Source organism: Urocitellus parryii, chromosome 15 (genome assembly GCF_045843805.1).
Source record: "Urocitellus parryii isolate mUroPar1 chromosome 15, mUroPar1.hap1, whole genome shotgun sequence".
Taxonomy (NCBI): Eukaryota; Metazoa; Chordata; class Mammalia; order Rodentia; family Sciuridae; genus Urocitellus; species Urocitellus parryii.
In genome coordinates this window covers 2,604,322-2,743,482 of record NC_135545.1, presented here as the reverse complement: position 1 = coordinate 2,743,482, position 139,161 = coordinate 2,604,322, and the positions used below count along the sequence as shown (strand labels likewise).

The 139,161-nt window shown below is 56.6% G+C and overlaps 3 protein-coding genes and 4 pseudogenes across 4 annotated transcripts in view; 6 read left to right on the top strand and 1 right to left on the bottom strand.

Moving 5' to 3' along the window:
• LOC144250452 (leukocyte immunoglobulin-like receptor subfamily A member 6) overlaps positions 1-3,099 on the top strand; it is a 4,464-nt gene extending 1,365 nt beyond the window's left edge. The window contains exons 4-9 of the mRNA XM_077793294.1: positions 1-258; positions 520-822; positions 1,122-1,172; positions 1,440-1,490; positions 2,067-2,174; positions 3,056-3,099. The exon at positions 1-258 is cut by the window's left edge and continues 39 nt beyond it. Of these exons, the coding sequence (XP_077649420.1) occupies positions 1-258; positions 520-822; positions 1,122-1,172; positions 1,440-1,490; positions 2,067-2,174; positions 3,056-3,099 (815 nt within the window). The remainder of the gene's footprint in view (positions 259-519; positions 823-1,121; positions 1,173-1,439; positions 1,491-2,066; positions 2,175-3,055) is intronic.
• Positions 3,100-6,980: 3,881 nt separating this feature from the next.
• Positions 6,981-20,680, top strand: LOC144250451 (leukocyte immunoglobulin-like receptor subfamily A member 6; annotated as a pseudogene).
• Positions 20,681-34,521: 13,841 nt separating this feature from the next.
• Positions 34,522-44,295, top strand: LOC144250450 (leukocyte immunoglobulin-like receptor subfamily A member 6; annotated as a pseudogene). Its single transcript, XR_013342492.1, has 8 exons — positions 34,522-34,549; positions 34,633-34,782; positions 40,508-40,791; positions 40,929-41,232; positions 41,441-41,737; positions 42,002-42,304; positions 42,918-42,968; positions 43,868-44,295. The product of XR_013342492.1 is annotated as a leukocyte immunoglobulin-like receptor subfamily A member 6 (transcript).
• An 8,356-nt stretch (positions 44,296-52,651) lies between these two features.
• On the top strand, positions 52,652-81,359 carry LOC144250449 (leukocyte immunoglobulin-like receptor subfamily A member 4; annotated as a pseudogene).
• Positions 81,360-86,640: 5,281 nt separating this feature from the next.
• Positions 86,641-89,346, bottom strand: LOC144250448 (hsc70-interacting protein-like; annotated as a pseudogene).
• A 6,267-nt stretch (positions 89,347-95,613) lies between these two features.
• LOC144250525 (leukocyte immunoglobulin-like receptor subfamily A member 6) lies at positions 95,614-99,880 on the top strand. Its single transcript, XM_077793401.1, has 8 exons — positions 95,614-95,695; positions 95,851-95,886; positions 96,054-96,338; positions 96,476-96,778; positions 96,992-97,288; positions 97,553-97,855; positions 99,239-99,289; positions 99,423-99,880. Exons 1-8 carry the CDS (start codon positions 95,662-95,664, stop codon positions 99,557-99,559), a joined length of 1,446 nt encoding a protein of 481 aa, XP_077649527.1. The 5' UTR covers positions 95,614-95,661; the 3' UTR covers positions 99,560-99,880.
• Positions 99,881-105,251: 5,371 nt separating this feature from the next.
• On the top strand, positions 105,252-123,601 carry LOC144250447 (leukocyte immunoglobulin-like receptor subfamily B member 3). Its single transcript, XM_077793293.1, has 11 exons — positions 105,252-105,274; positions 107,672-107,850; positions 119,167-119,451; positions 120,032-120,328; positions 120,593-120,895; positions 121,195-121,245; positions 121,513-121,563; positions 122,139-122,246; positions 122,414-122,526; positions 123,282-123,437; positions 123,512-123,601. Exons 1-11 carry the CDS (start codon positions 105,252-105,254, stop codon positions 123,599-123,601), a joined length of 1,656 nt encoding a protein of 551 aa, XP_077649419.1.
• Positions 123,602-139,161: the final 15,560 nt, after the last annotated feature.

Genomic DNA, 139,161 nt, shown 5'->3' with positions numbered 1-139,161 from the left:
CTGTCCTGGCCCCTGGAGAGACCCTGAGCCTCCAGTGTCACTCAGACGTCACCTATGACAGATTCACTCTGTCCAAGGAGGGGGCACAGGACCTCCCCCAGCGCCCTGCCCAGCAGCCCCAGGCTGGGCTTTCTCAGGCCGACTTCCTGCTGGGCCCTGAGAGCAGCTCCCACGGGGGTCAGTACAGGTGCTACGGTGGACACAGCCTCTCCTCTGAGTGGTCAGCCCCCAGTGACCCCCTGGACATCCTGGTCTCAGGTGAGGAGTCCAGGGGTGCAGTCAGGACCCAGCCTCTGCACAGCCCTGTTGGGGAGCCCCAGGAGGTGATGGCCAGGGTGATGTGGGGTCTCAGGAGGGAGAGACAGGGAGGGGCAGAGAGGACAGAGACAGGGGACACAGGGACAGGAAGGATCAGAGACAATGAGACAGACAGAGAGCACAGGGTCCTCAGAGAGAGGCCTGGGGAGGTCTCAGCTCAGAACAAGCTGGGGCCACCCTCACCCTCCTTCCTCTCTCCAGGACAGCTCCCTGTCACACCCTCCCTCTCAGTGCAGCCTGGTCCCACAGTGTCCTCAGGGGAGAATGTGACCCTGCTGTGTCAGTCACAGATCAAGATGGACACTTTCCTCCTGTGCAAGGAGGGGGCAGCTGATCCCCCCCTGCGTCTGAGAGCAGAGTACCAAGCCCCATGGTACCAGGCAGAGTTCTCCATGAGAGCTGTGACCCCAGCCCTCGGGGGGACCTACAGGTGCTATGGCTCTCACAGCTCATCCCCCTACCTGCTGTCATGGCCCAGTGTCCCCCTGGACCTGGTGGTCTCAGGTGAGTGACCCTGACCCCATCCTCTGTGAGCTCAAGGATTCCCTCACGGCCCTGCCCAGGACAGCTCTGGGTGGGATGGGAGTGAGGGGCCTAGGGAGGGTCGGCCAGCGGGACTCACCCCTCAGAAAGGAGGGGCCAGCGGGGTCCTCCAGCCTGTGCACCCACCCACCACTGGAATCAGGAAGGTGCAGGTGGGCACAGGATGGTGCTGGGGAGGCCAGGCAGGTGTAAGAGGATGGGCAGAGACAGTCCCCAGGGGCAGCCTGCACCCCTCACCCTCCTGTTCTCCTCATTCCCAGGACCCTCTGGGGGACCCAGCTCCCCACCCTCAGGACCCAGGTCAACGGCTGGTGAGTCTCAGGGGCCTCTGTGCAGACAGTGTCCTGCATTCTTGGGCAACCAAGGATCACTCTGAACTACACAGTCCAGTTGCAAACTCAGCTCAGCTGTGTCCAGGGCACTGCAGAGAATGGTCAGGGATCTCAGGCCCTGGGGCTCAGGGTTGGGAGGCATGAGGGGGAGGTCCAGGCAGAGGTGACTCTGGGCCCAGCCTGGGGAGGAGCAGCCAGCTGAAGTGGGGGGCAGGCAGCCCAGCCCTCACCTCCCACCCACCCCAGGAGGCCCTGAGGACCAGCCCCTCATCCCCACAGACCCAGGACCCCAGAGTGGTGAGTGAGGGGCTCTGGTGGGAGGTGGGGTCCAGGGCAGGGCTGAGCTGAGGTTGGAGCAGCCCCCTATGGAGATGCTGACGGGGACCAGCCCCTCCCCTCTGGGCCTCAGTTTCTCCTAGGGCAGAGGAGAGGCCTGGCCCTGACCTTCAAGTGCCTCTCAGGCTGACCTTGGCTGTGCCCTGCTGGGAGAGGGGCCTCCAGGGAAGCCTCCAGGACCTGAATCTGCAGGGCTCTGTCCCCTCTGTGCAGTGACAGTGACACTGAGCAGGGGAGGGCTCAGGGCCATCGGGGTGTCAGGCTCTTTTCCTCCAGCTCAGGGCTGAGCTCTGGTGGAGAGAAGGAGACTGGGAGTCAGACTCCCCAGTTCAGGCCCCGCTGTGCTGCTTCCTGCTGGGTGACTGGGCAGGGGACCCCCTCTGAGCCTCAGTTTCCTCATCTGTTCTGGGGGGTGGGAGGCAGTGCCATGATGCCTGAGTGACAGGGCTGGAGGTGACAGGTGGAAAGACCAGCAGGGCTGGCACACAGTAGGTGCTCAGGTAAGCAGCGTGGCTCCTCGTCCACACCCCTGCCCAGGACTGGGAAGGAGTCTGAAGATTCTGGTGGGGGTCTTGGTTCCCCTCCTCCTGCTGCCCCTCTTCCTCCTCCTGGGACACCAGTGTCGGGGACAATGCAGGAAGGCAGGTGAGTGGGGAGGGGGAGACGTGGTGGTGTCCCAGGGGAATTAGCCAGTGTGCTCAGGGCACACAGGATGGGAAGCCTGGTTGTCACCCTGACCAGCAGGACCACCCAGGAGACCCAGCAAGAGCCCGTGTGGGCCTCACAGGTCTGCCTTCTTCTCGTCACACAGGGCTCAGCACTGCTGTCACCTCCCCAGAGGCCACCCAAGGCCACCAGGTGACCCATCCTCTCCTCCGCCCTCCTCTCTCTGCCCGCTGCCCTCTTCTCTCCTCCAGCTGATGGTGCTGATGGGGTCTGGTCGGCCTCCTGCCCTGAGGCCTGGGCGCTGGCCTCTCTCCTCTGCCTCCTCCCCCTGCTGAGCTCGCTGCACCTGCTCCTGAGGAGGAGGTGGACCTGGCCACAGCCCTGCCCTGCACTGGCCCCCTCCCAGCCACACAGATGGCCGACTCCTGGGGGTTTGCTGTTGGCCAGGCTCTACTGGGGGCTTGGGACAGCAGCAGCAAACACAGTCTGGTGCTCAGACACAGGACAGTCCCAGGACAGACAGATGGGGCAGAGGCAGACAGGCGTGGGGAGACCAGGCAGGGTGACGGCTGTGAACCAGGACAGAGCCAGGTGGGGTGGGGGCCATGGGCAGGAGCAGGAGGGGTAACTGGACAGTCAAGGAGGGTTCCCTGGGGAGGACCCTGGACAGAGCCCTAACCACAGGGACAGGCCTGTGAGCATCGCAGGAAGAGGGTCCTGCCAAGGGAGCAGCAGTGTGAGGCCAGTGGGCACAGGCTGACCTGTCCAGCAGGCTCGAGTCCAGGTGGCTGCAGGTGATGCATGAGGAGCAGGTGTGATGGTGGCAGGGCTCAGTCCTGCAGGTGCCTCTGCTCTGGCAGAGCCTGAGAAGCCCCTGGAAGTTCTGCTGGGCATGGAGAGCTAACTGCTGGCTGCAGGTCCCTCCAGCTCCCTGTGGGAGGTGAGGGGCACAGCCAGAGTGGACTCAGGAGCTGCCTGCCTCTGTCCCCTCCACAGAGCCCTGCAGATGAAGACCCCTGGGCTGTCACCTATGCTGAGGTGTCACACTCTAGACAAGGGGGAGGAGGAATGTCACCTTTGTCTCCTGAGTCAGGGCCATTCCTGGTCATGAAGGACACATCAGAGGGGGAGGACAGCCTGCAGGAATGCCAGGTGGGTCTTGTCCCCTCCAGGCCCCAGCTCCCCAGACACCAGCCTCACCTGTCACCACTCTGTCCTCACTTCAGGTGGCTGCATCTGGTGCCCCCCAGGGTGTGACCTACGCCCAGCTGAAGGACCTCCAGCTCAGAGAGGGGACAGCCACTCCTCCTTCCTCACAAGGACAGGAGCCTCCCACTGAGCCCAGTGTCTACGCCACCCTGGCCTTCCACTAGTCCAGGTCACCACTCAGATACCACGCTGCAAGACAGGGACACGGGGACCCCAGCAGGCACTAGACAGCCCATGGACATGCAGCTGGGAGTCATGGCCAGCCTGGGGTCTGACATGCAGGGACAGGAGCATCTGTGACCTACTGGAAATCACCTGATTCTCAGTCACAATAACTGGTACCAGTCCATGTGCCACGTTTAGACACTTCATTCTCTAAATAACCAAAGGGCAAGAGGGAAAAATCACAAGCCAAATGTGCCAATGTGTGATGGGAAAACTACCAAAGTCATGATGGGCAAGAAACAAAGCGTCTTTAGATCAAAAAAACTTTCAATAAAATTTAAGGACAGGACAGTGCCTGGGTTCTCATGCTGTGTTCCTGAGAGTGTAGGTGAGCTCAGCCACGGGGACTCAGTGTGCAGCTCCTCACCCTCCCGCTGCCCCACCCTGCAGAACACAAAAGTCTGCAGTCACATGGCCTCGTGCACCATGTGTGAAAGCACTTTGCACACGAGCAACACTGTGGAGCAACCCTGGGTGTCCATCTACAGATGAGTGGAACAGAGCACTATGGAGTATGCACAGGGCGGGTTACTCACCATATAACCATGACATCATGCCATTTGCAGGAAAGTGGATGGATGGGAAGAGCATCACATTAAGTGATAAAAGACTCAGAAAAACCAGTGCATGTTCTCACTCAGATTAGGAAGGTAGAGGGGAAAAGGGGGGGAAATTACATGAAAAATGACTAAGGGAGTGGCCCTGGGGCAAGGGTGGAATATTGCAGGGACCCAAGTCCCTAGATTACTTTGGACCTGCGGGGAATGAGCATCTAAGGTGTCACATTCAGAAAGGTCTGGATGCAGTGCCATCTGTGACACCTGCAAGTCCCCTGGAGGCCACTTCCTTCCCTGGAACACACTCCAGCAGGAGACAGCAGCAAATCCTGCTCCCTGAGGCTGAGGCTTGAGCTGAGGGTGGGTGGGTGGGCCCACAGCTGCCCTGGGCAAGGACTCCAACATCTGCTCCATCGACAGGGAGCGTCCCCTCACTCACTCCAGGGGGAGGACTCCCAGCCACCCATGAGGTCCACAGGGAAGTAAGAACATGACCCTGGGGCACACTGGGGAAGGCTGATGTGGGGACACCTACAACAGCCACCAGGTGCTGACGGTGGCCATGAGCACAGGAAGGTGCCCTTAGAGTGGATGGAGCCAGGGGCTGAGCAGGCCGCTCTGAGGCCCAGGGCCAGCCTCCACTCACAAGGCTCTGGATTCTATCCCCAGCCCCAGAAAACAGGTAGGTTGGGGCAAATATGGACAGTCTGGGTGCCTTCCCCTGGTTTAGAAGATGTAGATACAGGGGATACACAGAGACATTCGTTCTTAAGGTTTGAATGATTTTGTTATTTTTTCCCTGAGTAGGGATCCATGAAGAATGAAATGAGCATCCAGAGTCACCAGGCACTCAGAACACCAGATAGCCAAGACTTTTTAAAAAAGAATCTCTCCGTGACATGTTGTGATTTAAATGCCTAACATACAGGAAACAAATACCATTTAATTTTTTTTTTTAAATTTTACAGTGTTTATTGTAATACAGTGGCTATTGTAAAACATTGGTGATTTTGGTCCATATCTTATCTTCTATTCAGTTTTAAAACAGTTTGCATTATTTACAAAAAAAATCATAATTTTTATGACTGCACATAATTAGTTTTTTTCCTGACTCTTGAAATATTATGGTTTCAAGTAACTAAAAAACATAAACATTGCATACTAAATGTAGTGATAAGTACATATTGAACACATTAAATTACCACAGTAATTAAAAAGTCCTGATCATTATGTCTTAAAATAAAAATTCGTTAATACAAAGTCATTCGAGCATCTCTGGGATTTCTCTGTTATCCACAATGAGCGTGTGAATAATCCCTTCTTTCCGTTTCCCGCTACTGACAGCCTTTATGTAGCAGTTGTGGCTCCCAACGCTGAAGTGTGTTTCAGTCCCATCATCTACAAACTCACCCTAGGACAACAAAAGAAGGATCAGTGTGCCAGAAATATTTCTCTTTGTCTACAGTATCAACAGCATCTAAAAGTACTAGTGGGACAATAGAACTATTTGCCTGCCTGGAGCACAGGTAGAGTCACACCTGAGGTCTCTGGGCTCCTGTGGGCCGTCCCTCACCTCTCACAGTGTCCTCTAACTCCTGCCTGAGCCCTCTCCTGTACCTGGATTATGGGTGACCTTTGCAGACCCCCAGGGTGGGCAAGGAGACCTGGGGACCCAGGTGGCACCTGAGCTGATCCTGCTGTGCACCCACCAGCACTCACCAGCAGGTCCTGGTCATGGGCAGACAGGGTGGGGAGTCTCACCCAGGACACAGGGTCAGGAGGTCCAGGCACTGACCTCACCTAGGGGCCACTGTGCCACCAGTAAGTACCCAGGATACTAGGGACCTGTCAGAATCTCAGGATAAACTAGTGAGTGCCCCCAGAACAGACTGGGGCCCCACCCCTGGACACTGTGCATCTGGCCCACCCCTGGACACTGCATCTAGCCCACCCCTGGACACTGTGCATCTGGCCCCCAGGATGTCTGGGTTACAGCAGAATTCACAGAGAAGGGAGAGAAGACTTGGCTTTAAATGGAGAATGTCCCCTGTCCCTCTCTGGGATGGGCTGACCCTCCTGGACACTAACCAGACTGAGCACAGAGGACATGGACCATCACATCCCAAAGCTTCCCCAGTGCCCCTTCCAGCCCTGTCAGGGCCATCCCTGGGCCAGGTGACCTGCCCAGTGGGAGGGGACTACACCAGATGTCACCCCCAGCCACCCAGGCTCTGGCCCCGTGGGAAGGACAGTGAACCCTCCATCTGAGTGAGGAGACACTGTTCTGGAAGGGGTCTGCCCCCAACCATCTCTGGGTACCCCTCCCCACCCAACAGCAGTGCAGCTCCATGCCCACCCCATGCTGGACCTGTGTCCAGGTCACACAAAGTGTCCCATGAGACCAGGGCTCCAGGGACCTCAGGGCATGAGGGCTGAGGGGACACTGTGCAGAGGGAGGGGCCTGGGGTCAAGTGGGGACAGGAGGCTGTGGACAGGATGGCAGCTGGGACAGGGTCCAGGACCTGGGGACCAACCTGATGGCTGAGCTGGGACTGGGGTGGGGGCCTGGGTGACGTCCTCCCTGCTCAGCACCAGCCTCAAGGCTTCACTGAGCTCAGACCACGTGGACTTTAGGTAGCGGCAGTGATAACGCCCAGCAGTGTCCTCACTCATGGAGGGGAACAGGAACCTGGCCTCTCGCTCAGAAGGTGAACTGTTCTTCTTACCCCAGATCTGGGGTCTTCCCTCCTTCTCCAGGCGAAACTCCTGAAACCCAGCAGGGCCCCGGCACACGATGGTCACGGGCCTCCCCTGGGGGATCTCAGAGCCTGGCTCAGCAGAGATGGAGGGTCTGGGTAGGGCCCCTGGGAGGAAGCAGACAGCGGCTCAGCGTCCACTGGGAGGAGTGGCTGAGCCACAGACTGAATTCAGGTGCACAGCCCAGGGTTCTTGGGCAGTTTACAGAGCTGTGCAGCTGCGGTCACTCTGTGGCTTCACAGTCATCCACCTCCCTGCCTCCCTCTCCCTGGGCTCAGCTTCTGTGTCTCCCTCCCTGTGTCCCTTTGCTCTGTCCCCTCACTCTGTCCTCCCTGTGTCCCCTCCCTGTTTCCCCTCCCTATGTCCCTATGCAGTGTCCCCTCCCTCTGTCCTCCCTGGGTCCCATCCCTGTGTCCCCTCCTGTGCCCATCCTCCTTGCTGTTGCAGCTGCTCTCCCACCTGGTGAGGAGGACCTGATCCCAGGTGCATCCTGCCTGGCTCAGGATCCCCAGGGAGCCTGGACATCCTGGCCCTGCTGTGTCTGTGCCCACCCCTCCCTGCCCTGGGCCAGGTCCAGTGGACTCTGCTGAGCCTCTGCCTCGGGTGTCCTCTACACTGTCCCCTCCTTCTCAGCCTGTTAGCACTTGCTGGCTGGTCACCTGCTGCACAGCAGGCCTCCTGCACATACCCCTCTGCCCACTGGAATGTCCCACCCTTGGGCCACCCCAGTCCATCTCCTCCCCTCATCTCCCTCAGTCCTGGTCCTTGTCTGTCCACTCAGAGCCCCTCTGTGTGTGGACAGGAGCAGGAGAGGCACAGACACAGGCTCCTGGGGAGGGAGGACGGGCAGGTGGAGACCCTGTCCAGGTCCACAGCTGTGACCCTGCACAAGTGTCCCTGGGCACATCGGAGCACAGAGGAGGTGACACAGTGCTCCCTGGGACGTGGGGCACCTGGCTGAGACCTAGGACAGGTGTCTAGCCCCTGCCCCACACACACGGCCCAGGGTGGGAGAAGCCCAGGTGCCTGTCACTCAGGACACTGCAGCCAGAGGTGGAGGGAGTCCAGGGGCCTCTTGGAGGGCAGCCACTGGCCTGCGTGGGGACTGTGGCTGGTAACAGTGTGGGCTGCACAACTGCTGAGGGGCAGGAACGGACGCTCTCCACCAACACAGGAAAGTGGGAGAGGCCAGGCCTGCTGACCCCACCTACCCACTCCCAGGTGGCCCATCAGAGCATCCTGCCACGTCCCCAGACACAGAGCCACCATGTCAGGGGAGAGTCCTGTGCTCAGCCCAGGAAACCACAGGAGACAGGCAGAGACACAGGGACTGATGAGGGCCACACTGGGGTTGCCCACGCGTGGGACACTGTTAAGGTCCCCAGGCTCCTGGATCCACATGCCCCTGTCCACAGCTGCCCTGGGAGGAGGCCCTGGGACCTGCACTCACCCTCCTGTGCGTGGATGGCCTGGCCCAGGCAGAGCCCTGGAAGAGAAGCCCAGTGAGAAGAGCGCCCCGGTTCCCCCAGAGCTGGGCCAGCAGGGCCTGGTGGAGCCTGGGCACTCAGCCTCCCTGCTCCCCAGGCCACCTGCTCCCAGGGTCAGGGTGGCCTTCTTCCTGCCCTGGGGTGGCTGCGAGACCTCCAGGTCCCCTTCCAAGAGCCTCTCTGCTGCCCAGTCCTTCCCAAGGCTGGGCCTGTCCCCAACCCAGGTGTCTGCCTCTAGGACCCAGTGCTCCTGGTCACACTGAGCCTGGGCAGAGGTGAGGGGCAGCCCTGGGGGAGGGCCCAGAGTCTGCTGGGTTTGCTGGGCTCAGGCCTGTGCAGGGAAGGGACCTGTTCATGCCCTGTCACCTCCACCCACCCAGTCCCCACCTTCCAGGACTCACCAAGGGCCAGGAGGGCAATGGAGCAGGGGGCCATGGCTCAGGCTCCTGCAGCCTCCCTATCTGGAGCTGGGCCCACAGGGGACACAGGGGACAGGATGTGCTGGCTGGGCCCCTCTGGGGTGTCGACATTATGCCCCACAGAAAGAGGAAGAGGTCGCTGCCTCCTTTCCTCTTCCCACAGTGACAGAGGGAGGCCTCGGCTGCTGGGACATTCTGACCTGTGCTCACATGTGCTGAGTGTCCCCTGACCTGGGCCTCACTGTCAATCTAGGGGACAAGGCAGAACACAGGCCCTGCTACAGACTGACTGGGTCCCACCAGCTCCGCAAAGAGCCACTGTCTGTCCTGGGAAAGACGTCAGACCCCGAAAGCTGGATGTCCTCATTCTCAGGGTGGGAACCGCACTCCTGCTGAGCCTCTAAGGGAGCATTTGCCAAAGTCCAAACAGGACATTAACACCTTGAGGGTGTCCCAGTGTAGATAAAGACTAGACCAAGGAGGAGCAGGCCAGAGTGGAAGGGACGGTCCCCAAGTGCCCTGAGCACAGCCCTGGCCTCACCTTGATGGAGGCGCAGACCTGAGCTGTGTCAGGGCCTTGGGGATCCCAGGGCAGGAAGGAAGCCCAGGGCTCAGCCTGGTGGAGGGTCAGGGAAGACCCCCCTTTGCTTACCAGGTTCCAGAAGCCCCTGCTGCATGGTAACAGTGAACTCAAGCTCTTGCAAACCTGCGTGGGCTGTGGAGTCCATGTGTGTAATATCCACCAGTGCCGTGTAGGAAGGCACCACAGTGGGGTTCATTTGACCTGTTCATAGTGCACACAGCAGTCTGCCCACGTCAATCCCCAGGGCTCCCTCCTCCCCCACCCCCTCCCCTGCCTTCCTTCACTCTACTGGACAGTCTTCTTTCTACTAAGTTAGTTTTAGTTGGTGCATTTCTGTTCCATATAAATTGATTTGCATCCAGGTCTGTTCACACTGCACACAGCATGACCCGGTCCACTGCCTCCCCAGGTCCTCCCTGTTGCCCTCCCTCCTTCCTGACCCTTGGTCCTCAACTCTGCTCGACTGGTCTCCCTCTAGTTTTGTGAGATCTCTTTTTTATTCCCTTTTTCTCTTTAGCTTTTGCAGAAAATGCCATAGTTTCCTTCTTCTTTTTGGCTGGGTAGAACTCCCTGTGTGTCTAAATCATATTGTCTTTAGTCATTTATCTGTTGACTGGTACCTGGGCTGGTTCCATAATTTGGCTATTGTGAATTCTGGTGCTATGCACATTGATGTGGCTCTACCTCTGTAGTATGCTAATTATAGGGTTGTTTTTATAAATACCAAGAAGTGGGGTCACTGGGTCATATGGTGGCTCTATTCCTAGTCTTTTGAGGAATCTCCATAGTGCTCTCCAAAGTGGTTGTGCCACTTTGCAGCCCCACCAAGAAGGTATTTACTGCTTGTCCTTTCTCCCCACATTCTTGGCAGTACTCATTGTTATTTGTATTCTTGAAGATTGCCCTTCTAACTAGTGTGGGATGGGGTCTTAGCACCATTTTGATTTGTATGTCTCTGATTGTTAGAGATGTGGAAACGATTTCCATATGATTGTTGGTCACTTGTAATTTTTCTTTTGAGAAATGTCTCTTTTTGTTATTTGGCCATTTATTGAGCATGTTATTAGTTTTTTTAGGTGTTATTTTTTTCAGTTCTTTATATATTCTTGTTATTAATTCCCTATTGGAAAAGAAGATGGCAAATATTTTGTCACATTCTGTTCACCAGATCTAGAAGTCTTCTGGTGGAGTGTTTTGTTTCTTTAAAAACAGCATTGTTATCAGTAATGAAAGATAGATGCACTCATTCTTCTTCTATTTGTATCCCTCTAATTTCGTTCTCTTGCCTGATTGCTCTGGCTACAGTTTCAAGAACTATAATGCACAGGTGTGGTGAGAATGGAGATCCTTTTTTTCTTTCTGATCTTAGAGGAAATTCGTTCAGATACTCTCTGCTCACTATGATCTTCTTTGGGGGTTTGGAATATATATCTTTTATTATATTAAGGGAAGATTCTTCATTTCCTAGTTTCTTCAGAGTCTTTTTTGTTTGTTTGTTATTTGCACTGCTGGTGATTGAACCTAGGGCTGTGCACATGCTAGCCGTGCCTCTCTCACTGAGTCCCATGCCCAGGCCTCTTCAGTGTTTTGAACGTAACCATGTGGCTGAATCTTGTCCAGGGCTTTTTCTGCATCTGTTGAGAGAATTGTGTGATTTTTTTCCCTTGGTTTTATTTGTGCTATAAATTTCATTTTCTGATTTGTGTATATTGAACCAACCTTGCATCCCTGGGGCGAATCTAACTTGACCATGGTATGCAGTCTTCTTAAAGTGTTTTGAATGTGGTTTACTATTATTTTTATTATGAAGTTTGGCATCTATGTTCATAAGGGATATTTCTGTAGTTTTGTTTTCTTCATGTGTCTTTATCTGGTTTTGTTATCAGGGTGATACTGACTTCAGAGAGTAAGTTTGGGAGTGCTCTCTGCCTCTCTATTTCATGGGATACTTTGAGGAATGTTGCATTGGTCTGTCTTTAATGGTCTGATAGAAACTCAGCAGAGCATCCATCAGGTATCGGGCTTTTCTTTCTCAGAAGGGTTTTGATTACTGCTTCACATGATATTAGTCTGTTTTCTATACCAACCTAGTTCATTTTTGTAGGTCAAATCTGTCTGGAAATATATCTGTACCTTCTATATGTTCCGATTTATTAGCGTATAGAGTTTTAAAATAACCCCAATGATCCTCTAGATTTAGCTGTGTCTGTAGTGATGTCTCCCTTTCCATCTTCAATGATGTTGATTTGGGTCTGCCCTCTCCTTCTTTTGGTCATTCTGGCTAATGGTTTGTGAAGCTTGTTCATCTTTATGAAGAACTGACTCTTTGTTCCATTGATGCTTTGAGTTTGTTAATTATCTATTTCATTAATTTTAGTTCAGTCCTTGATTATTTGCTGTCTCATACTGATTTGGGAATTAGTTTGTTTCTGTACTTCTAGGGCCATTTGATGTACAATTAGAGTTTTGTTTGTGATTTTCCAGGGTCTCCTTGTTGTTGTTGCTATTGTTACTACCGGGGACTGAACTCGGGCATGCCCCACTGAGCCACACCCCCAGCCTTATTTCCTATTTTATTTAGAGGCAGGGTCTCACTGAGTGGCTTTGTGCCTCCCTTTTGCTGATCGTGGGTTTGAACTCTCAATTCTCCTGTCTCAGCCTCCTGAGCCTCTAGGTTTATAGGTGTGTGCCCCTGCACCCCATGATCTTCCTGTTTTTTAATGTGGGCATTCATGCCATAACCTTCCCTCTAAGCCTCATCACCATAGTGTCCCCGAGATTGTCCTGAGCTGTACCACTGAGGAACAGTGACCGGGGGCCACGGGGTGCTCAGCCTCAGTGGGGCGTGAGGTCAGCCAGGGCCACACAGTGCTCTCATGAGAAGACAGTGCAGGGCCCAAGGGGTCCCCACTACCCCAGCTGCTCCGTCCTCTGCCCTCCTAATTCGTAGGAGCTCCTGATTCTGGGCCATTGCCACCAGCCAGAGCTTCAGAGAGATGATCTGCTGTGGAATTCCCTCTCAGGGTGCAGAAGGACCAACACCCAGCTGGGCTTAAAGGGCCCCTGTGACCTGTCCAGCCCTCAGGGACCCTTTGTCCTGTCCACAGGCCACACCATCCAGGTGACCCTGTGGGACCTCATCCAGGTGGGCATGGCTGGCGGGTCCTGTGCCCCCATCAGCTGCCAAGGTGGAAACTCAGGAAGGGGTGGCCCTGCTGCCCACATGAGCAGGACTTTGGAGAATGTGAGCACAGGAGGTGAGACTCCCTGAGGGAGGGGACAGCTAGCTGCAGCCACGTCCCGGGTGAGGTCGGCCTGGGGACTCCACAGGAGCCCCCTCTGCAGTGCTGCTCAGACATGGTGCAGGACAGAGAGGGCCTCAACCTGAGGAGGACACCCCTTTGGAAACCCTGTTCCCCTCATTGGGATTCTCAGAGAAAACCCTGACCCAGGCTGGTCCCCTGCAGCACACAGCTCTGCCAAAGGGAGGGCCTGGCTCCTGCTGGACCTTCTCCCTGCAGCCCCCACCTGGCCCTCGGCCTCTGTGATGGTCCCAGGCCCACCCCAGCCTCCTGTCCACCCAGTGCCCTGCTGGCTACCTGAAGGTGGCCCAGGATTTCCTCCCAAGGAAGGAGACACATTTTCTCTCTATTTTGTACCAAAGAATGAAAATGACACTTTCCACATGGCTCCTTTCTAATGTGACGGGCTGTGAGCGCTGCTCTTCAGGACGACGCTGTGAAGGGGTCATTTTTAAGCCCTCATACACTTGAAGCAATGAACACTGAACAGAAGATTAGAAAATAGACTCAGCCCTTCATCTTCCAGGACACAGGACCAGAGACCAAACCCTGGTCCAGACGAGATCTGAGGACCCAGGAGGAGAAAGGGTCTGGGCACCGTTTCCTTCTGAGTCCCCTCCCCAGTGTGGACAGCTGAAGGCTCTGCCCACCACCTGCCAGGTCCTCCCACAGCACATGGCCGAGAGGAGGAAGGGGGACACGGGCCATCACTGGGGACCAGGAAACCCTGGAGGGGACACAGGAGGCCTTGCCAGACCCAGCAGCTGCCCCGTCCCACCTCTGCCCCCTCTAGGGGATGATGCTGACCTCAGCCCAGGACGAGAAAGGGGGTGGGCAATGGCCACTGTGTGAGGCCTCACGCAGCTTCTCCCAAACCCCAGAGATGCCTGACCTGGCTCATGCTTCCCTCCTGGTGCTGGGTGGGGTCCAGGCCTCCCTCTGCCCCTCCCCAGCCCTCCCTAATGTAACCGTCCATGGAGAAAGTGAAGGAGCAACCCACACTGAGGCCTGTCCACTCTGGGAGAAACCAAGGTCATGGTGAAGACTCCTCTCAGACTCATTGCCATGTTAATGATGAATAAAAGTTGACCATGGTTGGGGTGGACAGTTTCCTGTGTTGGGATGTGACTCTGGTGTGACAGGAGCTCCACACTGAGCTCACGGACACCCCCACAGCACCACAGCTACCCTTCTCGTTTGTTCTTTCCGTGGTGAGAGCACTGAAGATCCACCCTCTGCCTATTACAAGTAGATGACATGGGTGTGTGCACAGCAGTCCCCAGGGCTGGGGTGGTGACTCAGGAGTTGCCACAACAGGGGACCCAGTGTGGTTCTGCAGGACGCAGGTCTTCTGGAGGTCAGTGCGTGCCTTGGTGACCACAGCTCACAGGGCCTTCAGGTTCCACTTGGTTCTCGAGGAGTGTCTTTGTCAGGGCGGGGGTGGACACGAGGACCTGGACACGGGGAGTGGTCACCCAGCTCCACCCAGTGGGACGGCAGCTGATCTCAGCCCTTCACACTGTATCTGCTGAGGGTTTGCTTGTTGTTGAGGCAGGACAATTGTGCTGCCCACACTGGCCTCCTGGACTCAAGACATCCCTGGGCTCCTGAGCCTCAGAGAAGCTGGGACCTCAGGAGCCCAAAGCCTCACTAGGCCCCACAGGGCTTTGAAGGGGGAGCTCCTCCCTCTCTGTGCTGTCCACGTCCTCCTCTGAGATAAGGGACTGTGGGAGGAGTCGGCCACTGGGCACCAGGAGCAGCAGGTTTGGTGGGAGGTGCAGTGCCCTCCACCCCTGTCACAATGGCCCCACCCAGGACCATGCCTGTGCCCACGGCCTTCTGCAGAGGGCTCATCCCTCCAGGCTTAGGGCCCCCTCAGCACTGAGCAGAGTTCGACTCTGCAGCGTCTCCAGAAGGAAACAGGGAACGCACCACCATGAAGCCCCTGTGACACGGAGAGAAACTGTTCAGAGCTGATGCCGACAAATAGGTACCATGGTCTCTGAGCTCTAGATGAACCTGAGTCTCTCTCAAAAATGACACAGCAATTCAACATCAAAACCTGAAAAGTACTGTGAGTTAGAAGAGGATGTTTTACTCATTTCAATTATAGTAGGAGACGGAGGAGATGATGGAAACAGTGAATCCTTAAAAGGTATTACAGACACCAGCCCAGCACAGGGGCCCAGGGCTTTAACTCCAGTGACTCTGGAGGCCAAGGCAGGAGAATGGCAAGTTGAAGGCCACCTGGGGAACTTAGGAACCTCATGAACCAACATAAAAACTAAACAGGACTGGACAGGACGTAGCTCATGGGACAGGCCTGCAGAGCACCCCCAGGGCCTGGGTCCACCTTCAGGGCCGCAAAGGAATCAGAACAAACAAACAAAAGATATCAAAGGAATGAGAGGACATGAAGGTCAAGAAGGCAGAGTCACTTGAACAGGGACGGGCTCCCAGGTTATGGGAAAGTGAAGGACCTGTGACAGTGAACGTCCAGGATGCAAAGCAGGTCAAGGACCCCCACCTCTGCTGACCTGGACACCTTGTGGGACACGTCAGGAGCAGGAGCACAGAGCACCCAGGGACCCGTTCATGCTCCATAGGAGCACCCTCATCACCTTGGGCTGTGGCAGGGAATCCATTGATCCCACAGACCAAGGGAGGTGCTGAGACATATTGAAATGTCTCCTTGGACGTAAGTGGCCACGTGGAGCCTGCAGTGTGCACACAGGGGCAGGCAGCAGGAGGGGGAGCGGGGCCTTGCAGGGCTGGGGTTGCACCCAGGCCTCCTCTGCAGCTGCCCACCCCCGGCCCTTGCTGGGGAGAGGAGCTGGTCACCTTGCTGTGGGGAGGACGCAGCAAACCTGCAGGGTGTGAGGGGCCTGTGACCACATCCTGCTCACTTTGCTCAGCTCCTGCATCCTGGCCCCAATGTGGCCCCCATTCACCCACCTCCTGTACCTGCTGTGCCCTGGAAGGGGAGGCAGCAGAGGACATGGTGGAAAGTCCCTCCTGAAGACACTGGGCCTCCAGAGCCCAGGCTGGAGGGGGGAGCCCTGGGAAGCTGAGGTCATGCACTGAGGAGCCCAGGGTGACCTGCCACGGCCAACACTAGGGACAGGCAGAGACCTGGGAGGGCACAGTCCACATGGGTTACCTCTGTGTGGTTGTCCCACAAGTGCTCCATCTGGAACACAAGATCTAGGGACACACGAGGATCCTCCCAGGCGCAGATTGTGGCTTTGGCAAAACACGAGGGTTTCTCCCAGGTAGGAGGTGTGGGGACAATGAGGGGACCTGGGATCCTCTGCACTGGGTCCTCTGGAAGCAAAGGAAAAGGACGCTGGACACTGATGCTCACACTCTCCTCTGAGACCTGCCTGGACACCTCCTTGGCCTCAGCCAGATCTGCAAAAGGCTGAGGTGTTCACGTTATGGGGTCTCCAGGGTGGGCTAGTCACCTGGTGAGCAGGGAAGCTCCAGTGCTGGACACAGGCACCAAATGGGGACCAGGCACTGCCTGAGGGTCTAAATCTGACAGGGTGGTGAGGTCAGGGTGCCCCTGGTGCAGTCAGAGGGACTGGCCAGCAGCAAGTGACATGGCATGGATGGGCAGCATTCAGGTCAGTGTATAAGGGCCTCAGGGTCAGGGGACCTCAGATCTCTGCTGAGATGTCCCAAAGGGGCAAAATTCCTCTGAGCCCTGCCTAGAGGAATCCAGATATGGGCCAAGAGGGGCTGCCCTATCCGGTGGGTGCTCAGCTCTGGGGACCGGCGGCCAGCAGCTGCCCCTGCTTACCACTTCCGTGCTGTCTGACCTGCAGGGCCTGCACTCTCCTCTCTGGACGCTGGAGTCTTCAGAGCAGGCGGCATGAGGTCCACCCTGCCTGTCCTCCTCTGCCTCGGTCAGTGTTGGTTGGAGGGAGGGACACAGGGTGGGTGGGGAGGGTCCCAGGTGCCTGTTCACAGGGAACGCTCTGGTCTTAGTCTCATATGGTACCAAATGGCTCCTGTGACCACAAGGGACAATAATCCTCCCCAACACTGAGATGCCAGCTCCTCACGGGGACCTCTCTTTCAGGGCTGAGTCTGCAACAGAGCCCCCGGGGGTCTTCAGGTGAGGGCCCTGCAGCCTCCCACGTCCTGCCCAGGCTCAGCCCCTGGGGTCTCGGGAGAGAAGGGAGCAGCCTGGGCCGAGGGTGGTGACAAGGTAGGGCAGTGGGACCTGGGGTAGGGACAGGCCAGGACCCAGCCTCTGGTTTCCTTGCAGGGACCCTCCCCAAGCCCAACCTGTGGGCAGAACCAGGCCCTGTCATTCCCCGTGGAAGGTCAGTGACCCTCTGGTGTCAGGGATCACAGGACGCCACATGGAACTGTCTCAGTAAGGAAAAACCCTGGAGCCCCACATGCAGAAGACCCTTACAGGGTCCAGGGAACAGGGCCATGTTCCCCATCCCCACCATGACTGCTCAGGATGCAGGAGGGTACCAATGCTACTATGAGAGCCCTGCTGGCTCCTCACAGCACAGTGACCTCCTGGAGCTGGTGGTGACAGGTGAGTGGACACTCAGGGGTCCGGCCCCGGCTCTGCCTCAGGAAAGGGGTCTTCTCCCAGGTGTCCCTCTCACAGCCCATTAATGGGGGAGGAGGGAGCCATGAACACCTGCCTCCTTCTCTCCTAGGATTCTACAGCAAACCCAGGCTCTCAGCCCTGCCCAGCCCTGTGGTGACCTCAGGAGGGAACGTGACCCTCCAGTGTGGCTCATGGAAGGAATTTGACTGCTTTATTTTGGTGAAGGAAGGAGAACACAACCTCACCTGGACCCTGGACTCACAGCAAAAACCCAGTGGGCAGTTCCAGGCCCAGTTCCCCGTGGGGCCTGTTAACCCCACCCACAGGTGGACATTCACATGTTACGGCTATTTCAGGAGCAAACCCCAGGTGTGGTCAATTCCCAGTGACCCCTTGGACCTTCTGGTCTCAGGTGAGGAATTCCCATCCTTCACTTCAATATTTGGTGAGGCTGCGACCTTGTGGGCAGAGACCCAGGGTGTGAGAGGGTGACCTGCAGGGAGGACAGGGGGAGACAGGGGGTTGGCAGGGTCCAGCCCTCAGCCCAGGCTCCTCTTCCTCCAGGGGTGTCCAGGAAGCCCTCCCTCCTGACCCAGCAGGGCCCTGTCCTGGCCCCTAGAGAGACCCTGACCCTCCAGTGTCACTCAGACGTCACCTATGACAGATTCGCTCTGTCCAAGGAGGGGACACAGGACCTCCCCCAACGCCCTGCCCAGCAGCCCCAGGCTGGGCTCTCTCAGGCCGACTTCCTGCTGGGCCCTGTGAGCAGCTCCCACGGGGGTCAGTACAGGTGCTACGGTGGACACAGCCTCTCCTCTGAGTGGTCAGCCCCCAGTGACCCCTGGACATCCTGGTCTCAGGTGAGGAGCCCAGGGGTGCAGTCAGGGACCCAGCCTCTGCACAGCCCTGTTGGGGAGCCCCAGGAGGTGATGGCCAGGGTGGGGTGGGGTCTCAGGAGGGAGAGAGACAGGGAGGGGCAGAGAGGACAGAGACAGGGGACACAGGGACAGGAAGGATCAGAGACAATGAGACAGACAGAGAGCACAGGGTCCTCAGAGAGAGGCCTGGGGAGGTCTCAGCTCAGAACAAGCTGGGGCCACCCTCACCCTCCTTCCTCTCTCCAGGACAGCTCCCTGTCACACCCTCCCTCTCAGTGCAGCCTGGTCCCACAGTGTCCTCAGGGGAGAACGTGGCCCTGCTGTGTCAGTCACAGATCAAGATGGACACTTTCCTCCTGTGCAAGGAGGGGGCAGCTGATCCCCCCCTGCGTCTGAGAGCAGAGTCCCGAGCCCCATGGTACCAGGCAGAGTTCTCCATGAGAGCTGTGACCCCAGCCCTCGGGGGGACCTACAGGTGCTATGGCTCTCACAGCTCATCCCCCTACCTGCTGTCACGGCCCAGTGCCCCCCTGGACCTGGTGGTCTCAGGTGAGTGACCCTGACCCCATCCTCTGTGAGCTCAAGGATTCCCTCAGGGCCCTGCCCAGGACAGCTCTGGGTGGGATGGGAGTGAGGGGCCTAGGGAGGGTCGGCCAGCGGGACTCACCCCTCAGAGAGGAGGGGCCAACAGGGTCCTCCAGCCTGTGCACCCACCCACCACTGGAATCAGGAAGGTGCAGGTGGGCACAGGAGGGTCCTGGGGAGGCCAGGCAGGTGTAGGAGGATGGGCAGAGACAGTCCCCAGGGGCAGCCTGCACCCCTCACCCTCCTGTTCTCCTCATTCCCAGGACCCTCTGGGGGACCTGACCCTACCATCCCCAAGGCTGGTCCCTGAGTCCGCATACCTCACAGGGACCCAGGACTCCCCACCCCACTCTGACCTAGCTCTTCTGACTGTCCCACTGGATCTCTGCTTCCTCTTCAAAGTTTTCAGAGGACAAGATTCAGGGGTGTAGAGGGTCAGGAAACTGGGCCCCAGAGCTCAGGGCTGGGAGGCATGAGGGGGAGGTCCAGGCAGAGGTGACCCTGGGCCCAGGCTGGGGAGGAGCAGCCAGCTGATGTGGGGGGCAGACAGCCCAGCCCTCACCTCCCACCCACCCCAGGAGGCCCTGAGAAACAGCCCCCCACCCCCACAGACCCAGGACCCCAGAGTGGTGAGTGAGGGGCTCTGGTGGGAGGTGGGTCCAGGGCAGGGCTGATCTGAGGGGGGCAGCCCCCTCTGGAGATGCTGACGGGGACCAGCCCCTCCCCTCTGGGCCTCAGTTTCTTCCAGGGCAGAGGAGAGGCCTGGCCCTGACCTTCAAGTGCCTCTCAGGCTGACCTTGGCTGTGCCCTGCTGGGAGAGGGCCCTCCAGGGAAGCCTCCAGAACCTGAATCTGCAGGGCCCTGTCCCCTCTGTGCAGTGACAGTGACACTGAGCAGGGGAGGGCTCAGGGCCATCGGGGTGTCAGGCTCCTTCCCTCCAGCTCAGGGCTGAGCTCTGGTGGAGAGAAGGAGACTAGGAGTCAGACCCCCCCAGTTCAGGCCCCGCTCTGCTGCTTCCTGCTGGGGACCTGGGTGAGCCTCAGTGTCCTCATACCTTGGTGGGTGGATGGGTGGTGGTGCCTGTCACATGATTGACAGTTGCAGGTGTCATGCAGTTGCTCTGGGCTCAGCTGAACTTTGCTCCAATGTGACTCAGACACAGTCCTGACCTCCCAGAGCACAGAGAGGGTGAAGGACCAGGGAGAGGAGCAGAGGGGACCCTGAGGACCAGGAAGGGCTCAGAGGGGCTCAGAGAGTCCTGTGGTGAGAATGAGGCGAGGAGGTGGGTCCCAGGCAGGACGGGGCTCCTCAGGTCACAGGTCCCCTCCTCTACTTGGTTCTCAGGAGCCACTGAGACCATCAGACCAGTGCAGAACAGCTCAGACCCCAGCTCAGGGGAGTCGGGAGGATTCTCAGCTATGGGACTGGACTCTGAGGGTCACGTCCTGGCCAGGGGAGGTGGCTGCCCTGGGTGGACGTGTGGGGATCCTGGCCTTCCTGACCTCTGACCTCTGTGTCCATTTCCCAGCCTCACCTCCCCAGGATTACACAGTGCAGAACCTCATCCGGATGGGCGTGGCCGGCCTGGTCCTGCTGGTCCTCGGGATCCTGCTGTTTCAGGCTCAGGACAGCCAGAGAGGGACCCGAGATGCAGCCAGGAGGTGAACAGGAGAGAACAGGGCACACTCAGAGTGCAGAGCTGGTGATGAAGGACCCTCAGGAGTCTGAAGGCCACCTGGACAGGTGGGGCCGCACCTGAGAGTGTCCTGGCAGCAGAGGTGACTGGGTGCAGGACCAGCTGGGTGCTGGCTGCAGAGCCTTCCCCACCATGCTGTGCACACCCAGGGCTGGCCCACCACTCTCTGCAGCCCTCCACACACCAGTCCCCACTGGGAGCTGTCCGTGATGCTGTGTCCACAGTGCAAGGGGCACTGGTCCTGTGGACATGACTGTGAGAAAGTCACATTAAAACCCTGAGAGTCCTGCTGTGTGTTTGCTCTTACTGTCCATGTCCCTTCCTCCCACCCTCCACATGCTGAGGCAGCACCACATCACCAGGTCTTGGTGCTAAATTCAAACATCTCTGTTTACTGCTGGAGGGTAGAGAAGCATCAACCCCCAATGTCACCTAGAGTCACCTCCTGACATGGCTCCCTGGGTCCTGCAGGGTTTCTCTCTTCATGGAATCACTAGGTCGTGTGCATTGCCCATGGTGACAGAAACAGAGCTATTTCAATGAAGGGACTTGAGAGTCCACTGATAGTTCAGAGACTATCAATGAAGGTAAGGCACCAGCCAGGCCTTGCCTTCACTGGTAGTGCATGTGGTTGATGGCATGCACTTTTCTGCCCCAGGACCTTGGCTTAGCATTTCAAGGCAGGTGGGCTGCAGGCAGAGCCCCTCAGCGTGGGCATGAGCAGCCGCTCTCTCCCTCCACCTTGAGGGGAACTCCCAGGGCAGAGCGTGGGGTGGGTGCTCTTTGCTCTCCTCCTTCTCTGTCCCGGCCCTGGTCCTGCCCACCTGGTCTCTGCGTGGTCCTGCAGACCTGTGTCCGTCCCTCTGCAGGTGGGCTGGTGGCCACGTCACCCTGGATTCCTGCACCTGAGCTCAGGTGCTAAGTGGCTCTCCTGCCTGGTCCTGGGCGGCGTCTCTGAGGTCCTGAGTCTGGGGTCTCTGTCTTATGGTAACTGGGGACCCTTGTCATTGTCCTCCCACTGGGTCTCTGTGTCCCCTTTCTCCTCCTGGTGCTCCAGGTGCAGAGGTGAGCCCTGTGTCCCTTGGTCCTGAGGCTCTGACCTTGCAGTCCTGGTTCTTTTCCAGTCTTGAGGTTTCCCTGCTGCAACCTCCAGCTGAGAGCTGCCCTCCTGGTGCCATCCCGAGCGCCCCTGAGGCCCTCCCCGTGTCCTGCCAGCCCTTCCGGCCTCTGGTGGCCCTCTAAGTCTCTTCCTGGGACGCCCGTCTGTCCTGAGAGCTGCTCCCTGTCAGCAGAGCCCCGGGTATCTCTGTGACTGTTTTAGATTCCTGTTCTCTCCACTCCCGCCTCCCTGCCTGTGGGCTCCCAGGGTGGCCCTGTATTTCCAGCTGTGTTCTCCCCCTGGGGACACCTGGGGTCCACTTCCTGACCACTAGACCTGTGCTGGATAGGGTCCGCCCTAAGAGACCCTGGAGAGGTGGGAGAGGAGCTGCAGCCCTCAGGGTCCTACCACCCTTCCGCCCCAGGTGCCCCTGGCCAGGGTTTCACCCTATTTGTTGCAGAGGGTTAAGACGCCAGGGGAGCGTGGCCTGCGGGCTCTGCAGCAGGGGCTGTCCCTAACACTGGACATGTGCATACTTCTGAGGAAGCCCAGGTGCCTGCTGTGGCCTGGCCCTGCCCGCCTCCTGCAGGCCTTGGGCTCCTCCTGTCCTGCTGTTGCAGAAGACAAGCTGGTGGCCCTGGGCTCCTCCTGCAGCCCCCAGGGTGCACCTGGAGCCATCTCCTCTGGCCCAGTCCCTGGGCATCATCCCCTGGGGTGGCAGTTCCTGTACATGGGCTTTTCAGGAAAGCTAAGGTGTATGGCTGGGCATGTGTCCAGCAGTGCACGGTCAGCTCTGTCTCTCCGTGAGCAGGTGCCCTGGACAGGGAGCTTCACAGTGCTTCTCAGGGTTTCTGTCCCACATAGGGGAGACCCGAGGGCTGCAGGGGGCAGGAGCTGGCCCATCCTGTCCAGGTCAGCCAGGCTCTGGTGAAGCCCCAGCAGGAGGGCTGTGCAGCTCCCTCTCCTGCAGAGCTGGGACAAGGGCAGAGCGCCCAGCATTGGATCTCAGTGGACACAGGAATTGTCCAACTGGACCCTGGGGACAAAGCCAGGATCCTGTGGTAGCCTGCTTATTTGAGGTGGGGAAGGCCTCTACCCAACCCGAGAATGTGTCTATTAAAACTAGTATGTATTTGAAGTTTTTTACTCTGGGCATGTTGGTAAAGTTGATTTGCCAATCTGCCCCAGGAATATGGCCCTTAGCCTGATGAGAAGGGAAGGTTCCGGGCTTTAAAGACGTATTGGAATTCAGTCTTTTGCATATCTGGCATGAGGCTGTAGTTTGCTGTATCACTTCTTTATCCCAGGGAGTCAGAGTAAAGGAAGAGTGGAGAAAGGCTTTGAGAGTCTGCGGACTGGAGTGGAAAATGGAGTGGAGGTGAGGAAAGAGGCATGTTGAGGTGGGTCTCCGTTATTGGGTAATGATGGAGAGCACAGGGCAATGAGAGATCCGGTTGGGTCTGGAAGGGCAGCTGACCTGGCTGCCTGATCTGCTTTTGAATTTCCCTGTGTGACCGGGAGGAGTCATTCTGGTGTGATCTGCAATGGGCAACTCCAAGTTTTTTAGGAAGCTGGGAGGCTTGTAGTAGCTGGGTGATGAATGTGGAGGTGGTTATAGAGGTGCCCTTTGAGTTCAGGAGACCGCTCTCCTTCCAAATTGCTGCATGAGATAAAGGAATGTGGAAAACATATTTGGAATCAGTATAAAGCGTAAGATTTTTCCCTGCTGCCAATTCGCCGGCTCGAGTTCCAGCTACCAGCTCAGCCTGTTGGTTGGTGGTATTTGCAGGCAGGGGATTGGCTGATAGGGACACTATGGCATATCCAGCTTTTCTGATCCCCTCATGCATAAAGGAGCTGCCATCAGTGAACCAGGTATAATCAGGTTGGAGTAGAGGTCCCTAAGTGATATTAATTGGGCATGGGAGGAAGTTTTCTAGAATTTCCCTGCATTTATGTATTGGGGACTGTGTTTGACCTTGGGCCTGAATGGGTAACAGAGCTGCCGGGTTGAGAGGGGCGCAGGTTTGGAAGGACACGGAGGAGTCGTAAAAGAAAGAGACGAAGAGAGAGAATTGACAGGGAGGGAGGGTTTGCAGTCCTTTGTATGTTAGCAAGTCCTTGAGGTGATGAGGGGAGGTGACAGTGATTTGGGCTTCAAAGATAAGCTTTTCTGATTCCTTTAATAAAACATAGGAGGCCGCTAGGGCACGGAGACAAGGAGCCCATCCCCGGGCGGTTGGATCAACTGTTTGGAAAGGTATGCCACCGGAGTGAAGGTGGGCCCATGCCTTTGTCCCAGCACCCCCAAGCCTTGCCCTTTGTTTTCATGGACATAGAGAGTAAAAGGCCTATTAACCTCAGGCAGGTGTAGGGCCGGTGCTTGTAAGAGGGCCTTCTGGAGGGTTCTGAAATGTGGTGCTGCTGAAAGTCACAAGGGCTCATGCTTGTTCCCCTTTGCTAGATCCTAGAATGGTCTGGCAAGTAATGAGCACTTTGGTACCCATGCCCTAACATAGCCTGCCAGGCCCAGGAACGAGAGAATCTCCTCTTTAGTTTTAGGTACTGGAAGGCTTTCAATAAGGCCTTTTCTATCGGTTGTGATAGCTTTCTTCCCTGGGGAAATGTGGAACCCTAAGTAAACAACCTCAGAGAGAGAGAGCTGCACCTTTTGCGGAGAAACCCTATATCCTCGGTGAGCGAGAAAATTCAGAAGGGTGGCTGTGTCCGACTTTGAGGTTTCTAATGAGGGAGTATAGTAGGAGTGTTGAGTCGGGGCATAGAGGGAAAAAATCCTCAAGATCTCCAGCGAAGACTTGTCCAAAACTATGTGGGCTGTCTCGAAACCCCTGGTCAGGACAGTCCAGGTTTACTGTCGGGAATGTCTAGTTTCTGGATCAGTCCAGGTGAAGGCAAATATGTCTTGGGAAGAAACAGATAGTGGAATCGAAAAGAAGGCATCTTTAAGATCAATAACTGAAAAATAGGTGGAGTTTGCAGGAATGGAGGAAAGGATAGTATAAGGGTTTGGAACCAGGGATGTATGGGCCTGGTTGAAGAATTTATTAACCTTAAATCCTGCACCAAAGGGTATGTTCCATGAGGCTTTTTTACTGCTGAAATTGGGGTATTGAATGGAGAGTGTGTGGGGCGGAGGAACCCCTTTCTTAGTAAGCTCTGAATGACTGGCTTTAGGCCCTTAGGACTGGCAGTTGGCAGTGGGTACTGAGCCTGGTTTCGGAAGTGGTCAGGGTCTTTAAGATGCACTTCCAAGGGAGAGCAATTAGCACAGGACGGGGTTTCAGTGTCCCAAACATTTGGATCTACCATTTTACAGGGGAGGGGAAGTGTGTGTTCTGGTGGTCGCTGGGGTCTCCACACCAGACACAAGGGGGTAAAGTTGGGGAGTAAAGCCATGACGAAGATGTGAGTAGGGGAGGACAATAAGGGTAAGGTTATGGGGGCCTTCAAGATGGATAATATATCCCTTCCCAGCAAGGGCACTGGACACTGAGGCATAACCAAAAAATGGTGTGAAAAGGAGAACTCAGATAAGGAGCACGTGAGGGAGGAGTTCTGTGCGGGATGATGGTTTGACCTCCGACCCCTTCAATAGGAGATTCAGAGGGATAGGTAGTTCCCCAAACCTCTCTCAGAACCGAGAATGTGGCCCCGGTGTCTGCCACAAAGTTTATGGGGGCCCATCCCCTCGGATAACCTCCCTGGGTTCCTGCTTGGTGATTGAATAGGTCGGGACAGAAGACCCAGGGCCCCGCCAATCCTCGGCTGCTAGGCCCAGCAAGTCACTGGCGGGTGACTGGCCTCAGCTCCCCTCGGGAATTGGGGCAGTCTGATCCCAGTGGCCAGGATGTCTGCATCTCGGGCACGGTCTGGGTGGTGCCCTGGGGTCAGGGCAGGCTCTAGCCCAATGTCCTTCATCACCACACTGAAAGCAGGGCCCAGGGGGTTCTCATTGTGGGGGTGTTGTCTCCCCCTTTCCCTAGGTTGGAAGCAGCCCTGTAACACCTGGGCCAACATCTGGCATTTTTGGCGTTTTGCACTTTCATCTCTGTTGTGGTGGACCTTGAAGGCCATGGCCAACACCTCGGTCTGAGTGGAGGTCTCCAGGTTAAATATTGCACAAAAAGAATGAAAGTACAAACCCACAGAAAAGCAACATGTAGAGAAGCTCCGAAGTCTGGTTTCATGATGTGATGGACATTTTACCTCTAGCATAAAGCTTAAAGGCAGGAGTATGTTAAAAATCTATACTTACAATAATTCCCCCTTGTAGCCAGTGGAAGAGGGGTACCAGGAGCACCAGAAAAATCACAAGAGAATTAACAAAGTGGACATAGTCAGTCCTCACCTGTCATAATTAACAAAGTGGACATAGTCAGTCCTCACCTGTCATAATTAACAAAGTGGACATACTACGTCCTCATCTGTCATAATTAACAAAGTGGACTTAGTCAGTCCTCACCTGTCATAATTAACAAAGTGGACATAGTCAGTCCTCACCTGTCATAATTACAGTGAATGTGAACGAATCACATCTCTGATCAACACACACAGGGAGGCTGCACAGATCTTGAAATAATGTGCAACTCCATGCAGCCAATCAGAGGCTCCCTGTAGCTCCCAGGACCCACATGGGCAGAGAGTGATGGCACAGAGGGATTCATGCAAATTGAAGCCCAAAGTGAGAAGAAGTACCAACGCCATGTCAGGAGGAAAGACTTCTAGTCTGAAAGTGCCATGGCGGACCCAGTCTGGGTGACGAGGGGTCAATCCATCCAAGGGGAAGCAGGTTTGGGGCCTGTGTGGCTAAGGCTGGGGTCAGGTAGACTTTCTGGGAAAGGCAGGGCTGGGGACAAGTTCCTGATTCCCATCAGGCAGCTGCAAATGTCCTGTGGGGAGCTGAGACTTCACAACCTTGAGTCCATCTGCTCAGATGTGACAGGTGAGCCCCAACTGCTGACTTCATCAAAAATAAGGAGGGGAGAAATGGCCCTGACTGGGCACAGGAGCTTCTAGCACACAGAGGGAGAAGGGGGATAGTGCAGGGGAGGACACGCACAGGGAACTGGGATCCTACCATCCACCAAGAGGGACGGGAGACCAGGAAGGTGTGGAGCCAGGGCCCAGGTGCTGGGTGTCCAGCGTGGAGGCCACCCTGGGACACGGGAGCTGACAACGAGGGAGGCTGGGAAGTGTCCACGCGGCTCCCTGGTGCAGGTGGAGGACGTGTTCAGACCCTGCAGAGTGTCCAGGTCCAGAGTGCACAGTCCATGGTGGCCCTGGGTCCCTGGGGCTCACATGGGCGGAGTCCTGTGGGCATCTCCCCTGGGCCCTGGGGTCAGGGTCTCTGGAGGAGGCTCTCTTCTCTCTGTGACCTGGGCCAGCTGTGCCAAGCTTCTCACAGAAGCACCCCCAGGGCCACCAAGACCAGCCCAGCCAGGCCCAGGCGGACACAGTTCAGCTCCATGTAGTTCTGGGGGGTGGAGGCTGGAAGCAGAAGGACAAGGCTGACTGTCAGGACAGGTCACTGGCAGGTGGACAAGACCCACCCCAGGGCCCTGAAATAGGAGCCACTCCCCACTTTCCAGGCCAGAACCTGTCCCCATGGGCACTACCCCATGCAGAGTCCCAGGTGACCTACTGTGGGGAGCTCACTCCTGTGGGTGGGGCTGATGTCACGTGGGGCTCCTAGGAGTCAGAGGCTGGTGAAGGGCTGGGCAGCCTCTCCCTTAGGCTGACCATGGCCTCCTGAGCCCTTCTCCTGACTCCTGTCATTGGGATCACCCTGCCCCACCTCCCCTGTGCCCTGTGTCCCTCCCAGGTCTCCCAGTGAACAGGAGGGCCCTGGGGACAGGGGACTGGAGCACACACAGAGGTGACCATGATGGTCTGGGGTCAGGATGGGGTGGGTGTCAGCATGACCACTCCACACCTTGTCACCTGCCAGGAGCCACGTCCCTGCCTGGGGCCACATCCTGAGAGGTGCAGGGTGTGTCATGGCCCCTTCCCGCCAGGTGCCTGCTCACCTGTGGAGATCACGGTGGTCTCTACAGAGCTGACCTGCTTTACACCAGTCCCTGTGTGCCTGCCTGGAGCACAGGTGGAGTCACACACCTGAGGTCTCTGGGCTCCTGTAGGCCGTCCCTCGCCTCCCACAGTGTCCTCTAACTCCTGCCTGGGCCCTCTCCTGTACCTGGATTATGGTGACCTTTGCAGACCCCCAGGGTGGGCAAGGAGACCTGGGGACCCAGGTGGCCCCTGAGCTGATCCTGCTGTGCACCCACCAGCACTCACCAGCAGGTCCTGGTCATGGGCAGACAGGGTGGGGAGCCTCACAGGACACAGGGTCAGGAGGTCCAGGCACTGACCTCACCTAGGGGCCACTGTGCCACCAGTAAGTACCCAGGATCCTGGGGACCTGTCAGAGCCTCAGGATAAACTAGTGAGTGCCCCCAGAACTGACTGGGGCCCCACCCCTGGACACTGTGCATCTGTCTCACCCCTGGACACTGCATCTGGCCCACCCCTGGACACTGTGCATCTGGCCCACCCCTGGACACTGTGCATCTGGCCCACCCCTGGACACTGTGCATCTGGCCCACCCCTGGACACTGTGCACCTGGCCCCCAGGATGTCTGGGCTACAGCAGAATTCACAGAGAAGGGAGGGAAGACTTGGTTTTAAATGGAGAGTGTCCCCTGTCCCTCTCTGGGATGGGCTGACCCTCCTGGACCCTAACCAGACTGAGCACACACAGGACATGGACCATCACATCCCAAAGCTTCCCCAGTGCCCCTTCCAGCCCTGGTCAGGGCCCTCCCTGGGCCAGGTGACCTTCCCAGTGTGAGGGGACTACACCAGATGTCACCCTCAGCCACCCAGGCTCTGGCCCTGTGGGAAGGACAGTGAACCCTCCATCTGAGTGAGGAGACACTGTTCTGGAAGGGGTCTGCCCCCAGCCATCTCTGGGGACCCCTCCCCACCCAACAGCAGGACCAGCTCCATGCCCACCCCATGCTGGACCTGTGTCCAGGTCAAACAAAGTGTCCCATGAGACCAGGGCTCCAGGGACCTCAGGACATGAGGGCTGAGGGGACAATGTGCAGAGGGAGGGGCCTGGGGTCAGGTGGGGGCAGGAGGCTGTGCACAGGATGGCAGCTGGGACAGGGTTCAGGACCTGGGGACCAACCTGATGGCTGAGCTGGGACTGAGGTGGGGGCCTGGGTGACGTCCTCCCTGCTCAGCACCAGCCTCAAGGCTTCACTGAGCTCAGACCACGTGGACTTTATGTAGCGGCAGTGATAACGCCCAGCAGTGTCCTCACTCATGGAGGGGAACAGGAACCTGGCCTCTTGCTCAGAAGGTGAACTGTTCTTCTCACCCCAGATCTGGGAGCTTCCCTCCTTCTCCAGGCGAAAGTCCTGAAACCCAGCAGGTCCCCGGCACACGATGGTCACAGGCCTCCCCTGGGGGATCTCAGAGCCTGGCTCAGCAGAGATGGAGGGTCTGGGCAGGGCCCCTGGGAGGAAGCAGACAGCGGCTCAGCGTCCACTGGGAGGAGTGGCTGAGCCACAGATTGAATTCAGGTGCACAGCCCAAGGTTCTTGGGCAGGTTACAGAGCTGTGCAGCTGCGTTCACTCTGTGGCTTCACAGTCATCCACCTCCCTGCCTCCCTCTCCCTGGCTCACCTCCTGGGTCTCCCTCCCTGGGTCCCTTTGCTCTGTCTCCTCCCTGTGTCCCTTCCCTATGTCCCCTTGCTAGTCCCCTTCCTGTGTCCTCTCCCAGTGTCCTCCCTGTGTCTCCCTCCCTGTGTCCCTTTGCTCTGTCCCCTCCCTGTGTCCTTTCCCTTAGTCCCCTCCCTGTGTCCCCTCCTGTGCTCATCCTCCCTGCTGTGGCAGCTGCTCTCCCACCTGGTGAGGAGGACATGACCCCAGGTACATCCTGCCTGGCTCAGGGTCCCCAGGGAGCCTGGTCATCCTGGCCCTGCTGTGTCTGTACCCAGCCTTCCCTGCCCTGGGCCAGGTCCAGGGGCCTCTGCTGAGCCTCTGCCTCGGGGTGTCCTCTACACTGTCCCCTCCTTCTCAGTCTGTTAGCACTTGCTGGCTGGTCACCTGCTGCACAGCTGGCCTCCTGCTCAGACCCCTCTGCCCACTGGAATGTCCCACCCTTGGGCCACCCCAGTCCATCTCCTCCCCTCATCTCCCTCAGTCCTGGTCCTTGTCTGTCCACTCAGAGCCCCTCTGTGTGTGGACAGGAGCAGGAGAGGCACAGACACAGGCTCCTGGGGAGGGAGGACGGGCAGGTGGAGATCCTGTCCAGGTCCACAGCTGTGACCCCGCACAAGTGTCCCTGGGCACATCAGGGCACAGAGGAGGTGACACTGTGCTCCCTGGGACGTGGGGCACCTGGCTGAGACCTAGGACAGTTGTCTGGCCCCTGCCCCACCCACAGGGCCCAGGGTGGGAGAAGCCCAGGTGGCTGTCACTCAGGACACTGCAGCCAGAGGGGGAGCGAGTCCAGGGGCCTCATGGAGGGCAGCCACTGGCCTGCGTGGGGACTGTGGCTGGTAACGGTGTGGGCTGCACAACTGCTGAGGGGCAGGAACGGACGCTCTCCACCAACACGGGAAAGTGGGAGAGGCCAGGCCTGCTGACCCCACCTACCCACTCCCAGGGGGCCATCAGAGCATCCTGCCACGTCCCCAGACACACAGCCACCATGTCAGGGGAGAGCCCTGTGCTCAGCCCAGGAAACCACAGGAGACAGGCAGAGACACAGGGACTGATGAGGGCCACACTGGGGTTGCCCACGCGTGGGACACTCTTAAGGTCCCAGGTTCCTGGATCCACATGTCCCTGTCCACAGCTGCCCTGGGAGGAGGCCCTGGGACCTGCACTCACCCTCCTGTGCGTGGATGGCCTGGCCCAGGCAGAGCCCTGGAAGAGAAGCCCAGTGAGAAGAGCGCCCCGGTTCCCCCAGAGCTGGGCCAGCAGGGCCTGGTGGAGCCTGGGCACTCAGCCTCCCTGCTCCCCAGGCCACCTGCTCCCAGGGTCAGGGTGGCCTTCTTCCTGCTCTGGGGTGGCTGTGAGACCTCCAGGTCCCTTTCCAAGAGGCTCTCTGCTGCCCCGTCCTTCCCAAGGCTGGGCGTGTCCCCAACCCAGGTGTCTGCCTCTAGGACCCAGTGCTCCTGGTCACACTGAGCCTGGGCAGAGGTGAGGGGCAGCCCCGGGGGAGGGCACAGAGTCTGCTGGGTTTGCTGGGCTCAGGCCTGTGCAGGGAAGGGACCTGTTCCTGCCCTGTCACCTCCACCCACCCAGTCCCCACCTTCCAGGACTCACCAAGGGCCAGGAGGGCAATGGAGCAGGGGGCCATGGCTCAGGCTCCTGCAGCCTCCCTGTCTGGAGCTGGGGACCCACGGAGGACACAGGAGACAGGATGTGCTGGCTGGGCCCCTCTGGGGTGTGGACATCATGCCCCACAGAAAGAGGAAGAGGTCGCTGCCTCCTTTCCTCTTCCCACAGTGACAGAGGGAGGCCTCGGCTGCTGGGACATTCTGACCTGTGCTCACATGTGCTGAGTGTCCCCTGACCTGGGCCTCACTGTCAATCTAGGGGACAAGGCAGAACGCAGGCCCTGCTACAGACTGACTGGGTCCCACCAGCTCCACAAGGAGCCACTGTCTGTCCTGGGAAAGACGTTAGACCCCGAAAGCTGGATGTCCTCATTCTCAGGGTGGGAACCGCACTCCTGCTGAGCCTCTAAGGGAGCATTTGCCAAAGTCCAAACAGGACATTAACACCTTGAGGGTGTCCCAGTGTAGATAAAGACTAGACCAAGGCAGAGCAGGCCAGAGTGGAAGGGACGGTCCCCAAGTGCCCTGAGCACAGCCCTGGTCTCACCTTGAGGGCGGCGCAGACCTGAGCTGTGTCAGGGCCTCGGGGATCCCAGGGCAGGAAGGAAGCCCAGGGCCCAGCCTGGTGGAGGGTCAGGGAAGACCCCCCTTTGCGTACCAGGTTCCAGAAGCCCCTGCTGCATGGTAACAGTGAATTCAAGCTCTTGCAAACCTGCGTGGGCTGTGGAGTCCATGTGTGTAATATCCACCAGTGCCGTGTAGGAAGGCACCACAGTGGGGTTCATTTGACATGTTCATAGTGCACACAGCAGTCTGCCCACCTCAATCCCCAGGGCTCCCTCCTCCCCCACCCCCTCCCCTGCCTTCCTTCACTCTACAGGTGGGTCTTCTTTCTACTCAGTTAGTTTTAGTTGGTGCATTTCTGTTACATATAAATTGATATGCATCCAGGTTTGTTCACACTGCACACAGCATGACCCGGTCCACTTCCCTCCCCAGGTCCTCCCTGTTGCCCTCCCTCCTTCCTGACCCCTGGTCCCCAACTCTGCTCTACTGACCTCCCTCTATTTTTATGAGATCTCTTTTTCATTCCCTTTTTCTCTTTAACTTTTGCAGAAAATGCCATAATTTCCTTCTTCTTTTTGGCTGGGTAGAACTCCCTGTGTGTCTAAATCATATTTTCTTTAGTCATTTATCTGTTGACAGGTACCTGGGCTGGTTCCATAATTTGGCTATTGTGCATTGTATTGCTATACACATTGATATGGCTCTACCTCTGTAGTAATGCTAATTTTAGGGTTTTTTTTTTTATAAATACCAAGAAGTGGGGCCACTGGGTCATATGGTGGCTCTATTCCTAGTCTTTTGAGGAATCTCCATAGTGCTCTCCAAAGTGGTTGTGCTACTTTGCAGCCCCACCAAGAAGGTATTTACTGCTTGTCCTTTCTCCCCACATTCTTGGCAGTACTCATTGCTATTTGTATTCTTGAAGATTGCCCTTCTAACTAGTGTGGGATGGGGTCTTAGCACCATTTTGATTTGTATGTCTCTGATTGTTAGAGATGTTGAAACGATTTCCATATGATTGTTGGTCACTTGTAATTTTTCTTTTGAGAAATGTCTCTTTTTGTTATTGGCCATTTATTGAGCGTGTTATTAGTTTTTTTAGGTGTTATTTTTTTCAGTTCTTTATATATTCTTGTTATTAATTCCCTATTGGAAAAGAAGATGGCAAAGATTTTGTCACATTCTGTTCACCAGATCTAGAAGTCTTCTGGTGCAGTGTTTTGTTTCTTTAAGAACAGCATTGTTATCAGTAATGAAAGATAGATGCACTCATTCTTCTTCTATTTGTATCCCTCTAATTTCCTTCTCTTGCCTGATTGCTCTGGCTACACTTTCAAGAACTATAATGCACAGGTGTGGTGAGAATGGAGACCCTTTCTTCTTTCTGATCTTAGAGGAAATGCTTTCAGATCTCTCTGCTCAGTATGATCTTGTTTGGGGGTTTGGAATATATATCTTTTATTATATTAAGGGAAGATTCTTCAGTTCCTAGTTTCTTCAGAGTCTTTTTTGTTTGTTAGTTATTTGCACTGCTGGTGATTGAACCTAGGGCTGTGCACATGCTAGCCGTGCCTCTCTCACTGAGTCCCATGCCCAGGCCTCTTCAGTGTTTTGAACGTAACCATGTGGCTGAATCTTGTCCAGGGCTGTTTCTGCATCTGTTGAGAGAATTGTGTGATTTTTTCCCTTGGTTTTATTTGTGCTATGAATTTCATTTTCTGATTTGTGTATGTGGAACCAATCTTGCATCCCTGGGGCTAATCTAACTTGACCATGGTATGCAGTCTTCTTAAAGTGTTTTGAACGTGCTTTGCTATTATTTTATTATGAAGTTTGGCATCTTGTTCATAAGGGATATTTCTGTAGTTTTCTTTTCTTCATGTGTCTTTATCTGGTTTTGTTATCAGGGTGATATTGACTTCAGAGAGTAAGTTTGGGAGTGCTCTCTGTCTCTCTATTTCATGGGATAATTTGAGGAATGTTGCATTGGTCTGTCTTTAATGGTCTGATAGAAACTCAGCAGAGCATCCATCAGGTACCAGGCTTTTCTTTCTCATAAGGCCTTTGATTTCTGCTTCGCATGATATTAGTCTGTTTTCTATATCAACCTAGTTCATTTTTGCAGGTCAAATCTGTCTAGAAATATATCTATACCTTCTATATGTTCCGATTTATTAGAGGGTACTGTTTTAAAATGACCCCAATGATCCTCTAGATTTAGCTGTGTCTGTAGTGATGTCTCCTTTACGTCTTCAATGATGTTGATTTGGGTCTGCCCTCTCCTTCTTTTGGTCATTCTGGCTAAGGGTTTGTGAACCTTGCTCATCTTTATGAAGAACTAACTCTTTGTTCCATTGATGCTTTGAGTTTGTTGATTATTTCATTAATTTTAGTTCAGTCCTTGATTATTTGCTGTCTCATACTGATTTGGGAATTAGTTTGTTTCTGTTCTTCTAGGGCCATTTGATGTACAATTAGAGTTTTGTTTGGGATTTTCCAGGGTCTCCTTGTTGTTGTTGCTGTTGTTGCTACCGGGGACTGAACTCGGGCATGCCCCACTGAGCCACACCCCCAGCCCTCTTTCCTATTTTATTTACAGGCAGGGTCTCACTGAGTGGCTTTGTGCCTCCCTTTTGCTGATCCTGGATTTGAACTCTCAACTCTCCTGTCTCAGCCTCCTGAGCCTCTAGGTTTATAGGTGTGTGCCCCTGCACCCCGTGATCTTCCTGTTTTTTAATGTGGGCACTTCATGCCAAAACCTTCCCTCTAAGCCTCATCACCATAGTGTCCCCGAGATTGTCCTGAGCTGTACCACTGAGGAACAGTGAGCAGGGGCCACGGCTGCTCAGCCCTAGTGGGGTGTGAGGTCAGCCAGGGCTACACAGTGCTCTCCTGAGAAGACAGTGCACGGCCCAGGGGGTCCCCAAGACCCCAACTGCTCCTTCCTCTTCCCTCCTAATTCGTAGGAGCCCCTGATTCCAGGCCATCGCCACCAGCCAGAGCTTCAGAGAGATGATCTGCTGTGAAATTCCCTCTCAGGGTACAGAAGGACCAACACCCAGCTGGGCTTAAAGGGCCAGTGTGACCTGTCCAGCCCTCAGGGACCCTCTGTCCTGCCCACAGGCCACACCATCCAGGTGACCCTGTGGGACCTCATCCAGGTGGGCATGGCTGGCGGGCCTTATGCCCCCATCAGCTGCCAAGGTGGAAACTCAGGAAGGGGTGGCCCTGCTGCCCATGTGAGCAGGACCTTGGAGAGTCTGAGCACAGGAGGTGAGACGCCCTGAGGAAGGGGACAGCCAGCTGCAGGCACGTCCTGGGTGAGGTCGGCCTGGGGACTCCACAGCAGCCCCCTCTGCAGTGCTGCTCAGAGATGGTGCAGGACAGAGAGTGCCCCACCCCTGAGGAGGACACCCCCTTGGAAACCCTGTTCCCCTCATTGGGATTCTCAGAGAAAACCCTGACCCAGGCTGGTCCCCTGCAGCACCCAGCTCTGCCCACAGGGAGGGCCTGGCTCCTGCTGGACCTTCTCCCTGCAGCCCCACCTGGCCCTCAGCCTCTGTGATGGTCCCAGGCCCACCCCAGCCTCCTGTCCACCCAGTGCCCTGCTGGCTACCTGAAGGTGGCCAGAATTTCCTCCCAAGGAAGGAGACACATTTTCTCTCTATTTTGAACCAAAGAATGAAAATGACACTTTCCACATGGCTCCTTTCTGATGTGAAGGGCTGTGAACGCTGCTCTTCAGGACGACACTGTGAAGGGGTCATTTTAAACCCTCATACATTTGAAGCAATGAACACTGAACAGAAGATTAGAAAATAGACTCAGCCCTTCATCTTCCAGGACACAGGACCAGAGACCAAACCCCTGGTCCAGACGAGATCTGAGGACCCAGGAGGAGAAAGGGTCTGGGCACCGTTTCCTTCTGAGTCCTCTCCCCAGTGTGGACAGCTGAAGGCTCTGCCCACCACCTGCCAGGTCCTCCCACAGCACACGGCCGAGAGGAGGAAGGGGGACACGGGCCATCACTGGGGACCAGGAAACCCTGAAGGGGACACAGGAGGCCTTGCCAGACCCAGCAGCTGCCCCGTCCTACCTCTGCCCCCTCTAGGGGATGATGCTGACCTCAGCCCAGGACGAGAAAGGGGGTGGGCAATGGCCACGGTGTGAGGCCTCACGCAGCTTCTCCCAAACCCCAGAGATGCCTGACCTGGCTCATGCTTCCCTCCTGGTGCTGGGTGGGGTCCAGGCCTCCCCACTGCCCCTCCCCAGCCCTCCTTAATGTAACCGTCCATGGAGAAAGTGAAGGAGCAACCCACGCTGAGGCCTGTCCACTCTGGGAGAATCCAAGGTCATGGTGAAGACTCCTCTCAGACTCATTGCCATGTTAATGATGAATAAAAGTTGATCATGGTTGGGGGGGACAGTTTCCTGTGTTGGGATGTGACTCTGGTGTGACATGAGCTCCACACTGAGCTCACGGACACACCCACAGCCCCACAGCTACCGTTCTCGTTTGTTCTTTCCGTGGTGAGAGCACTGAAGATCCACCCTCTGCCTATTACAAGTAGATGACATGGGTGTGTTCACAGCAGTCCCCAGGGCTGGGGGGGTGACTCAGGAGATGCCACAACAAGGGACCCAGTGTGGTTCTGCAGGACGCAGGACTTCTGGAGGTCAGCGCGTGCCTTGGTGACCACAGCTCGCAGGGCCTTCAGGTTCCACTTCAGGTACAAGACAGCAGAGTCACCCGAGCAGGGGCATGCTCGCAGAGTATGGAGACAGTGAGCGACATGCAACAGTGACACCCAGGACACAAAGGCAGGTCAAGAACCCCCACCTCTGCTGACCTGGGATGCCTGAGGGACACGGCCCAAATGGGAGCACAGAGCACATGAGTGAGCTGCTCGTGATCATATGAGCACATGGATCACCATGGGGACGGTGGCCTGGAATCCGCTGCGTCCTGCAGGTGCCAAGAGAGACAGGGAGATACAGTAAAGTGTCTCTGTAGCCACATTCTCCTGCAGAGGGCAAAGGGGGTCTGATAAGCAAGGGGTGAGTGGGGCCTTGGAGCGGTGGGTGCTGCACCCAGGTCTCCTCTGACAGTTTCTCACATCTCTAACCCTGTAGGGTGAGGAGCGGTCACCTTGCTGTGTGGGAGGAGGCAACAGACCCTGGCGACCACATCCTGCTCATTGCTCAGCTCCTGCATCCTGGCCCCAATGTGGCCCCCATTCACCCACCTCCTGTCCCTGCTGTGCCCTGGAAGGGGAGGCAGCAGAGGACATGGTGGAAAGTCCCTCCTGAAGACATTGGGCCTCCAGAGCCCAGGCTGTTGGAAGGAGCCTTGGGAAGCTGAGGTCATGCACTGAGGAGCCCAGGGTGACCTGCCACGGCCAACACTAGGGACAGGCAGAGTCCTGGGAGGGAGAGTCCACATGGGTTACCTCTGTGTGGTTGTCCCTCCAGGATTCTGTCTGGGCAAGATGGTTAGGGACTTGTTGTTAATACTTCAAGCCCAGGTTGTGATTTTGGCCAGATTGTGGGTTTCTCCTAAGCAGGAGGTTTGGGGACAATGAGAGGACCTAGGATCCTCTGCACTGGATCCTCTGGAAGCAAAGGAAAAGGACGCTGGACACTGATGCTCCCACTCTCCTCTGAGACCTGCCTGGACACCTCCTTGGCCTCAGCCAGATCTACAAAAGGCTGAGGTGTTCACGTTCTGGGGTCTCCAGGGTGGGCTGGTCACCTGGTGAGCAGGGAAGCTCCAGTGCTGGAGACAGGGACCCCCTGGGGACCAGGCACTGCCCGAGGGTCTCCACCGGACAGGGACTGAGGTCAGGGTGCCCCTGCTGCACTCAGAGGGACTGGCCAGCAGCAAGTGACCTCCAGACCTTGAGCACTTCCTGATGAAGAAGAATCTTAAATGGGCTTCAGTTTTGTCTTGTTTTGCTTGATCTGGGGGATGTCACTCTAGGGCTTTCGCTGGTTCCTGGTCTTCGATCAGAATTCACAGGCTCTGACCCTGCACCGTCCACGCCAGCCTCAGGGTGTCCTGGGGGAGCTACTCCAAGGAGGTGGGCCTCCTCCTGAGCTCCGGAGGGGACCTTTCCCACCAGCTCCCATGAGCCTGTGACCTGGCCCTCAGGCACCTGCAGTGAGTGGTTCCTCACCAGGACTCACCCTCGTAGGGCTCCTCACACAGAGATCCCTGGAGCTCAGGGTCGCAGGTGGGAGAGGTCCAGCACATTCCATGTCCACGCAGTGTCCCCAGGGCACCCCACCAGAGCCACAGCAGTGGAGCTGGCAGGGAGCCGAGGTGACAGAGTCCTGGAAACAGAAGGGTCAGAGTCAGACTGGACTCTAGTCCTGGGGCTGGTGTCCTAGTCAGTGAACTCAGGGAGAATCCACTCCTTGACCAGGACGTGAGGCTGAGATGCCTCCTCTTGTCCCTGAACTGAGGAGGGCTCACAGATTCAGATGTCCTCCCATAACAGCAGGGTCCAGGAGCAGCCCTGCTCAGCATGTGTCCACCTGAGCCCACTCCTGCTGACCCTGATCCTCCCCTGCCCCACCCTGGCCACTCCTGCAGGGAGGATGCTTCAGAGCAAGCTGAGATCATGGCAGCCCACACTGGACCTGTCCCCAACCTCTGTCCACCTACTCTTTGGCTCCCAGGAAGTGCACCCTTGGAGGCTGAGGGGTAGCAGGGGAAACAGTGCTCAGCCACAGGAGATGGACGACCTTCCTGGTCTGGCCAGAATCTCCACCTCTTCCCAAGGCAGCAGCAAAGAGCACTTGGAGTGTGGGATGGACCTGGGCTAGACGTCCACGTCCCTTCCTGGCTCCCTGATTGCACAGATGTGCCCACTGCTCCTGGAGCTGGGGGTGCATCTTGGGATAGAGTGGCTGGGGGGGGGGGTTGAGGGCTGGGGACTCATAAACCAGCACACGCTGCAGGCCACTGTAGTCCCCTCACACAGCCACCAGCACAGGTGCTCAGGGGTGTGCTGATGACAGACGCACCAGGTCCTCCAGGATGGGCCACCAAGCTGACTCCCTCAGTGGACCTGGGGTAGCTGGTCTCCCTGGCACTGTCCTCTGTGCTAACTGTCACTGGTGTTCCATCAAACCAGGTCCAAAGGGGCCAGGACGGGGTCATAGAGCTAATGGGGTGAATGGTGCAGAGGTGAGGTCCACTTCCCCAGGCTGACCTGTGGCGTGTTGAGGACCATGGTGGACACCAGGACCCCTGGACACTCTTAACTGGCTGCCCACCCTACTGCTCCTCAGGCCCAGGGTTGCTGACCTGCAAAAGGAGATGGTGGATGGGCAATGCAGCAGGATGGGGCATGGATTAGAGGGGACAATGGGGAGGTGGAGGTTGGCCTGGGGGATGGTGGGGTAAGTTGTCAGGATCTAGGGGGGAGGGCTGAGCATCCTCAGGCACACCCCTGCCCCATTCTGGTCTTGACGGAGGACCAGGAGGACATGCTAAGGGCCTAGCTCCCGCTTCACCCCACACATCTGCCTTGAAGACCCAGGGCCCAGGGAGGACCCCGTGAAGGACAGGAGGTGACATCTGCAGCCCTCACCTCAGCTGCCACCCTAGTTCTGTGGTTTCCGTCCCCTGTTCAGTTTCACCCTCAGCCGTCCCCTCCCTGCTGTGTGGACCCTGCAGCCAAGGACACACAGGAAGTGATGAGCCAGGTAGAGCTCCCGAGGCCCCACAGGAGGGTCCCTCCCCACCTGGCACAGTGTGGAGCATCCAGTTTAGGATGAAGAGCATTTTCCTACAAGGACAGCCAGGCTCCAGGGGTGGTGACGCCCACCTCAGCTCTCAGCCAAGCTGCTCTGTTGATGGTGGGACAGGCTGGAGCATGGACTCCAGAGCAGATGGGATGCCTCTTCCCTTATCCCCCAGAACAGAGCATTTCACGTGCAGCATGGGGACCTGGCTCAGGGAGGAGGGCTCGCTCCTTTCAGCTGCTGTGTCAGTCAGCTCTGCGCTACTGGAACAAAACACCAGAGACCATCAACGTAAACAGACCAGAGCTGCTGAGGGAGGGGTTTGCTCCTGCACAGGCTGCGCCATGGTGGGCTGCACTGGGAAATCAGCCCTGAGGCCCTTCAGCTGGTCTAGCTCCCAGAGGGCAGGGTGCAGGCCTCCACCATACTGGACCTCTGGGGCCTGGCACCCACCTGCCCAGTAGCTGATCATGTTTCACCTGGTCTGAGAGTGACCCCCACATTCCCTTCCTGGATCCTCTGAGGACATAATCCTGGGTTGGACTCAGCCTGTGTGGGGTCGACTCAGGTGGGGCCTGGGGCCTGGCCTGGCTGGGCAGCATCGAGGTCAGTCATGAGGGCCTCAGGGACAGGGGGACCTCAGATCTGTGCTGAGATGTCCCCAAGGGGTGGAATCCCCTCAGCCCTGCCTTGAGGAAACCAGAGACAGGACAGGAGGGCCCGTCCCCATCTGGTGGGTGCTCAGCTCTGGGGAAGAGGAGGCAGCAGCAGCCCCTGCTTACCACTTCCGTGCTGTCTGACCTGCAGGGCCTGCACCCTCCTCTCTGGACGTCTTCAGAGCAGGCGGCATGAGGTCCACCCTGCCTGTCCTCCTCTGCCTCGGTCAGTGTTGGTGGAGGGAAGGACACAGGGTGGGTGGGGAGGGTCCCAGGTGCCTGTTCACAGAGAGCCCTCAGGTCTTAAGTGCATATGGTACCAAATGGCTGCTGTGACCACAAGGGACAATAATCCTCCCCAACACTGAGATGCCAGCTCCTCACGGGGACCTCTCTTCCAGGGCTGAGTCTGCTACAGAGCCCCCGGGGGTCTTCAGGTGAGGGCCCTGCAGCCTCCCACGTCCTGCCCAGGCTCAGCCCCTGGGGTCTCCGGAGAGAAGGGAGCAGCCTGGGCTGAGGGTGGTGACAAGGTAGGGCAGTGGGACCTGGGGTAGGGATGTCCCAGGATCCTGCCTCTGATTTCTTTGCAGGGACCCTCCCCAAGCCCAACTCTGGGCTGAGCCAGGCCCTGTCATCCCCCATGGGAGGACAGTGACCCTCTGGTGTCAAGGATCACTGGGGACCTGGCTGTACTGTCTCATTAAGGAAAGAAGCCAGAGACCCACATGCAAAAGAGCCTTACTCCAGACTGAGAACAAGGCCAGGTTCTCCATCCCAACCATGACTGACCACCATGCAGGGAGATATCAATGCCTCTATCTCAGCCCTGCTGGGTGGTCAGAGCGCAGTGACCCCCTGGAGCTGGTGGTGACAGGTGAGAGGACCCTCAGGGGTCCCAGCCCCAGGCTCTGCCCTCAGGGAGGGGGTCTGCTCCCAGGGGTTTCTCTCACAGCCCAGCTGGGGATGGTGTGGGAGGAGGGAGCCATAAACACCTGCCTCCTTCTCTCCTAGGATCCTACAGCAAACCCTGGCTCTCAGCCCTGTCCAGCCCTGTGGTGACCTCAGGAGGGAACGTGACCCTCCAGTGTGGCTCAGGGCAGGGATATGACAGGTTTGTACTCACCAAGGAAGGAGGACACCACCTCACCTGGACCCTGGACTCACAGCAAGACCCCAGTGGGCAGGTCCAGGCCCTGTTCCCTGTGGGCCCTGTGACTCCCAGCCACAGGTGGACATTCACATGCTACGGCTATTACAGGAGCCAACCCCAGGTGTGGTCAGTGCCCAGTGACCCCCCTGGAGCTCCTGGTCTCAGGTGAGTAATATTCTTTCTTGTTCTATTCAGTTTTTGAGGCAACTGATGTATTCCTGGAATTTTGAACCCAGAAGTGTCCCAGGTTAGAGCCTAGAACCTGGGAATCCTGGTCCAGACCCCCAGGTGTGACAGGGTGACCTGCAGGCAGGACGGGGGGAGGCAGGGGTTGGCAGGATCCAGCCCTCAGCCCAGGCTCCTCTTCCTCCAGGGGTGTCCAGGAGGCCCTCCCTCCTGACCCAGCAGGGCCCTGTCCTGGCCCCTGGAGAGACGCTGACCCTCCCGTGTCACTCAGACGTCACCTATGACATATTCACTCTGTCCAAGGAGGGGGCACAGGACCTCCCCCAGCGCCCTGCCCAGCAGCCCCAGGCTGGGCTCTCTCAGGCCGACTTCCTGCTGGGCCCTGTGAGCCGCTCCCACGGGGGTCGGTATAGGTGCTACGGTGGACACAGCCTCTCCTCTGAATGGTCAGCCCCCAGTGACCCCCTGGACATCCTGGTCTCAGGTGAGGAGCCAGAGGGTGCAGTCAGGGACCCAGACTCTGCACAGCCCTGTTGGGGAGCCCCAGGAGGTGATGGCCAGGGTGATGTGGGGGTCTCAGGAGGGAGAGAGACAGGGAGGGGCAGAGAGGACAGAGACAGGGACACAGGGACAGGAAGGATCAGAGACAATGAGACAGACAGAGAGCACAGGGTCCTCAGAGAGAGGCCTGGGGAGGTCTCAGCTCAGAACAAGCTGGGGCCACCCTCACCCTCCTTCCTCTCTCCAGGACAGCTCCCTGACACACCCTCCCTCTCAGTGCAGCCTGGTCCCACAGTGTCCTCAGGGGAGAACGTGGCCCTGCTGTGTCAGTCACGGATCAAGATGGACACTTTCCTCCTGTGCAAGGAGGGGGCAGCTGGTCCCCCCCTGCGTCTGAGAGCAGAGTACCGAGCCCCATGGTACCAGGCAGAGTTCTCCATGAGAGCTGTGACCCCAGCCCTCGGGGGGACCTACAGGTGCTATGGCTCTCACAGCTCATCCCCCTACCTGCTGTCATGGCCCAGTGCCCCCCTGGACCTGGTGGTCTCAGGTGAGTGACCTGACCCCATCCTCTGTGAGCTCAAGGATTCCCTCAGGGCCCTGCCCAGGACAGCTCTGGGTGGGATGGGAGTGAGGGGCCTAGGGAGGGTCGGCCAGCGGGACTCACCCCTCAGACAGGAGGGGCCAGCAGGGTCCTCCAGCCTGTGCACCCACCCACCACTGGAATCAGGAAGGTGCAGGTGGGCACAGGAGGGCCCTGGGGAGGCCAGGCAGGTGTAGGGGGATGGGCAGAGACAGTCCCCAGGGGCAGCCTGCACCCCTCACCCTCCTGTTCTCCTCATTCCCAGGACCCTCTGGGGGACCTGACCCTACCATCCCCAAGGCTGGTCCCTGAGTCCGCATACCTCACAGGGACCCAGGACTCCCCACCCCACTCTGACCTAGCTCTTCTGACTGTCCCACTGGATCTCTGCTTCCTCTTCAAACTTTTCAGAGGACAAGATTCAGGGGTTTGCAGTGTCAGGAAACCAGGCCCCAGGGCTCAGGGCTGGGAGGCGTGAGGGGGAGGTCCAGGCAGAGGTGACTCTGGGGCCAGCCTGGGGAGGAGCAGCCAGCTGAAGTGGGGGGCAGGCAGCCCAGCCCTCACCTCCCACCCACCCCAGGAGGCCCTGAGGACCAGCCCCCCACCCCCACGGACCCAGGACCCCAGAGTGGTGAGTGAGGGGCTCTGGTGGGAGGTGGGTCCAGGGCAGGGCTGAGCTGAGGGGGGCAGCCCCCTCTGGAGATGCTGAGGGGGACCAGCCCTTCCCCTCTGGGCCTCAGTTTCTCCCAGGGCAGAGGAGAGGCCTGGCCCTGACCTTCAAGTGCCTCTCAGGCTGACCTTGGCTGTGCCCTGCTGGGAGAGGGGCCTCCAGGAAAGCCTCCAGGACCTGAATCTGCAGGGCCCTGTCCCCTGTGTGCAGTGACAGTGACACTGAGCAGGGGAGGGCTCAGGGCCATCAGGGTGTCAGGCTCTTTCCCTCCAGCTCAGGGCTGAGCTCTGGTGGAGAGAAGGAGACTGGGAGTCAGACTCCCCCAGTTCAGGCCCCGCTCTGCTGCTTCCTGCTGGGGACCTGGGTGAGCCTCAGTGTCCTCATACCTTGGTGGGTGGATGGGGTGGTGGTGCCTGTCACACGATTGACAGCTGCAGGTGTCATGCAGTTGCTCTGGGCTCAGCTGAACTTTGCTCCAACGTGACTCAGACACAATCCTGACCTCCCAGAGCACAGAGAGGGTGAAGGACCAGGGAGAGGAGCAGAGGGGACCCTGAGGACCAGGAAGGGCTCAGAGGGGCTCAGAGAGTCCTGTGGTGAGAATGAGGCGAGGAGGTGGGTCCCAGGCAGGACAGGGCTCCTCAGGTCACAGGTCCCCTCCTCTACTTGGTTCTCAGGAGCCACTGAGACCATCAGCCCAGCGCAGAACAGCTCAGACCCCAGCTCACGGGGGTCGGGAGGATTCTCAGCTCTGGGACTGGACTCTGAGGGTCACGTCCTGGCCAGGGGAGGCGGCTGCCCTGGGTGGACATGTGGGGATCCTGTCTCCCTGACCTCTGACCTCTGTGTCCATTTCCCAGCCTCACCTTCCCAGGATTACACAGTGCAGAACCTCATCCGGATGGGCGTGGCTGGCCTGGTCCTGTTGGTCCTCGGGATCCTGCTGTTTCAGGCTCAGGACAGCCAGAGAGGGACCCGAGATGCAGCCAGGAGGTGAACAGGAGAGAACAGGGCACACTCAGAGTGCAGAGCTGGGAGAGGAAGGACCCCCAGGAGTTTGAAGGCCACCTGGACAGGTGGGGCTGCACCTGAGACTGTCCTGGCAGCAGAGGTGACTGGGTGCAGGACCAGCTGGGTGTTGGCTGAGAGCCTTCCCCACCATGCTGTGCGCACCCAGGGCTGGCCCAGCGCTCTCTGCAGCCCTCCACGCGCCAGTCCCCACTGGGAGCTGTGAAGATGCCCCTGAAACACGGGACATGCAAGCCACAGGCTGGTGTCTGAGGGACAGTGTAAGGGGCACTGGTCCTGTGGACATGACTGTGAAAAACACATTAAAACCCTGAGAGTCCTGCTGTGTGTTTGCTCTTACTGTCCATGTCCTTCCTCCCACCCTCCACATGCCGAGGCACCACCACATCACCAGGTCGTGTAAATCCAAACATCTCTGTTTACTCCTGGAGGGTAGAGAATCATCGACCCCCAATGTCACCTAGAGTCACCTCCTGACATGGCTCCCTGGGTCCTGCCAGGTTTCTCTCTTCATGGAATCACTAGGCCGTGCGCTGCCCATCAGACATTGTGAACAGAGCTGTTTCAATGAAGGGACTTGAGTGTCCACTGATAGTGCAGAGACTATCAATGAAGGTAAGGCACCCGCCAGGCCTTCCCTTCACTGGTAGTGCATGTGGTTGATGGCGTGCACTTTCCTGCCCCAGGACCTTGGCTTAGCATTTCAAGGCAGGTGGGCTGCAGGCAGAGCCCCTCAGCGTGGGCATGAGCAGCCGCTCTCTCCCTCCACCTTGAGGGGAACTCCCAGGGCAGAGCATGGGGCGGGTGCTCTTTGCTCTCCTCCTTCTCTGTCCCGGCCCTGGTCCTGCCCACCTGGTCTCTGCGTCGTCCTGCAGACCTGTGTCCGTCCCTCTGCAGGTGGGCTGGTGGCCATCGTCACCCTGGATTCCTGCACCTGAGCTCAGGTGCTCAGTGGCTCTCTTGCCTGGTCCTGGGTGGCGTCTCTGAGGTCCTGAGTCTGGGGTCTGGTCTGATGGTAACTGGGGACCCCCTATCATTGTCCTCCCACTGGGTCTCTGTGTCCCCTTTCTGCTCCTGGTGCTCCAGGTGCAGAGGTGACCCCTGTGTCCCTTGGTCCTGAGGCTCTGACCTTGCAGTCCTGGTTCTTTTCCAGTCTTGAGGTTTCCGCTGCTGCAACCTCCAGCTGAGAGCTGCCCTCATGGTGCCGCCCCGAGCGCCCCTGAGGCCCTCCCCGTGTCCTGCCAGCCCTTCCGGCCTCTGGTGGCTCTCTAAGTCTCTTCCTGGGACTCCCGTCTGTTCTGAGAGCTGCTCACTGTCAGCAGAGCCCCGGGTATCTCTGTGACTGTTTTAGATTTCTGTTCTCTCCATTCCCACCTCCCTGCCTGTGGGCTCCCAGGGAGGCCCTGTATTTCCAGCTGTGTTCTCCCCCTGGGGACACCTGGGGTCCACTTCCTGATCCCTGACCACTAGACCTGTGCTGGACAGGGTCAGCCCTAACAGACCCTCGAGAGGAGTGAGAGGAGCTGCAGCCCTCAGGGTCCTGGCCACCCTTCCGCCCCCAGGTGCCCCTGGCCAGGGTTTCACCCTATTTGTTGCAGAGGGTTAAGACGCCAGGGGAGCGTGGCCTGCGGGCTCTGCAGCAGGGGCTGTCACTAACACTGGACATGTGCATGCTTCTGAGGAAGCCCAGGTGCCTGCTGTGGCCCTGGCCCTGCCGGCCTCCTGCAGGCCTTGGGCTCCTCCTGTCGTGCTGTTGCAGAAGACAAGCTGGTGGCCCTGGGTTTCTCCTGTAGCCCCCAGGGTGCACCTGGAGTCATCTCCTCTGGCCCAGTCTCCCGGCATCATCCCCTGGGGTGGCAGTTCCTGTACATGGGCTTTTCAGGAAAGCTAAGGTGTGCGGCTGGGCATGTGTCCAGCAGTGCACGGTCAGCTCTGTCTCTCCATGAGCAGGTGCCCTGGACAGGGAGCTTCACAGTGCTTCTCAGGGTTTCTGTCCAAAATAGGGGAGACCCGAGGGCTGCAGGGGGCAGGAGCTGGCCCGTCCTTCCAGGTCAGCCAGGCTCTGGTAAAGCCCCCGCAGGCGGGCTGTGCAGCTCCCTCTCCTGCAGAGCTGGGACAAGGGCAGAGGGCCCAGCATTGGGTCTCAGTGGACACAGCAATGTCCACCTGGTCCCTGGGGACAAAGCCAGGATCCTCGCAGGTCCCAGCCTCGCCACCCCATCTCCTAAGGAGGTTGCAGATTAACCAGGACAGAGCCCCTCCCTTGCACCCTGTACCCCTGACCCAAAGCCCTCTTGGAGAGGGTTTGTGATGACCTCCTCAGGACAAGGAAACGGAGGGCCAGAGGAGGGTGTTCCTGCTCCCAGGTACATGGGCAGGGGATGAGGAGCACCAGGAGGTTTTCCCCTGCTGCCAGGTATTGAACCTCAGGTGTCCTTACCACTAAGCTCTCGCCCCAGGCTTAGCCTCTTGCTCAGTTTCTTAGACCTCACTAAATTGCTGAGGTGGCCTCAAACTTGTCATCCTGCTGCCTCTGTCTCCAGAGATGCTGGGATTGCAGGGCAACCAGGAAGTTCTACAGTTCAGCTTCTGCAAAGCCACTGTTATTCCCCAGATGTGACACAGCAAAGGGTGGAGGTAGCAATGGGGCCCAAGGGGACATGCAGTGCAGAGAACAGGGGAGGGGTACTGGAGGGAGAAAGGGAAGTGGATGAGGCCAAAGTTCAGCAGAAAACAAACCGCACTCCAGAGTCTTTAAAGAGACTTGTTATTTATTTATATATTGGTACCAGGGATTGAACCCAGGGGGGCTTTATCACGGAGCCACATCCCTAGTCTTTTTATGTTTTATTTGGAGACAGGGTCTCATTAAGTTGCTTAGGTCACAAAGTTGCTGAGGCTGGCCTTGATCTTGCCATCCTCCTGCCTCAGCCTCCTGAGCTCAAGAATTACAGCCCTGGGCCACCAGCCTGGCTCTTGTTATGTCCTTCACTTTCCCTGTGTCTCTGTGCTCATCCCAGCAGGAAGCGCCAGGTGAGCTGCACAGCCAGGTGCTCAGGGTCTGCTGCTCTGCCCTCCTTGAAGAGGGAGCCTGCGTCTCCCCAGAAGCATCTCCAGGGCTGGGGGATGGCTGCCCTGGCAAGGGGCTCACCACCCTGTGCCCTGGACAGGCTGCAGGGGGATGGAGCCCCAGGGAGGCCCTGAGGGGGGAGGCCCAGCCCTGGGTCACTCTCACCTGGAAGGGTCTGGCCCAGGAGGGCAGCAGGTGTATTTGGTGCTGTGTCCCCTGGAGGGATGAGGACAGATCAGACAGACCGTGGGGGTGGACAGAGGAGACCCCACTCTGTCTGAAGGGCCTGCAGAGACACTGCATCCTGAGATGGCCACGTTCCTAGGAAAACAAGACCACGCTGGGAGGTGGGCTGACCCTTCCTGGGGGGCTCAGGAGCCACAGCCCAGGAGGGAAGCACTTGCCCCAAGGGCTGCTTAGTTCCCCTCTCCTGACACAGAGCTATGGCCAGGGCAGCCCAGCAGGGGGCTCCAGGCTTCCTCCCTCCCCTGGCACAGCAGGGGCTTTGCTCTGTGTGTCCTGCAGGCCCCTGGCTGAGCTCCTGGAGGTCAGTGTCATGATCTAGGGAGGCACTGTCCTGAGCACCCCTTTAGGGTTCAAGTGTCAGCATTGCCCACAGGTGGCCGCCACAATTTTTCAACCACTGCGTTTCCTCTGCTGCACAAGGAACCAAACCAAAACTTCTCCAAAGACATACCAAAGGCCAAAAATAACACAATGTAAACCCACCCTGCTGCACTTCTCTAGCCAGCAGGGAAAGGCAGCTGCACAAGGTTCCACCTCACTCTCTCAGTGTGTCCGTCATCAGGGTAACTACAGTGATACATTCTTTCTAATCAAAAAAAAAAAATTAAAAACTATGTCTGTCTTTCACTTTTTGATGTCTCTATTGCTGTGACTTAAAGTTCTAGTTCACTGTTCTCTTCTACTGCAGTGCTTCCCTAACATCTGGGTTATATTTCTATTCTATGGCAGCTTTTATATCTAGAAGTTCCATTAAGTCACACACACACACACACACACACACACACACACACACACACACACACCTTTTCCAACAACTTCTACTTATTGGTTAAATTCTGAAAATACTGAGTACAGTTATAATAAATAGTTGGGGTGTGGTTTGGGGCTGGGACTGACCCCAGGGCCTCACACGTGCTAGGCATGTGCTCTCCCACTGAGCCACCCCCTCAGCCCCTGTGACAACTGTTTTACTGTCTTCCTTTACCAACTCCAACATCCTGGTACTTCAACTGGTACCACACAGAGAGCCAGCAACCCCAGGACCTCAGCAAAGGCCCGGTCTCATGAGACCAACCCCAGGTCAGTTTCTGTGGACGGGTGCTGTGGTTCCTCCCCGCTGCCCGTATGGTCATGACTGATGGGAGTCCAGACAGTGCACCCTTACTCTGTAGGGGCTGGACGTATTCCTGTCAGTGCTCTGAAGCTCTGTTCTAGAACTCAGAGAAGAGCCTGGGAAGCAGTTGGATCCTTTAGGTATTATGTGCAATAAGCCAAACTAGAGCTGCCTTCACCAGGAGGTGCCTGGTCCTCCCCACTGCAGCAGGCCCCTCTGCACTCCTATACTAACCTTCCTTCCACCCTCCAGCGGGGTCTCCTGTCTGGCTGGGAAGAAAACCTGGCCCTGGCCCTGGCCCTGCTCAGCTCCAATAACACCTTTTTCTGCTCCTGTTCAGTGGTACTTTCCTCCTGAGGGGAACTTCCTGGAGTGCATGTGCCGATCAGAACTCTGAGGTTCCTTCAGGGATCCTCCGTGGTCTCAGTTCTCTCTGAGCAGCTCTCCCCTCCCCTGCACTCTCTCCTGGGAACTCCAGCTGCCTGGGTCCCCCGGGATGTTCTGCTCCACTCAGCAGCTCAGGAAATCTGTCTCAGTCCCCATCCCTGCGATGAAACCTAGAAATTCTCTCAGGGCAGTGGCATGGGACATTCTAGGGCAACTTCTCTGATTCCTCTTGCTCAGGGTCCCTGTCTCTTGTCACTTGAGGTCTATGGCCTTAGCAAGCTATCCTTTAAAAAATGCCTGGGACCCAGCCCTGCTCCGGATGACCTCCACTGGACCCTTCACTGGCCATCCCTCAGAGACTCAGGCTCAGGACTGGCCCTGCAGAGTGAGACTCCATGTCCACCCCAGGGACTCATGCAGCAGGCCTCCCTCAGTGCTGCAGACTTGGCTCATGACCCACTGAGATCCAGGGTGGCCCCTGTGCATCCAGGCCTCAGAGGAGCCCCCAGTCCCAGATACAAGGACTTACTTACAGATCAGTCAATATGCCCATCCTGTGGCAATAGGCTGGTCCACGACCCAGACGCTAGGACCCCACCTACAGACCCCGGGACAGGTAAGTCTGCACAGAGACTCCCACAGCAAACCCACATGAAGTCCCCACCATCAGACCCACCTGGAGTCTCTAGGTGGGTTTGCTGGTAAGTGGGTTTTCTTGACAAAACCTATCTGTAAGGACGGGAATGTGTGCCTACTTCTTCAAATGTGCAGACACCAGTGAAGGCCCTAAGAATCATGAAGAGTCAGAGACACATGGCATCCCCCATGGAACTGAGTAATGGACCAGGAACTGACCCTGAGGAAATGGAGACCTGCAGGGTGCCTGGGGAAATCAAAACAATTATCCTAAAGGAGCCCAGTGGGCCACAGCAGAAAAGCCAGTCAAAATCAGAAAAATTGTGTACACACAGAAAATCAGAAAGTCCAACAAAGAAATGAAAGCCATGAAGAGGAAGCAAAGCGACAGTCTGGAGTTAAAGAACACAGGGACTGAAGTGGAAATTCTAGAGAGAGCTTCACCAGCAGACTTCACAGAGTAGGAGACAGAGCCAGACCTGAAGACAAGACATTGGAAGTGACCCAGAGGATAGAAAGGAAAAGATACAAAGGAATGAGGGAAATCTATGGGACACCACCAAGTGGGCATTGTACAATTACTATGAGTCTCAGCAGGAGCCAAGAAAGAGAAAAGAGCAGAGAGCTATTTAAATAAATAAGGAAGACAAATCCCCAAACCCAGAGAGAGAAATGAACACCCAGATGTGCAAAGAGGGAAAAACCCGACATGGAAGAAACACCCAGAGATGTTCACCAAGAGGCTGCATGATCAAACTCTCAAAGTCAGAGAGAACTCCACAAGCAGCAAGTGAGAAGCGATTCACCCCACACACAGGAACCCCAGAAAGACAGCCAAGAGGTTTCTCAGCAGCGATCTTGCAGGGAGGAAAGATTGGGATGATTTCTTCAAAGTGCTGGAGAGAAAGAAAGCCAACAAGACTGCTGTCACCATTAAGACTTTCCTTCAGGAGTGAAGGGGAGAGGGAATCTCCAGAAAAATACAGTTGTGGGAAGTAATCACCACTCTGTTTGCCTTTCACAAAATGTGGAGTGGAGGTCTCCAAGTAAAACGTTGCACATTAACTGAAAGGATGAAGGTACAAACTCTCTGCAAAGGCAAAATGCAGACTAGTTCAGAAAGTCTGATGCCATCATGGTTTTGGACGTGCCATTTTAACTCAAGGTTAAGGCTTGAAACATCGTGTATTTTTATAAAAACACTATCACCATGATAATTTCCTCTTTTAACAAGAGGAAGAGTGGTACTAAGAAATAACAAGAACACCAGAAAAGAACTAACAAAATGGGCATAGTAAGTTCTTTCTTATGATAATTACAGTGAATGTAAATGAATTAAATTCTCTGATCAAAACACCCAGTGAGACTGAGACTTTGAAACATAAGGTACAACTGCACACAGCCAATCAGAGACTCCCTGTAGCTCTCAGGACCCACAAGGGCAGAGAGTGATGGCACAGAGGGATTCCATGCAAATTGAAGCCCAAAGTGAGAAGAAGTACCAACGCCATGTCAGGAGGAAAGACTTCTAGTCTGAAACTGCCATGGCGGACAGAGTCTGGGTGACAAGGGGTCAATCCATGCAAGGGGAAGCAGGTTTGGGGGCCTGTGTGGCTAAGGCTGGGGTCAGGTAGACTTTCTGGGAAAGGCAGGGCTGGGGACAAGTTCCTGATTCCCAGCAGGCAGCTGCAAATGTCCTGTGGGGAGCTGAGACTTCCCAACCTGGAGGTCACTGCTCAGGTGAGAGAGGGAAGCCCCAACTGCTGACCTCACCAAGGCAGGACGGAGAGATGGGGAATGGCCCTCGCTTGTCATGGGAGCTGCTAGAGCAATAAAGGACGAAGAGGACAGTGTAGGGGAGGGACATGAACAGGGAAGTGGTACAGGATCATGTGGGAAGCCATTTCTGACATGTGATTGGGTGGCTCCCGTTAAGGGTCTGAGGCGCTTTCGAAGTTTTCCAGGCCCTTTCCTGATGAGAGAGCCCATCCATGTTGGGGTGTGCCTGACCACTGACCCCGGGGGCCCAATCACTGACCCTGACCTTGGAGTGCAGCCCCCCTGAACCTTCATTGGATGGAATTCTCCCCTGAATCTCTTGTTCCCCAATAAAAGGCTACTCCCAGGCATGTTCACTCTCTCTCTCCTGCTAGCCCTGAGTAATCCTTGCTGCCTGCTGGGCGGTTAGAGGTGGGAACCAGAGAGGGGAGCCGTCTCGGACCTAGCAATAGAAATAAGGTAACTGAGTCTGTGTGTTTTATATTGATCTCTTCTAACTAACTTTATGCCTAGAACCTCATTAATGAAACCATTGCGCAGGCCGAATGGTGGAGGATCATGCACCAAAAGAGACGGGAGACCAGGAAGGTGTGGAGCCAGGGCCCAGGTGATGGGTGTCCAGCGGGGAGGCCACCCTGCGACACAAGAGCTGACACCGAGGGAGGCTGGGATGGTCCATGCGGCTCCCTGGTGCAGGTGGAGGACGTGTTCAGACCCTGCAGAGTGGCCAGGTTCAGAGTGCACAGTCCATGGTGGCCTCTGTGTCCCTGGGGCTCACATGGGCTGAGTCCTGTGGGCATCTCCCCTGGGCCCTGGGGTCAGGCTCTCTTCTCTCTGTGACCTGGGCCAGCTGTGCCAAGCTTCTCCCAGAAGCACCCCCAGGGCCACCAAGACCAGCCCAGCCAGGCCCAGGGGACACAGTTCAGCACCCTGTAGTTCTGGGAGGTGGAGGCTGGAGGCAGAAGGACACGGCACACTGTCAGGACAGGTGGATAAGACCCACACCAGGGCCCCTGAAATAGGAGCCACTCCCCAATTTCCAGACCAGAACCTGTGCCCGTGGGCACTACCCCATGCAGAGTCCCAGGTGACCTACTGTGGGGCAGCTCACTCCTGTGGGTGGGACTGATGTCACGTGGGACTCCTAGGAGTCAGAGGCTGGTGAAGGCTGGGCAGCCTCTCCCCTAGGCTGACCGTGGCCTCCTGAGCCCTTCTCCTGACTGTCCTGTCACTGGATCACCCTGCCCCACCTCCCATGCTCCCTGTGTCCCTCCCAGGTCTCCCAGTGAACAGGAGGGCCCTGGGGACAGGTGACTGGAGCACACACAGCTGCCTTTGATCAAACTCAGCTCCAAGTCTAAGGCCAAGGCCACCCTGGAGAACATGGGGGACGAGCAGCCTCTGCCACCTGAGGATGAGAGGGGAGCTCAGGGCCTGGTGGTGCCCACAGCCCACTGTGAGAACCAGCCATGGGAGGGCAGAGGTGTGACCCTGGGCTGGACCAGGGCTGTCCCTGCTCTGCCAGTTCATCCAGCCCGACGTCTGCTGGACATTTGAGTGTCCCCATCCCTCCTCTCAGCCCAAACCCCAGCATCTGAGGCCTTGGGAAAGGGTCAGGGTAGGTGACCCCTGTGTGTGCGTACTTAGGGCAGGATGGAGGGACTCTGCTGGCCCTTCACTGGGTGACCCTATCCCCAACACCAGGGTCTCCTGGGGACACAGTGCTGAGCTACAGTGAGCAGGACCCAGAGTGCATGGGGCTGGGGTCCCCAGGTGCATGCCCAGCCCAGTGCACCCTGGAGCTGACCTCCTGAGCTGGTGATTGACAGAGCTCTGGGTCTGCAGGTCCTAATGGAGTCTCAGTGCACAGGACCGTGACACGTCACCTCACAGATACTGGGGAAGCCCTGTCAGGACCAGGGTCCCCACAGCATGGGGACAGTGAGGGGATGACCGAGGGTCCACACAGGGTCTCCTCCTCCTGGAAGGTTCCAGGCAAACAGCAGAAGGGGCAGGTGAGACTGATCCACCCAGACAGCTGGACCAACAGGACAGACAGTGGGGGACACTCCACCCCGTCACATGGACAGGGAGGCAGAGGTGACCATGATGGTCTGGGGTCAGGATGCGTGGGCGTCAGCATGACCACTCCACACCTTGTCACCTGCCAGGAGCCACGTCCCTGCCTGGGGCCACATCCTGAGAGGTGCAGGGTGTGTCATGGCCCCTTCCCGCCAGGTGCCTGCTCACCTATGGAGATCACGGTGGTCTCTACAGAGCTGACCTGCTTTACACCAGTCCCTGTGTGCCTGCCTGGAGCACAGGTGGAGTCACACACCTGAGGTCTCTGGGCTCCTGTGGGCAGTCCCTCGCCTCCCACAGTGTCCTCTAACTCCTGCCTGGGCCCTCTCCTGTACCCTGGATTATGGTGACCTTTGCAGACCCCCAGGGTGGGCAAGGAGACCTGGGGACCCAGGTGACACCTGAGCTGATCCTGCTGTGCACCCACCAGCACTCACCAGCAGGTCCTGGTCATGGGCAGACAGGGTGGGGAGCCTCACCAGGACACAGGGTTAGGAGGGCCAGGCACTGACCTCACCTAGGGGCCACTGTGCCACCAGTAAGTACCCAGGATACTGGGGACCTGTCAGAGCCTCAGGATAAACTAGTGAGTGCCCCTGAACTGACTGGGGCCCTACCCCTGGACACTGTGCATCTGGCCCACCCCTGGACACTGTGCATCTGGCCCACCCCTGGACACTGTGCATCTGGCCCACCCCTGACACTGTGCATCTGGCCCACCCCTGGCCACTGTGCATCTGGCCCACCCCTGGACACTGCATCTAGCCTACCCCTGGACACTGTGCATCTGGCCCCCAGGATGTCTGGGTTACAGAGAATTCACAGAGAAGGGAGAGAAGACTTGGCTTTAAATGGAGAATGTCCCCTGTCCCTCTCTGGGATGGGCTGACCCTCCTGGACTCTAACCCCAGACTGAGCACACACAGGACCTGGACCATCACATCCCAAAGCTTCCGCAGTGCCCCTTCCAGCCCTGGTCAGGGTTATCCCTGGGCCAGGTGACCTGCCCAGTGGAAGGGGACCACACCAGATGTCACCCTCAGCCACCCAGGCTCTGGCCCCGTGGGAAGGACAGTGAACCCTCCATCTGAGTGAAGAGACACTGTTCTGGAAGGGGTCTGCCCCCAACCATCTCTGGGGACCCCTCCCCACCCAGCAGCAGGGCCAGCTCTATTCCCACCCCATGTTGGACCTGTGTCCAGGTCACACAAAGTGGCCCATGAGACCAGGGCTCCAGGGACCTCAGGGCATGAGGGCTGAGGGACACTGTGCAGAGGGAGGGGCCTGGGGTCAGGTGGGGGCAGGAGGCTGTGGACAGGATGGCAGCTGGGACAGGGTCCAGGACCCAGGGACCAACCTGATGGCTGAGCTGGTCCTGGGGTGGGGGCCTGGGTGACGTCCTCCCTGCTCAGCACCAGCCTCAAGTCTTCACTGAGCTCAGACCTCGTGGACTTTAGGTAGCGGCAGTGATAACGCCCAGCAGTGTCCTCACTCATGGAGGGGAACAGGAACCTGGCCTCTCGCTCAGAAGGTGAAGGGCTCCTCTTACCCCAGATCTGGGAGCTTCCCTCCTTCTCCAGGCGAAAGTCCTCAAACCCAGCAGGACCTGGCACACGATGGTCACGGGCCTCCCCCGGGGGATCTCAGAGCCTGGCTCAGCAGAGATGGAGGGTCTGGGCAGGGCCCCTGGGAGGAAGCAGACAGCGGCTCAGCGTCCACTGGGAGGAGTCGCTGAGCCACAGATTGAATCCAGGTGCACAGCCCAGGGTTCTTGGGCAGGTTACAGAGCTGTGCAGCTGCGGTCACTCTGTGGCTTCACAGTCATCCACCTCCCTGCCTCCCTTTCCCTGGCTCACCTCCTGGGTCTCCCTCCCTGTGTCCCCTCACTCTGTCTTCCCTGGTCCCCTCCCTCTGTCCTCCCTGGTCCCCTCCCTCTGTCCCCTCCCTCTATCCTCCCTCTGTCCTCCCTCTGTCCCCTCCCTCTGTCCTCCCTCTGTTCTCCCTCTGTCCCCTCCCTCTGTCCCCTCCTGTGCCCATCCTCCCTGCTGTGGCAGCTGCTCTCCCACCTGGTGAGGAGGACCTGACCCCAGGTACATCCTGCCTGGCTCGGGGTCCCCAGGGAGCCTGGACACCCTGGCCTTGCTGTGTCTGTGCCCACCCCTCCCTGCCCTGGGCCAGGTCCAGGGGCCTCTGCTGAGCCTCTGCCTCGGAGTGACCCCTACACTGTCCCCTCCTTCTCAGTCTGTTAGCACTTGCTGGAGGGTGACCTGCTGCACAGCTGGCCTCCTGCTCAGACCCCTCTGCCCACTGGAATGTCCCAGCCTTGGGCCAACCCAGTCCATCTCCTTCCCTCATCTCCCTCAGTTCTGGTCCTTGTCTGTCCACTCAGAGCCCCTCTGTGTGCTGAAGGAGCAGGAGAGGCACAGACACAGCCTCCTGGGGAGGGAGGACGGGCAGGTGGAGACCCTGTCCAAGTCCACAGCTGTGACCCTGCACAAGTGTCCCTGGGGACATCAGGGCACAGAGGAGGTGGCACTGTGCTCCCTGGGACATGGGGCACCTGGCTGAGACCTAGGACAGATGTCGGGCCCCTGCCCCACCCACAGGGCCCAGGGTGGGAGAAGCCCAGGTGCCCGTCACTCAGGAGACTGCAGCCAGAGGTGGAGGGAGTCCAGGGGCCTCTTGGAGGGCAGCCACTGGCCTGCGTGGGGACTGTGGCTGGTAACGGTGTGGGCTGCACAACTGCTGAGGGGCAGGAACGGACGCTCTCCACCAACACGAGTAAGTGGGAGAGGCCAGGCCTGCTGACCCCACCTACCCACTCCCAGGTGGCCATCAGAGCATCCTGCCGCGTCCCCAGACACACAGCCACCATGTCAGGGGAGAGCCCTGTGCTCAGCCCAGGACACCACAGGAGACAGGCAGAGACACAGGGACCTGATGAGGGCCACACTGGGGTTGCCCACGCGTGGGACACTGTTAAGGTCCCCAGGCTCCTGGATCCACATGCCCCTGTCCACAGCTGCCCTGGGAGGAGGACCTGGGACCTGCACTCACCCTGCTGTGCGTGGATGGCCTGGCCCAGGCAGAGCCCTGGAAGAGAAGCCCAGTGAGAAGAGCGCCCGGTTCCCCCAGAGCTGGGCCAGCAGGGCCTGGTGGAGCCTGGGCACTCAGCCTCCCTGCTCCCCAGGCCACCTGCTCCCAGGGTCAGGGTGGCCTTCTTCCTGCTCTGGGGTGGCTGCGAGACCTCCAGGTCCCCTTCCAAGAGGCTCTCTGCTGCCCAGTCCTTCCCAAGGCTGGGGCTTTCCCCAACCCAGGTGTCTGCCTCTAGGACCCAGTGCTCCTGGTCACACTGAGCCTGGGCAGAGGTGAGGGGCAGCCCCGGGGGAGGACACAGAGTCTGCTGGGTTTGCTGGGCTCAGGCCTGTGCAGGGAAGGGACCTGTCCTGCCCTGTCACCTCCACCCACCCAGTCCCCACCTCCAGGACTCACCAAGGGCCAGGAGGTCAATGGAGCAGGGGGCCATGGCTCAGGCACCTACAGCCTCCCTGTCTGGAGCTGGGCCCCACAGGGGACACAGGGGTCAGGATGTGCTGGCTGGGCCCCTCTGGGGTGTCTACATCATGCCCCAAGAAAGAGGAAGAGGTCGCTGCCTCCTTTCCTCTTCCCACAGTGACAGAGGGAGGCCTCGGCTGCTGGGACATTCTGACCTGTGCTCACATGTGCTGAGTGTCCCCTGACCTGGGCCTCACTGTCAATCTAGGGGACAAGGCAGAACACAGGCCCTGCTACAGACTGACTGGGTCCCACCAGCTCCACAAAGAGCCACTGTCTGTCCTGGGAAAGACTTCAGACCCCGAAAGCTGGATGTCCTCATGTCAGTGTGGGAACCGCACTCCTGCTGAGCCTCTAAGGAGCATTTGCCAAAGACCAAACAGGACATTGACACCTTGAGGGTGTCCCAGTGTAGATAAAGACTAGACCAAGGAGGAGCAGCCAGAGTGGAAGGGAAGGTCCCCAAGTGCCCTGAGCACAGCCCTGGTCTCACCTTGATGGAGGCGCAGACCTGAGCTGTGTCAGGGCCTCGGGGATCCCAGGGCAGGAAGGAAGCGCAGGGCTCAGCCTGGTGGAGGGTCACGGAAGACCCCCCTTTGCTTACCAGGTTCCAGAAGCCCCTGCTGCATGGTAACAGTGAACTCAAGCTCTTGCAAACCTGCGTGGGCTGTGGAGTCCATGTGTGTAATATCCACCAGTGCCGTGTAGGAAGGCACCACAGTGGGGTTCATTTGTCATGTTCATAGTGCACACAGCAGTCTGCCCACCTCAATCCCCAGGGCTCCCTCCTCCCCCACCCCTCCCCTGCCTTCCTTCACTCTACTGGTGGGTCTTCTTTCTACTAAGTTAGTTTTAGTTGGTGCATTTCTGTTACATATAAATTGATATGCATCCAGGTCTGTTCACACTGCACGCAGCATGACCCTGTCCACTTCCCTCCCCAGGTCCTCCCTGTGGCCCTCCATCCTTCCTGACCCTTGGTCCCCAACTCTCCCTCTATTTTTGTAAGATCCCTTTTTTATTCCCTTTTTCTCTTTAGCTTTCACAGAAAATACCATAATTTCATTCTTCTTTTTGGTGAGTAGAACTCCTTTGTGGGTATAAATTTAATTCGTTTATTCATTTATCTGTTGACAGGTACCTGGGCTGGTTCCATAATTTGGCTATTGTGCATTGTGCTGATCTATATATTGAGGTGGCTGTGTCACTATAGTCTGCTAATTTGGGTTCTTTTAGATACATAGGAAGGACCGGGGTCCCTGGGTCATGTGGTGGTTCTCACCCTAGTCTTTTGAGGAATCTCCATACGGCTTTGCAAAGTGGTTGAGTTTCTTTGCAGCCCCACCAAGAAGGTATGCGTGTCCTTTCTCCCCACATTCTTGCCAGTAGCCACTGTTATTTGTATTCTCAATGATGGCCATTCTAACTAGAGCGGGTGGGATCTTAGGGTGATCTCACTTATGGCTCTGATTGTTAAAGATGTTGAACTTTTTTCATATTATTGTTGGCCACTTGCATTTCTCATTTGAGCAATGTCTCTTCAGGTCATTTGGCCACTTATTGAGTAGGTTATTACTTTTTCAGGTGTTATGTTTTTTCAGTTATTTAATATTGTTTTTATTTATTTCCTATTGAAAGAGAAGCTGGCAAAGATTTTTGTCACATTCTCTGGATCGGATCTAGAAGACTTCTGGGGCAGTGTTTTGGTTCCTTTAGGTATAAGATTATGTCAAAAGTAAACAAAGATATTTGGACTCCTTCTTCTTGTATTTGTATCCCTTTAATTTCCTTTTCTTGCCTGATTTCTCTGGCTACAGTTTCAAGAACAATATTGCACAGGTGTGGTGGGAACGGAGATCCTTTCTTCTTTCTCATCTCCGAGGAAATGCTTTCAGTTTCCCTCTGCTCAGCATGATGTGGACTTGGGGTTTGTCACATACAGATTTCATGATGCTCAGGCGAGTTCCTTCTGTCCCCAGCTTCATAAGTGTCTTTTTGCTTGTTATTTGCAGTGCTGGAGACGGAACCCGGGGCCTCGTGCCTGCTAGGCAAGTGCTCTGCCACTGAGCCCCACGCCCAGCCCCCTTCACTGTTTCTAACATGAACATGTGGCTGAATTTCGTCCAGGGCATTTTCTGCTCCATTAAGAGAATTGTGTGATTTTTCCCTTGGTTTTATTTGTGTTATGAATTCCATTTTCTGATTTGTGTATGTTGAACCAACCTTGCATCCCTGGGGCGACTCTAACTTGACCATGGTATGCAGTCTTCCTAAAGTGTTTTGAAGGTGGGTTGCTATTATTTTATTATGAGGTTTGTCATCAATGGTTATCAGGGATATTGGTCTGTAGTTTTCTTTTCTTCACGTGTCTTTATCTGGTTTTGTTATCAGGGTGATATTGGCTCCTGAATGAGTTTTGTTTGCTCCCTTTCTCTCTGTTTCACAGACAATTTGAGTAATTTTGCCTTGATTCCTTTTTAAAGGTTGGGGGAAAATCAGCTGAGAATCTATTTGGTCGTGGCCTTTTCTTTGTTGGAAGGTTTTGCTAAATTGCTTCACCTGATAATTGGTTTTTAAGTTTTTGGTATCATTGGGATCCATTTTGATAGGTCAAATGTGTTTAGAAATACGTCTGATCTTGTGTCTTTTCCAACTTATTAGAATACAAGGTCTCAGTAATCTCCAGTGACCCCTGGATTCCAGCGGTGTCTGTGGTGACACCTCCTTTTCCTTCAGTGTCCTTTGGTCTGCCTTGTCCTTCTTTTGGTCAGTCTGGCTAAGGGTTGGTCAGTCTTGCTGACCTTTAGGAAGAACCGACTCTTTGTTTCATTGATGCTTTGAATTTGTTTAGTTGTCTATTTCCTTCTTTTTGGGTCAAACCTTACTGTTTCCTGTCTCACACTGACCTGGAAGTAGTCTGTCCCTGAGCTTCGAGGGGTATTTGATGAATCATTTGGTGTTCATTTGGGATCTCTCTGGTTTTTCATGTGGCACTTCATGCCTGATCTTCCCTCCTAGCTCCACCTTCATAGTGTCCCCGAGACTGTCCTGAGAGGAACCAAGGGCAGGGCCACGGCTGCCCAGCCTCAGGGGGGCGTGAGGTCAGCCAGGCCACACAGGCCCTCCTGAGAAGGCGGCGAGGTCACCTGCATGAGCAGGGCAGAGGGGCTCCCCACCCCCAGCTGCCCCTTCCTCTGCCCTCCCTGTTCTTAGCAGCTCCTGATTCTGGGCCATCGCCACCAGCCAGAGCCCCAGAGAGAGGAGCAGCAGGAATTCCCTCTCAGGGTGCAGAGGACCAACACCCAGCTGGGCTTAAAGGGCCCGTGTGACCTGTCCAGCCCTCAGGGACCCTCTGTCCTGCCCACAGGCCACACCATCCAGGTGACCCTGTGGGACCTCATCCAGGGGGTATGGCTGGCGGGTCCTGTGCCCCCATCGGCTGCCAAGGTGGAAACTCAGGAAGGGGTGGCCCAGCTGCCCACGTGAGCAGGACCTTGGAGAGTCTGAGCACAGGAGGTGAGACGCCCTGAGGAAGGGGACAGCCAGCTGCAGGCACGTCCTGGGTGAGGTCGGCCTGGGGACTCCACAGCAGCCCCCTCTGCAGTGCTGCTCAGAGATGGTGCAGGACAGAGAGGGCCTCAACCTGAGGAGGACACCCCCTTGGAAACCCTGTTCCCCTCATTGGGATTCTCAGAGAAAACCCTGACCCAGGCTGGTCCCTGCAGCACACAGCTCTGCCCACAGGGAGGGCCTGGCTCCTGCTGGACCTTCTCCCTGCAGCCCCCACCTGGCCCTCGGCCTCTGTGATGGTCCCAGGCCCACCCCAGGCTCCTGTCCACCCAGTGCCCAGCTGGCTGCCCTGAAGGTGGCCCAGGATTCCCTCCCAAGGAAGGAGACACATTTTCTCTCTATTTTGTACCAAAGAATGAAAATGACACTTTCCACATGGCTCCTTTCTAATGTGAAGGGCTGTGAGCGCTGCTCTTCAGGAGGACGCTGTGAAGGGGTCATTTTTAAGCCCTCGTATATTTGAAGCAATGAGCACTGAACAGAAGGTTAGAAAATAGACTCAGCCCCTCATCTTCCAGGACACAGGACCAGAGACCAAACCCCTGGTCCAGACGAGATCTGAGGACCCAGGAGGAGAAAGGGTCTGGGCACCGTTTCCTTCTGAGTCCCCTCTCCAGTGTGGACAGCTGAAGGCTCTGCCCACCACCTGCCAGGTCCTCCCACAGCACACGGCCGAGAGGAGGAAAGGGGACACGGGCCATCACTGGGGAAGGAAACCTGGACAGGACACAGGAGGCCTTGCCAGACCCAGCAGCTGCCCCGTCCTACCTCTGCCCCCTCCAGCGGATGATGCTGATCTCAGCCCAGGACGAGAAAGGGGGTGGGCAATGGCCACGGTGTGAGGCCTCACGCAGCTTCTCTCAAACCCCAGAGATGCCTGACCTGGCTCATGCTTCCCTCCTGGTGCTGGGTGGGGTCCAGGCCTCCCTCTGCCCCTCCCCAGCCCTCCTTAATGTAACCGTCCATGGAGAAAGTGAAGGAGCAACCCACGCTGAGGCCTGTCCACTCTGGGAGAAACCAAGGTCATGGTGAAGACTCCTCTCAGACTCATTGCCATATTAATGATGAATAAAAATTGATCATGGTTGGGGTGGACAGTTTCCTGTGTTGGGATGTGACTCTGGTGTGACATGAGCTCCACACTGAGCTCACGGACACACCCACAGCACCACAGCTACCGTTCTCGTTTGTTCCTTCTCATGGTGAGAGCACTACAGATCCACCCTCTGCAAATTACAAGTAGATGACATGGCTGTGTGCACTACAGTCCCCAGGGCTGGGGTGGTGACTCAGGTGATGACACACAGGGTTCCCAGTGTGGTTCTGCAGGACGCAGGACTTCTGGAGGTCAGCGCATGCCTTGGTGACCACAGCTCGCAGGGCCTTCAGGTTCCACTTGGCTCTCGAGGCGTGTCTCTGTCAGGGTGGGGGTGGACACCAGGACCTGGACACGGGGAACGGTCACCCAGCCCCACCCAGTGGGACGGCAGCTGGTCTCTGCCCTTCACACTGTATCTGCTGAGGGTTTGCTTGTTGTTGAGGCAGGACTCTTGTGCTGCCCACACTGGCCTCCTGGACTCAAGACATCCCTGGGCTCCTGAGCCTCGGAGAAGCTGGGCCCTCAGGAGCCCAAAGCCTCACTAGGCCCCACAGGGCTTTGAAGGGGGAGCTCCTCCCTCTCTGTGCTGTCCACGTCCTCCTCTGAGATAAGGGACTCTGGGAGGGATTGTCCATTGGGCACCAGGAGCAGCAGGTTTGGTGGGAGGTGAAGTGCCCTCCACCCCTGTCACAAGGGCCCCACCCAGGACCATGCCTGTGCCCACGGCCTTCTGCAGAGGGCTTATCCCTCCAGGCTTAGGGCCCCCTCAGCACTGAGCAGAGTTCGACTCTGCAGCATCTCCAGAAAGAAACAGGGAACGCACCACCATGAAGCACCTGTGACACGGAGAGAAACTGTTCAGAGCTGATGCCGACAAATAGGTACCATGGTCTCTGAGCTCTGGATGCACCTGAGTCTCTCTCAAAGACGACACAGCAATTGAGCATCAAAACCTGAAAAGTACTGTGAGTTAGAAGAGGACGTTTTACTCATTTCAATTATAGGAGGAGAAGGAGGAGATGGATGGAAACAGTGAATCCTTAAAAGGTATCACAGAGACCAGCCCAGCACAGGGGCCCAGGGCTGTAACTCCAGTGACTCTGGAGGCCAAGGCAGGGGAATGACAAGTGGAAGGCCACCTGGGGAACTTAGGAACCCCATGACTCAAGGTAAAAACTAAACAGGACTGGACAGGACTTAGCTCATGGGAGAGGCCTGCAGAGCACCCCCAGGACCTGGGTTCTATCCTCAGGGCCTCTAAGACATTAAAATACACATTTATTAAAGACATGAAAGGACATTAAAGTTCAAGACGGCAGAGTCACCCGAGCAGGGGCATGCTCACAGAGTATGGAGACAGTGAGGGACACGCAACAGTGACACCCAGGACACAAAGGCAGGTCAAGAACTCCCACCTCTGCTGACCTGGGATGCCTGAGGGACACGGCCCAAATGGGAGCACAGAGCACACGAGTGAGCTGCTCGTGATCATATGAGCACATGGATCACCATGGGGACGGTGGCCTGGAATCCACTGCGTCCTGCAGGTGCCAAGAGAGACAGGGAGATACAGTAAAGGGTCTCCGTAGCCACATTCTCCTGCAGAGGGCAAAGGGGGTCTGATAAGCAAGGGGTGAGTGGGGCCTTGGAGCGGATGGTGCTGCACCCAGGTCTCCTCTGACAGTTTCTCACATCTCTAACCCTGCAGGGTGAGGAGCGGTCACCTTGATGTGTGGGAGGAGGCAACAGACCCTGGAGACCACATCCTGCTCATTGCTCAGCTCCTGCATCCTGGCCCCATTGTGACCCCCATTCACCCACCTCCTGTCCCTGCTGTGCCCTGGAAGGGGAGGCAGCAGAGGACATGGTGGAAAGTCCCTCCTGAAGACACTGGGCCTCCAGAGCCCAGGCTGGAGGAGGGACCCTGGGAAGCTAAGGTCATGCACGGAGGAGCCCAGGGTGACCTGCCAAGGCCAACACTAGGGCATGGCCAGCAGCAAGTGACCTCCAGACCTTGAGCACTTTCTGATGAAGAAGAATCTTAAATGGGCTTCAGTTTTGTCCTGTTTTGCTTGATCTGGGGGATGTCACTCTAGGGCTTTCGCTGGTTCCTGGTCTTCGATCAGAATTCACAGGCTCTGACCCTGCACTGTCCACGCCAGCCTCAGGGTGTCCTGGGGGAGCTACTCCAAGGAGGTGGGCCTCCTCCTGAGCTCTGGAGGGGACTTTTCCCACCAGCTCCCATGAGCCTGTGACCTGGCCCTCGGGCACCTGCAGTGAGTGGTTCCTCACCAGGACTCACCCTCACAGGGCTCCTCACACAGAGACCCCTGGAGCTCAGGGTCGCAGGTGGGAGAGGTCCAGCCCATTCCATGTCCACGCAGTGTCCACAGGGCACCCCACCAGAGCCACAGCAGTGGAGCTGGCAGGGAGCACAGGTGACAGAGTCCTTGAACACAGAAGGGTCAGAGACAGACTGGACTCTAGTCCTGGGGCTGGTGTCCTCGTCAGTGAACTCAGGGAGAATCCACTCCTTGACCAGGACGTGAGGCTGAGACGCCTCCTCCTGCCCCTGAGCTGAGGAGAGCTCACAGATTCAGATGTCCTCCCATAACAGCAGGGTCCAGGAGCAGCCCTGCTCAGCATGTGTCCACCTGAGCCCTCTCCTGCTGCCCCTGACCCTCCCCTGCCCCACCCTGGCCGCTCCTGCAGGGAGCATGCTTCAGAGCAAGCTGAGATCATGGCAGCCCACACTGGACCTGTCCCCAACCTCTGGCCACTTACTCTTTGGCTCTCAGGACGTGCACCTGTGGGGGCTGAGGGGCAGCAGGGGAAACAGTGCTCAGCCACAGGAGGTGGACGACCTTCCTGCTCTGGCCAGAATCTCCGCCTCTTCCCAGGGCAGCAGCAAAGAGCACTTGGAGTGTGGGATGGACCTGGGCTGGACGTCCACGTCCCTTCCTGGCTCCCTGTTTGCACAGATGTGCCCACTGCTCCTGGAGCTGGGGGTGCATCTTGGCATACAGAGAGTGGCTGGGGGGGTTGAGGGCTGGGGGACTCAGGAGCCAGCACACGCTGCAGGCCACTGTGGTCCCCTCACACAGCCACCAGCACAGGTGCTCAGGGGTGTGCTGATGACAGACGCACCAGGTCCTCCAGGATGGGCCACCAAGCTGACTCCCTCAGTGGACCTGGGGTACCTGGTCTCCCTGGCACTGTCCTCTGTGCTAACTGTCACTGGTGTTCCATCAAACCAGGTCCAAAGGGGCCAGGACAGGGTCATAGAGCTAATGGGGTGAATGGTGCAGAGGTGAGGTCCACTTCCCCAGGCTGACCTGTGGGGTGTTGAGGACCATGGTGGACACCAGGACCCCTGGACACTCTTAACTGGCTGCCCACCCTACTGCTCCTCATGCCCAGGGTTGCTGACCTGCAAAAGGAGATGGTGGATGGGCAATGTGGAAGGATGGGGCATGGAGTAGAGGGAAAATGGGGAGGAGGAGGTTGGCCTGGGGGATGGTGGGGTAAGTTGTCGGGATCTAGGGGGGGAGGGCTGAGCATCCTCAGGCACACCCCTGCCCCATTCTGGTCTTCATGGAGGACCAGGAGGACATGCCCAGGGCCTCGCTCCCCCTTCACCCCACACATCTGCCTTGAAGACCCAGAGCCCAGGGAGAACCCCGTGAAGGACAGGAGGTGACATCCACAGCCCTCACCTCAGCTGTGACCTAGTCCTGTGGCCTCCTTCCCGTGTGCAGCCTCACCCTCAGCAGTCCCCTCCCTGCTGTCCGGACCCTGCAGCCAAGGACACACAGGAAGTGATGAACAGGTAGAGCTCCAGAGGCCCCACAGGAGGGTCCCTCCCCACCTGGCACAGTGTGGAGCACCAGTTTAGGCTGAAGAGCATTTTCCTACAAGGACAGCCAGGCTCCAGGGGTGGTGACGCCCACCTCAGCTCTCAGTCAGGCTGCTCTGTTGATGGTGGGACAGGCTGGAGCATGGACTCCAGAGCAGATGGGATGGATCGTTCCTCACACCCCAGAACAGAGCAATTCACGTGCACCATGAGGACCTGGCACAGGGAGAAGGGCTTGCTCCTTTCAGCTGCTGTGTCAGTCAGCTCTTCGCTACTGCAACAAAACACCAGAGACCATCAACTTAAACAGACCAGAGCTGCTGAGGGAGGGGTTTGCTCCTGCACAGGTTTCGCCATGGTGGGCGGCACTGGGAAATCAGCCCTGAGCTCCTTCAGCTGGTCCAGCTCCCGGAGGGCAGGGTGCAGGCTCCACCATGCTGGACCTCTGGAACCTTGCACCCACCTGCCCAGTAGCTGGTCATGTTTCACCTGGTCTAGGAGTGACCCCCACATTCCCTTCCTGGATCCTCTGAGGACATAATCCTGGTTGGACTCAGCCTGTGTGGGGCCGACTCAGGTGGGGCCTGGGCCCTGGCCTGGCTGGGCAGCATTCAGGTCAGTCATGAGGGCCTCAGGGTCAGGAGGACCTCAGATATGTGCTGAGATGTCCCCAAGGGGCGTGATCTTTGTGAGCCCTGCCCTGGGGAAACCAGAGACAGGACAGGAGGGGACGTCCCCATCTGGTGGGTGCACAGCTCTGGGGACCAGGGGCCAGCAGCTGCCCCTGCTTACCACTTCCGTGCTGTCTGACCTGCAGGGCCTGCACTCTCCTCTCTGGACGTCTTCAGAGCAGGCGGCATGAGGTCCACCCTGCCTGTCCTCCTCTGCCTCGGTCAGTGCTGGTGGAGGGAGGGACATAGGCTGGGTGGGGAGGGTCCCAGGTGCCTGTTCACAGGGAACTCTCAGGTCTTAGTCTCATATGGTACCAAATGGCTGCTGGGACCACAAGGGACAATAATCCTCCCCAACACTGAGATGCCAGCTCCTCACGGGGACCTCTCTTCCAGGGCTGAGTCTGCTACAGAGCCCCCGGGGGTCTTCAGGTGAGGGCCCTGCAGCCTCCCACGTCCTGCCCAGGCTCAGCCCCTGGGGTCTCGGGAGAGAAGAGAGCAGCCTGGGCCGAGGGTGGTGACAAGGTAGGGCAGTGGGACCTGGGTAGGGACAGGCCAGGACCCAGCCTCTGGTTTTCTTGCAGGGACCCTTCCCAAGCCCAACCTGTGGGCGGAACCAGGCCCTGTCATTCCCCGTGGAAGGTCAGTGACCCTCTGGTGTCAGGGGTCACAGGACGCCACGTGGAACTGTCTCAGTAAGGAAAAACCCTGGAGCCCCACATGCAGAAGCCCCTTACAGGGTCCAGGGAACAGGGCCATGTTCCCCATCCCCACCATGACTGCGCAGGATGCAGGAGGGTACCAATGCTACTATCAGAGCCCTGCTGGCTCCTCACAGCACAGCGAACGCCTAGAGCTGGTGGTGACAGGTGAGTGGACACTCAGGGATTCGGCCCCTGCTCTGCCTCAGGAAAGGGGTCTGCCCCCAGGGGTCCCTCTCACAGCGCATTAATGGGGGAGGAGGGAGCCATGAGCACCTGCCTCCTTCTCTCCTAGGATACCACAGCAAACCCAGGCTCTCAGCCCTGCCCAGCCCTGTGGTGACCTCAGGAGGGAACGTGACCCTCCAGTGTGCCTCATGGAAGGAATTTGACGGCTTTATTTTGGTGAAGGAAGGAGAACACAACCTCACCAGGACCCTGGACTCACAGCAAAAAAACGGTGGGCAGTTCCAGGCAGAGTTTTCTGTGGACTCCGTGACACCCAGCCACAGGTGGACATTCACATGTTATGGCTATTATAGGAGCAAACCCCAGGTGTGGTCAGAATCCAGTGACCCCCTGGACCTTCTGGTCTCAGGTGAGGAATTCCCATCCTTCTCTCCAATATTTGGTGAGGCTGCGACCTTGTGGGCAGAGACCCAGGGTGTGAGAGGGTGACCTGCAGGCAGGATGGGGCAGAGAGGGGGTTGGCAGGATCCAGCCCTCAGCCCAGGCTCCTCTTCCTCCACAGGTGTCCAGGAGGCCCTCCCTCCTGACCCAGCAGGGCCCTGTCCTGGCCCCTGGAGAGACCCTGACACTCCAGTGTCACTCAGACGTCACCTATGACAGATTCACTCTGTCCAAGGAGGGGACACAGGGCCTCCCCCAGCGCCCTGCCCAGCAGCCCCAGGCTGGGCTCTCTCAGGCCGACTTCCTGCTGGGCCCTGTGAGCAGCTCCCATGGGGGTCAGTACAGGTGCTACGGTGGACACAGCCTCTCCTCTGAGTGGTCAGCCCCCAGTGACCATCTGGACATTGTGGTCACATGTAAGGAGCCAGAGGATAAAGTCAGAAAACCAGACTCTGCACAGCCCTGTTGGGGAGACCCAGGAGGTGATGGCCAGGGTGATGTGGGGTCTCAGGAGGGAGAGAGACAGGGAGGGACAGAGAGGACAGAGACAGGGACACAGGGACAGGAAGGATCAGAGACAATGAGACAGACAGAGAGCACAGGGTCCTCAGAGAGAGGCCTGGGGAGGTCTCAGCTCAGAACAAGCTGGGGCCACCCTCACCCTCCTTCCTCTCTCCAGGACAGCTCCCTGTCACACCCTCCCTCTCAGTGCAGCCTGGTCCCACAGTGTCCTCAGGGGAGAACGTGGCCCTGCTGTGTCAGTCACAGATCAAGATGGACACTTTCCTCCTGTGCAAGGAGGGGGCAGCTGGTCCCCCCCTGCGTCTGAGAGCAGAGTACCGAGCCCCATGGTACCAGGCAGAGTTCTCCATGAGAGCTGTGACCCCAGCCCTCGGGGGGACCTACAGGTGCTATGGCTCTCACAGCTCGTCCCCCTACCTGCTGTCATGGCCCAGTGCCCCCCTGGACCTGGTGGTCTCAGGTGAGTGACCTGACCCCATCCTCTGTGAGCTCAAGGATTCCCTCAGGGCCCTGCCCAGGACAGCTCTGGGTGGGATGGGAGTGAGGGGCCTAGGGAGGGTCGGCCAGCGGGACTCACCCCTCAGAGAGGAGGGGCCAACGGGGTCCTCCAGCCTGTGCACCCACCCACCACTGGAATCAGGAAGGTGCAGGTGGGCACAGGAGGGTCCTGGGGAGGCCAGGCAGGTGTAGGAGGATGGGCAGAGACAGTCCCCAGGGGCGGCCTGCACCCCTCACCCTCCTGTTCTCCTCATTCCCAGGACCCTCTGGGGGACCCAGCCCCCCACCCTCAGGACCCAGGTCACCAGCTGGTGAGTCTCTGAGATCTCTGTACAGAAAGTCTTCTGCAATCATAAGAGTTCTAGAATCATCCTGAGCTACACAGTCCAGTTGCAAATTCAGCCAACCTTATGTACAAAGCACTGGAAGAGCATGGTCAGGGACCCCAGGGCCCAGAGCCCAGGGCTCAGGGCTGGGAGGTGTGAGGGGGAGGTCCAGGCAGAGGTGACCCTGGGCCCAGCCTGGGGAGGAGCAGCCAGCTGAAGTGGGGGGCAGGCAGCCCAGCCCTCACCTCCCACCCACCCCAGGAGGCCCTGAGGACCAGCCCCTCACCCCCAGGGATCCAGGACCCCAGAGTGGTGAGTGAGGGGCTCTGGTGGGAGGTGGGTCCAGGGCAGGGCTGAGCTGAGGGGGAGCAGCCCCCTCTGGAGATGCTGACGGGAACCAGCCCCTCCCCTCTGGGCCTCAGTTTCTCCCAGGGCAGAGGAGAGGCCTGGCCCTGACCTTCAAGTGCCTCTCAGGCTGACCTTGGCTGTGCCCTGCTGGGAGAGGGGCCTCCAGGGAAGCCTCCAGGACCTGAATCTGCAGGGCCCTGTCCCCTCTGTGCAGTGACAGTGACACTGAGCAGGGGAGGGCTCAGGGCCATTGGGGTATCAGGTTCTTTCCCTCCAGCTCAGGGCTGAGCTCTGGTGGAGAGAAGGAGACTGGGAGTCAGACCCCCCCAGTTCAGGCCCCGCTCTGCTGCTTCCTGCTGGGGACCTGGGTGAGCCTCAGTGTCCTCATACCTTGGTGGGTGGATGGGGTGGTGGTGCCTGTCACATGATTGACAGCTGTAGGTGTCATGCAGTTGCTCTGGGGCTCAGCTGAACTTTGCTCCAACGTGACTCAGACACAATCCTGACCTCCCAGAGCACAGGGAGGGTGAAGGACCAGGGAGAGGAGCAGAGGGGACCCTGAGGACCAGGAAGGGCTCAGAGGGGCTCCAGAGAGTTCTGTGGTGGGAATGAGGTGAGGAGGTGGGTCCCAGGCAGGACGGGGCTCCTCAGGTCACAGGTCCCCTCCTCTACTTGGTTCTCAGGAGCCACGGAGACCATCAGCCCAGCGCAGAACAGCTCAGACCCCAGCTCAGGGGAGTCGGGAGGATTCTCAGGTATGGGACTGGACACTGAGGGTCACGTCCTGGCCAGGGGAGGCTGCTGCCCTGGGTGGACATGTGAAGATCCTGGCCTCCCTGACTTCTATCTTTTGTGTCCAAATCCCAGGCTCACCTCCCCAGGATTACACAGTGCAGAACCTCATCCGGATGGGCGTGGCTGGCCTGGTCCTGCTGGTCCTAGAGATCCTGCAGTTTCAGGCTCAGGACAGCCAGAGAGGGACCCGAGATGCAGCCAGGAGGTGAACAGGAGAGAACAGGGCACACGCAGAGTGCAGAGCTGGGAGACGAAGGACCCTCAGGAGTCTGAAGGCCACCTGGACAGGTGGGGCCGCACCTGAGACTGTCCTGGCAGCAGAGGTGACTGGGTGCAGGACCAGCTGGGTGCTGGCTGCAGAGCCTTCCCCACCATGCTGTGCGCACCCAGGGCTGGCCCACCGCTCTCTACAGCCCTCCATGTGCCAGTCCCCATTGGAACTGTCTGTACAGCTTCCCCTGAAACAAGGGTCATGCAAGCCACAGGCTGGTGTCTGAGGGACTGTGTCATGGGCACTGGTCCTGTGGACACGGTGGTGAAAAAGCCACATTAAAACCCTGAGAGTCCTGCTGTGTGTTTGCTCTTACTGTCCATGTCCCCTCCTCCCACCCTCCACATGCCGAGTCACCACCAGGTCACCAGGTCCTGGTGCTAAATCCAAATTCCTCTGCTCACTGCTGGAGTATAGAGAAGTACCAACTTCAATGTCACCTAGAGTCACTCCTTACATGGCTCCCTGGGTCCAGCAGGGTTTTTCTCTTCATGGAATCACTAGGTCCTGTGTGCTGCCCATCGTGACATTGTGATGTCACTCCCTCCTCCACACCTGGGCACCAGTGTTCCCCTCACTCCTCCCCCTGTGTCCTGGGGGCTGGAGCACAGGCTGAGTGGGAGGGGCTCCTGGCCACGCTGATGGAGTGGGCACCTGTGGCTTCCCACCCAGCTTCTCCCAGAAGCACCCCCAGGACCACCAAGACCAGCCCAGCCAGGCCCAGGGGACACAGTTCAGCTCCATGGAGTTCTGGGTGGTAGAGCCTGGAAGCAGAAGGACACGGCTGACTGTCAGGAAAGGTCACTGGCAGGTGGACAAGACCCACCCCAAGGCCCTGAAATAGGAGCCACTCCCCACTTTCCAGGCCAGAACCTGTCCCCGTGGGCACTACCCCATGCAGAGTCCCAGGTGACCTGCTGTGGGCAGCTCACTCCTGTGGGTGGAGCTGATGTCACGTGGGACTCCTAGGAGTCAGAGGCTGGTGAAGGCTGGGCAGCCTCTCCCCTAGGCTGACCTTGGCCTCCTGAGCCCTTCTCCTGACTGTCCTGTCATTGGATCACCCTGCCCCACCTCCCCTGCTCCCTGTGTCCCTCCCAGGTCTCCCAGTGAACAGGAGGGCCCTGGGGACAGGTGACTGGAGCACACACAGCTGCCTTTGATCAAACTCAGCTCCAAGTCTAAGGCCAAGGCCACCCTGGAGAACATGGGGGACGAGCAGCCTCTGCCACCTGAGGATGAGAGGGGAGCTCAGGGCCTGGTGGTGCCCACAGCCCACTGTGAGAACCAGCCATGGGAGGGCAGAGGTGTGACCCTGGGCTGGACCAGGGCTGTCCCTGCTCTGCCAGTTCACCAGCCCGACGTCTGCTGGACCTTTGAGTGTCCCCGTCCCTCCTCTCAGCCCAAACCCCAGCATCTGAGCCTTGGGAAAGGGGTCAGGGTGGGTGACCCCTGTGTGTGCGTCCCTAGGGCAGGATGGAGGGACTCTGCTGGCCCTTCACTGGGTGACCCTCCTCCCCCAACACCCAGGGTCACCTGGGGACACAGTGCTGAGCTACAGTGAGCAGGACCCAGAGTGCATGGGGCTGGGGTCCCCAGGTGCATCTCCAGCCCAGTGCACCCTGGAGCTGACCTCCTGAGCTGGTGATTGACAGGCTCTGGGTCTGCAGGTCCTAATGGAGTCTCAGTGCACAGGACCGTGACACGTCACCTCACAGACACTGGGGAAGCCCTGAGAGGACCAGGGTCCCCACAGCATGGGGACACGGAAGGGATGACCGAGGGTCCACACAGGGACACTGTTAAGGTCCCCAGGCTCCTGGATCCACATGCCCCTGTCCACAGCTGCCCTGGGAGGAGGACCTGGGACCTGCACTCACCCTGCTGTGCGTGGATGGCCTGGCCCAGGCAGAGCCCTGGAAGAGAAGCCCAGTGAGAAGAGCACCCCGGTTCCCCCAGAGCTGGGCCAGCAGGGCCTTGTGGAGCCTGGGCACTCAGCCTCCCTGCTTCCCAGGCCACCTGCTCCCAGGGTCAGGGTGGCCTTCTTCTTGCTCTGGGGTGGCTGCGAGACCTCCCAGGGCCCCTTCCACGAGCCTCTCTGCTGCCCAGAGAATGAGGACCACGTTGCTCTCCTGGTTCCCTTCTTTCTTCTGATTTCTTTTTAGTTAGTGCCTTGACATTACATGTAAATTTGACATTCATCCAGGTCGGCTCAAGTCTGCACAGAGCGTAATGTGGTCCACCTCCTTCCCCAGGTCCTCCCCGTTGCCCTCCCTCCTTCCTGCTCCTCGGGACCCTCCTCTGCTCCATTGATCTCCCTTGTACTTTTGTGGTCCTTTTTTCATTTCTTTTTTCTACTTAGCTTTTGCAGTAAATGCCATCATGTCATTGTCTCTTGGCTGGGAAGAACTCCACTGTGTGTATGAACCAGATTTTCTTTATTCCTTTATCTGTTGACAGGCACCTGGGCTGGTTCCATGATTTGGCTACTATGAATTGTGCTGCTATACACACTGATGTGGCTCTATCACGATAGTACGGGAATTTAGTTCTTCTGTGTAAATACCAAGAAGTGGGGTCACTGGGTCATATGGTGGTTCTATTTCTTGTCTTTTGGGGAATCTCCATATGGCTTTCCAAAGTGATTGTGCTACTTTGCAGACACCAACAGGTATGCGTGTCCTTTCTCCCCACAGTCAGGCCTGTATTCATTGCTATTTCTATTCTTCATATCTATATACCCACAGATATGACAGAGGAATGCATTTACAGTTCTTATTACAGACACACAGCACAATTTTCCCTATCTCTGGTTGTATTCTTGATGATTGCCATTCTAACTAGTGTGAGATGGGATCAGTGTGATTTTGGCCTGTATCTGCCTGATTGTTAAAGATGTTGAACCTTTTCTCCTATGATTGTTGGCCACTCACATTTCTTGTTTTGAGAAATGCCTCTTTAGGTCATTTGGCCATTTATTGAGTAGGTTGTTAGTGTTTTAGGTGTTATGTTTCTTAGTTCTTTATATATCCTTGTTATTAATTCCTTATTGGAAGAGAAGCTGGCAAATTCCTTGTCACATTATGTTTACCAGATCTAGAAGTTTTCTGGTGAAGTTTTTGGTTCCTTTAAGCATCAGTCATCAAAGATATTTGAACTTATTCTGTCCTATTTGTATCCCTAGAATTCCTTGTCTTGCCTGATTGCTCTGGCTACACTCTCAAGAATGATCCTGGATAGGAGTGGTGAGAATGGAGATCCTCGTCATGTTTCTGACTCTGGAGGCAATGCTCAGTATGATGTGGGTTTTCGAGTTCTCACATAGGAATTTCATGATGCTAAGGTGAGTTCCTTCTGTCCCTAGTTTCATCAGAGTTTTGTTTGGTTTTGGTTGGTTGGTTGTTATTTGCAGTGCTGCAGATTCAACCTGGGGCCTACACATGCTAGCCATCGTTAAACCACTGAGCCAGGGAATGTGTGCTGGATTCTGTCCCCAGGGTTTTCTGCATCTATTGAGATGATCATGTGATTGTTGTCTTTGGTTTTACTTATGTGATGAATTATGTTGATTGACTGGTGGGTATTGAACCAAGCTTGCATCCTGGTTTGAGTCCAACTTGATCGTCGTATGCAGCCTTTATAAGGGGTTTTGAATATGGTTTGCTATTATTTTATTACCAATTTTTGCATCTATGTTCATCGTGGAAATTGGTCTACAGTTTTATTTTCTTCGTGTGCCTTTATCTGGTTTTGTGATCGGGTAATATTGGCGTCATAGACTAAGTTTGGTAGCGCTGCCCCCTTTTCTATTTTACAGAACAATTGGAGGAACTCTGCATTGGTTTTCTTTAAAGGTCTGGCAGCTGAGAATCCATCTGGACTTATTGACATGTTAATGACGAGTAAAAATCCATTATTTGGGGGGTACAATTTGTCATGTTGGGATGAGTCCATTGTGACATGAGCACCACATTGAGCTCATGGACACACCCAGCTGCCCCACATGTTATGGTCAGAGGTGGTGACCTGCAGAAGCTCATGTGGGAGACCACGCGAGAAGGTCTGTGGAGAAATGACTGGGCCATAGCCATAGCCTGGTCAGTGGGCTAGTCCCTGGTGGGAAGCTGGCGTCGGAGGGTGCGGCTGGAGGAGGTCAGACCTGGGGTGTGGCTGTGGGGCATAGATGTGTATCTGGAGGGGACCTCTGCTCCTGGTCACTGTGCTGTGAGCTGCTCTCCTCCTCCACAACCCCAGTCAGAATGTCCTGCTCACCTGGACCCCAGAGGAAGGGACAGAGGTGTCCCCTCTGTAACTAGGGGCTCTGGAATGCACTTTTCCTCCTCTACAATTGGGCTGCTCAGGCCTTAAGTCACAGCAGTGAGAAAGAGACTGAAACACCCGAGCTGCTACCTCCACTTTTCTTTTCCTGTGGTGAGAACACTGCAGGTCTACCCACTGCAAATCTCAAGGACACGACACAGCTGTGTGCACTGCTGTCCTCGGGGCTGGGGACATGGGAGAGCCCACACTGTGGTTCTGCAGGATGCAGGACTTCTGGAGGTCTGTGCACACCGTGGGGACCACACTCGCAGACACTAATGATTCTACTTGATAGTTAAGGCTTGGACTCTTTTCAGGGCTGGGGGTGAACCCCAGGAATCCAACATGCTGAGCAGCTGTCTCAGCCCCACCCAGTGGAACAGAAGTTGGTCTCTGCTCTTCTCGCTGTATCTGCTGTGGGTTTGCCTTTGTTGCTGCCGCAGGGTGTTAAGGGCTGCCCAGACTGGTCTCCTGGGCTCCAGACGTCCCTGGTGCTCCTCCACCTCCTGAGGAGCTGGACCCCAGGTCCCAACACTAGGCCTCCCAGGGCTTTGAAGGGGAGTTTTCCTGATCTCTGCAGGCTACATCCTCCTCTGAGATAAGAGACTGTGGGAGGAGTCGGCCACTGGGCACCAGGAGCAGCAGGTTTGGTGGGAGGTGCAGTGCCCTCCACCCCTGTCACAAGGGCCCCACCCAGGACCATGCCTGCGCCCACGGCCTTCTGCAGAGGGCTCATCCCTCCAGGCTTAGGGAACCCTCAGCACTGAGCAGAGTTCGACTCTGCAGCATCTCCAGAAAGAAACAGGGAACGCACCACCATGAAGCACCTGTGACTCGGACAGAAATTGTTCAGAGCTGATGCCGACAAATAGGTACCATGGTCTCTGAGCTCTGGATGCACCTGAGTCTCTCTCAAAGACGACACAGCAATTCAGCACCAAAAACTGAACAGTACTGTGAGTGAGAAGAGGATGTTTTACTCATTTCAATTATAGTAGGACAAGGAGGAGATGGATGGAAACAGTGAACCCTCAAAAGGTATTACAGAGACCAGCCCAGCACAGGGGCCCAGGGCTGTAACTCCAGTGACTCTGGAGGCCAAGGCAGGAGGATGGCAAGTTGAAGGCCACCTGGGGAACTTAGGAACCTCATGACTCAAGGTAAAAAGTAAATAGGACTGGACAGGACGTAGCTCATGGGAGAGGCCTGCAGAGCACCCCCAGGACCTGGGTTCTATCCTCAGGGCCTCTAAGACATTAAAATACACATTTATTAAAGAAATGAAAGGACATTAAAGTTCAAGACGGCAGAGTCACCCGAGCTGGGGCGTGCTCGCAGAGTATGGAGACAGTGAGGGACATGCAACAGTGACACCCAGGACACAAAGGCAGGTCAAGAACTCCCACCTCTGCTGACCTGGGATGCCTGAGGGACACGGCCCAAATGGGAGCACAGAACACACGAGTGAGCTGCTCGTGACCATATGAGCACATGGATCACCATGGGGACTGTGGCCTGGAATCCACTGCGTCCTGCAGGTGCCAAGAGAGACAGGGAGATCCATTAAGGGTCTCTGTGGTTTCTACATGGCCAGCCCAGCACAGTGGCCCAGGGTTTCAACTCCAATAACTCTGGAGGCCAGGGCAGGAGGATAGCAAGTTGAAGGCCAGCCCGGGGAACTCAGGGAAACTTGTGACTCAACATAAAAAGTAAATAGGACGGTGGACGTAGCTCATGGGAGAGGCTGCAGAGCACACCCAGGGCCGGGGTTCCTTCCTCAAACCTCAAACAAGTTAAAGCAAACAAAAAGTTTTCAGAGAAATGGAAGCTCATAAAGGTCAGGAAGCCACAGTCACCAGAGGTGACATCAGAGAGGCTCAGGGGCGAGCTCACAGACGGTGGAGAAGGCAAAGGACAAGTAACAGTGACCACCTAGGACACAAGGACCTGAAAGGCAGGCCAAGAGCAACCCCTCTACTGACCTAGAATTCCTGATGGACATGACACAAGTAGGAGCACGGAGCACACCAGTGACTTACTCGTGACCAATATGAGACACGGACCACCAAGGTGCCTGAGGCGTGGAGTCCACTGGATCTCACAACCCAAGGAAGGCAGTGAGATATTCTAAAACGTCCCCAGGGATGTATGGGCCACATTAGGGAGCAGTGTGCACACAGTGGCCGGGCAGCAGGAGGGTGCGTGGGGACTTGAGAGGCCTGTGCTGCACCCTGGTCTCCTCTGACAGCTGCCCAGCCCCAGGCCATTGCTGGGGTGAGGAGCTGTTCACCTTGCTGTGGGGGGAAGGGAGCAACCCTGCAGGGCGTGAAGGTCCTGTGACCACATCCTGCTCACTTTGTAGCTTTGCTCAGCTCCTGCATCCTGGCCCACAAGATGGCCCCACTTCACCCACCTCCTGTCCCTGCTGTGCCCTGGAAGGGGAGGCAGCAGAGGACATGGTGGAAAGTCCCTCCTGAAGACATTGGGCCTCCAGAGCCCAGGCTGGAGGGGGGAGCCCTGGGAAGCTGAGGTCATGCACTGAGGAGCCCAGGGTGACCTGCCACGGCCAACACTAGGGACAGGCAGAGCCCTGCATGGGGAGTCCACATGGGGATGGTTCATCTCTGTGTGGTTGTCCCTCCAGGATTCCCTCTGGGCCACATGATCTAGGGACACACGAGGATCCTCCCAGGCCCAGGTTGTGGGTTTGGCCAAACACAATGCTTTCCCAGGGAACTGCTCAGCCACAGGAGGTGGACGAACTTCCTGCTCTGGCCAGAATCTCCGCCTCTTCCCAGGGCAGCAGCAAAGAGCACTTGGAGTGTGGGATGGACCTGGGCTGGACGTCCACGTCCCTTCCTGGCTCCCTGATTGCACAGATGTGCCCACTGCTCCTGGAGCTGGGGGTGCATCTTGGAATAGAGAGAGTGGCTGGGGGGGTTGAGGGCTGGGGACTCAGGAGCCAGCACACGCTGCAGGCCACTGTGGTCCCCTCACACAGCCACCAGCACAGGTGCTCAGGGGTGTGCTGATGACAGACGCACCAGGTCCTCCAGGATGGGCCACCAAGCTGACTCCCTCAGTGGACCTGGGGTAGCTGGTCTCCCTGGCACTGTCCTCTGTGCTAACTGTCACTGGTGTTCCATCAAACCAGGTCCAAAGGGGCCAGGACGGGGCCATAGAGCTAATGGGGTGAATGGTGCAGAGGTGAGGGTCCACTTCCCCAGGACCATGGTGGACACCAGGACCCCTGCCCATTCCTTAGCTGGCTGCCCACCTCCCTGCTCCTCATGCCCAGGGCTGCTGACCTTCAGGAGATGGCCGAGAGGTGATGTGGTAGGATGGGGCCATGCATTAGAGGGGACCCTGGGGAGGTGGAGGTGGCCTGGCATTGGTGGCTAGTTGCCTGGATCTAATGGGGACAGGCCTGAGTGACCTCACAAACACCCTGCCTTGTTCTGCTCTTGATGGGAGGACCAGGAGAGTACACCAAGGCCTCTCTCCATTTTGCACCCACAGATCTGCTGTAAGACCCAGAGCCCAGGGAGGACCCCATGATGGACAGGAGGTGAGACCTGCAGCTTGACCCCCACCTCAGCTGCCACCCTAGTCCTGCAGCTGGCCCCACTCTGACCACACAGAGCTGCCCAAGAAGGACCTGGATCCAGCCCTGGGAGGATTCCCAGATTCTCTGTCTCCTCCTGGAACCATCGGGGGCCTCTGAGGAGACAACAGCAGAGTGAATACTTATAGGATGACCTTGAAACCTGGAGGTCCCAGCAGGTGCCTTGTCCCAGTGACTAGGAGGCTGAGGCAGGAGGACCACAAGTTCAAGGCCAGCCTGGCACTGTAGCACGACCTGTCTCCAAATTGTAAATAAACAGCCTGGGATGTAAGTCCAGAGTAAAGAGACCCTGGGTTCAGTTCCCAGGACTGAAAATCCACGTCCAGGGTTTCTTAGCAGAGAGCCAGCTACTCCAGCCTCCAGTGTGAGGTGCAGACAGGGCGGGGCGTGTTCCCCTGTGCATCTGCCCTGCTCCTCATTATCCCAGGGGTGGTTGACCACTGAGCCACAGCCAGCCCTCCTTTGTATCTTACCTAGAGACAAGGAATCACTAGCTAGCTCAGGGCCTTGCTGAGTTGCTGGAGGCTGGCTTTGAACGTGTCATCCTCCTGCCTCAGCCTCTGAGCTGCTGGGGTTACAGGAGTGCCCCAAGTTCCCGGCCTTCAGTGTTCCACATCCGCGCCCTCCCACAGGGCTCCCTGTGAACACGTTGGCCGGGTAGACTAAAATTAGGGAGGACCAACTACCTGGAGGTAATTCAGCTCCGTGGCCCCCGGAGCCCCGGTCAAGACTCTGAGGCCTCCTGTGGCTGCAGCCTGTCCAGCAAGGCAGGGAGACTGGCCATCCTGGGTCATGGTGCAGGGCCAGACACCGTCTCCTTGCCCTGACCTAGGTCTCCTGCAGGAGACTCCAGGGGGTGACAGTATCGACCTCCAAGGCAAGATGACGTGGTCTTCTGGGAGGTGGTGACGAGCAGAGGCCCTCCTGGGTCCTCCCCTGGCCACCCCCTGCAGCTATGTGCCCCAGCCACGTCCCCCACGCTGTGTCCTCCCAGGCCCACGTCCCTCAGCCCACGTCCCTCAGCCCACGTACCCTGGGGAAGCCACGTCCCCTCACACATGGGAGGCCGACTCAAGTGTGGCCCGGGGCATGGCCTGGCTGGGCAGCATTCAGGTCGGTATGGAAGGGCCTCAGGGTCAGGGGGACCTCAGCTCTGGCTGAGATGTCTCCAAGGGCGGAATCCCCCTGAGCCCTGCCCTGGGGAAACCAGAGACAGGACAGGGCGGGGCCATCCCCATCCGGTGGGTGCTCAGCTCTGGGGACCGGGAACAGCAACAGCCCCTGCTTACCACTTCCGTGCTGTCTGACCTGCAGGGCCTGCACACTCCTCTCTGGACGCTGGAGTCTTCAGAGCAGGCGGCATGAGGTCCACCCTGCCTGTCCTCCTCTGCCTCGGTCAGTGTTGGTGGAGGGAGGGACACAGCGTGGGTGGGGAGGGTCCCAGGTGCCTGTTCACAGGGATCTCTCAGGTCTTAGTCTCATATGGCACCAAATGGCTGCTGTGACCACAAGGGACAATAATCCTCCCCAACACTGAGATGCCAGCTCCTCACGGGGACCTCTCTTCCAGGGCTGAGTCTGCAACAGAGCCCCCGGGGGTCTTCAGGTGAGGGCCCTGCAGCCTCCCACGTCCTGCCCAGGCTCAGCCCCTGGGGTCTCGGGAGAGAAGGGAGCAGCCTGGGCCGAGGGTGGTGACAAGGTAGGGCAGTGGGACCTGGGTAGGGACAGGCCAGGACCCAGCCCCTAGAGAGTACCTGTCCCTCTAATGTCACACTGACATCAGCTATCACATATTTGCTCTGTCCAAGGAGGGGGCAAGGACCTCCCCGAGGGCCCAGGACAGCAGCCCCAGGCTGGGCTCTTTCAGGCTGAGTTCGTGCTGGGCCCTGTGAGCAGCTCCCAGGGGCTTGGTGTAGATGCTATGGTGGACACAACCTCTTGTCTAAGGGGCCAGCCCCTAGTGACCCCTTAACCTCCTGGTCACAGGTGAGAAGCACAGAGGATCCTGTCAGTGATCCAAATGTGCAGAGCTTTGTGTGTGGAGGCCCAGGAGGTGATGGCCAGGGTGAGGTGGGGTCTCAGGAGGGAGAGACAGGGAGGGGCAGAGAGGACAGAGACAGGGGACACAGGGACAGGAAGGATCAGAGACAATGAGACAGACAGAGAGCACAGGGTCCTCAGAGAGAGGCCTGGGGAGGTCTCAGCTCAGAACAAGCTGGGGCCACCCTCACCCTCCTTCCTCTCTCCAGGACAGCTCCCTGTCACACCCTCCCTCTCAGTGCAGCCTGGTCCCACAGTGTCCTCAGGAGGGAATGTCACCCTGGTGTGCCAGTCAAACTGGATGGACACTTTCCTCCTGTGCAAGGAGGGGGCAGCTGGTCCCCCCCTGCATCTGAGAGCAGAGTACCGAGCCCCATGGTACCAGGCAGAGTTCTCCATGAGAGCTGTGACCCCAGCCCTCGGGGGGACCTACAGGTGCTATGGCTCTCACAGCTCGTCCCCCTACCTGCTGTCATGGCCCAGTGCCCCCCTGGACCTGGTGGTCTCAGGTGAGTGACCCTGACCCCATCCTCTGTGAGCTCAAGGATTCCCTCAGGGCCCTGCCCAGGACAGCTCTGGGTGGGATGGGAGTGAGGGGCCTAGGGAGGGTCGGCCAGCGGGACTCACCCCTCAGAGAGGAGGGGCCAGCGGGGTCCTCCAGCCTGTGCACCCACCCACCACTGGAATCAGGAAGGTGCAGGTGGGCACAGGAGGGTCCTGGGGAGGCCAGGCAGGTGTAGGAGGATGGGCAGAGACAGTCCCCAGGGGCAGGCTGCACCCCTCACCCTCCTGTTCTCCTCATTCCCAGGACCCTCTGGGGGACCCAGCCCCCCACCTTCAGGACCCAGGTCATCAGCTGGTGAGTCTCAGGGGCCTCTGTGCAGACAGTGTCCTGCATTCTTGGGCAACCAAGAATCACTCTGAGCTACAAAGTCCAGGTACCAACTCAGCTCAGCTGTGTCCAGGGCACTGCAGAGAATGGTCAGGGATCTCAGGCCCTGGGGCTCAGGGCTGGGAGGCATGAGGGTGAGGTCCAGGCAGAGGTGACTCTGGGCTCAGCCTGGGGAGGAGCAGTCAGTTGAAGTGGGGAGCAGGCAGCCCAGCCCTCACCTCCCACCCACCCCAGGAGGCCCTGAGGACCAGCCCCTCACCCCCACGGACCCAGGACCCCAGAGTGGTGAGTGAGGGGCTCTGGTGGGAGGTGGGTCCAGGGCAGGGCTGAGCTGAGGGGGGCAGCCCCCTCTGGAGATGCTGAGGGGGACCAGCCCTTCCCCTCTGGGCCTCAGTTTCTCCCAGGGCAGAGGAGAGGCCTGGCCCTGACCTTCAAGTGCCTCTCAGGGCTGACCTTGGCTGTGCCCTGCTGGGAGAGGGGCCTCCAGAGAAGCCTCCAGGACCTGAATCTGCAGGGCTCTGTCCCCTGTGTGCAGTGACAGTGACACTGAGCAGGGGAGGGCTCAGGGCCATCAGGGTGTCAGGCTCTTTCCCTCCAGCTCAGGGCTGAGCTCTGGTGGAGAGAAGGAGACTGGGAGTCAGACCCCCCAGTTCAGGCCCCGCTCTGCTGCTTCCTGCTGGGTGACTGGGCAGGGGACCCCCTCTGAGCCTCAGTTTCCTCATCTGTGCCTGGGGGTGGGTGGCAGTGCCGAGATGCCTGAGTGACAGGGCTGGAGGTGACAGGTGGAAAGACCAGCAGGGCTGGCACACAGTAGGTGCTCAGGTAAGCAGCGTGGCTCCTTGTCCACACCCCTGCCCAGGACTGGGAAGGAGTCTGAAGATTCTGGTGGGGGTCTCGGTTCCCCTCCTCCTGCTGCTCATCTTCCTCCTCCAGGTTCACCAGTGTCGGGGACAATGCAGGAAGGCAGGTGAGTGGGGAGTGGGGGAGACGTGGGTGGCGTCCCAGGGGAATTAGCCAGTTGTGCTCGGGGCACACAGGATGGGAAGCCCTGGTTGTCACCTGACCAGCAGGACCACCCAGGAGACCCAGCAAGAGCCCGTGTGGCCTCACAGGTCTGCCTTCTTCTCCTCACACAGGGCTCAGCACTGCTGTCACCTCCCCAGAGGCCACCCAAGGCCACCAGGTGACCCGTCCTCTCTTCCGCCCTCCTCTCTCTGCCCACTGCCCTCTTCTCTCCTCCAGCTGATGGTGCTGATGGGCTCTGGTCAGCCTCCTGCCCTGAGGCCTGGGTGCTGGCCTCTCTCCTCTGCCTCCTCCCCCTGCTGAGCTCGCTGCACCTGCTCCTGAGGAGGAGGTGGACCTGGCCACAGCCCTGCCCTGCACTGGCCCCCTCCCAGCCACACAGATGGCCGACTCCTGGGGTTTGCTGTTGGCAAGGCTCTACTGGGGGCTTGGGACAGCAGCAGCAAACACAGTCTAGTGCTCAGACACAGGACAGCCCCAGGACAGACAGACGGGGAAGAGGCAGACAGGCGTAGGGAGTCCAGGCAGGGTGACGGCTGTGAACCAGGACAGAGCCAGGTGGGGTGGGGGCCATGGGCAGGAGCACGGAGGGGTAACTGGACAGTCAAGGAGGGTTCCCTGGGGAGGACCCTGGACAGAGCCCTAACCACAGGGACAGGCCTGAGAGCATCTCAGGAAGAGGGTCCTGCCAAGGGAACAGCAGTGTGAGGCCAGTGGGCGCAGGCTGACCTGTCCAGCAGGCACGAGTCCAGGTGGCTGCAGGTGATGCATGAGGAGCAGGTGTATGGTGGCAGGGGCAGAGGTGGGCAGGGCTCAGTCCTGCAGGTGCCTCTGCTCTGGCAGAGCCTGAGAAGCCCCTGGAAGTTCTGCTGGGCATGGAGAGCTGACTGCTGGCTGCAGGTCCCTGCAGCTCCCTTGGGAGGTGAGGGGCACAGCCAGAGTGGACTCGGAGCTGCCTGCCTCTGTCCCCTCCACAGAGCCCAGCAGATGAAGACCCCTGGGCAGTCACCTACGCTGAGGTGTCACACTCGAGAGTAGGGCATGGAGGACTGTCCACTTCATCCCCCGAGCCAGGGACATTCCTGGTCATAAAGGACAGATCAGAGGGAGAGGACAGCCTGCAGACCTGCAAGGTGGGTACTGTCCCCTCCAGGCCCCAGGCTCCCAGGCTCCAGCCTCACCTGTCACCACTCTGTCCTCACTCCAGGTGGCTGCATCTGGTGCCCCCCAGGATGTGACCTACGCCCAGCTGAAGGACCTCAAGCTCAGACAAGGGACAGCCACTCCTCCTTCCTCCCAAGGACAGGCGCCTCCCACTGAGCCCAGTGACTACACCACCCTGGCCTTCCACTAGCCCAGGACACCACTCAGATCCCACACTGCAAGGACAGGGACTCGGGGACCTCAGCAGGCACAAGATAGTGCACAGACACTCAGCTAGGAGTCACAGCCAGCCTGGTATGGCCTGAACTGGAGCAAATCATCCCCCATGCGTGCAAGACTGTGTCACGATGAACACCAACATCATGTGTGTCTTCAAATAACTAATAAATACCATAAAAGACACAGCAAATCAGCATCAAATCTCAGCAATATCATCATTTAACGTAATATATTTTAGTCATTTTATCCAAGTTAAAGGACACATGGAATCAACAGAAAGTTGTGAATTTTGAAAGATATTAAACAGCTGACTCAAGCCTGGTGGTATAGTCCCTTTTTAATCCCAGTGACGCTAGAGTCTGAGGCAGGAGGATCCCAGGTTTGAGGCCACCCTGGGAACCTTAGAGAAAAGTCACAGGGCTGGGACGTGGCTCGGGGTAGAGCACTCACCCAAGTACTTGTACAGGGCCTGAGTTCAGCCCCAGGTGGGGGAAAGAGATGAAGAGACTGAAGCCCACTAAAGTCAAGAAGGACAGAGTGACCAGAGCTGAACCCAGGAGCACCAGGGCGGCCTCCAGGTGTCCGGGGAACGTGATGGAAAGGTGGAAATGACCCCCAGGACACGGTGGATGTGGGGCAGGCCCAGATCATCCAGCCTCTACTAGACGGGAATTGTTGATGAAGAGCACACAAGTAAGGAGTAGAGGATTCACTTCACTTCTACACGATCCTGTGTGAGTACTGACTCCATGTTCATGTGCTGGGGCCTGGTGCCCAGGACAAGTTGCACAGACCCAGGAAAGGTGTTGAGACGTGATGAATGTCTGTGTGGGTGCTGCATGGCCACAGTGGGCTTGCAGTGTCCACAGGGGGCTGTGAGGGGCCCAGTGGGGCCTGGGAGGGGCCTGTGCTGCACCCAGGTCTCACCTGACAGCTGCCCACCCCCGCCCCTTGCTGGGGTGAGAAGAAGCTGGTCACCTTGTTGCGTAGGAGGAGGCAGCCACCCTGCAGGGTGTGAATGTCCTGGTGACCACATCCTGCTCACTTTGCAGCTTTGCTCAGCTCCTGCATCCTGTCCCACAACTTGGCCCCAAATTCACCCACCTCCTGTCCCTGCTGTGCCCTGGAAGGGGAGGCAGCAGAGGACATGGTGGAAAGTCCCTCCTGAAGACATTGGGCCTCCAGAGCCCAGGCTGGAGGAGGGAGCCCTGGGAAGCTGAGGGTATGTACTGACGGAGCCCAGTGTCACCACTGAGTGACAGACCGTCATGGGTGGCATTCACAGGGGGATGTATTATCTCTGCTGTGGGTGTCGGGGGCACTAGGGGAAACAGATCTGAGCTATGGTAGAGGCAAGGGTTCCTGCTCAAAAAAAAAATGTCTTGTCCCAGGGAGAGCAGGACACCCACATCAGAATCTGGAGTAGACCTGGGCACAGATGTCCACTATAGACACAGTGATTGACCAGGTTCAGGGACTTGCAGAGATTCAAAAAACCAGGACACTTTCAGACCACTGTGGACTGCCTCCCACAGAACCCAGCACCTGGGTGCTCAGAAGTCTGCTTTGACAGAAGCACAAGGTCCTCAACAATGGTCCACCACGCTGAGTCTCCCACTGAACCTGAGGTCACTCCATCTCCATGGCACTGTCTGCTGTTCTAACTGGTCAATGGTGTTCCATCAAAACCACGTCTAAAGGGGACAAGGCGGTGTCGTGGGAGCTAACAGTGATGAAGACGTAAGAGGTGTGGACTCACTCCTTAGGTTGATCCGTACTGCTTTGTTCAGGACCATGGTGGACAACAGGTCCCCTTCTCTTAGCTGCCACCACACCTGCTCCTTGTCTGAGAAGAAGCTACTCCTGTTGTTTTCAATCTTCATTTGTGTGGAGAGTTTTTCCTTCCTATTTCCTCCCTCCTGTGAGTGCCTCACCTATGAGACGAGTCTCATAGGTGACGAGTCTCATAGCATACAGCTGGACGAGTCTCATAGCATACAGCTATGAGACGAGTCTAGACGAGTCTAGACGAGTCTAGACGAGTCTCATAGCATACAGCTGGACTCTGTGTTTTGATCCACTCTGCTCATCTGTGTCTTTTAATGGGGGGTGAGACCATTTACATTCAGTGTTCGTATAGACTGTGTCCGTGTTTCCTGCCATCTTGGTGTCTTGCTACATTGGATTCCATCCTGGGTCTCATTTAGTGGATCACTTTTCAGGGATATCCCTGTACGGGGGGACTTCCAGATTTGGTTCTGAGTTTCTCTGTGTGCACTTTATCTGGAGGGTTCTTTAGTTCTGGGTGGTGGTCATGGATTCTTTCAGTTTATCCTTGTCATGGAGAGTTTTATTCCCCTCCTTGAATTAGAAAGAGAGCGTTGCTGAGTGTGGTGACCTTGGCTGGCAGCTGTTTCCTTACAGAGATGAAATATCTCACTGCAGTCCTCCTTGATTGTCGGGTCTAAAGGGACAGGTCAGAAGGAGTGTTGCTGGTTTGCTTCTAAATGTGACCTGAACTTTCTCTCCAGAAGTTTCATATTCTTTCCTTATTTTCTTTTTTCCCCCATGGAGGAAATGATATGAAACATTTATTTGATACATTGAACAAGATCAGAGCTAAGCAACCCAACTCCACTGCAGCACAACAAGGCATTCGCCCCTCGACCCAGTGTAAGATGGAAATGCAACCTGCATAAGGCACGGGTCATGAAATAGCACGACTGCTGCTGCCTTCCCAGGACCTCCAGCCCCTACCAGGTGACAGTGAAATACCGACGGTCCCCATAGTTTTATTGAAATCAATCATTTAAAGTGTATTTTTAAAGATGAACCAAAATGCCTCAGTCTCAGTAACCATATATTCACCTGAAACTTTGATCTATGTAAATGAGATTGATTTACTTCCCACTAGTGAGTCTTTATTTTACTCACACTACAGCAATGGATTTTCCATACTTAGTGTCTGCCTTGCCCAATATCAAAGGAAAAAACCCAAAATGATTAGTAAAGAAAGATGTAGGAAATACCACCATGTTTAGTTTTAAATATTTTAAGGTTTAAAAGTGTTTGAAGTTCGTAAGTCCTAGTAGGAAAACATTATCTGAATGGACACCTAATGGCCAACCCTGTGCAGTGCTCCACTTGCCCTGGCTGCACAGGGGCAGGTCACCTTGAGAGCACCCAGCTCTCCTGATGAGGTCGGAGGTCGCCACAGCCACTAAGTGATGGAGGCTGCTTTTCCGCAGTGAGGGTTGTGTGCTGGGCATTCTGCTTGACTCCAAATTTGGCTGACAAGTGACTGGTGAGATGCCTAACCTGAGGGTTGCTTTGACATCATGACACCTTTGCGGGGTTCTGGGCCACGTCCTGGAAGGCCACCCTGACTCCGGGATCCTGCATGGCTACAAGAACATGGCAGCATGCCCCCTGCCTCTCCAGGCATCCCCCCGGGAACGCACCTGGGGAAGAGCCCACCTGAGCTCCTGCCTGTGGTCAGCTTCCTCCTCCCTCTGGGCCTCTCTGCTCTTCTGGAGCCTTCTTTACCCCTCCGTTCTTCCTTGGATCTCTCGCTCCTCACGATTTCGCTCACGTCTCCTCCCATGTTCTGCTGTTTTCTGTCCCCGAGGTGGACCTTCTTTCAGCATGGCCTTAGGTCATCATCCCACAGGCAAGGCCAAGACGCAGGGCTGCCCTACCCGTGGCCACACGTCTTGGGCTTTCCCTGGCCACTCGCAAGGCGGAGCTGAATCAGGTTGGTTTCGATGGCTCTGTCACACTCTCAAATGGCAGCATTTGGCTTCTGCAATTGGATGAAGACCCTGGCTCTCTCGGCCTGCAGAGTGGCCAAGCAAGGATTCAGCTGAGAGCCCCTGGGGCTTCCTGTAGCTGCCACCATTCAGGGCTCCCCAGCAGCTGCATCTTTCCCTGGGCTTGGTCCATCATCTCCTCGGTTACCTCTGCATCTTCTCCTCCCATTTCCTGAGGGGCCTCAGCGTCTGGCTCCATTTCACCTTCACTATCAATTCCTGCACCACTTTCCTCACCTGACGCTCCTCTCTCTCTGTTTGCTTCTGTCTTCCTGCTCTCTGCTTTCTCTTCCTGGATGTTTCCTTCTGTTTAGGCTCATGAGCAGCAGGTGGGACTTCCCAGGCCCTCCCCCCTCTCTCTCAGGAAGCGCATCTCTTCAGTTTGCGGGATCCTCCTTTTCAATAATCCTACTTCTTAATTGAAATGGTCTTCTATATCCTGTATTCGCCCTGTTGTTTCAGTGCTTAGATCTTTTTATTCATTGAACATTTTAATCATCAGTTTCTCATGATCTTTCTCTGGAATTTCTTCCACTTTGATATTCTGGCATCCTTTGTTGGGGGATCGTGAATTTGGGGGTCAGTTTTGATGCGTGTTTCCTCCTGTTGTCAGAGACCCTGGACGTGAGCATCAGCTGAGGTGGAGTCCCCTGGCTCTTTTCTAAGCGTATCTTGGGTGTGTACTTCTCTTTTGAGTGAGGGGACTTCCCTGATTCTGACATGAGTAGACGTCGGGGTGGGAGCCGAGGTGCCTCTAGTTGTTTCTCCCTGGGTCCTGGTTGCTGGTTGGGGGTTTGTCTTCCCTGTTCTGAGTTGGAGTAATGGTACATTCAGGTTGAGTTAGATCAAGGTGGCATGAGGGTCACTGTTACTTGATGGAGGTGTATTTCCCAACAGCGAGATCTCTCCTCTGTGACCTTCAACTGTCCCTGGAACTTACATCCCTCCAATGTCAGCCACAGATGTGCCGCCTTCAGATGCAAACCCAGTGTCTATCTGACATCTGTCACACGACCTGCCACCTCTGTGGGAATGGGGGTCAGCACTTCACATCAGCAGCAGCAGATCAGGCGTTAGACAGCAGGTGTCCACCACGTCATCTGCTGTATTAATGATGAACACCACACGAAAGGGATAGGAGTGACATAAAATAGTGTAAGAAGGTGAGAGAAAGCGTGAAATGTTGTTAAAGTGATCAGAGGGGAGGCAGGAAATAGGTACAGACGTAAGAAGAAAAAATGAAAATTAACTGACAGTGCTGGAAAAGAAAGAGAGGGAGAGGAGGGGGAAATGGGGCTGTCCCCGAGGCCGGAGGGCGAAGAAGGAGGGAGAGGAGCCTCAGGACCAGGCTGTGGGCAGTGCAGCAGGGCAGGGTCACAGTAACTCGGACCCCTGTCCAGATGCACCCACCTCGGACAGGTCAAGTTCCAGACGTACCCAGGGCAGAAGGAAGCCGATAGTGGACAGGGAAAGTGGGGTGAGTGGGTCGGTGTCCTGGGAACCTGTCCGTGCAGGGAGGACAACTCGCACACCACCCCAGACGCACCAAGTCTGCACAGCGGAGACAGGAGAAGTGATGTGACGAAGTGAGGTCTGAAAAAGTCACCAACAGTTAAAATTGAAAAGAAAACAGTGGAAATACGGAGGGGAAGAACAGAAATAAGAAAAAAGAAAAAAAGAGGAAAAAAACCTTGATAAAAACAGAGGGCTTGTATCCACGGTGGGGCCACACTGTGGGCAGACACGGGTCTCTGTTCTTATATCCATTTTGGCTCGGAGGCCCTTGGGTGGAGGCTGGGTGTGAGGTCCAAGGTCTCTGCTGCTCACCTGGCTGCTCTCAGCCTCCTCCCCCAGCACAGGGAGGGGGAGACGGGTGGGGGGCTGAGAGATGGGGGACCCTGAAGTGGGGTGGAGTTCCACAGGGAAGGTGCAGTAATTGGGGTCTGGACTCGGTCGGCGTGGTCGCTGTTGGTGGGTGTTGAGGTCTGATCCAGTCCCCTAATGCTGGGAGCTGCCTGTCTGTGGCTCGGGATCACACCTTCAACACCTGGGCCTGGAGGACCATCCAGACCTGGCCCCAGCAACATTGCCTCTGGACCCCTGCTCTCCCTTGACCTCCGGGCTCCTCCATCCACCAGGGACAGAGCAGGCAGCACTGTGCAGGGATCTCTGTGCTGGGTCTCTGGTGATTCCCTTCAGGGTGGGTGGAGACTCAGGCCATCATGGGGGGACAGGGCATGGGGTGCCCAGCACTTCCCCCTGCCGGACACCCAGGGCGTCTTCTTCCAGGGCAGCCGTCACCCACACAGGGAAGTGGGGTGGACCTTGGCCATCCCTGAAGCCCACATGCTGAAGCCTTGGCCACCCGCCGTGGTGCTATGGGAGGTACAGGAGGCTCAGAGGTGGGGCCTGGCGGAAGGGACGTGGGCCCTGGGGACGAGCCCTTGAGGGGACGTGGGGACCCTGGCCCTCCCTGGCTCCCTTTGCTTCCCGCCTGCCAGGAGCTGAGAGCTGAGCTCCTCCGTGGGCTTCCACATGTGCTGCCTGAGCAGGGCCCAGGGCCCAGGCTGGCCACCAGGACGAGGCTCTGCCCCAGGAACCGCAGTGGCCCTTCCTCTTAGCGGCTTCCTCCCTGGGGCTCCCAGTGGGAGGTGAGGGGCACAGCCAGAGTGGACCGAGGAGCTGCCTGCTCTGTCCCCTCCCCAGGGCAATTCACATGGGGACCCTGAGGAGTCACCTACAGCCCCGTGGCACACTCCTGATAGGGGTGTGGGGGGGTCCCCTATGTCCCCCAAGTCAGGGCCATTCCTGGTCATGAAGGACACATCAGAGGGAGAGGACATCCTGCAGGAATGCCAGGTGCTCCTGCCCCTCCAGGCCCCAGGCTCCCAGGCACCACGCTCACCTGTCACCACTCTGTCCTCGCTTCAGGTGGCTGCATCTGGTGTCCCCCAGGGTGTGACCTACGCCCAGCTGAAGGACCTCAAGCTCAGACAGGGGACAGCCACTCCTCCTTCCTCCCAGGGACAGGAGCCTCCCACTGAGTCCAGTGACTACGCCACCCTGGCCTTCCACTAGCCCAGGACACCACTCAGATCCCACGCTGCAAGGACAGGGACACGGGGACCCAGCAGACACAAGACAGCCCATGGACATGCAGCTGGGTGTCACGTCCAGCCTGGGGCCTGACATGCATGGCCAGGAGCATCTCAGACCTGCTGGACGTCACCTGATTCCCAGTCACAGTAACTGGTCCCCAACCATGTGCCACGTTTGGCCATTTTATTCTCCTGGTCACCAACAGGCAAGGGGAGGAGTCACAAGGCAAGTGAGCAAATGTGTGATGGGAAAGTGCATCCAGCTGGTGACGCACAGAAATGAAGTGACTTTGATCAAAGGAAGTTTTCAATGAAGTATCACAACAGGACAGTGCCTGGGTTCTCTGCTCTGTCCCTGAGAGTGCAGGTGAGCTCAGCCGCGGGGACTCAGTGTAGAGCTCCCCACCCTCCCGCTGCCTCACCCAGCAGCACCTCTCAGACCATCAAGGTCAGCAGGGCACATGGCCAGGAGCACACCTGTGAGCAAGCACTTTGCACAAGAGCAAAGGAATGGAGCCACCCTCCGTGTCTCAACAGATGAGTGGAAAATAAAGTGGTCTATGTCCAGGGTGGAGTTTGCTCACCATAAATAAAGAGAAAATCATGCTATTTGCAGGAAAGGAGATGGAGGGAAGAGCATCGCGGTAAGTGACAAAGGATAGACTCAGAAAAACAAGTGCATGTTCTCATTCAAGTGAGAAAGGTAGAGAGAAAGGGGGAAAATAAACAAGAAAAGAAATGTCAAAAAGACGAACGGAGGGCTGAACTGTGGCTCAGCGGTGCAGCACTCGCCTAACACGTGCAAGCCCTGGGTTCCATCCTCAGCACCACATAAAAGTAAACAAACACAATAAAGGAAAAGACTAAGGGAGGTGTGCGAGTCGGTAACCCCAGAGGCTCGGGAAGCTGAGGCAGGAACATCGCAAGTTCACACACACACACACACACACACACACACACACACACACGTGTGCACACCATACGCATGCGTGCGTGGTGGGGGGAAGAGACTAAGGCAGCCACTGCAGTGGATGACATAGATGGGGAAGGGGTGGAGGGGGAGGTCCTGGTCAGTGAGACCCATCTGTGGTGTCACATGCATGTCCTGGCGTGCCACAACCTAACTTGCCCCTCTGCACAATTAATACCCACCTGATCACAGGAAGAAAGGAGGAGCAGAAAAAAGCCAGTGAGTCCAGGTAGCATTTCAAAACCAGAGCAAATGGGTTGAGAAAGGCAGACAGAAGGCGATTATAATCACCGAACAATGAAAATTTGGGGAAATACTAAACAACATAAATGTATAAAACTGGCCCCTCAAAGCCCAGGGACTGCAGGTACCTTACAACAGGGGCCAAGGGCACCAGAACAAGCAAAGAACACGGAGCAGCACCCTTCCAGCCGCTCAGGGCGCCCAGGGCCAGGCTGCAGCCAGGACCCACCTGACATGTTGCAGCAGAGAGGACAGAAGGACCTCAGCCTGCACCTCAGCCTGGACCTCAGCCGGGACCTCAGCCGGGACCTCAGCCTGGACCTCAGCCTGGACCTCAGCCTGGACCTCAGCCTGGACCTCAGCCGGGACCTTAGATGCAGGTGCTGCTGGACACGCAGGGGACCCTACCCTGCAGAAGATGTCCAGGAGCAGCACAGGGTCCCATGGACAGGGTGGAGCAGGTGACATGAACCACAGCCACTGCCCCAGGAGAAGGGCTTCACGCCTCTCATGCAGGTCCTGCACCCTTGTCCAGGAGGGCAGCTGTCCACGTGGCAGGAAGAGACACACAGGACGCAGGTCATTGGGAGGAGCAGGGGCCGTGGTCCACATCCCCTCTGGGAGCTGCTCCTAGGCTGCACCAGGTCCCCACACCCTGGCTGGCTGCAGACACGCAGGAGGCTCTGGCCTGTGTGCTGGTGTTCACTCAGCTCTAGGGGCAGAGGACGGCCACTGTCACTGGGTGGAAATCAGGGGCCAGCCGGACCTGCCCCTCCTGGCTGCCCCCTCCCAGGTTCAGTGCTGGAGATGCAGCCTGCCTGCTCCTCAGGCCCCTCAGCCACGGGGGGACACACGGCTCTTTGGCATTTTGTAACCCACACATGATGAGTCCAGCTCTCTGGGGGACACTGTGAGGGTCAGGCACGCTCACCCTGAGCAGTGATGAATCAGGTGCGAGGTCACCTGGGGCAAACACTCACCCCTGCTTTGTAAACCCTCCTGATCTTCTCCCCTGTGCTGAGGTCTGGAGACATTGTTGTCGGCTCAGCTGCCCTGCTGGGAAGTGGGACAGAACCCTCCTCCTGCTCTGTCCAGCCCGCACTGTAGGATCCTCAAATGTCCCTGGACTCCCTTTGCCCCATGGTGTGTCCCCTCTGTGTCCTCTGTGCAGTCAGACCGTCCCTCCCTGAAGTCAGAGGCACACTAAGGGTGGCCTTTAGGGCAGCATGTGACCCATGAAGTGAGGGGCTCCAACCCAGCCACAGGCCCTGGGCCCTCTGTGGCTGCCACTAGAGCAGACAGCAGACGTGACCAGGGGGTGTCCCAAGCTCATGGTCACTGTGAGGCTCACTGTCTCCCCAGGTTGACAGGATCCTGTCCTGAGAAAGGGTCATGCAGACCAAGGAAGCCAGCTTGTGGAGGTGCAGCACGGAGTCCCCAAGCATGTCACTGCAGCCACGGTGACAGGCCACCCTACATAACTCCACCCACTACCATGTGCACACGACACCACAGACGGGCACTGGACTAAAGCATCCCCAGCACCATCAGCAGGGACAGCGCTGGCCCTGCTGTCACCTCCATGCTGGAACCCTGCTGTGCCACTGAGTGCCTCACACACCCGCCAGGCTGGCCCCTGGGTGACCATGTGAGCAGCCCGCTGCGGCCCTGGGCAGGGTGAGCACCTGCCCTTCTCTGCTGCGTGGGGTCCTCCAGGAGAGGCCACAGACCCTCAGGCAGTGGCTTTGGCAGAGAGACCAGCACATGGGTCACAGGAAGACTGGGAGGTCCCTAGAACGCAGGGCGATGGCCGTCCCTACAGACTGCACAGTCATGGAGCCAGGGTCCATGTGGTCGTGGGCAGGTGGGCGGGAACACTGCTGCCCACTCCAGGGGCTCAGTGACCGCCCCCACAGTTCTGATGGGGTTTAAAACAAGGAACTAGACAGGTCCACACCCAGGGGAAAGTCGCCGTCCACAGGCAGATGTCACTCACGACCATCTTTGGGGCGACGTCGGGTTGCTCTTGTGTGGGTAGAGGCCACCTGCCACCGTCCACCTCCACTCTGAGACTGCACAGGCCTGAGGGACCTCGGGGTGGGACCAGCGTCTCTGCTCCATGGAGCCCAGGTCCCTGGGCCTGCTCCTGTTCTGAAGGCAGCTCTTCCCAGCTCCCCTCCAGGAGGCCTTCCCCAGGTTCCAGGTGTGTCCAAAGGACAGAGCTCACCTCACCTTTACCTAAACAGAAGAGGAGCCATCTGCTGCTCAGCCCTCCATCATCACCACTCGCAGGAGACCCACAGGAACCTGGGCCTCAGGGACCCCGGGGTCCCCCTGTGACATGTACCTGGACCAGCACCGCAGGAAGAGCCTCGGCCACACACGCTTCGGACAGGGAGCGGGCTCTGTGATGGCGCCTTGGGGTCAAGGTTGGCACACAGCTCAGGGGACAGGAGCCCTGGAGCCTCAGACCCAGGCAGCGGGCATCCAGGCCCAGGCCCCTGCCCAGGAGCCTCTGTGGGTCTCCACACTAAGGTGGGAGGGGAGAGAGCCCACAGGTGAGGCCCACCTGAGGGTGCTGCTGTGTCAGCCTGGGTCTGCTCTGGCCACATCCTCCCTGGGGACAGTCGGAATCTCCTGGGGAGGGTCACTGACTCCTGCAGGTCCAGGTGAGGAGACCAGTGGCTGGAAGAGGGTAGATGACAAGGCCACTCTGCCCCAGGGGATGTAGGAAACAGGTCCCCAGTTAGCCCAGGGGAGACCAGGGAACAGCAGAGGAGTGGGGACAGGGAGGAGAGGAGAGGAGGAGAGGGGCAGGGAGGCTAGGGAGGAGGGAAGGCAGGAAGGGGTGGGGAGGGGAGGGAGGCACAGAGATGAGGGGAGGGGAGTGAGGGAAGAGAGGGGAGGGAGGGAGGGGAGGGGAGTGAGGGAAGAGAGGGGAGGGAGGGAGGGGAGGGGAGTGAGGGAGGAGAGGGGAGGGAGGGAGGGGACAGAGGAGAGGGGAGGGGAGAGAGGGGAGGGGGATGAAGGCTGGTCACTGAGGCCCAGTTTCTCATAGGGGGTGGGTGGGATAAGGGACAGTCACACCCAGGCCCTTCTGAGACTACCTGGTTGAAAAACTGACAGGAATATTTAAATACAGGGAAATCCCAGACCAAACACTCAGACTGAGTCAGAAGGTGACCTTTTTACAGAATGACAGTGCATTCTGCCATGAGCTGACCCCTCTGCTTTCACAGGGAGGGACACGAGGCCACAGCTGAATGAGGGCACAGCAACTTGGCACAGAACTCAGGTCACTAGTCACAGCCCTGCCCAGTAGCTTGGGTCAGAGCCCCAGGATCAAGAAGGACTTCAGAGGGGGGTACAGGACACGGAGGAGGCAGGACACCCACAGAGGAGGGTCTCCAGGGAGATGGGGTGGGGGGGTGCTGCTGCCTGAGAACAAGAAAGAAGAGCTCACACAGGACCTGCTCAGCAGAGAGCCCACACTAGACCAGGAGCCCCCAGGTCCTTCCCTGGCCCCTGCGTCCTCTGTCCCCCACACGAGCTCCAGCTGGCTCACAGCCAGGTGCTCAGGGTCTGCTGCTCTGCGCCCACCTGCAGCAGGAACCTGCACCTTCCCCAGAGCACCTCCAGGGCTGGGAGACGACTGGCCAGCAAGGACCAGAACCCTGTGCCCAGGACGGGCTGAGGGAGCCCCGGGGAGGCCCTGGGAAGAGGACCAGCCCCGGGTCACCCTCACCTGGAAGGGGCCGGCTCAGGAGGGCACCAAGGAGTTTGCTGCTGTGTCCTGGCCCTGGAGGGACGAGGACAGGTCAGGCGACAGCAGAAGGGGTGAGAGGGCAGCACTGCTGTCTGAGCCGCCTGCAGGGAGCCCAGGCCCACCCCACCCAGTCCTGGGGACAAGAGCCAGGCTCTGGGAGGGCAGTTCCCCTTCCTGTGGGCAGCTGATGTGACGCCCCACACAGGCAGAACCTGGCCTCGAAGTGGCCACAACTTGTGTGTGTCTGTCCTCCAGCTCTGTGACCTCCTCCATCTGTACCCTGGGACCACGGGAGGACACACCATGACCCCCACCCTCACGGCCCTGCTCTGCCTGGGTGAGATGTGAAGGAGGGAGGGGACACCCTGTTCTGGGGGGACCCAGCCCACTGCCAGGCCCTGGCCACCAGGAGACCCAGGGCCCAGGAGGCTGTGGGGGGACAGGGCCTGCTCAGGCCTCAGGGGCTCCCCTCTCACAGGAACTCTCTTCCAGGGCTGAGTCTGGGCCCCGGGACCCGAGGGCAGGCAGGTGAGTGTCCCCAGCTGTCCAGGTCCTCCTCCTGGGGACCAGGAGCCACCCTGGGCAGTGGGTGGACAACAGAGTTGCAGGCTGAGGCTGGGGAGCCTGGAGGGGGCTGGGCTGAGGGCTGGGATCTGAGGGGCTGTGCTGGGACCCAGCCTCTGATCCCCTTGCAGGGACCCTCCCCAAGCCCACCCTGTGGGCTGAGCCAGGCTCTGTGATCGCCTTTGGAGGGTCAGTGACCATCTGGTGTGAGGGGCCTCTGGAGGCCCAGGAGTTCCATCTGTATAAAAACGGAAGCTCAGTGTATTGGGTAAAACAGATCCCACTGGAGCCCAGGAACAAGGTCAAGTTCCCCATCCCGTCCATGACTGAGCACCATGCAGGGAGATATCAATGTTACTATTACAGCCCTGCAGGGTGGTCAGAGCCCAGTGACCCCCCGGAGCTGGTGGTGACAGGTGAGAGGACACTCAGGGGTCCCAGCCCCAGGCTCTGCCCTCAGGGAGGGGGTCTGCTCCCAGGGGTCCCTCTCACAGCCCAGCTGGGGGTGGAGTGGGAGGAGGGAGCCATGAACACCTGCCTCCTTCTCTCCTAGGATCCTACAGCAAACCCAGGCTCTCAGCCCTGCCCAGCCCTGTGGTGACCTCAGGAGGGAACGTGACCCTCCAGTGTGGCTCATGGCAGGGATATGGCAGGTTTGTTCTCACCAAGGAAGGAGGACACCACCTCACCTGGACCCTGGACGCACAGCGACACCCCAGTGGGCAGTTCCAGGCCCTGTTCCCTGTGGGCCCTGTGACCCCCAGCCACAGGTGGACATTCACATGCTACAGCTATTACAGGAGCCAACCCCAGGTGTGGTCAGTGCCCAGTGACCCCCTGGAGCTCCTGGTCTCAGGTGAGGAGGCTCCATCTTCCCCTGACACAGTTGGGGACATTAAGCAGGGACTTGGGGGCCTCTTCCTTAGGACGGCCCCAGGTAAGAGAAAGGGGAGAGAATCAGGGACCCCTGACCAGAGTCCCCAGGAGTGAGAGGGTGACCTGCAGGCAGGACGGGGGCAGGCAGGGGTTGGCAGGGTCCAGCCCTCAGCCCAGGCTCCTCTTCCTCCAGGGGTGTCCAGGAAGCCCTCCCTCCTGACCCAGCAGGGCCCTGTCCTGGCCCCTGGAGAGACCCTGACCCTCCAGTGTCACTCAGACGTCACCTATGACAGATTCACTCTGTCCAAGGAGGGGGCACAGGGCCTCCCCCAGCGCCCTGCCCAGCAGCCCCAGGCTGGGCTCTCTCAGGCCGACTTCCTGCTGGGCCCTGTGAGCAGCTCCCACGGGGGTCAGTACAGGTGCTACGGTGGACACAGCCTCTCCTCTGAGTGGTCAGCCCCCAGTGACCCCCTGGACATCCTGGTCTCAGGTGAGGAGCCCAGGGGTGCAGTCAGGGACCCAGCCTCTGCACAGCCCTGTTGGGGAGCCCCAGGAGGTGATGGCCAGGGTGATGTGGGGTCTCAGGAGGGAGAGAGACAGGGAGGGGCAGAGAGGATAGAGACAGGGGACACAGGGACAGGAAGGATCAGAGACAATGAGACAGACAGAGAGCACAGGGTCCTCAGAGAGAGGCCTGGGGAGGTCTCAGCTCAGAACAAGCTGGGGCCACCCTCACCCTCCTTCCTCTCTCCAGGACAGCTCCCTGTCACACCCTCCCTCTCAGTGTGTCCAGGGCCCACAGTGTCCTCAGGAGGGAATGTCACCCTGCTGTGTCAATCACAGATCAAGATGGACACTTTCCTCCTGTGCAAGGAGGGGGCAGCTGGTCCCCCCCTGCGTCTGAGAGCAGAGTACCGAGCCCCATGGTACCAGGCAGAGTTCTCCATGAGAGCTGTGACCCCAGCCCTCGGGGGGACCTACAGGTGCTATGGCTCTCACAGCTCATCCCCCTACCTGCTGTCACAGCCCAGTGCCCCCCTGGACCTGGTGGTCTCAGGTGAGTGACCCTGACCCCATCCTCTGTGAGCTCAAGGATTCCCCCAGGGCTCTGCCCAGGACAGCTCTGGGTGGGGTGGGAGTGAGGGGCCTAGGGAGGGTCGGCCAGCGGGACTCACCCCTCAGAGAGGAGGGGCCAGCGGGGTCCTCCAGCCTGTGTACCCACCCACCACTGGAATCAGGAAGGTGCAGGTGGGCACAGGAGGGTCCTGGGGAGGCCAGGCAGGTGTAGGAGGATGGGCAGAGACAGTCCCCAGGGGCAGCCTGCACCCTTCACCCTCCTGTTCTCCTCATTCCCAGGACCCTCTGGGGGACCTGACCCTACCATCCCCAAGGCTGGTCCCTGAGTCCGCATACCTCACAGGGACCCAGGACTCCCCACCCCACTCTGACCTAGCTCTTCTGACTGTCCCACTGGATCTCTGCTTCCTCTTCAAACTTTTCAGAGGACAAGATTCAGGGGTTTGCAGTGTCAGGAAACCAGGCCCTGGGGCTCAGGGCTGGGAGGCATGAGGGGGAGGTCCAGGCAGAGGTGACCCCCGGCCCAGCCTGGGGAGGAGCAGCCAGCTGAAGTGGGGGGCAGGCAGCCCAGCCCTCACCTCCCACCCACCCCAGGAGGCCCTGAGGACCAGCCCCCCACCCCCACGGACCCAGGACCCCAGAGTGGTGAGTGAGGGGCTCTGGTGGGAGGTGGGGTCCAGGGCAGGGCTGAGCTGAAGGGGAGCAGCCCCCTCTGGAGATGCTGACAGGGACCAGCCCCTCCCCTCTGGGCCTCAGTTTCTCCCAGGGCAGAGGAGAGGCCTGGCCCTGACCTTCAAGTGCCTCTCAGGGCTGACCTTGGCTGTGCCCTGCTGGGAGAGGGGCCTCCAGGGAAGCCTCCAGGACCTGAATCTGCAGGGCTCTGTCCCCTGTGTGCAGTGACAGTGACACTGAGCAGGGGAGGGCTCAGGGCCATCGGGGTGTCAGGCTCTTTCCCTCCAGCTCAGGGCTGAGCTCTGGTGGAGAGAAGGAGACTGGGAGTCAGACCCCCCAGTTCAGGCCCCGCTCTGCTGCTTCCTGCTGGGGACCTGGGTGAGCCTCAGTGTCCTCATACCTTGGTGGGTGGATGTGGTGCTGGTGCCTGTCACACGATTGACAGTTGCAGGTGTCATGCTGTTGCTCTGGGCTCAGCTGAACTTTGCTCCAACGTGACTCAGACACAGTCCTGACCTCCCAGAGCACAGAGAGGGTGAAGGACCAGGGAGAGGAGCAGAGGGGACCCTGAGGACCAGGAAGGGCTCAGAGGGGCTCAGAGAGTCCTGTGGTGAGAATGGGGCGAGGAGGTGGGTCCCAGGCAGGACGGGGCTCCTCAGGTCACAGGTCCCCTCCTCCACTTGGTTCTCAGGAGCCACTGAGACCATCAGCCCAGCGCAGAACAGCTCAGACCCCAGCTCAGGTGAGTCGGGAGGATTCTCAGCTATTGGACTGGACTCTGAGGGTCACGTCCAGGCCAGGGGAGGTGTCTGCCCTGGGTGGACGTGTGGGGATGCTGGCCTCCCTGACCTCTGACCTCTGTGTCCATTTCCCAGGCTCACCTCCCCAGGATTACACAGTGGAGAACCTCATCCGGATGGGCGTGGCCGGCCTGGTCCTGCTGGTCCTCGGGATCCTGCTGTTTCAGGCTCAGGACAGCCAGAGAGGGACCCGAGATGCAGCCAGGAGGTGAACAGGAGAGAACAGGGCACACTCAGAGTGCAGAGCTGGGAGACGAAGGACCCTCAGGAGTCTGAAGGCCACCTGGACAGGTGGGGCCGCACCTGAGACTGTCCTGGCAGCAGAGGTGACTGGGTGCAGGACCAGCTGGGTGCTGGCTGCAGAGCCTTCCCCACCATGCTGTGCCCACCCAGGGCTGGCCCAGCGCTCTCTGCAGCCCTCCATGTGCCAGTCCCCACTTGGAGCTGTGAAGATGCCCCTGAAACACGGGACATGCAAGCCACAGGCTGGTGTCTGAGGGACAGTGTAAGGGGCACTGGTCCTGTGGACATGACTGTGAAAAATCACATTAAAACCCTGAGAGTCCTGCTGTGTGTTTGCTCTTACTGTCCATGTTCCTTCCTCCCACCCTCCACATGCGGAGGCACCACCACTTCACCAGGTCGTGGAACTAAATCCAAACATCTCTGTTTACTGCTGGAGTGTAGAGAAGTATCGACCTGCAATGTCACCTAGAGTCACTCCTGACATGGCTCCCTGGGTCCTGCAGGGTTTCTCTCTTCATGGAATCACTAGGTCATGTGTTGCCCATGGTCACATTGTGAACAGAGCTGTTTCAATGAAGGGACTTGAGTGTCCACTGATAGTTCAGAGACTATCAATGAAGGTAAGACACCCTCCAGGCCTTCCCTTCACTGGTAGTGCATGTGGTTGATGGCGTGCACTTTCCTGCCCCAGGACCTTGGCTTAGCATTTCAAGGCAGGTGGGCTGCAGGCAGAGCCCCTCAGCGTGGGCATGAGCAGCCGCTCTCTCCCTCCACCTTGAGGGGAACTCCCAGGGCAGAGCATGGGGCGGGTGCTCTTTGCTCTCCTCCTTCTCTGTCCCGGCCCTGGTCCTGCCCACCTGGTCTCTGCGTCGTCCTGCAGACCTGTGTCCGTCCCTCTGCAGGTGGGCTGGTGGCCATCGTCACCCTGGATTCCTGCACCTGAGCTCAGGTGCTCAGTGGCTCTCCTGCCTGGTCCTAGGCGGCGTCTCTGAGGTCCTGGATCTGGGGTCTGTGTCTGATGGTAACTGGGGACCCCCTGTCATTGTCCTCCCACTGGGTCTCTGTGTCCTCCTTTCTCCTCCTGGTGCTCCAGGTGCAGAGGTGACCCCTGTGTCCCTTGGTCCTGAGGCTCTGACCTTGCAGTCCTGGTTCTTTTCCAGTCTTGAGGTTTCCGCTGCTGCAACCTCCAGCTGAGAGCTGCCCTCGTGGGGCTGCCCCGAGCGCCCCTGAGGCCCTCCCCGTGTCCTGCCAGCCCTTCCGGCCTCTGGTGGCCCTCTAAGTCTCTTCCTGGGACGCCCGTCTGTTCTGAGAGCTGCTCCCTGTCAGCCAGAGCCCCGGGCATCTCTGTGACTGTTTTAGATTCCTGTTCTCTCCACTCCCGCCTCCCTGCCTGTGGGCTCCCAGGGTGGCCCTGTATTTCCAGCTGTGTTCTCCCCCTGGGGACACCTGGGGTCCACTCCCTGACCACTAGACCTCTGCTGGATAGGGTCCGCCCTAACAGACCCTGGGTAGGTGGGAGAGGTGCTGAAGCTCCCAGGGTCCTGAGCACCCTTCCGCCCCCAGGTGCCCCTGGCCAGGGTTTCACCCCTATTTGTTGCAGAGGGTTAAGACGCCAGGGGAGCGTGGCCTGCGGGCTCTGCAGCAGGGGCTGTCCCTAACACTGGACATGTGCATACTTCTGAGGAAGCCCAGGTCCCTGAGGTGGCCCTGGCCCTGCCCGCCTCCTGCAGGCCTTGGGCTCCTCCTGTCCTGCTGTTGCAGAAGACAAGCTGGTGGCCCTGGGTTCCTCCTGCAGCCCCCAGGGTGCACCTGGAGTCATCTCCTCTGGCCCAGTCCCTGGGCATCATCCCCTGGGGTGGCAGTTCCTGTACATGGGCTTTTCAGGAAAGCTAAGGTGTGGGGCTGGGCATGTGTCCAGCAGTGCATGGTCAGCTCTGTCTCTCCGTGAGCAGGTGCCCTGGACAGGGAGCTTCACAGTGCTTCTCAGGGTTTCTGTCCCACATAGGGGAGACCCGAGGGCTGCAGGGGACGGGAGCTGGCCCATCCTGTCCAGGTCAGCCAGGCTCTGGTGAAGCCCCAGCAGGCGGGCTGTGCAGCTCCCTCTCCTGCAGAGCTGGGACAAGGGCAGAGCGCCCAGCATTGGGTCTCAGTGGACACAGCAATGTCCACCTGGTCCCTGGGGACAAAGCCAGGATCCTCTCAGGTCCCAGCCTCCCTCCCCTCCTCCTAAGGAGGTTGCAGGTTAGCCAGGACGGAGCCCCTCCATGCTCCCTGCACCCCTGACCCAAAGCCCTCTTGGAGAGGGTTTGTGATGACCTCCTCAGGAGGAGGAAACGGAGGGCCAGACGAGGGTGTTCCTGCTCCCAGGTACATGGGCAGGGGATGAGGAAGACCAGGAGGTTTTCCCTGCTGCCAGATATTGAACCTCAGGTGTCTTCTCCCACTAAGCTCTTGCCCCAGGCTTAGCCTCTTGCTCAGTTTCTTAGACCTCACTAAATTGCTGAGGTGGCCTCAACTTGTCATCCTGCTGCCTCTGTCTCCAGAGATGCTGGGATTGCAGGGTAACCAGGAAGTTCTACAGTTTAGCTTCTGCAAAGCCAGAGCTCACAGCTCACTGTTGTTCCCCAGATGTGACATGCAAAGGGTGGAGGTAGCAATGGGGCCCAAGGGGACATGCAGTGCAGAGAATGAGGGAGGGGTACTGGAGAGAAAAAGGGAAGTGGATGAGGCCAAAGTTCAGCAGAAAACAAACCGCACTCCAGAGTCTTTAAAGAGACTTGTTATTTATTTATATATTTGTACCAGGGATTGAACCCAGGGGGGCTTTATCACGGAGCCACATCCCTAGTCTTTTTATGTTTTATTTTGAGACAGGGTCTCACTAAGTTGCTTAGGTCACAAAGTTGCTGAGGCTGGCCTTGATCTTGCCATCCTCCTGCCTCAGACTCCTGAGCTACAAGAATCACAGCCCTGGGCCACCAGCCCGGCTCTTGTTATTTCCTTCACTTTCCCTGGGTCTCTGTGATCATCCCCAGCAGGAAGCGCCAGGTGAGCTGCACAGCCAGGTGCTCAGGGTCTGCTGCTCTGCCCTCCCTGAAGAGGGAGCCTGCGTCTCCCCTGAAGCATCTCCAGGGCTGGGGGATGGCTGCCCTGGCAAGGGGCTCACCACCCTGTGCCCTGGACAGGCTGCAGGGAGATGGAGCCCCAGGGAGGCCCTGAGAGGGGAGGCCCAGCCCTGGGTCACTCTCACCTGGAAGGGTCTGGCCCAGGAGGGCAGCAGGTGTATTTGGTGCTGTGTCCCCTGGAGGGATGAGGACAGATCAGGCAGACCATGGGGGTGGACAGACGAGACCCCACTCTGTCTGAAGGGCCTGCAGAGACACTGCATCCTGAGATGGCCATGTTCCTAGGAAAACAAGACCACGCTGGGAGGCGGGCTGACCCTTCCTGTGGGGCTCAGGAGCCACAGCCCAGGAGGGAAGAACTGGCCCCAAGGGCTGCTTAGTTCCCCTCTCCTGACACAGAGCTGTGGCCAGGGCAGCCCAGCAGGGGGCGCCAGGCTTCCTCCCTCCCTGGCACAGCAGGGGCTTTGCTCTGTGTGTCCTGCAGGCCCCTGGCTGAGCTCCTGGAGGTCAGTGTCATGATCTAGGGAGGCACTGTCCTGAGCGCCCCGTTAGGGTTCCAGTGTCAGCACTGCCCACAGGTGGCCGCCACAATTTTTCAACCACTGCGTTTCCTCTGCTGCACAAGGAACCAAACCAAAACTTCTCCAAAGATATACCAAAGGCCAAAAATAACACACTGTAAACCCACCCTGCTGCACTTCTCCAGCCAGCAGGGAAAGGCAGCTGCACAAGGTTCCACCTCACTCTCTCAGTGTGCCCGTCATCAGGGTAACTACAGTGATACATTCTTTCTAATTAAAAAAAAAAAACTTTAAAAACTATGTCTGTCTTTCACTTTTTGATGTCTCTATTGCTGTGACTTAAAGTTCTAGTTCACTGTTCTCTTCCACTGCAGTGCTTAACTAACATCTGGATTATATTTCTATTCTATGGCACCTTTTATATCTAGAAGTTCCATTTAGTCACACACACACACACACACACACACACACACACACCCCTTTTCCAACAACTTCTACTTATTTGTTAAATTCTGAAAATACTGAGTACAGTTATAATAAATAGTTGGGGTGTGGTTTGGGGCTGGGACTGACCCCAGGGCCTCACACGTGCAAGGCATGTGCTCTCCCACTGAGCCACCCCCTCAGCCCCTGTAACAACTGTTTTACTGTCTTCCTTTACCAACTCCAACATCCTGGTATTCAGCTGGTACCACACAGAGAGCCAGCAACCCCAGGACCTCAGCAAAGGCCCGGTCTCATGAGACCAACCCCAGGTCAGTTTCTGTGGACGGGTGCTGTGGTTCCTCCCCGCTGCCCGTATGGTCATGACTAATGGGAAGCCAGACAGTGTTCCCTTACTCTGTAGGGGCTGACGTATTCCTGTCAGTGCTCTGAAGCTCTGTTCTGGAACTCAGAGAAGAGCCTGGGAAGCAGTTTGATCCTTTAGGTATTATTTGCAATAAGCCGAACTAGAGCTGCCTTCACCAGGAGGTGCCTGGTCCTCCCCACTGCAGCAGGCCCCTCTGCACTCCTATACTAACCTTCCTTCCACCCTCCAGCGGGGTCTCCTGTCTGGCTGGGAAGAAAACCTGGCCCTGGCCCTGGCCCTGCTCAGCTCCAATAACACTGTTTTCTGCTCCTGTTCAGTGGTACTTTCCTCCTGAGGGGAACTTCCTGGAGTGCATGTGTGGATCAGAACTCTGAGGTTCCTTCAGGGATCCTCAGCGGTCTCAGTTCTCTCTGAGCAGCTCTCCCCTCCCCTGCACTCTCTCCTGGGAACTCCAGCTGCCTGGGTCTCCCTGGATGTTCTGCTCCACTCAGCAGCTCAGGAAATCTGTCTCAGTCCCCGTCCCTGCGATGAAACCTAGAAATCCTCTCAGGGCAGTGGCATGGGACATTCTAGGGCAACTTCTCTGGTTCCTCTTGCTCAGGGTCCCTGTCTCTTGTCACTTGAGGTCTATGGCCTTAGGAAGCTTTCCTTTAAAAAATGCCTGGGACCCAGGTCTGCTCCAGATGACCTCCACTGGACCCTTCACTGGCCATCCCTCAGAGACACAGGCTCAGGACTGGCCCTGCAGAGTGAGACTCCATGTCCACCCCAGGGACTCATGCAGCAGGCCTCCTTCAGTGCTGCAGACTTGGCTCATGACCCACTGAGATCCAGGGTGGCCCCTGTGCATCCAGGCCTCAGAGGAGCCCCCAGTCCCAGATACAAGGACTTACTTACAGATCAGTCAATATGCCCATCCTGTGGCAATAGGCTGGTCCACGACCCAGACCCTAGGACCCCCTCCTACAGACCCCGGGACAGGTAAGTCTGCACAGAGACTCCCACAGCAAACCACATGAAGTCCCCACCATCAGACCCACCTGGAGTCTCTAGGTGGGTTTGCTGGTAACTGGTTTTCTAGACAAAACCTATCTGTAAGGACTGGAATGTGTGTCTACTTCTTCAAATGTGCAGACACCAGTGAAGGCCCTAAGAATCATGAAGAGTCAGAGACACATGGCATCCCCCATGGAACTGAGTAATGGACCAGGAACTGACCCTGAGGTATGGATATCTGCAAACTGCCTGGGGAAATCAAAACAATTATCCTAAATGAGCCCAGTGGGCCACAGGAGGAAAGCCAGTCAACATCAGGAAAATAGTGTACACACAGAAAATCAGAAAGTCCAACAAAGAAATGACAGCCATGAAGAGGAAGCAAAGAGACAGTCTGGAGTTAAAGAACACAGGGACTGAAGTGGAAATTCTAGAGAGAGCTTCACCAGCAGACTTCACAGAGTAGGAGACAGAGCCAGACCTGAAAACAAGACGCTGGAAGTGACCCAGAGGATAGAAAGGAAGAAGATACAAAGGAATGAGGGAAATCTATGGGACACCATCAAGTGGGCATTGTACAATTACTATGAGTCTTAGCAGGAGCTGAGAAAGAGAAAAGAGCAGAGAGCTATTTAAATAAATAAGGAAGACAAATCCCCAAACCCAGAGAGAGAGATGAACACCCAGATGTGCAAAGAGGGAAAAACCCGACATGGAAGAAACACCCAGAGATGTTCACCAAGAGGCTGCATGATCAAACTCTCAAAGTCAGAGACAACTCCACAAGCAGCAAGGGAGAAGTGTTCACCCCATACTTAGGAACCCCAGAAAGACAGCCAAGAGGTTTCTCAGCAGCAATCTTGCAGGGAGGAAAGATTGGGATGATTTCTTCAAAGTGCTGGAGAGAAAGAAAGCCAACAAGACTGCCGTCACCATTAAGACTTTCCTTCAGGAGTGAAGGGGAGAGGGAATCTCCAGAAAAATACAGTTGTGGGAACTAATCACCACTCTGTTTGCCTTTCACAAAATGTTGAGTGGAGGTCTCCAAGTAAAACGTTGCACATTAACTGAAAGGATGAAGGTACAAACTCTCTGCAAAGGCAAAATGCAGACTAGTTCAGAAAGTCTCATGCCATCATGGTTTTGGACGTGCCATTTTAACTCAAGATTAAGGCTTGAAACATCGTGTATTTTTATAAAAACACTATCACCATGATAATTTCCTCTTTTAACAAGAGGAAGAGTGGTACTAAGAAATAACAAGAACATCAGAAAAGAATTAACAAAATGGGCATAGTAAGTTCTTTCTTATGATAATTACATTGAATGTAAATAAATTAAATTCTCTGATCAAAACACCCAGTGAGACTGAGACTCTGAAACATAAGGTACAACTACACACAGCCAATCAGAGACTCCCTGTAGCTCTCAGGACCCACAAGGGCAGAGAGTGATGGGACAGAGGGATTCCATGAAAATTGAAACCTAAAGTGAGAAGAAATACCAACGCCATGTCAGGCAGCAAAGAGTTTCAGTCCAAAACGGTCAGGGGAGACAAAGTCTGGGTGTCCAGGGGGTCAGTTCATCAAAGGGGAAGCAGGTTTGGGCCTGTGTGGCTAAGGCTGGGGTCAGGTAGACTTTCTGGGAAAGGCAGGGCTGGGGACAAGTTCCTGATTCCCAGCAGGCAGCTGCAAATGTCCTGTGGGGAGCTGAGACTTCCCAACCTTGAGGTCACTGCTCAGGTGAGAGAGGGAAGCCCCAACTGCGGACCTCACCAAGGCAGGACGGAGAGATGGGGAAATGGCCCTTGCTTGTCATGGGAGCTGCTAGAGCACAAAAGGACGAGGAGGAGTACAGTGGAGGGGAGGGACATGAACAGGGAAGGGGTACACGATCATGCACCAAGAGGGATGGGAGGCCAGGAAGGTGTGGAGCCAGGGCCCAGGCGCTGAGTGTCCAGTGTAGAGGCCACCCTGGGACACGGGAGCTGACAACAAGGGAGGCTGGGAAGTGTCCACGTGGCTCCCTGGTGCAGGTGGAGAACGTGTTCAGACCCTGCAGAGTGTCCAGGTCCAGAGTGCACAGTCCATGGTGGCCCTGGGTCCCTGGGGCTCACATGGGCTGAGTCCTGTGGGCATCTCCCCTGGGCCCTGGGGTCAGGCTCTCTTCTCTCTGTGACCTGGGCCAGCTGTGCCAAGCTTCCCCAAGAAGCACCCCCAGGGCCACCAAGACCAGCCCAGCCAGGCCCAGGCGGACACAGTTCATCACCCTGTAATTCTGGGGGGTAGAACCTAGAAGCAGAAGGACACGGCAGACTGTCAGGACAGGTCACTGGCAGGTGGCCAAGACCCACCCCAGGGCCCTGAAATAGGAGCCACTCCCCACTTTCCAGGCCAGAACCTGTCCCCGTGGGCACTACCCCATGCAGAGTCCCAGGTGACCTACTGTGGGGAGCTCACTCCTGTGGGTGGGGCTGATGTCACGTGGGACTCCTAGGAGTCAGAGGCTGGTGAAGGGCTGGCAGCCTCTCCCCTAGGCTGACCGTGGCCTCCTGAGCCCTTCTCCTGACTGTCCTGTCACTGGATCACCCTGCCCCACCTCCCATGCTCCCTGTGTCCCTTCCAGGTCTCCCAGTGAACAGGAGGGCCCTGGGGACAGGGGACTGGAGCACACACAGCTGCCTTTGATCAAACTCAGCTCCAAGTCTAAGGCCAAGGCCACCCTGGAGAAAACGGGGGATGAGCAGCCTCTGCCACCTGAGGATGAGAGGGGAGCTCAGGGCCTGGTGGTGCCCACAGCCCACTGTGAGAACCAGCCATGGGAGGGCAGAGTGTGACCCTGGGTGGGACCAGGGCTGTCTCTGCTCTGCCAGTTCATCCAGCCCGAAGTCTGCTGGACCTTTGAGTGTCCCCGTCCCTCCTCTCAGCCCAAACCCCAGCATCTGAGGCCTTGGGAAAGGGGTCAGGGTGGGTGACCCCTGTGTGTGCGTCCCTAGGGCAGGATGGATGGACTCTGCTGGCCCTTCACTGGGTGACCCTCCTCCCCCAACACCCAGGGTCTCCTGGGGACACAGTGCTGAGCTACAGTGAGCAGGACCCAGAGTGCATGGGGCTGGGGTCCCAGGTGCATCCCCAGCCCAGTGCACCCTGGAGCTGACCTCCTGAGCTGGTGATTGACAGGCTCTGGGTCTGCAGGTCCTAATGGAGTCTCAGTGCACAGGACCGTGACACGTCACCTCACAGATACTGGGGAAGCCCTGTCAGGACCAGGGTCCCCACAGCATGGGGACAGGGAGGGGAAGACCGAGGGTCCACACAGGGTCTCCTCCTCCTAAAAGGTTCCAGGCAAACAGCAGAGGGGGCAGGTGGGACTGATCCACCCAGACAGCTGGACCAACAGGACACACAGTGGGGGACACTCCACCCTGTCACATGGACAGGGAGGCAGAGGTGAACATGATGGTCTGGGGTCAGGATGGGTGGGCGTCAGCATGACCACTCCACACCTTGTCACCTGCCAGGAGCCACGTCCCTGCCCTGGGGCCACATCCTGAGAGGTGCAGGGTGTGTCATGGCCCCTTCCCGCCAGGTGCCTGCTCACCTGTGGAGGTCACGGTGGACTCTACAGAGCTGACCTGCTTTACACCAGTCCCTGTGTGCCTGCCTGGAGCACAGGTGGAGTCACACACCTGAGGTCTCTGGGCTCCTGTGGGCCGTCCCTCACCTCCCACAGTGTCCTCTAACTCCTGCCTGGGCCCTCTCCTGTACCCTGGATTATGGTGACCTTTGCAGACCCCCAGGGTGGGCAAGGAGACCTGGGGACCCAGGTGGCTCCTGAGCTGATCCTGCTGTGCACCCACCAGCACTGACCAGCAGGTCCTGGTCATGGGCAGACAGGGTCTGGAGCCTCACCCAGGACACAGGGTCAGGAGGTCCAGGCACTGACCTCACCTAGGGGCCACTGTGCCACCAGTAAGTACCCAGGATACTGGGGACCTGTCAGAGCCTCAGGATAAACTAGTGAGTGCCCCCAGAACTGACTGGGGCCCCACCCCTGGACACTGTGCATCTGGCCCACCCCTGGACACTGTGCATCTGGCCCACCCCTGGACACTGTGCATCTGGCCCAACCCTGGAAACTGTGCATCTCGCCCCCAGGATGTCTGGGTTACAGCAGAATTCACAGAGAAGGGAGAGAAGACTTGGCTTTAAATGGAGAATGTCCCCTGTCCCTCTCTGGGATGGGCTGACCCTCCTGGACTCTAACCCCAGACTGATCACAGAGGACATGGACCATCACATCCCAAAGCTTCCGCAGTGCCCCTTCCAGCCCTGGTCAGGGTTATCCCTGGCCCAGGTGACCTGCCCAGTGGGAGGGGACTACACCAGATGTCACCCTCAGCCACCCAGGCTCTGGCGCCGTAGGAAGGACAGTGAACCCTCCATCTGAGTGAAGATGTTCTGGAAGGTGTCTGCCCCCAGCCATCTCTGGGGACCCCTCCCCACCCAGCAGCAGGGCCAGCTCCATGCCCACCCCATGCTGGTCCTGTGTCCAGGTCACACAAAGTGGCCCATGAGACCAGCATTCCAGGGGCCTCAGGGCATGAGGGCTGAAGGGACACTGTGCAGAGGGAGGGGCCTGTGGTCAGGTGGGGGCAGGAGGCTGTGGACAGGTCGGCAGCTGGGACAGGGTCCAGGACCCAGGGACCAACCTGATGGCTGAGCTGGGCCTGGGGTGGGGACCTGGGTGACGTCCTCCCTGCTCAGCACCAGCCTCAAGTCGTCACTGAGCTCAGACCACAATGTGGACTTTATGTAGCGGCAGCGATAACGCCCAGCAGTGTCCTCACTCATGGAGGGGAACAGGAACCTGGCCTCTCGCTCAGAAGGTGAACTGTTCTTCTCACCCCAGATCTGGGGTCTTCCCTCCTTCTCCAGGCAAAATCCTGAAACCCAGCAGGTCCCCGGCACACGATGGTCACAGGCCTCCCCTGGGGGATCTCAGAGCCTGGCTCAGCAGAGATGGAGGGTCTGGGCAGGGCCCCTGGGAGGAAGCAGACAGCGGCTCAGCGTCCACTGGGAGGAGTGGCTGAGCCACAGACTGAATTCAGGTGCACAGCCCAAGGTTCTTGGGCAGGTTACAGAGCTGTGCAGCTGCGGTCACTCTGTGGCTTCACAGTCATCCACCTCCCTGCCTCCCTCTCCCTGGCACACCTCCTGGGTCTCCCTCCCTGTGTCCCTTTGCTCTGTCCCCTCCCTGTGTCCTTTCCCTAAGTCCCCTTGCTTGTCCCCTTCCTGTGTCTCCCTCCCTGTGTCCCCTCCCTATGTCCCTTTGTAGTGTCCCCTCCCTCTGTCCTCCCTGGGTCCCCTCCCTGTGTCCCCTCCTGTGCCCATCCTCCCTGCTGTGGCAGCTGCTCTCCCACCTGGTGAGGAGGACCTGACCCCAGGTGCATCCTGCCTGGCTCGGGGTCCCCAGGGAGCCTGGACACCCTGGCCCTGCTGTGTCTGTGCCCACCCCTCCCTGCCCTGGGCCAGGTCCAGGGGCCTCTGCTGAGCCTCTGCCTTGGGGTGTCCTCTACACTGTCCCCTCCTTCTCAGTCTGTTAGCACTTGCTGGAGGGTGACCTGCTGCACAGCTGGCCTCCTGCTCAGACCCCTCTGCCCACTGGAATGTCCCACCCTTGGGCCACCCCAGTCCATCTCCTCCCCTCATCTCCCTCAGTCCTGGTCCCTTGTCTGTCCACTCAGAGCCCCTCTGTGTGCTGACAGGAGCAGGAGAGGCACAGACACAGGCTCCTGGGGAGGGAGGACGGGCAGGTGGACACCCTGTCCAGGTCCACAGCTATGACCCTGCACAAGTGTCCCTGGGCACATCAGGGCACAGAGGAGGTGGCGCTTGTTCCCTGGGACATGGGGCACCTGGCTGAGACCTAGGACAGGTGTCGGGTCCCTGCCCCACCCACAGGGCCCAGGGTGGGAGAAGCCCAGGTGCCTGTCACTCAGGACACTGCAGCCAGAGGTGGAGGGAGTCCAGGGGCCTCTTGGAGGGCAGCCACTGGCCTGCGTGGGGACTGTTGCTGGTAACAGTGTGGACTGCACAACTGCTGAGGGGCAGGAATGGATGCTCTCCACCAACACGGGAAAGTGGGAGAGGCCAGGCCTGCTGACCCCACCTATCCACTCCCAGGGGGCCATCAGAGCATCCTGCCGCGTCCCCAGACACACAGCCACCATGTCAGGGGAGAGCCCTGTGCTCAGCCCAGGAAACCACAGGAGACAGGCAGAGACACAGGGACCTGATGAGGGCCACACTGGGGTTGCCCACGCGTGGGACACTGTTAATGTCCCCAGGCTCCTGGATCCACATGCCCCTGTCCACAGCTGCCCTGGGAGGAGGACCTGGGACCTGCACTCACCCTCCTGTGCGTGGATGGCCTGGCCCAGGCAGAGCCCTGGAAGAGAAGCCCAGTGAGAAGAGCGCCCGGTTCCCCCAGAGCTGGGCCAGCAGGGCCTGGTGGAGGCTGGGCACCCAGCCTCCCTGCTCCCCAGGCCACCTGCTCCCAGGGTCAGCTTGGCCTTCTTCCTGCCCTGGGGTGGCTGCGAGACCTCCCAGGTGTCCTTCCAAGAGGCTCTCTGCTGCCCAGTCCTTCCCAAGGCTGGGCCTGTCCCCAACCCAGGTGTCTGCCTCTAGGACCCAGTGCTCCTGGTCACACTGAGCCTGGGCAGAGGTGAGGGGCAGCCCCGGGGGAGGGCCCAGAGTCTGCTGGGTTTGCTGGGCTCAGGCCTGTGCAGGGAAGGGACCTGTCCTGCCCTGTCACCTCCACCCACCCAGTCCCACCTTCCAGGACTCACCAAGGGCCAGGAGGGCAATGGAGCAGGGGGCCATGGCTCAGGCTCCTGCAGCCTCCCTGTCTGGAGCTGGGGCCCCACAGGGGACACAGGGGACAGGATGTGCTGGCTGGGCCCCTCTGGGGTGTCTACATCATGCCCCACAGAAAGAGGAAGAGGTCGCTGCCTCTTTTCCTCTTCCCACAGTGACAGAGGGAGGCCTCGGCTGCTGGGACATTTCTGACCTGTGCTCACATGTGCTGAGTGTCCCCTGACCTGGGCCTCACTGTCAATCTAGGGGACAAGGCAGAACACAGGCCCTGCTACAGACTGACTGGGTCCCACCAGCTCCACAAAGAGCCACTGTCTGTCCTGGGAAAGACGTTAGACCCCGAAAGCTGGATGTCCTCATGCTCAGGGTGGGAACCGCACTCCTGCTGAGCCTCTAAGGGAGCATTTGCCAAAGTCCAAACAGGACATTGACACCTTGAGGGTGTCCCAGTGTAGATAAAGACTAGACCAAGGAGGAGCAGGCCAGAGTGGAAGGGATGGTCCCCAAGTGCCCTGAGCACAGCCCTGGTCTCACCTTGATGGAGGCGCAGACCTGAGCTGTGTCAGGGCCTCGGGGATCCCAGGGCAGGAAGGAAGCCCAGGGCTCAGCCTGGTGGAGGGTCAGGGAAGACCCCCCTTTGCTTACCAGGTTCCAGAAGCCCCTGCTGCATGGTAACAGTGAATTCAAGCTCTTGCAAACCTGCGTGGGCTGTGGAGTCCATGTGTGTAATATCCACCAGTGCCCTGTAGGAAGGCCCAGCAGTGGGGTTCATTTGACCTGTTCATAGTGCACACAGCAGTCTGCCCACGTCAATCCCCAGGGCTCCCTCCTCCCCCACCCCCTCCCCTGCCTTCCTTCACTCTACTGGTCGGTCTTCTTTCAACTAAGTTAGTTTTAGTTGGTGCATTTCTGTTACATATAAATTGATATGCATCCAGGTCTGTTCACACTGCACACAGCATGACCCGGTCCACTTCCCTCCCTAGGTTCTCCCTGTTGCCCTCCCTCCTTCCTGATCCTTGGTCCCCAACTCTGCTCGACTGGTCTCCCTCTATTTTTGTGAGATCTCTTTTTTATTTCTTTTTTTATCTTTAGCATTTCCAGCAAATGCTGTAATATCATTCTTCTTTATGGCTGAGTAGAACTCCACTGTGTATCAATCGTATTTTCTTTGTTCATGTATCTGTTGACAGGCACCTGGGCTGGTGCCATAATTTGGCAATAAACATTGATGTGGCTGAATGACTACACTATGCTGATTTAAGTTCTATTGGATAAACACCAAGAAGTGGGGTCACTGGGTCATATGTGGCTCTATTCCTAGTCTTTTGAGGAATCTCCATAGTGCTCTCCAAAGTAGTTGTGCTATTTTGCAGTCCCACCAACAAGGTATGCATGTTCTTTCTCCCCATATTCTTGCCTCTATTCATTGTTATTTGTATTCTTGATGATCAGTGTGATTTTGGCCTGTATCTCCCTGGTTGTTAGAGTTGTGGAACCTTTTTTCCTATGATTGTTGGCCACTCACATTTCTTGTTTTGAGAAATGCCTCTTTAGGTCATGTGGCCATTTATTGAGTAGGTTGTTAGTTTATTAGGTATTATGTTTTTTAGTTCTTTATATATCCTTGTTATTAATTCCTTGTTGGAAGAGAAGCTGGCAAATTCCTTGTCACATTATGTTTACCAGATCTAGAAGTTTCTGGTGAAGTTTTTGGTTCCTTTAAGCATCAGTCATCAAAATATTTGAACTTATTCTTGTCCTATTTGTAACCCTAGAATTTCCTTGTCTTGCCTGATTGTTCTGGCTACACTCTCAAGATCGATCCTGGATAGGAGTGGTGAGAATGGAGATCCTTGTCATTTTTCTGATTCTGGAGGAAATGCTCAGTATGACGTGGCTTTGGATTTCTCACATAGGGATTTCATGCTGCTAAGGTGAGTTCCTTCTGTTCCTGCCGCAGTCTGGCTGGGCACAAAATCAGGGGCCACTCACAGCTTTGTAGATTCAAACAGCAATTCTTTATTCCCGAACTCACACCGGCCCTCTACAAACACGTTCTGGGGAAATCCACGTTCTTCTCCAAAATTCACGTACTCCACCAGGCATTGAATCCCAAATACTTTCTGAATCCCAGGAAAACTCAAGGGGAACTCAAGGATGGGGCGTGCCTGAGGCAGCAGGATACACCCTCTTCCCCTGGCAGGGACACCTTAAACCTGGAACCACCCTAAATCCAAGTAGCAGGATACTCCTGAAAACCTGATCCGCCCTAAACCCGGATCCGCCCTGGTCCTTGAGCAAGGTCACCTTACTCAAGCATACATGCAATGTCACAGCGAACGTCCAAGGCAAGTCCATTTCCACGAGTCCTTCCTCTAAGCAACATGGGGTACGCTGGCAAGGAAATTTCGATGCGTCATTCCTACTTGGCAATGGCTCTCAGCATCTAGTTTCATCAGAGTTGTGTTTGGTTTTGGTTGGTTGGTTGTTATTTGCAGTGCTGCAGATTCAACCTGGGGCCTACACATGCTAGCCATGGTGAAACCACTGAGCCAGGGAATGTGTGCTGGATTCTGTCCCCAAGGTTTTCTGCATCTATTGAGATGATCATGTGATTTTTGTCTTTGGTTTTACTTATGTGATGAACTATGTTGATTGATTGGTGGGTATTGAACCAAGCTTGCATCCTGGTTTGAGTCTAACTTGATCGTTGTATGCAGTCTGGTCACCTTGCTGTGGGGAGGATGCAGCAAACCTGCAGGGTGTGAGGGTCCTGTGACCACATCCTGCTCACTTTGCTCAGCTCCTGCATCCTGGCCCCAATGTGGCCCCAATCCACCCACCTCCTGTCCCTGCTGTGCCCTGGAAGGGGAGGCAGCAGAGGACATGGTGGAAAGTCCCTCCTGAAGACACTGGGCCTCCAGAGCCCAGGTTGGAGGAGGGAGCCCTGGGAAGCTAAGGTCATGCACTGAGGAGCCCAGGGTGACCTGCCAAGGCCAACACTAGGGACAGGCAGAGCCTGGGAGAGAGAGTCCACATGGGTTACTGTTGGGGTGCAGCGGAGCGTCGGAGGGAGAGACTACACAAGAGACTCACTTCATGCAATCACCGGGGGAAATTTATTGAGGGATTCGTTCCAGCGCGCTGGGGCTCTGTGCTCACTCAAGAAGGAAGAGCGGCTCAGAGCCCAGAACGGAGGTCAGGTGGAGCTTAAGTACACTTTTTGGAGAGGGCGGGAGGCTTTGCATACATCAGAACAAATCATCATGAGGCGCGGGAAAATTGAACAACAATTCAGAAACATGATTAGTACATACATTGGCGGGAACAATCAGGGCAGGGGTGATTGGTCATTTCTAAGCGGGGTACACATTTAAACTGATTGGTTCTGGGGCCTAGATGCCTACGTGCCATGCTACCTAGAGCCCTTAGCTATTAAACAACCAGGGAATCAATAGAGACATTTACTAGGCAGTTCCAGCATTGTCCTAACAACTTTACAGAGATTACAGGTTCCGGGGATAGCAGAGGAATTGTAACAATAGACTTTTACAATTGTAACAATTGTCTTTTACTTTTTAGCCCAGGCCTTATAATCTAGAAGCTTTACAATGCCCTAGTCTCTTACACTTTAACTCAAGCTCTTGCAGCTTGGAATCAGCTTAGAATTTTTACCTTTACAGTTACCTCTGTGTGGTTGTCCCACAAGTGCTCCATCTAAGCACCTGATCTAGGGACATAAGAGGATCCTCCAAGGCGCAGATTGTGGTTTTGGCAAAACACGAGGGTTTCTTCCAAGAAGGAAAGGTGGGGACAATGAGGGGACCGGGGATCCTCTGTACTGGGTCCTCTGGAATCAAAGGAAAAGGACGCTGGACCCTGATGCTCCCACTCTCCTCTGAGACCTGCCTGGACACCTCCTTGGCCTCAGCCAGATCTGCAAAAGGCTGAGGTGTTCACGTTCTGGGGTCTCCAGGGTGGGCTGGTCACCTAGTGAGCAGGGAAGCTCCAGTGCTGGAGACAGGGACCCCTGGGGACCAGGCACTGCCTGAGGGTCTCCACCTGACAGGGGACTGAGGTCAGGGTGCCCCTGGTGCAGTCAGAGGGACTGGCCAGCAGCAAGTGACCTCCAGACCTTGAGCACTTTCTGATGAAGAAGAATCTTAAATGGGCTTCAGTTTTGTCTTCTTTTTCTTGATCTGGGGGATGTCACTCTAGGGCTTTCACTGGTTCCTGGTCTTCTATCAGAATTCACAGGCTCTGACCCTGCACCGTCCACGCCAGCCTCAGGGTGTCCTGGGGGAGCTACTCCAAGGAGGTGGGGCCTCCTCCTGAGCTCCAGAGGGGACCGTTCCCAACAGCTCCCATGGGCCTGTGCCCTGGCCCTCGGGCACCTGCAGTGAGTGGTTCCTCACCAGGACTCACCCTCGCAGGGCTCCTCACACAGAGACCCCTGGAGCTCAGGGTCGCAGGTGGGAGAGGTCCAGCCCATTCCATGTCCACGCAGTGTCCACAGGGCACCCCGCCAGAGCCACAGCAGTGGAGCTGGCAGGGAGCCGAGGTGACAGAGTCCTTGAACACAGAAGGGTCAGAGTCAGACTGGACTCTAGTCCTGGGGCTGGTGTCCTCGTCAGTGAACTCAGGGAGAATCCACTCCTTGACCAGGACGTGAGGCTGAGACGCCTCCTCCTGCCCCTGAGCTTAGGAGGGCTCACAGATTCAGATGTCCTCCTATAACAGCAGGGTCCAGGAGCAGCCCTGCTCAGCATATGTCCACCTGAGCCCACTCCTGTTGACCCTGATCCTCCCCTGCCCCACCCTGCCACTCCTGCAGGGAGCATGCTTCAGAGAAAGCTTAGATCATAGCAGCCCACACTGTACCTGTCCCCAACCTCTGGCCAACTACACTTTGGCTCTCAGGAAGTGCACCTGTGGGGGCTGAGGGGCAGCAGGGGAAACAGAGCTCAGCCATAGGAGGTGGACGACCTTCCTGCTCTGGCCATAATCTCCATCTATTCCCAGGGCAGCAGCAAAGAGCACTTGGAGTGTGGGATGGACCTGGGCTGGACGTCCACGTCCCTTCCTGGCTCCCTCATTTGCACAGATGTGCCCACTGCTCCTGGAGCTGGGGATGCATCTTGGAATAGAGAGAGTGGCTGGGGGGGTTCAGGGCTGGGGGACTCATAAACCAGCACACGCTGCAGGCCACTGTGGTCCCCTCACACAGCCACCAGCACAGGTGCTCAGCGGTGTGCTGATGACAGACGCACCAGGTCCTCCAGGATGGGCCACCAAGCTGACTCCCTCAGTGGACCTGGGGTAGCTGGTCTCCCTGGCACTGTCCTCTGTGCTAACTGTCACTGGTGTTCCATCAAACCAGGTCCAAAGGGGCCAGGACGGGGTCATAGAGCTAATGGGGTGAATGGTGCAGAGGTGGGGGTCCACTTCCCCAGGCTGACCTGTGGGGTGTTGAGGACCATGGTGGACACCAGGACCCCTGGCCTTCTCTTAACTGGCTGCCCACCCTACTGCTCCTCAGGCCCAGGGCTGCTGACCTGCAAAAGGAGATGGTGGATGGGCAATGCAGCAGGATGGGGCATGGATTAGAGGGGACAATGGGGAGGTGGAGGTTGGCTTGGGGGATGGTGGGGTAAATGGTCGGGATCTATGGGGGAGGGCTGAGCATCCTCAGGCACACCCCTGCCCCATTCTGGTCTTGATGGAGGACCAGGAGAACATGCCCAGGGCCTCGCTCCCCCTTCACACCACACATCTGCCTTGAAGACCCAGAGCCCAGGGAGGACCCCGTAAAGGACAGGAGGTGACATCTGCAGCCCTCACCTCAGCTGCCACCCTAGTCCTGTGGTTTCCTTCCCCTGTGCAGTCTCACCCTCAGCCGTCCCCTCCCTGCTGTCTGGACCCTGCAGCCAAGGGCACACAGGAAGTGATGAGCCAGGTACAGCCCCCGAGGCCCCACAGGAGGGTCCCTCCCCACCTGGCACAGTGTGGAGCATTCAGTTTAGGCTGAAGAGCATTTTCCTATAAGGACAGCCAGGCTCCAGGGGTGGTGACGCACACCTTAGCTCTCAGCCAGGCCGCTCTGTTGATGGTGGGACAGGCTGGAGTGAGAGATTCCAGAGCAGATGGGACGGCTCATCCCTCATGCCCCAGAACAGAGCATTTCACGTGCAGCACGGGGAACTGGCTCAGGGAGGAGGGCTTGCTCCTTTCAGCTGCTGTGTCAGTCAGCTCTGCTCTACTGCAACAAAACACCACAGACCATCAACTTAAATAGACCAGAGCTGCTGAGGGAGGGGTTTGCTCCTGCACAGGCTGCGCCATGGTGGGCTGCACTGGGAAATCAGCCCTGAGCTCCTTCATCTGGTCCAGCTCCCAGAGGGCAGGGTGCAGGCCTCCACCATGCTGGGCCTCTGGAGCCTGGCACCCACCTGCCCAGTAGCTGATCATGTTTCACCTGGTCTAGGAGTGACCCCCACATTCCCTTCCTGGATCCTCTGAGGACATAATCCTGGGTTGGCCTCAGCCTGTGTGGGGCCAACTCAGGTGGGGCCTGGGGCCTGGCCTGGCTGGGCAGCATTCAGGTCAGACATGAGGGCCTCAGGGACAGGGGGACCTCAGATCTGTGCTGAGATGTCCCCAAGGGGTGGGATCCCCCTGAGACCTGCCCTGGGGAAACGAGAGACAGGTCAGGGAGGGGCCGTCCCCATCTGGTGGGTGCGCAGCTCTGGGGACGAGGGGCCAGCAGCAGCCCCTGCTTACCACTTCCGTGCTGTCTGACCTGCAGGGCCTGCACCCTCCTCTCTGGACGTCTTCAGAGCAGGCGGCATGAGGTCCACCCTGCCTGTCCTCCTCTGCCTCGGTCAGTGTTGGTGGAGGGAGGGACACAGGGTGGGAGGGGAGGGTCCCAGGTGCCAGTTCTCTGAAACATTCAGGTTTTAGGTCCATATGGCACCAAATGGCTGCTGGCACCACAGGGAGATATTAGGCCGACACCCAGATGCCAGCTCCTCACGGGGACCTCTCTTCCAGGGCTGAGTCTGCTACAGAGCCCCCGGGGGTCTTCAGGTGAGGTCCCTGCAGCCTCCCACGTCCTGCCCAGGCTCAGCCTCTGGGGTCTGGGGAGAGAAGGGAGCAGCCTGGGCCGAGGGTGGTGACAAGGTAGGGCAGTGGGACCTGGGGTAGGGACAGGTCAGGACCCAGCCTCTGGTTTCCTTGCAGGGACCCTCCCCAAGCCCACACTCTGGGCTGAGCCAGGCCCTGTCATCCCCCATGGGAGGACAGTGACCCTCTGGTGTCAGGGATCACTGGGGGCCCGGCTGTACTGTCTGATTAAGGAAAGAAGCCAGAGACCCACATGCAAAAGAGCCTTACTCCAGCCTGAGAACAAGGTCAGGTTCTCCATCCCAGCCATGACTGAGCACCACGCAGGGAGATATCAATGCCACTATCTCAGCCCTGCTTGGTGGTCAGAGCCCAGTGAGCCCCTGGAGCTGGTGATGACAGGTGAGAGGACACTCAGGGGTCCCAGCCCCAGGCTCTGCCCTCAGGGAGGGGGTCTGCCCCCAGGGGTCCCTCTCACAGCCCAGCTGGGGGTGGTGTGGGAGGAGGGAGCCATGAACACCTGCCTCCTTCTCTCCTAGGATCCTACAGCAAACCCAGGCTCTCAGCCCTGCCCAGCCCTGTGGTGACCTCAGGAGGGAACGTGACCCTCCAGTGTGGCTCAGGGCAGGGATGAGATAGTTTATTTTGATTAAGAAAGGAGAACACAAACTCAATTGGATCCTAGAATCAAAGAAAGCCAACTGGGCAATTTCAATCCCACTACTTCATGGGCCGCGTGACCCCAGCCATAGTGGACATTCACCTGCTATGGTTAATACAGGAGCAGACCTCAGGTGTAGTCAGAACCCAGTGTTCCCATGGAGCTCCAGGGGTCAAGTAAGGATTTCTGATCTTTAACAAGATCACGTATTCAGGCTGCAATATTGTTGGTAGACACCCAGGGTGTGAGAGTGACCTGCAGGACAGGGGCAGAAGGGGGTTGGCGGGATCCAGCCCTCAGCCCAAGCTCCTCTTCCTAAAGGGGTGTCCAGGAAGCCCTCCCTCCTGACCCAGGAGGGCCCTGTCCTGGCCCCTGGAGAAACCCTGACCCTCCAGTGTCACTCAGACGTCACCTATGACAGATTCACTCTGTCCAAGGAGGGGGCACAGGACCTCCCCCAGCGCCCTGCCCAGCAGCCCCAGCCTGGGCTCTCTCAGGCCGACTTCCTCCTGGGCCCTGTGAGCAGCTCCCACGGAGGTCAGTACAGGTGCTACGGTGGACACAGCCTCTCCTCTGAGTGGTCAGCCCCCAGTGACCCCCTGGACATCCTGGTCTCAGGTGAGGAGCCCAGGGGTGCAGTCAGGGACCCAGCCTCTGCACAGCCCTGTTGGGGAGCCCCAGGAGGTGATGGCCAGGGTGAGGTGGGGGTCTCAGGAGGGAGAGAGACAGGGAGGGGCAGAGAGGACAGAGACAGGGACACAGGGACAGGAAGGATCAGAGACAATGAGACAGACAGAGAGCACAGGGTCCTCAGAGAGAGGCCTGGGGAGGTCTCAGCTCAGAACAAGCTGGGGCCACCCTCACCCTCCTTCCTCTCTCCAGGACAGCTCCCTGTCACACCCTCCCTCTCAGTGCAGCCTGGTCCCACAGTGTCCTCAGGGGAGAACGTGACCCTGCTGTGTCAGTCACGGATCAAGATGGACACTTTCCTCCTGTGCAAGGAGGGGGCAGCTGGTCCCCCCCTGCGTCTGAGAGCAGAGTACCGAGCCCCATGGTACCAGGCAGAGTTCTCCATGAGAGCTGTGACCTCAGCCCTCGGGGGGACCTACAGGTGCTATGGCTCTCAAAGCTCATCCCCCTACCTGCTGTCACAGCCCAGTGCCCCCCTGGACCTGGTGGTCTCAGGTGAGTGACCCTGACCCCATCCTTTGTGAGCTCAAGGATTCCCTCAGGGCCCTGCCCAGGACAGCTCTGGGTGGGATGGGAGTGAAGGGCCTAGGGAGGGTCGGCCAGCGGGACTCACCCCTCAGAGAGGAGGGGCCAACGGGGTCCTCCAGCCTGTGCACCCACCCACCACTGGAATCAGGAAGGTGCAGGTGGGCACAGGAGGGTCCTGGGGAGGCCAGGTACGTGTAGGAGGATGGGCAGAGACAGTCCCCAGGGGTAGCCTGCACCCCTCACCCTCCTGTTCTCGTCAATCCCAGGACCCTCTGGGGGACCCAGCCCCCCACACTCAGGACCCAGGTCACCAGCTGGTGAGTCTCAGGGGCCTCTGTGCAGACAGTGTCCCGCATTCTTGGGCAACCAAGGATCACAATGAGCTACAAAGTCCAGTTACCAACTCAGCTAAGCTGTGTCCAGGGCACTGCAGAGAATGGTCAGGGATCTCAGGCCCTGGGGCTCAGGGCTGGGAGGCAGGAGGATGAGGTCCAGGCAGAGGTGACTCTGGGCCCAGCCTGGGGAGGAGCAGCCAGCTGAAGTGGAGGGCAGGCAGCCCAGCCCTCACCTCCCACCCACCCCAGGAGGCCCTGAGGACCAGCCCCTCTCCCCCACGGACCCAGGACCCCAGAGTGGTGAGTGAGGGGCTCTGGTGGGAGGTGGGGTCCAGGGCAGGGCTGAGCTGAGGGCGAGCAGCCCCCTCTGGAAATGCTGACTGGGACCAGCCCCTCCCCTCTGGGCCTCAGTTTCTCCCAGGGCAGAGGAGAGGCCTGGCCCTGACCTTCAAGTGCCTCTCAGGCTGACCTTGGCTGTGCCCTGCTGGGAGAGGGGCCTCCAGGGAAGCCTCCAGGACCTGAATCTGCAGGGCTCTGTCCCCTCTGTGCAGTGACAGTGACACTGAGCAGGGGAGGGCTCAGGGCCATCGGGGTGTCAGGCTCTTTCCCTCCAGCTCAGGGCTGAGCTCTGGTGGAGAGAAGGAGACTGGGAGTCAGACTCCCCCAGTTCAGGCCCCGCTCTGCTGCTTCCTGCTGGGTGACTGGGCAGGGGACCCCCCTCTGAGCCTTGGTTTCCTCATCTGTTCTGGGGGTGGGTTTCAGTTCCATGATGCCTGAGTGACAGGCTGGAGGTGACAGTTGGAAAGACCAGCAGTGCTGGCACACAGTAGGTGCTCAGGTAAGCAGCGTGGCTCCTCGTCCACACCCGTGCCCAGGACTGGGAAGGAGTCTGAAGATTTTGGTGGGGGTCTCGGTTCCCCTCCTCCTGCTGCTCATCTTCCTCCTCCTGGGACACCAGTGTCGGGGACAATGCAGGAAGGCAGGTGAGTGGGGAGTGGGAGACGTGGTGGTGTCCCAGGGGAATTAGCCAGTTGTGCTCAGGGCACACAGGATGGGAAGCCTGGTTGTTACCCTGACCAGCAGGACCACCCAGGAGACCCAGCAAGAGCCCGTGTAGGCCTCACAGGTCTGCCTTCTTCTCCTCACACAGGGCTCAGCACTGCTGTCACCTCCCCAGAGGCCACCCAAGGCCACCAGGTGACCCGTCCTCTCCTCCGCCCTCCTCTCTCTGCCTGCTGCCCTCTTCTCTCCTCCCAGCTGATGGTGCTGATGGGCTCTGGTCGGCCTCCTGCCCTGAGGCCTGGGCGCTGGCCTCTCTCCTCTGCCTCCTCCCCCTGCTGAGCTTGCTGCACCTGCTCCTGAGGAGGAGGTGGACCTGGCCACAGCCCTGCCCTGCACTGGCCCCCTCCCAGCGACACCGATGGCTGACTCCTGGGGGTTTGCTGTTGGCAAGGCTCTACTGGGGGCTTGGGACAGCAGCAGCAAACACAGTCTGGTGCTCAGACACAGGACAGTCCCAGGACAGACAGATGGGGCAGAGGCAGACAGGTGTTGGGAGACCAGGCAGGGTGATGGCTTTGAACCCAGGACAGAGCCAGGTGGGCCGGGGGCCATGGGCAGGAGCAGGAGGGTTATCTGGACAGTCAAGGAGGGTTCCCTGGGGAGGACCCTGGACAGAGCCCTAACCACAGGGACAGGCCTGAGAGCATCTCAGGAAGAGGGTCCTGCCAAGGGAGCAGCAGTGTGAGGCCAGTGGGCACAGGCTGACCTGTCCAGCAGGCACGAGTCCAGGTGGCTGCAGGTGATGCATGAGGAGCAGGTGTGATGGTGGCAGGGGCAGAGGTGGGCCGGGCTCAGTCCTGCAGGTGCCTCTGCTCTGGCAGAGCCTGAGAAGCCCCTGGAAGTTCTGCTGGGCATGGAGAGCTGACTGCTGGCTGCAGGTCCCTCCAGCTCCCTGTGGGAGGTGAGGGGCACAGCCAGAGTGGACTCGGAGCTGCCTGCCTCTGTCCCCTCCACAGAGCCCTGCAGATGAAGACCCCTGTGGTGTCACCTATGCTGAGGTGTCACACTCTAGACAGGGGCGAGGAGGAATGTCACCTTTGTCACCTGAGTCAGGGCCATTCCTGGTCATGAAGGACACATCAGAGGGAGAGGACAGCCTGCAGGAATGCCAGGTGGGTCCTGTCCCTCCAGGCCCCAGGCTCCCGAGGCTCCAGCCTCACCTGTCACCACTCTGTCCTCACTCCAGGTGGCTGCATCTGGTGACCCCCAGGATGTGACCTATGCCCAGCTGAAGGACCTCAAGCTCAGACAAGGGAGTGCCACTCCTCCTTCCTAACAAGGACAGGAGCCTCCCACTGAGCCCAGTGACTACTCCACCCTGGCCATCCATTAGCCCAGGACATCACTCAGATCCCACGCTGCAAGGACAGGGACACGGGGAACCCAGCAGGCACTAGGCAGCCCATGGACATGCAGCTGGGTATCACGGCCAGCCTGGAGCCTGACATGCACGGCCAGGAGCATCTGCGACCTGCTGGAAGTCACCTGATTCCCAGTCACAATAACTGGTCCCCAACCATGTGCCACGTTTGGCCATTTTATTCTCCTAATCACCAACAGGGAAGGGGAGGAGTCACAAGGCAAGTGAGCAAATGTGTGACAGGAAAGTGCATCCAGCTGATGACGCACAGAAATGAAGTGACTTTGATCAAAGGAAACTTACAATAGAGTTCAAAATGTGGTGGGGTGACCCTGGGGAGTCCATGTCACCCGCCTTCCTGCTGATTTTCACCTCTGGCTGGGACCCCTCTGTCCAGCAGCATGACCTGGGCTGAGTGGCAGCCTGCTGGGATCCCCTGCCCACCTCAGGAAAGGGTCTGTGGAAAGGGGAGCAGACCTGGAGCCACCCAGTGTGGGAGGCCATCCTTACGGGTGACTGAGTTACACTCCCCAGCTGGGTGCTGAGGCGCTCAGTCACAGAAATGGGTGTGTCTTGCTACAGCCCCATGGGTGAAGCTATGCTCACCTGTTCCTTTGTAATATGACCCCTTGCCCTGTTTAGGATAGAATCTTCCATGGAAGTGCCTTGTGTGTGTCCCCTTCTCTTACTGTGCCCTTGGGTGTGGCCTACCCAGGTGTCAGTCAACCTGCTGACAGTGGACATCATGAAGATACTCAGCCCCCTGAAACCTGACCCCTTGCCTCATTTGAACAGCTTCTCCTCAATAAAAGGGGTCAGCGTGTGCTCCTGCTCTCTCTCTTTCTGTGGACCCTTAAGGTCAGAGGAGCTGTCACAGCGACCCCAAAGATAAAGGTATTTGTGTCTCTTGTGTGGTTATTTCGTGCATCCCAGTCAGCCCAGTTTAACTAGAGTGACCCCTGAGCCTTTTCGTCACGAGAACAGAAACCCGGCAATTGGCGCCCAACATGGGGCGAAAGGTCTTTAAGCCGCTGGGACAGAAGGGACAAATGCTGGCTCCTAAGGGGACTCCAATTTAAATATTTAAAAAGTTAGTGAAGTTGAAAGTTCTCTCCAGAAGTTAAACATGCTTAGGATTGCAGAGTATTGTGGGCAGAATTGTAGAAAGTAAATGAATTAGACAAAAGGAAAATCTGTGACGTTAAAATTTTTAATACTGGGGTATAATTGTAGAGACTCTAAATAAATATAGTTATTAAGATGATTGATGGGCTGTGTTGTTGAGTTGAGTCCTCTCCATGGAAAGCGTGCTTTTGTGGATTTTTTATAAATCTTTATAAAAGATTTTTGGGGGGCTAGGATTGTTGCTCAGCGGTAGAGTGCTTGCCTAGCATGGGCGGAACCTGAGTTCGATCCTCTGCATCACATAAAACAATTTAAAAAAGGAGATTTTTTGGCCTTTATGTTCTAGAAGTTTGCTCTAGGAGAGTGAGAAAAAGGGAGAGAAAATGTGATGTTTACCTGGAGAGAAATAAGTTTCAATTTTCTATTGTTTTTGTCAATACTCAGAAATTATGTATGGACCTTTGTACTACATGATTGTCCTGTGAATCAGATTGGCTGTAACTCAGCTGCTGGGGACTAGAGACTTTAGCCTCTGCTGCTTGCTGCTCACTAAGGGGAAGCAGCTCACTATGGGGTCCTAGCCCCTGTGGCCGGCAGTGCTTTTCACCCTTGAATTACTTGACCTAAATGCCAAACACAGATTAACTTAAGATCTGATGGTAATGCTAGCATTCGCTGCTAAAAAACCTTTGGCGCACCCACTTGCCACAGAAAAAAAGTGCAGGGTGTACGGGAGCTGCAACCGCAGGTCGCAGAGACAGAACAAGCTGCTACCGCAGTAGGATCTTGGCCAGGCGCTGGAAAATGCAGACAAAATCAAACAAAATGCAATCGGCTAGGAAAACTTGGGGAACTTTTGCCCAGAAAATGGGCAGGGGACTCCATGTTGTTTACATCACCATGGTAACCATGGGGTGCCTGGCCAGAAGAGTGGCTTCCTGGTCCCACCTCCCACACTTTTGCGGGCTTCTGATTGGTTCTTCCACAGTCACTCACACAGGACTTCTAGTCCCGCCTTCCAGCCACTGACCTGTACTACTGTGTTTCAGATTTCTACTGGAGCTGCTCAGAGCGTGTATTTTTTAAAAATGCCTACCTGTAAATGCTAACGAAAGATATCTTTTTCAGACAAAATTTAATTCCACAGGTTTCTATGTTACAGTCCTAAATTTAACTAAATTTAGTTCTAAGTTAAATAACCTGACTTTTCTCTATAGTTGTGTTACTAAATAATGTTCTATTGATGAGAGATATCAAACATGCTTCTTTATATTTTACTTTTAATTTTGGAAGTTATGAGGATGCATTTGCTTTCCACAGGAATGAAGCTGACAATGTTCCTGTGATGACCAAAAAATGCTTATTCTCATTTCTGACTATAAGATGTAAATATGTATACACAAGGATTTTATTTCAGTTACATCAAGTGATGTCACATAAAAAAGTGCACTCCTAGTTAAAAATAAATTAAAGTGGATCCAAATATTTTAAGACCACGTGGTTACATAAAGTTAACACAATTATAAGTTTTGATCTTATTCTTAATATATATATTTTAGATATTTAGATAACCTATATTTGTTAATCTATAAAATAATTAGCACATGCCTAATTGATTAGTTAATATATATTTGTCTAATTGTTTTTCTTCAACAAAAAACCCATAATTTATGTTTTATATTTACATTTATCAGATACTCTGCCTTCTCAGTTACAGATATTTAAGATAAATGTGTTTACTATAAATTTACTTTTAAGTAAAAATACAATCTTCAAGTAGTTTCTAATTCTCAAAGTTACTGTTCAAACTCATAAGATGATAAATAATTATAATTATGTCTACAAAATATCTAAGGATTTTAACTATTTTCATTGATATTTCTTATCAAAGTATAATAATTTGTTTATAGATTCTAAGGTTTTCAAATATTGTTCCAAAGTATAACCAAAAAAAATTTTCTAAAAGAAAAAGATGCTTCAACAAAGAAAAAGCACACATGGATCCTAAAAAGAAAAAAGAAATCATCTTTGGGTAAAACAAGGTCTTTATATTCATTTTCCTAAGTAAAAAAGATTATTATTGTTATCTAAACAGATGATGTAAAAAGTTAGAACAATTAAAAAAGAGAATTATATATACTAAACTGACTATAATTAATTTAAGGATATTTCAGGTTATTTTCCTAATTTAACTATACTAATGTGAGCTAAAATTTTGTCCATATTTTGACATGATAAACACCTATTAAAATGTAAGTTTATTTCTTTAAAGAAAGATCCTTATTGCCTAATAATTCTTACTGTTTAAGATAAAAATTAATTTTGGTAAATAAATTCACATTGTTGATTAAACATTAAGTATATTGAACTACTAACTTAAATCCCGATTTTAACAATTGTCCTTAGAGACTAAAATTGATTAATTCTAAGACACTGAGATACTAATTTTTACATATTTTGTTTGTTAGATAATTATAAAATTAAAAAAACATTTTATTAAGACTAATGTTCTCCAAATTAAAGTTATATATTAATTTTAAACAATAAAGGTTACAAAGTTTAAAAAATTCATTGATATTATATAAGTTCTCTAACTAGATTTATTGTCCATAAAAAATACAGTAAGATTTATATACTGCTCCCTACACAGAAAATAACCTTCATCATATTTTTTAAAGCAATTAAGAGATACCTATTTAAAGGGTAATATTCTAAAATATAGAGATTTTGAGACCTTCTCTCAAAAATATTGAGGATTCTTTCTAAATTGTTAGGATGGATTGACTAGTCTATATAAAAAAAAATCAATAATCAATAAAAGGTAAATCTATTCTTAGTCATTTAAATACTTGTACTATTATCTATAACTTAAACTAATAATACTATGACTTATGCCAAGCCTTTACTCAATTTTATTAAATAAGGAAAAGGGGGAATACAGGATCCCAGAAAGACACTAGATTTTACAAAATACTTTAAAACTTTTTTCTTAAATTGTAATATTGAGAGTCTTAATGTTACTAAACATGATTCAGTAAATTAAATCAGATATCAAAGGAGAGTTTGGAGAGTTTCAACCAGTCATCATGATAATGGCTGAGAAACCTGGCCCAGGAAGGTCAATTTCCAGCTACAGAGCTTATAGCCATGCAGCTTCACGAGCTTGTCAGGTAAATAAAAATTATGAAAAGACTTGTATGGACCCATTTTCCAGGTCCACCTTTAATGTGTCTTGCAGTGTGGACTGGAAAGTCCACCCATGAAACTAGATTAATTGTCCTGACTGTGATGGTCAGTTATACCTGTATGTTGATTCTATGGTAAAGAGACTGTCTGGAAGTATCTTTTGAGAAAAAGACAGTGTTGAAATAATGGATTGTTCCGCATCCGTATGGATAGCGGCTATGGACCAGATGTGAGTAACACCAATTAGGGCCAGTTCTGTATGGGGGATCTCTCTTCATCTGTCTCTCTCAGCTTTGTCACTATATTACTGTTTGTCTATGGCCTGTCTCCTTCCTTCCTGAATGCATCCCGACCAGCCCAGTGCTGTGAACTGGGCCCTCCATGGAGAAGAAACCCGAGTTTGCTGATCCTAGGGTCAATGCTGGCGTGGAGGCCACGGGGGCATTATCTATCTAGGAGACAGAGAGCCCTCTTGGGGATGATGCCATGCACAGTCCACATCACCCTGTTTGGCCCCGGAGGATGGCTGGTTAGCCAGTGACGGGTAAGATTCCTCAAGAGAGGGACAACCTAAGACAGGCACAGTCACAGAGGGGCCATCAGGAGAGAATTTGGGGGCCAACAGAGGTGAGGCAAAGAACCTCACCCCCCACCTGTGCAAAGGCCTAATTCTTCTCCCCTTCTGAGAGAGGTCTCCTGCCCATGGCTGCTTTGCTCCCCACATCCAGCTCAGATCAGAACCCTAGTGACAGAGACTAGTCAACAGTGACTGCCTGCTCCCCACAGCAGGAGACAAATGCAGCTACAGGAATGGGCCATGTCTGGATGCTTTTCTCTTTCTTGGTTCTCATTTTTTTTCTATGCTTTTCCTTTCTTTTCTCATCAGGGTTATCCTTTGACAATAAATTTAATAGAAGAAGAGAAAATGTTAGAAAAGCCTTCAGTTGCAACTAACAGTGACGAATATATGGAGTTTCCTCACAGTATGGTTACACGAGGCAGAAGATGATTGGCTTATGGATATTATCTTGCTATGTAGATTGACAGGCACGCCCCACTCAAACCCTGTAACAGTTGTGTACATTCCAAAAAGAAACTGAGCTACTGGACATTGACTTGAGGTTTGTCACCAGTCAGTTATCACCAGCTCCCGTGACTGAGGTAGCCAAATAGCTAAGCAACAAATTGACCACACAGAAACTTATGCTAGACAGCAGATAAAAAACCCAAGCCAGCCAATTATGCTGGACTTTAGTGACTAAGACTACATTTACCTTTATGGACAATTGTTAAAAAAAAATTATTAAAATAGATTTTTCCAAGGGTATTTGTATTACTGACAGAGCTAATTAACTCCTTAAATATGAGAGTGAAGAGAAAAAATGATAAATATCCTGTAGCCTATAAAAATACAACTTATTGTCTCATTAATTATTGCCAGCTAATATTTCAGAACTATAATATGCTAAAGTTAATATTCAGGCTTTAAAACAGGTGTATGTCTATTAACCAGACCTAGACAAACTGCTGATCTCATAATCCCTAAAGTAACTACTTTAAATATTATTCCTTGCTTATTCAATTTTGGCCTTTGTGGCTATGTCTTAAAACTTACAATGTATGGATTTTCTTAATGTTTGACTTAAATTACATCCAGCTTCCTTCATGGTCAGATAAGTACTGATGGAAAGATGAGAACTAAGTAATGATGTTCTAAAAGACAATGTAATAAATAATGTGAGTGAGCCCTTTGCTCTATGGTTTATGGAGAGGCCTAAATGCCATGGCAGTAAAAATGTCTGTTACTGTGTCCAAACACAATGCCTCCCAATAAAATTGGGAAAAGATAAAAAATCTTCTGATGAGTGTTTGGCAAGGTAATAATAATCCAGATTATTGTGTTGACTGTTATGAAGATAATATGTTTTCTACTAATTCTTTTTGTGTTTCAATAGCAGATTGTGATGACCTTGGACCAAGAGCCAAGTGACTGAAAGAAAATTTCCCAGTTACATTCTTTTTTTATATTAAGAAAGGGGGAATATGTGGGAGGCCAACCTTATGGGTGACTGAGTGACACTCCCCAGCTGGGTGCTGAGGCGCTCAGTCACAGAAATGGGTGTGTCTTGCTACAGCCCCATGGGTGAAGCTATGCTCACCTGTTCCTTTGTAATATAACCCCTTGCCCTGTTTAGGATAGAATCTTCCATGGAAGTGCCTTGTGTGTGTCCCCTTCTCTTGCTGTGCCCTTGGGTGTGGCCTACCCAGGTGTCAGTCAACCTGCTGACAGTGGACATCATGAAGATACACTCAGCCCCCTGAAACCTGACCCCTTGCCTCATTTGAATGGCTTCTCCTCAATCAAAGTGGTCAGCGTGTGCTCTCGCTCTCTCTCTTTCTGCAGACCCTTAAGGTCAGAGGAGCCGTCACAGCGACCCCAAAGAAAAAGGTATTTGTGTCTCTTGTGTGGTTATTTCCTGCTGCCCAGTCAGCCCAGTTTAACTAGAGTGACCCCTGAGCCTTTTAGTCTAGAGAACAGAAACCCCCGGCAACCCAGGAGCCCAGTGGGAGCAGAGCCTGGGGACCTAGAGACAGAGGAACAGAGGGAGGGACAGGGGGGTGCAGGGGTGGGCAAGGGGCACCGACACCCAGGGGCATGGAGACATGGAGGGGAAAGACAGAGGGCAGGGGGGACCTCACTCACCCAGCTCCCAGGGGAGGGGAGGGGGGTCCCCAGCTCACACCTCCTTGTCCTCAGGGTCCACAGAGAACCCCCCTCCAGGTGCTCCTGCGGGGGCTCTGGTTCCAACTGCCCTGTCCTCCTCCTCCTCCTCTCCTCCTCCTCCTCCTCCTCCTCCTCCTCCTGATCTTCCTCCACATTTCCTTCTTTTCTCCCTCCTCTCCCTCCTCTGTCCTCGTCCTCTTCCTTCTCCTGCTTCTCCTCTTCCCCTTTCTCCTCCATCTTCTTCCTCTTTTCCTCTCAGTCTTCACCTTCTCCTCCTCTCCCTCTCCCCGTCCATCCTTCCTCCTCCTCCTCTTCTTCCTCTCCTCCTCCTCCTCCTCATCTTCCTCCACATTTCCTTCTTTTCTCCCTCCTCTCCCTCCTCTGTCCTCCTCCTCTTCCTCCTCCTGCTTCTCCTCTTCCCCTTTCTCCTCCTCTTCTTCCTCTTTTCCTCAGTCTTCACCTTCTCCTCCTCTCCCTCTCCCTCTCCTTCCTTCCTCCTCCTCCTCTTTCTCTTCTTTTGCTCCTTCTTCCTGTTCTCCACTTCCTCCTTCATTTTACCCTCCTCCCCCTCCTTCTCCTCCTACTCATCCTTTTCTTAGGTCTCTCCTCCTTCCTTCCCTTCCTCCTTCTAACCTCCCTTCCCCTCTTCCATTTCCTCCTCTTTCACTTCCTCTCCTCCTTCCCTCCCCTCTAGGTCCCTCTCCTCCCCTTACCTCCCTCCTCCTTTTCCAACTGTCCCCTCCTCCCCTTCTCTCTCCTCTTCCTTCCTCCCCTCCTCCTCCTCCACCTCCTCTCTAATGCCCTCCTCCTTCTGTCTCCTCCTCTTTTCTTCTTCCCCTCCTTCCCTCCTTCTCTCCTCTTCCTCCTCCTCCTTTCTCCCCTCCTCCCTTACCTCCTTTCCCTTATTCTCCTGTCCCTCCTCCTTCCCTCCTCCCCCTGTCCTCCTCCCCCTGTCCTCCCCTCCCCCTCCCCTTCCCTCCCTCTCCCCCTCCCCTCCTCCTCCTCCCTGCCATTACTGTGGACTATAATTATTATTCCTCTTCCCCTTCTTCTTTACCTTTCCTTGACTTACTGACGGTTCCCTTTATTCTCCAACTTTTCTACTGGTCTTTCTGATACTATTTTTTTACTTACTAGGTCCATGAATTAAGTGCCTAAAATCACCCAAACTTAAATTTTTCATTTATTAACAAATAAATGTAGGGACCCTACAAGAAAACCTCAAAGTTGGAGTCCTTAGAACCCAAGGCCATACACCCCTGTGTCCCAACCTCCCAGGCTTATTTCTCTTGATGGACCACATTCACACTTAGCAGGAACCATTTTCAAAAAGCAGATATAAAGAATGTTCTAAGTCTGTTTGACTCTTACATTCTCCCGGGTTCAGTCTTGGTCTCGGCCCAGGATCAAGAAACTCTCTTCCCCTGTCCCAGGCCCCAGCCTCCTTCTTGGTGGTCGGCCTGTCACACCTCTCAGTCTCCAGAATGAGCACACGCAGACTGTTCTTAAGACTAAAGTCAAGAATTCCAGCACTTGTGATGGTTTAGATGTGACTTGTCCCCAGAAGCTCGCATAGGACACAATGCAAGAGCTTTCAGAGGTGACATGGTCAGGGGAGGAGTCCTGTGGCACCTGGTAACTTGATCCAGGCTTAATGCCCTGATTGGTGACTGGGCAATAACTGTGGGCAGGTTGGCACAGCTGGAGGAGGGGTCCCTGGGGCTGTCCTGGGGGTTTCTGTCTGGTCCCTGGGGGGCAGATGCTGTGTCTGCTGCTTTGTTGCTGCGTCCTGAGCTGCTTTCCTGCCCCAGGCCCTTCTGCCATGATGCCCTCCCCCTCTCGGGCCCAGAGCAGTGGGTTGGCCACTGGGAACTGAGGCCTGGGACACTGTGAGCCAAATAGACTTCTTGTCCTCTAATTGTTCTTGTCAGGCCTTTGTCACAGTGATGCAAAAGGTGACTTAAACAGCCACCTTAAAAACAGAGAGAGGGAGAGGGAGGAGGAGAGAGGGAGAGAGAGAGAGCTAGGGGGAGAGAGGGAGTGGGACAGAGCTAGGGGGAGACAGAGAGAGAGGGAGGGGGAGAGGGAGGGAGAGAGAGGGAGGGGAGAGAGGGAGAGGGAGAGAGAGGGAGGGGAGAGAGGGAGGGGAGAGAGGGAGGGAGAGAGAGGGAGGGGAGAGAGGGAGGGGAGAGAGGGAGGGAGAGAGAGGGAGGGAGAGAGGGAGGGGAGAGAGGGAGGGAGAGAGAGGGAGGGGAGAGAGGGAGGGGAGAGAGGGAGAGAGGGAGGGAGGGTGAGAGGGAGGGTGAGAGAGAGATGGAGGGAGAGAGAGAGGGAGAGAGGGAAGTAGGGGAGAGAGAGAGGGAGGGAGACAGAGAGGGAGGGTGAGAGAGGGAGGGGAGAGAGGGAGAGAGAGAGGGAGAGAGGGAGAGAGAGAGGGAAGGAGAGAGAGGGAGGGAGAGAGAGGGAGGGAGAGAGAGAGAAGGAGGGATAGAGAGAGGGAGTGAGAGAGAGGGAGAGAGAGAGGGAAGGGGAGAGAGAGGGAAGGAGGGAGGGATAGAGAGAGAGGGATGAAGGGAAGGAGAGACAGAGAGAAGGAGGGGGAGGGAGGGAGAGAGGAAGAAATGATTCTTCTGACCCACCAGACAATGTCATAGGAATCTGAGTGACCAGATGTTTCCTCCTGGGTCTTGGTTAGCCCTTTGCAATTCTGATAACCAGGAGACTCTGTGGTGGTCAAGGACTGGTCAGTAGAATCCTAGGGATGGAAGTGTTTCACGTTCATCTTGCCACAAATAATACGGAATTAATATATTCATCAACCAATGTGTTAGAGTAATTTTTCTTAGTTGTTTATTTATGGAAATAGAAACCAGCTTACCTCCATGAGGTTCATACCATAGCTGAGCACCTGCTGTCACACACACACACACACACACGCACACACACACGTTAAAGAAGAGTGATGACAAGGTCATGGAGAGATCAGCGCAGGACAGTGCTGTGAACACTCACAGAAGCTACTACTTTTCATTCCCTGGCGTGTGCAGGACAGGGATCCTCAGTTCATTTCATTGGTGACATTTGCTCGGCAGTTGTGTAGTGAGTGGGTGGACCGGCCAGGGACAGCATGGCCCTCAGCCCTTCCTGGAGGCGGTGCTTGGCCTGCACTTGAGGGTCCACTGGGGCCTGGACCATCTCTGACACGGGAGGGAGGGTGAGAAGTGCTGTGGGTCCTGGATGTGCGACCAACCTCCAGACACACAGACATAAAGCCACAGCTCTGGGCTGGATAGTGGCCGGCGGAGATCCCTGCAGGCCCAGGCCACAGCAGGAAAGAAATAGACAAATTGGGTTTCATGAAAACTTTCAGGTTTTGTGCAGAGGAGACAACATCGTCACTGGGCACAGTGACACACCCCTGTGATCCCTGCTCCTGGGAGAGCTGAGGCTGGAGGATCACAGTTGGAGGCCAGCTGAGCACATTTGTGAGGTCCTGCCTCTCAATTTAGAAAGGGGCCTGAGGACGTAGCTCAGTGGTAGAGCACCCCTGGGATCAATCCCCAGTACCCTCCCACAAACAAAGAGTACCACTAGAGTAAGGAAGACTCCCACAGAACAGGAGAAAATATTTGCAAATCATACAACCAATCAGGGATCAATCCCCAAATACATGGATAACACACAGAACTCAAACTAAAAAAGACAAGAAACAAAGAGAATCCCAATGCAAACATGGCAAAGGAACAGGGCCGGGTGACTGGAGCATGTCTGTAATCCCAGCAGCTCAGGAGGCTGAGGCAGGAGGATCACAACTTCAAGGCCAGCCTCAGAAACTAGCAAGGCCCTAAGCAACTTGGTGAGACTCTGTCTCAAAATAAGAAATAAAAAGTCTGAGGATGTGGCTCAGAGGTTAAGTGCCCCTGGGTTCAATCCCCAGTAACCTCCTACTACAAAGAGGCAGCAAAGGACTTAAAAATGTCCTTTCTCCAAGAAAATATACAAATGCCTAATAAACCCAAGGGAAAGATGCTCAACATCCCTCATTTTTACCAAAATTCACTTCAAACCACAATGAGAGGCCCCTCCTACCCATGAGGGGAGCTACTGTCAAGGACAAGGGTCTCTAAACACTAACAATGAAAGGCCCAGAACCATCTCAAGGAGCCCTCCACCTCAGATCACCTTGACGAGACCCCCAGGGACCAACGTGGTCCAGAAGGTGGGAGGTGTGCACACTGTGCACTGCACAACTTGGTGAGAGCAACAGAAGGAGGACCAGCTAGACGGAAAGACAGCCCTTGTTCATGGACTGTTAACACGCCCAGAGTCTCTGCACACTCGCGGCCGAAGCTATCAGAATCCCAAAGGCATTTCTCACAGAAATAGGGAGGACCCTCCTAATGGTTCAGATGTAATCCCCAAAGACCTCGAACCAACCATCTGATGTAGTGATATGACAAATGGTGTTCACGAAGCAGGTTGTCCCATCATGAAGTTCTCCTCTGACCCCTTCTTGTGGCTTCAGCAGTGGAAGCTGAATCCTGTCCAACGCTTTTATGAGATGATATTGTTTAAGTGGGGCCTTTGCTGTGTTGCCCAGGCTGCCCTGGGAAACCTGCGCTGAGGCTGGCCTCCTTCCTCAGCCTCCAGTGTGGCTGGGACTCTAAGCACATGTCACTGTGCCTGGAGCACAGAAACACTCCTATTGAAACAATATGTCACATATGGAATTTAGAGTGTCGCAATATGTGCACATCAGACCCAATATGTCATTGTCCTTAAACTATCATTTATGTTCTCTGCCATTTCATCTATCAGATTCTGATATCAGTTTGCAAATATCCATTTTATGTATCAATTCATGCGTACCTACTTCCAATACATGTGTATGGTGAGCTGAAGTGTGGATCTCTTATAGGGAATCCATCAAGTGAACTTTAGAGCTGTTTGTAGTGAACCATGCCAAGGTGGAGAAAGTTCTCATTGACCCTTGGTGGGTCTCCTGGGGTTCGGGCCTTTACAAGATGTCCATCACTTGGAGGCTTTGAATGCGCCCAGAGGTGCTGGGGCTCAGGAGCCATGGCCCTGGTTGCTCTGGACCTTCCCAGAGGGTCCTCAGGTGTCAGCCCTGGGAATGGGGCTGGTGCCCTGGGGCGGTGCCGTGTCTGCTGGTTGTCTCCATTGTGCCCAGGAGCTCAGGAGGCTGGTCTCTGGGCTGGACTGACTGCCCGGGTCACCACACCTGCCCCTTTGCAGAGAGGCCAGAGCCTGATCTAAGCTGTCCACAAGCACAGGTCCTGTGGTGGGGTTCCCTGGGCAGAAGTGTCCCCGAGGAGATCCTGGGGCACTGTCCCTGCTATCAGGAGAGAGACAGCCAATTGTCCTGTGGTCTGCATCCCACTGCCCAAGGTGGCAAACTGCTGGTGCCTCTCCTCATTGTGACAGGGACAAAGGCCATCACCCCTCTATCCAACCTCCCCCCTTTGCAGTGGCAGGTCCCCAGCACTGTCCCCTCCACAGCAGAGAGGACCTGCTGTCACTCCCCTCCACCTTGAAGCCCAGGCGTCTGCTCCTGCCCTGCCCCTGCCCCAGGAGGCCAGCTTAGGCTGGCACTGCCCAGGGCTGGGCTACTGCATCCCAAGGGGCAGAAACTGGACCCCAAAAATGAGAAAAGAAGAAGAAGAAAAAGGGGTGGGGATCCCATGGAAACTGATGGGAAACCAGGGGAGAGGGAGGAGAGGGGCTGGGAAGGAAGAACTGTGGGTGAAGGGATCCAACTTTCCCAGGTTCACACCTGAACCTCCCACCGTGCACCCCACACTGTGCCTATCCATAAAGCACTAATGAAAACACCACAAATAAACAGAAGGAAGGCAGGAGGGTGAGGAAGGGAACAGGTGGGGGGGAGGGGAGGGCTGGGGCCTCAACTGGAGCAAACCATCTCCCATGCCTGCACGACTGTGTCGAGATGAACCCCAACATCACGTGTGTCTTCAGTTAACTAAGAAATACCATAAAAGACACGGCAAATCAGCATCAAATCTCAGCAATATCATCATTTTAAAAAATATATTTTAGTCATTTTATCCAAGTTAAAGGACAGATGGATCAACAGAAAGTAGTGAATTAGTTTAATATCTAATGAGTCACCCCTGAAATCCCAGTGACTCTAGAGGCTGAGGCAGGAGGATCCCAGGTTTGTCATAGGAAAAGTCACAGGGCTGGGACGTGGCTCGGGGTGGAGCAGTCGCATATCCAAGTCCTTGTGCAGGGCTGAGGTCAGCCCCAGGTGGGGAAGGAGATGAAAGGACTGAAGCCCACTAAGGTCAAGAAGGACAGAGTGACCAGAGCTGAACCCAGGAGCACCAGGGCGGGCTCCAGGTGTCCGGGGAACGTGATGGAAAGGTGGAAATGACCCCCAGGACAGGTGGATGTGGGGCAGGCCCAGGTCACCCAGCCCCTACTAGACGGGAATTGTTGATGAAGAGCACACAAGTAAGGAGTAGAGGATTCACTTTACTTCTACACGATCCTGTGTGAGTACTGACTCCCGTGTTCATGTGCTGGGGACTGGTGCCCAGGACAAGTTGCACAGACCCAGGAAAGGTGGTGAGACGTGATGAATGTCTGTGTGGGTGCTCATGGCCACAGTGGGCTTGCAGTGTCCACAGGGCTCTGTGAGGGGCCGAGCGGGGCCTGGGAGGGGCCTGTGCTGCACCCAGGTCTCACCTGACAGCTGCCCACCCCCGGCCCCTTGCTGGGGTGAGAAGAAGCTGGTCACCTTGTTGCTTAGGAGGAGGCAGCAACCCTGCAGGGTGTGAGGGTCCTGTGACCACATCCTGCTCATTGCTCAGCTCCTGCATCCTGGCCCCAATGTGACACCCATTCACCCACCTCCTGTCCCTGCTGTGCCCTGGAAGGGGATGCAGCAGAGGACATGGTGGAAAGTCCCTCCTGAAGACATTGAGCCTCCAGAGCCCAGGCTGGAGGGGGAAGCCCTGGGAAGCTGAGGTCATGCACAGAGGAGCCCAGGGTGACCTGCCACGGCCAACGCTAGGGACAGGCAGAGCCCTGCAGGGGGAGTCCACATGGGGATGGTTCATCTCTGTGTGGTTGTCCCACAAGGATTCCCTGTGGGCCACATGATTTAGGGACACAGGAGGATCCTCCCAGGCCCAGGTTGTGGGTTTGGCCAACACAATGCTTTCCCAGGGAACTGCTCAGCCACAGGAGGTGGACGACCTTCCTGCTCTGGCCAGAATCTCCGCCTCTTCCCAGGGCAGCAGCAAAGAGCACTTGGGGTGTGGGATGGACCTGGGCTAGACGTCCACGTCCCTTCCTGACTCCCTGATTGCACAGATGTGCCCACTGCTCCTGGAGCTGGGGGTGCATCTTGGAATAGAGAGAGTGGCTGGGGGGGGTTGAGGGCTGGGGGACTCAGGAGCCAGCACACGCTGCAGGCCACTGTGGTCCCCTCACACAGCCACCAGCACAGGTGCTCAGGGGTGTGCTGATGACAGACGCACCAGGTCCTCCAGGATGGGCCACCAAGCTGACTCCCTCAGTGGACCTGGGGTAGCTGGTCTCCCTGACACTGTCCTCTGTGCTAACTGTCACTGGTGTTCCATCAAACCAAGTCCAAAGGGGCCAGGACGGGGTCATAGAGCTAATGGGGTGAATGGTGCAGAGGTGAGGGTCCACTTCCCCAGGCTGCCCTGTGGGGTGTTGAGGACCCTGGTGGACACCAGGACCCCTGGCCTTCTCTTAACTGGCTGCCCACCTCCCTGCTCCTCAGGCCCAGGGCTGCTGACCTACAGGAGATGGCCGAGAGGTGATGTGGTAGGATGGGCCATGCATTAGAGGGGACCCTGGGGAGGTGGAGGTGACCTGGCATTGGTGGCTAGTTGCCTGGATCTAATGGGGACAGGCCTGAGTGACCTCACAAACACCCCTGCCTTGTTCTGCTCTTGATGGGAGGACCAGGAGAGTACACCACGGCCTCTCTCCATTTTGCACCCACAGATCTGCTGTAAGACCCAGAGCCCAGGGAGGACCCCATGATGGACAGGAGGTGAGACCTGCAGCTTGGCCCCCACCTCAGCTGCCACCCTAGTCCTGCAGCTGGCCCCACTCTGACCACACAGAGCTGCCCAGGAAGGACCTGGATCCAGCCCTGGGAGGATTCCCGGATTCTCTGTCTCCTCCTAGAACCATCGGGTGCCTCTGAGGAGACAACAGCAGAGTGAATACTTATAGGACGACCTTGAAACCTGGAGGTCCCAGCAGGTGCCTTGTCCCAGAGACTAGGAGGCTGAGGCAGGAGGACCACAAGTTCAAGGCCAGCCTGGCACTGTAGCAAGACCTGTCTCCAAATTGGAAATAAGCAGCCTGTTATGTAACTCCAGGGTAAAGAGACCCTGGGTTCAGTTCCCAGGACTGA

What these genes read in the sequence shown, in the direction of transcription:
- LOC144250525 (XM_077793401.1), top strand. Translation starts at nt 95,662, where the DNA reads ATGACCCCCACCCTCACGGCCCTGCTCTGCCTGG. An exon ending in CCCGGAGCTGGTGGTGACAG is followed by an intron (nt 96,339 to 96,475) that starts GTGAGAGGACAC and finishes CTTCTCTCCTAG; the next exon opens with GATCCTACAGCAAACCCAGG. An exon ending in CCTGGAGCTCCTGGTCTCAG is followed by an intron (nt 96,779 to 96,991) that starts GTGAGGAGGCTC and finishes CTCTTCCTCCAG; the next exon opens with GGGTGTCCAGGAAGCCCTCC.
- LOC144250447 (XM_077793293.1), top strand. Translation starts at nt 105,252, where the DNA reads ATGGACCAGGAACTGACCCTGAG. An exon ending in GGTGGTGCCCACAGCCCACT is followed by an intron (nt 107,851 to 119,166) that starts GTGAGAACCAGC and finishes GTTTCCTTGCAG; the next exon opens with GGACCCTCCCCAAGCCCACA. An exon ending in TTCTCTCCTCCCAGCTGATG is followed by an intron (nt 122,527 to 123,281) that starts GTGCTGATGGGC and finishes TCCCCTCCACAG; the next exon opens with AGCCCTGCAGATGAAGACCC.